Source organism: Crinia signifera, chromosome 5, assembly GCF_055691185.1.
Source record: "Crinia signifera chromosome 5, ASM5569118v1, whole genome shotgun sequence".
NCBI lineage: Eukaryota > Metazoa > Chordata > Amphibia > Anura > Myobatrachidae > Crinia > Crinia signifera.
Genome location: NC_139221.1, coordinates 232,303,931 through 232,433,821, shown reverse-complemented (window position 1 = coordinate 232,433,821; position 129,891 = coordinate 232,303,931). Strand labels below are relative to the sequence as shown.

General features: G+C 42.4%; 1 protein-coding gene across 2 annotated transcripts; it reads right to left on the bottom strand.

Moving 5' to 3' along the window:
* Positions 1-35,012: 35,012 nt before the first annotated feature.
* On the bottom strand, positions 35,013-126,454 carry TGFBR2 (transforming growth factor beta receptor 2). Of its 2 annotated transcripts, XM_083188644.1 has the most exons (12): positions 126,114-126,454; positions 88,727-88,853; positions 86,569-86,753; positions 84,812-84,871; positions 82,626-82,685; positions 80,747-80,803; positions 79,215-79,386; positions 77,305-77,495; positions 51,080-51,879; positions 47,755-47,896; positions 43,700-43,827; positions 35,013-39,288 (listed from the first exon to the last, which is right to left on the bottom strand). In XM_083188644.1, exons 1-12 carry the CDS (start codon positions 126,193-126,195, stop codon positions 39,109-39,111), a joined length of 2,184 nt encoding a protein of 727 aa, XP_083044770.1. In that variant the 5' UTR covers positions 126,196-126,454; the 3' UTR covers positions 35,013-39,108. The 2 variants fall into 2 exon arrangements, with proteins under 2 accessions (XP_083044770.1, XP_083044771.1); XM_083188645.1 differs by lacking the exon at positions 80,747-80,803.
* Positions 126,455-129,891: the final 3,437 nt, after the last annotated feature.

Here is a 129,891-nt window from a genome sequence, read left to right as displayed (position 1 = left end):
ATTTAAATTTATGATTGAACATGAAATTTAGAAGAGAAAGAATGGATACTGGAAGTGAAAGGGATTTGATAGTATTACAGTAGAGGCAGTAGCAGACAATGCATGTCACCATATACTGAAGCACTTTTACTACTATTTTAGTGTAATAATAGGGTTGATTTTGGGATCCTAGCAAAAATAGTTATGTGACATTGCACCTATGTGAACCATATATACAAGGGGAGCAAATGCATATATATATATATTTTTCAATGCAGGCCAAATACTCTCTGCTTATGCATGTAGCCCACAAATGATAGACAGCTTTATATTTACACTGCAATTTACATTTGCACATTTATACTGCACTCTGCACTTGTTACATCTGCCCCACCATGTATTTTTTACAGTGCAACATGGTTTTGCCCTGGTGTAAAACTACTTGCTCTTTTATGCTGAGCTCCCAGCCCAGAAACAGCATCAATGTGCCATCATATTTTTCTTAGCATCAGCTACATAAAATAAAAGAGTTAGTGATAAAGAAAAAAAAAAACATTGTTTTATTGCTTTCTATACTAATGTAGTAGAACATACTTGCCTACTCTCCTGGTAGTTTGGGAAACTCCTGATTTTTTTAGTAGTGCTCTGCACCCCTGGAAGAGTTTGTTCCTCTCTCGCATCCTGCCCGCTTCCTAGGAAAGTTTGCAGAATGTGAGACAATAGCTGCAATTGCAGGTTTGAGTGGAGAGGTGGGGCTAGGTGAGGCAAAATCGCAATATGTAGTCCACCCTTTCACAATATGTAGTCCACCCTTTCGTCATGGAACTGTGGATTTTGCAGCAGCAGAGATAAGGATTGATGACATCATAGCCCAGCATTGTCCATCAAAGTTGCTTCCAACATCTCCTCTCTGGGCTTCTTCTGGAGAGAAGTCATTTTGTAGTAGGCAGTATGATGTAGACATACATTCTCCAAAGGGTGGTAATAGATTGTGATAGTGAATTACTTTGTCTTATTATGGGGACATGATCATCACTGTAATATTGTGATATATGGAGATTTTTCGAATAGTGTGATTTCTGACATAATAAATTCAGAAATCTGGTATAATAGAAAATGTTAGCAAACTTTTAGTTGTCCTTTATTGCAATGTGTTTCTTCACAATGATAGGAGTACTGTGTCTGACTCTTCACTAATGGCGCATGTAACAGTGTATTGTACCCAACCACTGAACATCCATTATAAATAACGATGTGTACAGTACATGTGGTGTAATTACCAAACATCCCCAACCACATAACCATCATACCTCAGTGTAACCCACCTTAAACTGCTGAAAGTGCCTGTGTGTACGCAGCCTTAATCGCAAGCTCCACTCACCTCTTAGAGTAGAACATCTCCTACTTCAGATAAATGTGGAATGATATAATTTATACAGTTTGTACACTTTATGTGTACTACTCTAGATTGAGCCCTATTATTATAGTTAATTATACCCACTGTCTGCATCTGCCAAAAACAAATACATTTTATAATACTCAATCCAACCAAGCTTTTGTCCAGTCCCTTGGTTATGACCTGCGATATCTCACTCTATGCACAGACTACAAGCGATGGTTTTGCACATCGTATTTCATTAGCCCACCAGATTCATCTAAAAATTTCATAGCTTATTCTGTTAGTCATTCCAAGGCTGATGAAGAAATAACATTACAGCCATCAGGATGCTGTGAAAGGCTGTGTGAGTCTATTCGAAATGAGTAGAACTTCTAAATGATTTCTTTTAAAAAACATGTAAACTAAAGGAGGTATAAAATCACTCACACTTAGATTTAATAAAACTTCTAAAAAATAAAAATCAGTTATGTTGCCCTTAGCAACATAACCAATATAATCTATAATTTTCTAGGATGAATAGAAAAATGATGGACAGAATCTTTTCATTTTTAAAAGCTTTAGTAAATGTACCCTTTAATGTTTACAACTATTATAATGAAGACAAAATGGAGCTGATTTAATCAATAATGCTTGATAGGACAAAATGGAGAGCATTCACCCCCCTAACAAATGCTGTACAATTTTTAATAATCTCTATGGGTGGTATCGAATTGATTTTTCTGCCAACAGCCACTAGATGGCACCTAAAGGAACTGTTTAATTGTTGCTCCATTTGGGGTCCGGATGACCTCCCTACATCCGGTAACTATACCTACATTGGAATACCGACTGTTAAATGCCCCGCAAGCGGCTACTTTGTGCTCACCTCCCTGTTGGAGAACAGGCAGTCGGGATTCCGATGTTGGTATACTGACCTTCGGAACTTTGACTGTTGACCCAGCATACCACATCCCTCTATTCGGGTGTTAACATCTGACGATGCCACCACTTTAGCTCACATCCCCTTAAAGGGTGGCGAGCTGAAAATTCACCGGTTGAGTGATCAGATGGGACTATTTGCTGCTCCCTATTAGTTTGGTCAGGCTTAGCCGCTCTGTGCAGCAAAGCCCTACCATAACGAGCATGATATATGCGATAAAAAGATCAAGTGAATTTCGCACTATGATCCCCCAATACTTTAAACAGAAGATTGGGCACGATATAACACTTGAACACCACCCTACATTAAAGATTTCCCATGCCTACTCATATAAGCCCAGGAAATATCATCATAAGTAGATGTGAATGTCTTAATAATGAGTGACCACTAGCTATATCCATAAGGACATGTTCACTGGAGGTTTTTTTTGTCAATTTCTTTATAAAAAGCTAGTCAATACTTTAGCAAAAACATAGGGGAAGATTTAGCACAGCTTATAGAGTAAAAAAGTACAGAGAGTTAACGTACCAACCAATCAGCTCCAGTAATTTTAATAGCGGTGTTTGAAAAATTAAAGAAGCTGGTTGGTAGGTACTTTGGAGTGTGCTAGCCCATCAGCTCATAACTGACATTTCTCAAACATGGCAGATAGTAGCTGATTGGCTGGTACTTTATCTTTCTCAGAGGCTAAGTTCATATACCCATACATCTCTCTCCACTTCATCTCTTTCGAAGCTGCTAAATCTCCACAGTGTTTCTCACACAATTCCTAGTGTTAAAGTGATCATCATAGACTTTTCCTTTGTGTTTACATATGATGAAATGTGCATATACAGTATAGCAATTTACTGAAAAACACAGCGTGATGCAACACAAGTAAAAATATCAATAGAAATTTTGACATTAAAAACATGGATTTGACAAGTCTTAAAAATGCTAGTAAAATGCATTTAATTATAGCCATTGGCTGAGAACCTTGAATCAAATATATCAATATAAAATGCATTTTAATAATAGACAGAAACTTTTCGTGACATGCACAAAAAGCATTACATTTAGATATATTTTCAAACAGATTGCATGTTAGTGATATTGTTTCGGAGCTCTATTTATTAGCCACTGTTTGATTGTTATATTTGTATTGTATTTGTATTGTGTACACATCTATTGAGAATGTCCATTTAAATGCGAAAACAATCAGTGCTTATATTAAATTATTCAGTCATTTATTGTTAAGAATTATGGTTTTGTGGTTGAATTTTCTTTTCTATTTTGTCGATTTTTTTTTCTTCTGGAATTTTGCATTAATATGTTTAGCAGACTTTCTCCACAGTGGGTACAACTCATGAGTTCCTGCCAGTGTTTAATTTGCACATTTTATCAGCACTAAGTGACATATTATTATGAAATATTGAACCGTTTTGCAGATTATGTCCCCGTTGCCTGCACACAGTGGAGGTAATCATTTTCTGGGACGAACCAATATTCATGAAAATGAAGCCTAACAATTCACTGCTAAATTCAAGGAACGAGTGGCATCCCTAAGGCTACATTCTTGTTATATTGCTTCAGCGCTCACAATGGCTGATTCCACCGTGTGTTGGTGATTGGTACAAATTGAAACCTTTCGTTAAAACTTTAACTTTCTGATGTTAACTAATGGACAGCTTTTTGATGAACAAAATAATAAAAATAAGTATGTTTTTATGTGACAGAAAATTAAAAAGTTGTAAAACAAACAAGAGAAATAAAAGCAAAGATTTATATTATCAGTCATTTAAAATAGAAGTGTTATTGTTTTTAATATCGAGTTATGTATTTTTAAGACATCTGTTACTAGATTGCTGCTATAATGCAACTGTTACCATGGGGGGATAAGGTTTAAGCACTATGTGTTGAGTTAGGTTTGGGTGAGGGGAAGGGGAAAGTTAGGAATAGGTTACAATGAGGAAGGGTTAGGGTAAGGCACTAAGTAGGAGGGTTCGACTACAGTTGGGAAGGTTAGGGTGCAGTGTAGAAAGGTTAGGATAGAGGTAGGGTTAGGCTGCAAGGGGGCTTTAGGTTTAGGCTGTGGGAAGCAAGGGTTAGGGGGGACAGGTAGTCCATCCAGATCAGGTGGAGCAGCCTGTGGAGTCCTGTTATTATTATTATTATTATACAGGGGGAGCAGCCAAATGTCTTGGCATTATTATACAGGGAAAGCAGCCAGTAGTGTCATGTTATTACTATTTTACAGGGGGCGCGGCTTGTGGTGTACTGTTATGATTATAGAGGGGGAGCAGCCTGTGGTGTCCTGTTATTATTATTATTATTATAGTCCAGTAGCACACTCAGGGTGGTTTCCCAGCCCTCAGCCTCCCCACACCTCACCTATGATGGAACAAATGTTTTGTTTTTTTGTCTGATAGCGGGTAGCGATCATAGTTCCGCCCTCTTACTAAAATAGGCCCCGCCCACTCACTGCAATGTTTTATTTGGTACTTGTTTCCTAGCACGGTGCCCATCGGGTCCGATCGCATACCTTAACTTAAGGTATGCGATGGGACCCGACCGACCCGATTTCTGGCTTTTTTTTTTAGGTTTCCCAACAAATGTAAAATCGGGTCCATCGCATGCCATTATAAAGGCATGCGATGTGACCGACGTGACCGACCCGATTTTACATTGTAAGCATTATATGTAATGTTAAATTCCTATGTAAAACCGGGTCCATTGTATGCCATTATAATTGCGTACAATGCGACCAATGCGGTGGACCCGATTTTACATAGGAACCAATGTTAAATGGCCCCCCATACCCAATTTTTGATTGTATACCCACCCTGATGGGTAATTTCTATGTAAAATGCCCCCCCCCATTGTCAACGCCACCCCACGATGAACCCCAACCCGAAGCGTGGTGAGTGCAGCGAGCCAGCAAGGGGCGGCGGTACGCGTCCTCTGACCTTTTCATACCCCCACTATCCACGTCGGTGTGGAGTTGATTTTATATAGTGTGGCGAGCGCAGCGAGCCACCGAGACCGAAGCGTGGCGATCGCAGCGTGCCCCGCGAGGGGATGCGTAATACCTGTGAAGTAATGTGCGTCCCCTCGCGGGGCTCACTGCGCTTGCCACGCTTCGGGCGTGGGTATACAATAAAAAAGTGGAGTCTGGGGGGCATTTTACATTGGGTCCAATGTAAAATCGGGTCTCAGGGACCATTTTACATTGATTCCAATGTAAAAATCGGGTCGGTTGCGTTGCATCGCATCGCATGTGATTTGGTTGCATGCGATGCGATCGACCAGATTTTTCCAACCCGATGGCTTACAATTAAAATCGGTGGTGCCGTGCTGGAAACAAGTACCTTTTATTTTTTTGAGGGGGGATTGGGGGGGTGGATCTCCAGGAATCGTTGATGCATGCAGTGGCAACCCTAGCTGCAGCGTAGATCAAACATAGCAAAGAGAGGGGTAGTTAAAACACATAAACATACCTTTATCATTAGGATTAGGGTTATGTAATATGTGTGATGGCTGAGCTCTGCTGTGGATCACAGCCATGGCTTCTCTCGGGACACAGTTTTCAGCTTCAGTTCTCCTTCCTGTAAAAAAAACACACACTGCTCCTGAGGAAGGTGCCATTTGGGCACCGAAACACATTGAGCCTAAAAGACAGGACAGGACCATGCCATCTCCACCTTTGCCAGTGAAGTGCTACTCACTCATTTTGAACAATTCAAGATGGACTGCTTATCTGCCATATCAGGGTAACCAATATATTCAGCTTGGTAATATTCTGGAACTATACCCATTTAAAGGCTAAGACCCTAAGATGCCCAATTTATACCAACAGAGATTGGAGAATCCAGAGGCCTCAATAGAGACCAGACCCTAAGTGGAGAATTTTTCCTCTTCCTCACAAAGAATGCAGGACTGATTCATCTCAGCATTGATCATTGCTTTTATAATTATTGTTTTATTTTTAATATATATATATTTTTTTTCATTTGATTTCATTATCTATATATTTAATACATTGTTCCATTTTATTCGGATATCAGTGGTTCTTTCAGTGAAGCCCAGCACTGCTTAAACCCCACTTTTCCACTATTTTGATATTCACAGAGGGCTTTCACAATCCTTCTTAAACAGCAGCTAAGACAGCGCCTATAGATACATATTGTATCTTTTTTTCGAAATCCTTTCTGTAAAAGCCTGCCCCTGACTTCCATTGGCCAGTTACAAATGATTTTTGGGATGAGCTTATACAGGAAGGAGAACTGAAGTTGAGTCCAATGTCCCAAGTGCAGCCTCAGCTATAATACAGCACTGAAGATTCCATGGGTCAGGCAGCCATCGTACATATTACATATAACATTAAAGGTATATTTATACTTTGCGCCCTCTTACTATGCGTGGTCTGTGCTGCTCAATGGCAACATCTGACCTTGGTCATGGCACTGTGCTGCAGGTCAGTGGTGCTGACAGATATTGACTTTGAGTCCAACTGTTGAACTGGTATTCCAGAAGATCCTTGAAAGAACCCAGTTTTCAGTGTAAGGTACACACCAAAACGATTTGGATTGGATGCAAATCGTATGCAAATCGAATCGTACGATTTGCATACGATCCGATCCCCTCTGTATTCAAATGAATGGATCTTTTACAGATCCTACCTGCAGCAGGTAGGATCGGATTAGGATCCAATTCAGATCCAACCAAACGATTTTGACCAAATCTGCATCCAATCTGCATCCAATCAATCTGAATTGGATCCAGATTGATGGGATTGTGCCAAAATGGTTTTGGTGTGTACCCAGCAAGAACACTATCACAAGCTTCTTACTTCGCAATGCCTTCACAATTGTTTACTTATTTTATATTCGTAAGACATTGATAGACAGAACACAGCACAACTAAGTATTTCTCCAGATGTACAGTTTATTGTTTGTCTACCTGCAAGCTACAGACACTCAGTGGGCTATATTCAATGCGGGGGGGGAGCGTCTGACGGCAAGCTATACAGCGTGCAGTGGCGTTAGCCCACCATCAGTATTGAACACTGCCCCCTCACTCGCCCTTTCCACCTAGTGTGCTCCCTGAAGCGCACTGGAAATGCGAGTGCGGCCGTCAAAATGGCAAGGCTCGCTGCTATATGCAGTGGGCTCCCTGCATTTGCGGTGAACCTCGCAGTTCACCACCCTCTGTCGGCGAGGGTTTCCCCAGAACATAGAATATGGTGAGGGGCCGGCGAAGAGGTTGGATGGTGAGGATGGCTTTATCTTGCTAAAAAAAAGCCATCCTCTTCGTACAAACCCCCCCTCGCTTCCGCTCGCTGAGGGCATTGAATACCGCCCAGTGTGTCTCCTAGGTCTAGCTCACCACTTTTGACCCATTATTAGGGAATGCCACTACTGTTTTAAAGGGTACATCAAATGGGTTGGGTATTTGATCCCAACAGTCAGTATGCTGATCGCTTGGATTATCTCAGGTATTGGAATATGATACCGTATTTCTGGGTGCACCTTCCCTGAACAGATCTAAAATTTAAACCATTGGATTATTAAGTGGAAGGGAATGGACAATTTTTACCAGTAGTAGATTCTGTGTGTGTGTGTGTGTGTGTGTGTGTGTGGATGTGTTCTCTGTGATCTCAGGTATGTTAGTCTCTGTATAGTGTGAATAGGAGGTATTCTTTGCACTCATTTCACCTAAAAAGGTTAGATTAAAGGCTCAAATTTCAACTTGTGTTCCCAAATTCCACCATTTTTTTAACCTTTTGATCTCTCTGGTAAAGGAACATTTTTTTGAGAAAAGCAGTCTTCTCTTTAAAATCAGAAATACAGTACCCTTCTAGCAGTAATATACATCCTATTACATCTACTAAATATTGCGGTACTTGTGAGTTAACTGGGCGCCCGATTTCTAAATCGGGTCGGATCGGGCACATCGCATCGCATCGCATGCGACCATCGGATGCGATGCGATGCGATGCGATGTTCCGATTTTTCCATAGGAATCAATGTTAAAATGGACTGAGTCCATTTTAACATGGAATTCAATGGGAAAAGGGGTCCTTTTCATACCCCTACTATCCAAGTGGGCATGGAGTTGGATATAAACCTGTGGCGAGCGTAGCGAGCCACCGAGCCCGAAGCGTGGCGAGCGTAGCGAGCCCCGCGAGGGGACACAGAATACCGTCCCCTCGCGGGGCTCGCTTCGCTCGCCACGCTTCGGGCTCGGTGGCTCGCTACGCTCGCCACAGGTTTATATCCAACTCCATGCCCACTTGGATAGTAGGGGTATGAAAAGGACCCCTTTTCCCATTGAATTCCATGTTAAAATGGACTCAGTCCATTTTAACATTGATTCCTATGGAAAAATCGGGTCATCGCATCCGATGGTCGCATGCGATGCGATGCGATGCGATATCGCATCGCATCGCATCTGATTGTATGCCTTAACTTAAGGCATACAATCAAAAAATCGGGCGCCCAGATAACTCATAAGTACCAATATTGCTTATTAATACAACATACTGTAGGTATTGGTTATACAAGGTTGTGGTCCGGCACTCCCATTCTGCCACTTACAATTTGCAGGGTGCCTTCCCTGTTAATGAAATACAGACTTCGGAGGCGGGGAGGCACTCCAAAGAAAAGACTCTTCAAGCAATTTGTGCAAATAGACAACGTTTCAGTTATATTTTAACTGTTTTCAAGTACAGAACATAACAACAATTAACATACCTTTATACCAGAACCATGTAGTGAAATGCCCGGGGCCACAGCGGGACCTCCCACCCGGCATGCAGCGTCGGATGTCTATGACATCCTTTATCTGTTGCATGCAACAGTCGCCGCAGTGTAACCAAGGGTTACTGGAATACAGCAATAAAAATACATACAATAATAATGATATTACACAAATAGCAGCAAGAGTAACTATATAACACAGCATTATTTTTAGTAACATATTGTAACGTTATAGCAGTACACACCACTACTACTAACGGAACGATATCAAAACGACAAATACTGCATCCCACTCAAATAGCTACTGTACACTGCAATATATTATACAAACTATCATGAAGACATATTGTATATTAATATAAATATTAGATAACCATATTAACAATTTAAGAGGATTAAAGAGAAAAATTTCAAGAAAAACATGTAAATGAGATACTTTCATTTCGACCCTGTGGTGTAAGGGTACCCAAACGGAAGATCCACTAAGCCTCACCTCATAATAATAATCATCTCAATAATTTTTTTGATCTATCTCCGCCACTAATTGAAGGAGGTATAGGATCTATCAGAATGATAGATCCTATACCTCCTTCAATTAGAGGCGGAGATAGATTTTTTAAATAATTTTTTTAAATAATTTTTTGCTCTATCTCTGCCTCTAATTGAAGGAGGTATAGGATCTATCAGAATGATAGATCCTATACCTCCTTCAATTAGAGGCGGAGATAGATCAATAAAATTATTGACATGTGAGGCTCAGTGGATCTTCCACCGAAGTCTGTATACACACTCTTATATATTTTTATATATATATATATATATATATATATATATATATATGCGTCCAGTAGTTCGGCACTGCTGCTGAAGGGGGGACATTCCGTGGTGCCTTCCTCGTAATGGATACACTCCTCTGTCCCTTATGTGCTGACCGAACGGCTGTCAATAAGGGTAGGCGGCACTCCAATGGATAAAGTGGTCATAAAGATGTTTATGTGAATCTGCCATAAGCCTAGCCCATGGGCTTGGCTTATGGCAGATTGAAATAAACATCTTTATCATCACTTTATCCGTTGGAGTGCCGCCTACCCTTATTGACAGCCGTTCGGTCGGCACAAAAGGGACAGAGGAGTGTATATATATATATATATATATATATATATATATATACATACATATATATATATATATATATATATATAGTCCAAGATTTCTCCTACTGTACAATAAGATCACTTAAAGTCTTGTAATCCAATTATGATTTATTAAACATCCATTTAATTGGTGTTGCAAAATGTGCCCATATTAGCCCTGACGTTTCGGTCCATTGAACGCGGACCTTTATCAAGGAGCCTGCAATGTGTAAAAGAAACATGCAAACAGCTAAGTGAATGCATGCCATTCTTACAATTACAAAGTGCACAGAACAAATATTTATATAAAATAACTTACATGGGTCAGAAGAATACAAAGAATCAAAAACGTGGCAACATGGATACCGCTGAAAACCCTTCTAGTGCAGGAAGACACCATGGATGGACCTGCCCGGGCCCAGCCTTTATACCCTGTGGAGAGCTAATTTGCTTATCACGAGGTGCAGGGATTTTCCCACCACAAACGCAGGCGTCGGACTTCCTGTCAAAAACTGGAAGTCGTCATGCCGGAAAGACGGGTCTCTCTGCACCGCATCTTGACACGCATGAGAACCCAGAAGTGGGTCTCAGCGTGCGTCGGTGCTTGGAGCGCTGTGTGCTCTAAGTTATTTATGATAGTCTGGCAAGACTTTGTCAATGTATTTCAATGAAACTGGGAAACACATAAATATTTATTTTAACTCAGGGAGGCCAGGGTTCCGGGAGAGATCGCCAGCGCTATGTATACATATATACATGTCTTGAGGATGGGGACTAGATTCCTGAAGCATCCCATTGAAAGCACCAGCATCATACACCTATTTTACATGACTGACCTTACCTCCCTTTACACTCTCCCAGCTGACCTCTTCACTCCACACATAAATTCTGTCTCTTCTGCCAATTTAATACTTCCTTCTATTCCTGCCATGATTTTGACTGTGGTGCTCCCTACCTCTGGAATTCTCTACCTCTCCCTGCCAGACTCTCCAACTCTATACAAAACTTTAAATAAGGCTCTCAAAGGGATGCAGTCACCATTATGGTAATTGAGATGCGGTCTCCAGAATTCTGACAGGTGACCACAACACCAACAAGTGCCGACATCACTGGAGATGCCAACGCCATCATACTGAATCGTAAATATGCCAGTGACTGTTAGGGTTAGGCTGAAGGGTGTCGGGAAGGTTAACTTTAAGCACTGTGGGGTTTAGTGTTAGAGGGGGAGGTTTAGGGTTAGGCTGAGGAGGGGGGGGGGGGGTTGTGTTAAACTGCAGTCAAGGAGGGTTGGGGGAGGATTCTGATAACTGGGATGCCACTCTCCATTTTCTGTCTACCGGAATCCCGAACACTGGTCTATGTGTATGTATTCCCTCTACTTCATCAATACCTTACAGCTGTCATCTTAATCCTCTGTTTTATGCTCACTTCTACCCCATCTGCATCACCCTGTCTGTGTGCCCCTCCCCTTTAGAATTTAAGCTGTCATAAATAGGGCCCTTTCCTTTCATGTGCTTTTCTTACTCTCTACAATGGTACCTAACCCACAGTTTCTGCCAATGAGGATTAATATTTGGTGGCCCCTGATGCAGTAATGTTTATATACTATGTGTGTGTTCTACATTTTCATGCACTGTAAAGTCAAGTAACTTTTGTTTAAGCACTGCAAGTAATTTTTTCTCAGAGTTAAGTCATTAATCTTAGCGTGAGTTTTGAAGTTCTTTTCATTAACCTATACGCCTGTACATAAGTGTAACATTAATGTTTTAATAATCTTAAAATGCATGCTAAAAATGAATGAAATGCTATAAAATACATTGGAATCTTTATTACCAGATCATATTACTCTTACAGTATATCAGGCAAATGACTCCCTAATGTTTCATCCACTTGCACAAGACTTACTTAGATGGAAGTCTTTATATATCTTCTGGTTATAAAGAATTAATGCCTTCAAAGTGAACATTCTCCCATGGTAACTATATATATTTAAAACATTATCCATCCCTGTCCTGAACTCAGCTCTGTGTATCACATTATCTATCTGTAGTACATTCATCCATGCAAATAGTAAACCTTGGATTCATAAATCCATATTAGCAAAGCCGATATTTGAGGGAGGTTTGGACCTTCCCATACGCAATGAAACTTTCAGTTGGCACAACTCAATCACATCATATGGTAATTCAATCTGGGCCATAAAGTTGAGTGGACTTGAAGGGTTCAAACCCCAAAAATTTGTTAAAATGCTAATATCGCAGTTTTTACTTGTAAATATACTTATTTGGGGATATGTCCCAAATTATTATTTCCAACTGCAGAGTATTTAATAGGCTTATAGTTGTATATTACGAGTCTCTTTGATAAAGCTCCCGTGTAGGAACGAAACACGTCAGAGGTACAGGTAGAAGCTACGCCTGCTAAATACACTGACCCGTGGACAACTTTATGGGTGATGTGAAGGTGTTAGGGGAAATGTACTAAGCCTGGAAAAGTGATAAAATGGAGAGTGATAAACCAACAACCAATCAGATACCAGCTGTCATTTTTTAAACACAGCCTGTGACATGGTACTTAGGAGCTGATTGGCTGGTGGTTTATAACTCTCCATTTTATCACCTTAAAAGCTTAGTGCATCTGGCCTTGAGAGCAGTTAATACTGCAACTGGAGTTTTGCTACAGTGCAGCCCTGTAATATTGAGACGGTTCTCTGCGGTAGCCTCAGCACGTTAATAACACCTCCGCTAAACAGGAGAGGTCATTCTAATACCCGGCTTACCTGCTTGTGTGTCTTCTGTGGTGAAAGAAGAATGCTGTATTACAACGCCCCTTTGGAACATACTCTGACTATATCTTATGCACCAATAAAAAAGACAGTACTTTGTATTTAAGAGGATTTGTTGAACTTACAAAGTATAAATTGATGTTCATAAACAAGACTTATGAGAAAAATTGACATCATTTTAAAATGCAGTGATCCACCTCTTTATTAAACATAGTTGCCAATATATGATTATATAGCCACTGGGTGAATTCATGCATATATAGATATTGAATGAATGTATGTGATATTTTTATGATGTTACAAATTAAACCAGTTTGAGAATTTATTGAATATTAAATAATATACAATTTTAGGACGTGGAGAATGGTATGCTCCAGAGAAGAAGGGATGATGGAATTCTATTGTAACCTAAATTGCTGAGCCCAGCCTTGGCCTAGTCAATCATTTGAATCCAGTTTCCTATAGTTATTTGGATGGATTTTGAACATGCTTGAACTAAGGGGGCATTTCAGATGTGATTGCTAGCCTACGTATATTCGCAGCCTAGCGAGCAAATTAACACCTCCCTGCCGAACACATGCCTCCTCTGCCACCGGAATCCCCTAGCTACGCTGCATGTGCCCGCACAGAGGAAAGATCATTTGATGGTTACTCGTTATAGAATTACTTTTCCTCTGTTCACAGACAAAAGGAAGCCCAGGAGCTACTTTTCACATGTTCCACGAATTGGGGGTGGGCACTGATGTCAGCTGCCCTCCCTGAGCAGGATAGGGTATGCCTGCATTCTCTGGGTCATGCCCAACGATTCTATGGACTCTCCCACCGTTTATGTGGGCACTACCATGAAACGCACCCAGAATGCCCCCTGCCTGTCACTCAGCGAATGAAAATTTCACTGAAGGCGCTCTCTGCAGGAGACTGCCATCGGGGATGGGGCAGAATTTGTACCTTTTCAAACAAGTCTGAATCAGCCCATTAGCTCAGCATTCCTCCTCCCCCCGCTATGTCCCTGACATGGAAATAGCCATTGCTTTTGCTTTTGTCTTCGGTTTAGAAGTGCTGGAGGCATGATTGGTATCTTATCTCTTTGGTATCTCGTGACATGATCGGTATCTCATGGAGTAATTAAAAGGTGACTTCAGAAATGGATGAGCAGATGAGTACTATGGAAGGAAGCGCTGAGCTTAAAGCAAGTTTTAATAGTAGTTATTTGCTGGTATCTATATAAAAACATTTACACTCAGGCAGTGAATGAATGCTTAGTATTAGGTACTATTTATCGCAGGGATGGTGTAGAAAGGTTATTTCTGAGAATTGTACAGTATATGCAAATAGATGACAGAGATATTGATTTTCTTGGGCGCAAATGTATCCTCTACTAGTTTCTATTTTAATTAATGATATATTAGAGTCCTTGAAAAAGTACTTTGGTAAAATCTTTATTAGATAAAATGATGTAAAGGGGCATACACACGGGGTGATTTTCACCCTATTGATCTGACTAGTCCAATTAGAAATGGAGCACTGGGCTCATTGAGAGGGAAGCTTTCTGACTAAAGTGAAGCTTGATTACTTAAGTGAGTTGGAAACTGAAGCAGGTGAGTTAGAACACTGAAAAAGGTGAGTTTGAACACAGTCTAAATTTTCATCTTCTATTTTATTGTATTATATTCATCTTCTTTCTATCGTATTGCAACCTGTTGCTCAATTTTGACATTTAATTCATTTTTATCTATATTTTCTCCAACATTGTATTTCATTTTACTCATTCACTATTATCTTCTCTTATCTTTGCCACACATTTATTGCACTCTGGTTCCCTCTTCACGCCTGCTCACATTTGCCTCACTTCTGACCTTCTCTGTTCCCTTCATCCTCTCACTTGTTGCTGTTTCATACTTAATTGGATTACTCAATCAACCTGATTTTACCCACTTGTCTCCTCTCTGACAGTAGTTCCTTGCCTGTTACCTTCTCTCTCACTCTGTTTTCTACCAAATCTACTATAGACGCTGTCTGTCCTCCCAAATCCCTCTGTCTGATTTCACTAACCTACCCTCTCACCTTCGGTTCCTCATGGCTGTTAATCTCTCAACTTCACTTTCTCCAACTGCTCCTCCCCCCTCCCATCCCATACCTATCCTGAACACTCGCCCCCGCACCCCCACCCTCCCAACGACCCCCCCTCGCTTCTGCAATCCCAAAAACCTTATCCACATAAATACACAACCCACCCCCCCCCTTTCCTGTGCACTATGGAACGCCAGATCCATCTGCAACAAACTCCCTGCCATCCATGACCTATTCATCTCTAGAGCATTCCACCTCCTTGCTATCACCGAGACCTGGCTCTCCACCTCTGATTCTGTCTCTCCGGCTGCTCTCTCCCACGGTGGCCTCTCTTTCTCTCACACTCCCAGGCCGGATGGTCGCCAAGGTGGCGGTGTGGGTTTTCTCCTCTCAGCCTCATGCACCCACAGTGTCATTCACCCTGAACCCTCTCTCCTTTTCTCCTCCTTTGAGTCTCACTCTATCCGTCTATACTACCCCTACCACCTCCGTGTTGCTGCAATCTACCGCCCCCCTGGCCCTATCTCCCAATTTCTTGACAACTTCGCCGCCTGGCTCCCACACTTCCTCTCCCCTGACCTGCCATCTGTCATTCTTGGTGACTTTAACATCCCCTTGGATAACCCCGCTGATCCTGGCACCTCCAAACTCCTCTCTCTCTGCTCCTCTCTTGGCCTATCTCAGTGGACTACCTCTCCCACCCACATCCAAGGACACTCCCTCGATCTCGTCTTCTCTCGCTCTTGTTCCCTTACTGACTACACTATCTCGGCTTTTCCTCTTTCTGACCATCACCTCATCTCCTTCTCCCTCACTGCTTCCCCCTCTCCCACTCCCCCTCCCAAGCGCATTGTCTCACGGCATAACGTCAACACACTTGATCTTGCTGCCTTCTCTAACACGCTGTGTCCTCTTCTCGCCCCAATCACCACCATGTCCTGCCCGAACCTCGCCGCCTCCTTCTATAATGACACCCTATCTTCGACATTGGACTCTGCCTGCCCTCCATCCTCTATCCCCCTTCGATGCTCCAACCCCCAACCGTGGCACTCGCCTATCACCCGATTCCTTAAAAAGTGCTCTCGCACTGCTGAGCGCTTCTGGAAGAAATCACGCTCCCTCGCGGATTATCTCCATTTCAAATTCATTCTCTCCTCCTTCAGCTCTGCCCTTGCTCTGGCCAAGGAATCCTACTTTAAGTCCCTCATCCTTTCCCAATCATCCAATCCCCGCAGGCTCTTCGCTACCTTCAACTCCTTGCTCTCCCCCCCTCCTCCAGCTCTTCCGTCCTCCATCGTAGCCGCTGATTTTGCTACCTACTTTTCAACCAAAATCTCCTCTCTCAGGACTGCCATCACTGCTGCCATGACCCCACCCTCTCCCTCCTCCCCTCCTACATCCCCACTCCCCTCCTTCCAACCCCTGTCCTCATTTTACCCCACCACTGCTGCTGAAGTCCACTCTATCCTTCAATCCGCTTCTCCCTCCACCTGCCCGCTTGATCCTATCCCCTCCAATATTATCCGTCGTCTCAGTCCGTCAGTCTGCTCTCACCTGGCTCACCTGTTTAATCTTTCCCTATCCTCTGGGATCTTCCCTTCCTCCTTCAAACACGCTCTTGTCTCCCCAATTCTCAAAAAAACAAATCTGGACCCCAACTCCCCATCCAACTACAGGCCCATCTCCCTCCTCCCTTTTGCCTCCAAACTCCTAGAACGTCTGACCTATAATCGTCTCCTAAACCACCTTACTGCTAACTCCATTCTCGACCCCCTCCAATCCGGGTTCCGCCCTTTACATTCCACTGAAACTGCCCTGACCAAAGTCACTAACGATCTAATATCGGCTAAATCCAAAGGCCTCTTCTCTATCCTCATCCAGCTTGATCTGTCAGCTGCCTTTGACACTGTTGACCACCCTCTCCTGCTCAACACACTCCGCTCCTTTGGCATCACTGGCACGGTATTCTCCTGGTTCACCTCATACCTCTCCGATCGCTCCTTCTCCGTCTCCACTCCGAGCTCCTCCTCTCCTACTACCCCGCAGCCAGTCGGTGTTCCCCAAGGGTCTGTCCTTGGCCCTCTCCTCTTCTCTCTCTACACCACCTCTCTGGGCACTCTCATCAGCTCCTATGGTTTTCATTACCACCTTTATGCTGATGATACCCTAATCTATCTCTCTTCCCCCGATCTATCCCCATCACTCCTGTCCAAGGTCTCTGAATGCCTCACAGCCATCTCAGCCTGGATGACCCAACGCTTCCTGAAGCTAAACATGGCTAAAACTGAACTTCTAATCTTCCATCCCCCGAACATCCCCTCTTCTCCCACTATCTCCATCAGTATTGGTGAAACCGAGATCACCTCCACCGACCAAACGCGCTGCCTTGGTGTCATCATTGACTCCTCCCTCTCTTTCACCCCCCACATTCGTGCTCTCTCACAGTCTTGCCGCTTTCACCTACGCAACATCTCACGCATCAGACCATTCCTCTCCACTGACGCGACCAAAATTCTCATTCACTCTCTTGTCATCTCCCGCCTTGACTACTGCAACATCCTTCTCTCCGGGCTACCTCTCACCCGCCTCGCACCTCTCCAATCCATTCTTAACGCTGCTGCTAGGCTCATCTTCCTCTCCCGCCGCTCTACCTCCGCCTCCCCCCTCTGTCTATCTCTTCACTGGCTCCCCATTCCTTTCCGAGTTCTCTTTAAACTCCTCACCACCACCTACAAAGCTCTCTCCTCCTCCACCGCTCCTTACCTCTCTTCACTGATCTCTATCCACACTCCCTCCCGTCCTCTTCGCTCCATCACTGACCGCCGACTGACCTCTCACCTAATCACCTCCGCCCACTCCCGTGTCCAAGACTTCTCTCGCGCTGCCCCCCTGCACTGGAACAACCTCCCGCCACCCATCAGGCTTTCTGATTCCCTTACCTCCTTCAAGCGCTCCCTCAAAACCCACTTTTTTCGACTAGCCTATCCCTCCTCCTAACCTCTTTTGATCCTCTTATCCTGCCTCCGTTCCCCTCCGTTCCTACTTATCCTATTGTTTTTCGTTCGTCCACCCACCTATTTTTAGTATGTTAACTCTTATGAGTAGGGCCCTCCTTCCTCACGTACTCACCCTACCTCTTTACCTCACCTGTGCTCCTGTCCTGTTCTTCCCTTCCTCTACTTCATCTTTAGTCTCCTTGACAATTTTGACACCTACTTCTGAACTGATGCTGATTTTAGTTCTACCAGCTATACCCCCATTTATACTGTATTTTTCAACACGCCCTGTACGTTACCTCGTCATTTTTTTTTGTTTGCTATGTACGGCGCTGCGGACACTTTGCGGCGCCATATAAATAAACGTACTACTACTACTACTGATCACTTTGTGTGCATAGCCCCGAGCAATGGCGATACGCGATCCCGCGCATTGCCATCGCCCGCAGGGAAAGAGAGTGCTTGCACTCTTTTTTTCTGCTAGATCGTGGGGCTTTACCTGTAAACAATAGGCAAAGCCCTGCGCTGCACAGATTGCTCAGCACATATCGCGGTGCGCATTGCAGGTGTACAGCTATGTGTGCTGAGTGATCATGCTTAAGCAATTCACTCAGCCACCCTACACCACTCGCACCGTGTGTACAGGTCTTACCTCTCTCATCAATCAAAATAATAAGTTGCACATATTTTGTGAATCAGCTTTTAACTTCACCAGAAAACAAAGTGTGTCAATTATATATAAAATTATTTTACAATATAGAGTTAAATGCTGTAAATAAGTAGTATATTTTGTACTGCAATGGCACAGATTGGAAAATCTACAGACACTATTATATTGAGATCTCCATGTTTTCTGAACATTGCTACCAACTGGTAGAAAAGACAGTAACTCCAAGCGGCGCCACAGGTGGAATAAAGATTGGGTACTTATGTATTATCTGGGCTCCCATGTTATATGCACCCCATTTTTTCATCCCCCTACTATCCAACTACGCATGGAGTTGATTTTATATAGTGTGGCGAGTGCAGCGAGCCACCGTGCCCGAAGCGTGGCGAGCGCAGCGAGCCCTGCGAGGGGACGCGGTCTCATAAGAAAAACGGGAGCCCAGATATTACATAAGTACCAAAGATTGTATTTAGCAACCTTATTATAAAGTGGTTATAGGAGAGAAACAATAATGAATTATACTTCCATAGACAATGGGTGTACGTCCTCCTTAAATTCACAACACATCACAGTATTCTTTCAATGGATGTATCTCTCCAGCATATGCAAGAGAAGGAAGGCTCAGAATAGTGAAGCCAGTTTAATACATCAAACACATATAACATACAAGCAGGTAATAAAAATAGGGTTAAAAACTCCAGACGCTGAATAGATCATAGGAACAATTACCATATAAAGTATCAGAACTGGGTTTTAAGCAGTTAGTGTGCTTAGTATCACAGTATAATCACCAATCCGGCGCCCGGGTGACTGGTCTGGCGACAGCTGCGACTGGTTCAAAAGCTCCTATGTCCTACGTCTCTGGTCAGTGTGCCACAGAATCCGCGGATTGTGTGTGTTGGTTAGCGGGTAGTACAGTAAGTTTTAACTAGAGTGCCAAAAAGCCTTACACCGGCACTACATACATCTCCTAATACATTACCATATGCAAGCACTGCATCAGATGAAGCAGCAAAAAACAAACAAGTTATCCAAACAGGAGTATGCTGTTACTTCAGGAGAAAACTTAGCAGAAATACTACTTTTGCACCAAAGATAATTAATTTATTTTAATATTAAAGTTTGTATTAACTTTATAAGAGAATTATTGCATAGTACAAAAAAAAGGAGTTTAGCAAGTGCCAAATAGTTGGGTTGATGAAGGGCAGAGGAAGACGATGCTTCACTAAAAGGTTCTGAGCTATTGTAATCGTAACAAAACAGGAAACAAATCACTAGTTTATTCTATAAATAAATTGTAATTTTAGTAACATATGAAATTTATAAATGTTTTCCTTTCGTGAACAATTAAAATCAGCAAGTCCACCGCATCCGGAATAAAGATCTGTTATACTATGCTGTAAAGCTCCGCATATTAATAGTATCCTACAAGAAATTTCCGTCTTTGCTTCCAAAACATATCTTTAGAGGAATAGTGAAACCAGACTATAGACATGCCTCAAATGTAATGTGATACTGCCTCACTCCTATCCACACCCATTAAAGCATGTTATATTTTGACAAGTTCACCAAAACAATTATTAAGTAATCTACAAACCTCTTAAAAAGCTTACATTTACAACATATTGTTAGAATGACAACACATTCAGCTTTCACTTGGCATGATTCATACAGAAACCTTACATGTCCAGACTAGTCAAGGTAGAAGTATTTTTTGACCACCGCTGAGTATTCTATAATACAGTACAAATTAAATAAACTTCTCAATAGGGCTAATGTACTGGTATTAATTACTGACTGACTAAAGAACATAATCTCTGTGCACTGCAATGTACTTTTAACTTCACCGTAGGTGAGGTGAACAAATATACTTATTTACATTTTATTTATTAGGCGTCACAAGTTGAACACAATGCACACACGAAATATATATACAAACCAATCAAATAAACAGTATAAATGCTATGTACAACAGTGAACCATGATGTGATTACAACCCATAAATACAAACAATAAAGTTTAGAGCCCCACAAACACACTACCTGATTTTTTTAAGATATTGCTCAGAAGGGCCCATTAGAAGCCTGTATCATTAACAACCCGCCCATCGGCTGAACAAGCAGGTAAATTTTGGCTATGTAGTCAACAACTCACATGATCAGAGGGGTCCTGGTGACCTCACTGAATGATGTCATTAATGATATCGTTCAGTGTGTAGTTACAATTTCCTCCACACGTGGGTTGTACAGTGTGTATGGGACTTAGCTCTTCGGAGCTTGTCTGCATTAGCTAACACCATCTACAAATAATGTTTACTCATTAACCTCAATAGTGCAGCCCTGACAAAGAGATAACCACTCTGCATTGGGCTGTAAATGAGCCCAGTACTTTACATACTGCAATTGCATGACCAGTTGCCCAAACCTGCTCCATTATGGCCTTTTCCAAACCTGAAATTATTCACAGCACGATTTTTTTTATTGAATAAAAATACATTTTGCAAAATGTTGAGCACTTTATCTGCATTTGCCTCTCTGCAATGGGCCAACTCAAGGCATATGAAAGGGGAGCATTCGTACAAGAGCACAGTGTGGTCACTCCTAGAATGCACAGCTCCCATGTAGCTGAGGGGAGGAAATGCAATTAATTGAATCAGCATATTCTGTTTATTTTTCCTGTTTATTTTTTATCAGGGCAAATGTGTGAAAAAAAAATTGTATTTTACTTTTTTCAATAGGGCCAATGAGTTTGATTCGTTTTTCATGTGGGGAGAATGTGGTTTTTTTTGTGGGTGCCAATGTGCTTTTTTCCTATGAGGACAATATCTCCTCTGTTGGGACCAATGTGTATGTATTTTTGCATTTTCCAAACAGTGTTTTTGTGCCTCTGAGGACCAATGTGTATGTTTTTTTCCCTTTATATATTAATAGTATTAACTATAAGGGTTTAGACATGAGGGGTGATTCTATTTGCAAGGTGGACCGATGGTAAAGTCCTGCGCATGGGAATAGTCGCTTATGCGCATGTTCAAGCCTTCTGTGCGGGCATAGTCTCCGTGGCACTTGCACAGGGGGGAGTAGAGGAGGCGTGCTGGAGGCATACCCACGAAAATGCTGGGTGCGCCCAGGAAACGCAGGTGGGCATCTCCATGCGAACGCGGATGGGCATCTGGCTTCCGTAGGGGGTGGCTGACGTAACCTGCCCAGTTCTCAGAGCTGGGTGCTGCAGATCTAAGTCAGCAGAGACTGACTTAGATTTGCGAGCATGTTAGAAATCATTCGATGGTCGGCCTCATCTAGCGGGGTCTGGCAGTCAGATCACCAACCACCAGCCCTGCCAGCTGCCGGAAGGGGATAGGTGTGCACGAGACGCTCAAACATCCCCTTCCAACAGAGCCCACGCCGCCCAAAAACTGGGATGCATGTGCGTGTGAGATGCTTGCACGTCCAGTTAGATGGAGCGCCTCTCCATCGGCGATCGTCAGCAGCGGCATTCTGGTGATCCCCGGGGCTGAATGAGAGGCGCTCCATCTGTATATTCAAAATTGTATGCCAAATCGCACGTGTGTACATGGCTTATGCATATAGGTGAATGAGAAAGGGGTGTTCGAAAAATCAGCTAGTAGACCTGTAGGTGACCCTGTCTTTGCATACAACTCATACTGTGAACTACTTTACCATGCACTGCATTTTGTGAAGTAAATGGCTCTATTATCTTCTTAGTGTTAATGATTACAGCTACAGACGTAGCTAACCTCGTCTAGCAGGGGTCTGGCGGTGGGATCACCAACCGCCAGCCCCCGGAAGGGGACATGCGAGCTCACCGCCGCCTCCACGCTGTTCCCCCGAGCCCCCCGCACCTCCCCCACCCCCTAACCCTGCTCATCTCCGCAAAGCGGAGATGGGCAGGGTTTCCATCCCCCGCCGGTGAAAAACTGTGACGTGCATGCATGTGAGACGCTTGCGCATCCCAGTCAGATGGAGCACCTCTCCGCTGGCGATCACCAGCGGGGGCATTCTGGCGATCCCCAACACTGAATGAGAGGTGCTCCATCTGTATCACTTCCGGTTTTTAGCAGTGATTACTATTGTTTACCATTCATATTCATTTATTAGATACTTTAGGAACTATCTGGGTGGTGTTTATCATCGGATACATATTATTATATTGTACAGAATTTGCTCTATTATTTGCATAAAATTAAACTATGATATCTCTGTACAGAGGTGCCACTTATCATTCCTCGTAACTGCATCTCATACATTCTTTTCTTATATCCACGTTCATAAATCACCGTATCACATACACATTCCACACTCCAAGTCTTATATTTATCTACTCTCACACAATCCCAGGTTTTTAGCAGTGAGTTATCTACACAGAGATAATATATTGGCATGCCTAGATTCTGATTTATGCTCTATTTATTTAATTTCTATGAAGAAATCATATCAAACAAATATTTTCATCATTTCATAATTCTAATTTATTTGCTAAGAACTAACTATTGACTTGCTCAAAGTGATGCATTACTTTCAAGCTAGACTACTATTACTACTTCAGCAATCATTGAGATCTTGCAGAAGTGACTCAGTTCACAAGTCAGAGATTGAAGGAGGTTTAGGACTGAGAGGAATTCTTAAACACAACAGTACGGCAAGTCCGTGTTTAACCAATAGGCTGACTAGGCTGCAGCCTAGGGTGTCAGCACTGGAGGGGGGTGGGCGCCTTGCAGGTGACAACCGAGGCCTAATTTATTCCATGCTTGTTAGCTATCACCCATCCCGATGTACTGCGGGTGGAGGGTTCTTAAGGTATCTGCGTGTAAGTCAATGATGAAACCCATACTTTATGTACATTAGATTTAGGCTGCCCAGCTGGCTCTGTAGCACAAAGTCTCCTTCACACGCCAAAATTATAAGATCATGCATGCCAGCTGTATAACCTTTGTTACATGCACATGAGCATTATGACTGGCGAGTCCACGAACGCCCATACACCTGTGTGATTAACAGCATTACAAGGGGAGCTACAGGTGCATTAGCCTAGGGCACCTGGAACCTTTCATCAGGCCTTCATCGTGGGACTCCGGAGGATAAGTATTACAGAATGGGTGCAGTGTTTGTGGTGTGGGCTCCCTGGCACTCAGAGGCCCATATGCACCAAAAACATCACACCGATTATAAATACGCCACTGAATATATCCAAATGGAGCGCCTCTTAGCCGGGGCTCGCCAGAATGCCCTAGCTGGCGAGATGTTGCTCCATCTGACTGGGACACGCAAGCATCTCTCACGCAGGAGCTTCCCAGTTTCCGGGCGGCGGGGGGATGTGAACCCTGCCCGTGTCTGCTTCAGGGAGATGGGCAGGGTAAGGAGGGATGCAGGGAGGTGGGGGCGATTAGCGGGGACCGGTGGCGAGGAGCTACATTGGAAGGGGGCGCGCGAGCATCTCGTGCGCATGCTTACCCTTCCGGCTGCTGATGGTTGGCGATCCGACCGTCAGACCCCCCGCTGGAAGAGAGCGGCTCCATCTGTACCACATAAGCATATACTGATTATAACATATGCACCTAAATATTTCCTATGCAAACCTGCAATAAACTTATACAGATGCAGCAGTTCTCACTGTTTCTGCCAGCTCGCCATATCGATAAACCTGGCGGGAGCTGGTGGATGATGGGGATGCGTGAGCATCTCACACACTTTCACATCCCATTTTCGAGAATGGAGCGTGCGAGCAACTCGTGCACGTGTTCCTCATTCATATGTCATGGTGCGGGTATGTGGACGGCGTACAGCAGGGTGGGAGCAGCTCTTATGAGAGCAGCTCCATCTGTGTATATATATATATATATATATATATATATATATATATATATATATATATATAAATAAAACACCAAGGGTGGATGTAATGCTGCCCAAGTTCAGCAGCAGTGCAGGATGCCAGGCGAACTCGGACAGGTTTTTAAAGGGGCAATTGCTTAAAAAGCATGGTCTTGCTGAGTTTGGCTGGCATCCCGCACTGTGCCAGAACTTGGGCGGCATTACATCCTGCCCCAACTACCAATCCATGACCCACACCAGACTCCACCATTCTATCACTAAGTCTATTCTCTGGCACTGTTTAGTGCTCAAATACCTTAATCCAGCAGTAGCATTGCACTCCCCAGTATTCTGCTTTTGTGTCCTGTTAATGCCTTCCTTGTGTTCCGAATCTGGTCCTTGCTTTCCCTGTGTTCCATTCCTAGTTTCTACCATCCTACTCTGCCTTCTGACCTATGTGTAACCCTTGGTTACCAAGTATATAGAAATATATATAGCGTTATGTATAGCATCACCTGTGTACTAGCTGACTTTATCGGTTTTATGTAATTTTATATATCTTAACGTTTTTTGTAATATAATACAATGCTTATTGCCTGTATTCTCTGTTAATGCTATGGTATATGTTTATGGATTCATTCATATATGGAAGGGCTCATGGAAAGGAGAAGGCTGAGAATAAGAGGATGTAACAGCCCAGAATGTTGTATAGTGTTCATACAGTTAGGACTAATAAAGCTTTGTATCCCCTTGGAAACAGAGCAGCCAGTTTCCCTGAGGGGAGAGTCTGAGGTAACTGTCAGCAAGGCTGGAGCCCACACCATCGGCTCCAGAGTTCCCCCAAATAGTAGGTGCTGGTAAATGGATTGAGTCCCATCAGTATTACCTGGACAGGAGAGGAAGTGACACTGATCACAGCAGGAAGCCTGCCCCCATTCCCACAGCAGACACAGAGAAGCAGTTCAGGTGACAGCTAGCAGCTGGGGGAGAGGGCCTATGTGGGACTGCAAATCACCCATTCTGTGACAGAGTACAAGTCCAGCTAGTGACACAATCTATGTAAATAAGACAGCAGGGAGTGACTGGAGGGGATTACAATAAAGGAAAACATAAAGATTCCAAAGCTAGCCCTTGTGAGTTTGATGAGTTCAATGACAGACTTCTTATACAAAGGAGGAAGTATATTTATATACAGGTAGCATCCCAGTGTTATACAAAGAAGCAGTTACTGACTGGAGCACTTAATGATTGTGTCTGTACATAAGAGTTATTAAAGGAACAATGCAAAGTATGACAGGCATAAAATGCAGAGCAACGCAGCAGATATAGGAGGGAGAGCGTTGCTGTGAGAGGAAGGATCGCTTACCCAATGGTCCGGGTGTGAGCGGTGACTCTGCTGGGACTTGAAGCTGACAGGCGGCGTCTTATCTGGAAGTGAACAGAGCATCTGACCCAGCTGAGGGGAATCCCCACATAATGGCGTCATAGCTGAGCTGCGCAGAAGATACAGCCAGCGTCATTAGTGAAGGCGGCGCCATTACTTGTCCACCCCATAAAGGAAGTGGCAACTTAGAGAGACTGTGACAGAGGGGCAGCTACAGAGGTGGTCCCTGGCCGTGACAGAGTGTGATGTGGAGGCGGACTTTAGATGGATTGAGTCCGTAGTGATAGAAATACACACACAAGGAGTGACGGTGGTGCTGCCTACAGAACCCCCTATAGAATAAGGAGCGGGTGCAGCCATTGAAAGTTTGCCAGCAAAGTGCAGAGGAAAACCCTAGCTGACAAGGAGATGATTTATTGGTCAAGGCAGCAGTTCAATGTTACACTGCAGTCAGAAGGATACATCTATATATAAACTTATTGCAAACTTTATAGCTATGTATACGGCAGAAGGTAGTCTTCTTCAATGAAAGTACTGCTGCTATAGGGATTGAGCTAAAGTCATAATAAAATAGAGGATAAAGTCTCAGAGGATACTACAGGTTTAACACTGGATAGTCAGAAAGATTAAGTGAACGCTGAACCCCTTATTATATGTGAACTTCAGGAACATTTATAAAAGCAAGATCTGCAACTGTAAACCCAGAGTGTAGATATCTCTCAGCTGACTGTATTATCAAGGATATTCTAGTGGTTATTCCATATGGTCTTTTAGTATCCTGGCACTAGGAGAAGCTTGCAGTGTTTTATAAAAGAACCACATTCAACATAGGGTGTGATAGACTGTTACCAATTGTTTCCCCATTTAACAGACACTGATATGACCATATAATAGACCAGTGTATGCCCCCGGATACAACGGTGAATTGTTCCCTCACTCATCATCTATTTAGGAAAGTACAGCCTCTGTAGGGAAAAGAGAATAGCTGGTCAGGTTGGAGCTGCTAATAGGACACCCAGGATATCCCGGTCATCATATGTCGTGTGGATTACAAATAACTTCATAAAGCAACAATTTATACCTTTTTGCTTTGGTCATCAGCCCCTTTACCTTAAAGTACTCAGGTAGGAATGGTGGCAGTACAGGAACTGCAAACACTTTGTCCCATTGGGAGCTGAAAACACACACACCCTATCGAAGCGCTTATTATTATTATTTTTTTTCTCCTGTCAACTCAACAACTAGTGTACACTAAGTAATATATACATTATTGCGCAATAATACTTGTTTGTTTAAATTATTTGGGAAAGGAAGGTATGACCTTATTGTTGACCCTTGTATAATTATTTTGTATATGGTATATGTATGGTAATATGTTGTATTGCATATAGTCCCCTTAGTTAAGGTTGCATAACTTTTTATTCTTAAAGGAGCAGTCATTGAGATCACCAGTTGTCCAGTGGCAGTTCAATAAAACTCTGGTGCATTTAACTATATTTCTATGTACTATTATTATTATACTGTGAATAGAGTATTAAACATATTGAGTTAAGCGTTAAGCCATAGGGTGATTCCCCAAGCTCACCCGTACCCTATCTTTGTCACCCAAACTCCCAACAACTCAGTTGGGGTAACCTAAGCTTGGGGTGGAGGCACATAAACTTGTTTACTCATACTCCGTGTTGAAAACAGGGTTACACATGTTTGTTGTCAGCTAACTTCATGTTAAATACCTCATGGAAAAATACAATATGAGCTCCAGTGTATACCAGCCCCATACTTGGGAATCAAGATAGAGGGACATGACCTTTGCATTGTGTTCAGCAAAGCCAGAACCTCCTTGTGTGGGTCTCTGGTGAACACGACCAGCATGTTAGACTCTGCACCCCTGTGTTTTTGCCAATCTTAAAATACTGTGGGTGACATTCTATGGGATGAGATAAATAGACTTTTGCGATTTTTTTCGCAAAAACGGCCGAAATCGCATTTTTTTCCATTTTCGCATATTTAATGAGCTGCGATAATGTGAAAAAAGTGCGATTTTTGCCAACAAGTTGGACACACTGGAAATGCGATGGCTGCTTTACGCAGCACATCGCATCCAGATGTTTTCACATGAAAAAGTATACAAATCGCATATTTAATGGTATGCGATTTGTATAAAGTGTGTCTATAATTCGCCCAAAAATCAGACCAGGTTCTGATGGGCGAATTAGCCAGAACCCTGCACAGATCGCAATGTTCTGTGCATGGTTCTGGTGTAAAAAAAAAAATGAAACCGTTAAAATAAAAAAAAAACAGCGCGGGGTCCCCCGCCAGAGCATAACCAGCCCCGGGCTCATTGAGCCGATGCTGGTGACATAAAATCAGGGTCCCCGACAAATAGGGGTCCCCTTGATTTAATGAAACCAGCACCAGGCTCAAGGTCCGGCGCTGGTTCCCAAAATACGGGGGACAAAATGACTAGGGGTCCCCCGTATTTTAAGAACCAGCACCAGACCCAACCAGCCAGCAGGGTAATGCCACAGCCGGGGGACACTTATTATATAAGGTCCCGTGGCCAAAGCATTAACCCCCTGGCTGGTCAGCATGGGCAGGGGTCCCGCATGCTGGGACTTGGAGAACCACAAGTCCCAGCATGCGGGGCATTAAAGGGCCGAGAAAGTCGGCTCCTGATTGGCCGCTAGGCGGCCAATAGAATCATCCGGAGGAAAGGCGCAGAAGATGAAAATCTCTGCGCCTCTTCAGTCCGAGAGCGGGTACCAGCCGGGAGCGTCTGCCGGAGAGGATGCCGATGTCGTCGCCGGGGACCAGGTGAGTAGGATTTCCTTCCTCAGGTACCCCTGTGGACTACTTCGGATCCTGGACCCCGGATTCTTCAGCCCAGGAGCCCCGGACCAGCCCCGGAACCAGGACCAAGGCCCCGGAACCGGACTCTTCTGCCCTGGAGCCCCGACCCAGGGACCGACCTACGGGCTCAAGGTAGGTAAGTATCAGTGTGTGTGTTATGTGTGTATTAAACTTTTATTTTTCCGGGTGTCAGTGTGTTTTCTGTAACTATTTTTTGTACTGTAGAACTACAAGTGCCAGCGGGCCCTTTAATGCCCTGCATGCTGGGACTTGTGGTTCTCCAAGTCCCAGCATGCGGGGTAGGCTTGCTGGGACTCATAGTTCTACAGTAGAAAACAATAGTTTATATTCTTTTTTTTACACTTTACATCAGCCCGATGCCCACCGCCCAGGGGCATCGGGGACAGCCCCGGACTTTCAGCATGGGCTGGTAAGTCCTGGAGGGGGGGGGACCCCTTCTTTGGGGGGGTCCCCACTTCCCCAGGACCCCTGCCCATGCTGACCAGCCAGGGGGTTAATGCTTTGGCCGCGGGACCTTATATAATAAGTGTCCCCCGGCTGTGGCATTACCCTGCTGGCTGGTTGGGTCTGGTGCTGGTTCTTAAAATACGGGGGACCCCTAGTCATTTTGTCCCCCGTATTTTGGGAACCAGCGCCAGACCTTGAGCCTGGTGCTGGTTTCATTAAATCAAGGGGACCCCTATTTGTCGGGGACCGTGATTTTATGTCACCAGCACCGGCTCAATGAGCCCGGGGCTGGTTATGCTCTGGCGGGGGACCCCGCGCTGGTTTTTTTTTATTTTAATTTGCGCTTTCCTGCAAACGTGCGATTTTCAGACATGAAAATCGCACATTTTTAGGACTAAAGACATCGCACCACCTCGCACCTATTCGCACTATTTGGCCCGTTTTTCGCATCTCATTAAATATGCGAAAAACGGGCCAATCTTGCGATTTTAAAAAGGGCGAAGTGGTGCGATAAAAAAAATGTGCATTTATCTTATCCCATGGAATGTCACCCTGTATGTGTTTGCATTCTCTAATCCAGTGGTTCTCAACCTTGGTCTTCAAGTACCCCAGGTCTCCACACAGAATCACAGGTGAAATAATTTTTTCCACTGTGGATCTTTTATAATGTGCCGCTGCCGGGTGACCTGGAAAATGTGAACTGTTGGGAGTACTTGAGTACCAAGGTTGAGAACCACTGCACTAATCCATCCGATGGTTTTTGACATGCATTTTTTTGTTTGGTTTGGGGACATAAATAAATATGAAATAAGCTTTTTGTAGCTGCACATAGCTTAGGGCCTAATTCAGACCTGATCGCTGTGCTACTAATTTGCAGAGCCCTGTAATTAGATGTACGCCACCACACCAGAGTGAAATCCCACCTCATGTAAGCCTGTGAATTGCTTTGTAGTGTTTGTGAAAATGAGCTGGATGGGTAATAAGCTGAAAATCTATTCGCAAGCCGCTCACCATTTAATGATTTTTCCACCGTGTGCAGTCTGCACGTAGCCCTTACTTTGGGGCTGCAATAGAAACAGGCTGTTTGGGCTGGAGTGGACGTCACACGCCTTCCACTAAATTGCCTGGGCATGTCTGCGTTTCCCTGACACTCCCAGAAAATGGCCAGTTACCACACCCAAATGCCAGCTTTCTATCAATCACCTTGCGTATGGCCAGCGCGAATTTGCAACCATGTGATCAGGCCAGAATTAGGCCCTTAATGTGATCTAGCAAGTCTAGCTACATTAATATCTATGGGGTCTATGCCCTAAGCCTAAAAGAGAGAGATAAAGTGGATGGAGTTCAACAACCATCCATACAGCTCACAACTGCCATGTTACAGGCTGTGTTAGGCTCTGAAAAAAGACAGAGTGGTACAGCGCTGTGCTTAATATATGTTAGGCTCTGTCCAATTTAGCTCTTTCTCCAAGATAAAATTTAGCGCTTTCTTTAAGAATAAAATTTGAAACCATTTAATTTGTTTCTGTAACGAGCCAGTGGTGTAAGAGAAATATTGGTGCGCTCAACCTGCAAGCTCCCAGCCCGTTGAACCAGGTCCTTCAAGAAGCCCATGTGATTAGTATCTGTTCCCGTCCCCTCTTGGCACCACTGCTCCTAACTAAACACTACTCTTCCCTGTTCCCAATTACCCTCTCTACTTTCTTTCCCTTTTCTTTACATTATTCTCCTTTCATCTTCTCTTTCATTTCCTTGATCTTTCCAACTCTCTACATGGAAAATGGCAGCAGATTTCAGACAGCAATTAGGTTGAAGGAACAGGAATCCCAACTGCTGGGAAGCCGAAAGAAAGTATGCCAGGGAGCACTAGCATCTGGCCAGGAAGGAAGAGTTAAGCTTAGGCACTGTTAAGTTTCTAAATTTGATTAATATGGTTAATTGGAAACCTAACTATTGGCTCCTAACTTGTGATGTAGAGTCATTGTATACTAATATCCCTCACGAAAAGGGGGTTTCTGCACTCAGACATTATTTAAATATGGACACTGAAGTCAATGAGAATATGAGATCTTTCATATTAGAGGCAGTCATTTTTATTCTTTCACATAATTATTTCACATTTAATGGTGATTTTTATTTAGATTCTCGGTACCACCATGGGCACCAGGTTCATACCATGTTTCGCAAATCGGTATATGGGCCTCTTCGAGGAAGAGTTTATATGGATGGGTCCATATGCATCAAACCTGGTGCTCTATAGGCAGTACATAGATGATTTATTTTTTGGGGGGATGGGGACCCCAACACTATCACTAATTTTTTGGCACATTTAAATAATAATAATTTTGGTTTAAAGTTCAGGAGCACATTTAATGAGTGACATTAGCTACCTTGATATTGCCCTAGAGATCATTAATAATAAGATAGAAACAATAACATTCAAGAAGGATGTTGATTGCAATAAATATTTGCATTATAATAGTTGCCACTATCGACCTTGGCTGGATAATATCCCCAAGAGTCAATATATGAGGTTAAAATGCAATTGTTCGACTCTAGAACAATTCTACCAGCAGGCTGACGATCTGACCTTATCATTTAAGGAACAGGGTTATCCTGAACAGATTTTAAATATGGCTTTAATGGAAGTGTCTGCAATGACGAGGGTGTCTCCCCTGGTCCCTAATAAGAAATTAGAAGTATCATCACACTCAAAGGAGAAAAACTCCATATATTTTCTAAATACTGTATAACTCAATGTCTGGGGAAATTAAGAAAATTGTTAAAAAGAATTACCATATACTCAAAACTGATAGTGTATTAGCAGAAATATTGGAAGAAGAACCTAAGATAGTGTTTAAAAATTATCTAGCTCCTTGTCATTTTGCTCATGCTAGACAGGGACATCTTTCAACACAGAAAGAGATAGGGGACCAAGGATGTGGGAGAACAAAGTGTCTTGCATGTCCACATTTTTTGAAATCTAATGTAATTACTTCCTCTTCTCTTGGTACTACATTTAGTATTAAAAATAGCATGTCCTGCCAAAAATCATATGTGATATACCTACTTTCTTGTGCCTGTGGGGCTCAATACGTGGGCAGAACGATAAGGACTTTGTGTTCTAAAAACCTGACATTCAGACGGAATATATTTAAAGAAAACCTAGCACACAGTGTCTCAAGACATGTCAAATAATGCCCTACAGGTACATTAGAGGAGTTAAGGGTACAAGTGGTTGAACCAATTCACGACACAGATAGAGGGGGTGACAGATATCCAATATGCTTCTCGCTTACATTGATGATTATATTTCCTATAAGGACCCTTTTTTTGAAAGGTCTAAATGAAAATGTGGAATTGAACAATGTCTAACAGAATCTAGGATTGTAAACATACATATAGGAACTGTATAGGGTAATTTAGAGCTAAACAAAAATTCATTTTTAAATTATGTTTAGGTGTTATCTCTTATTATATTTGGACAATTAGTTGAATAATAGTAATACATACTTGGTTGTGAGTGTGTTCTCACTGATCTATTCACCCAGGGCCCAGATGAGTCTAAAGGGAGCTAGAGAGTTAAGTCGGTTGGTCCAGAATTAATTTGAAATAAAGTATTGACTGGTCTTTGATTAAGGAGATTTATCTCATGTGTGGATCTTGTTTGTATAAACAAGGAGTGAGAATTAATCAAACTTTGCTCCATTACACTTTTATAGAGATACATTTAGTTTATTTAAGTATATTATTTATATTTTATTTTGTAATTTTTTAGAATTTTTTTTTTAAAATAGAGTAGGTCTCAATTCAGTGACTGTGGCTGCAAGAGTTGTTTGCAAGTCCATGCGCCTAACCACTGAGCTACGGGGCTCCTATTAATGAATGACTATAAATAAGAAATATTTGAACTTAAAAGCTATCCTATATAAAGCTTTCAGGTGGAATGAATACACATAATGATTACTCCTTGTGGCTATAGAGGATGCCTTGATTATTTATGTAATTGATTTGTTTTATAATCTATTGTATAATATACTTTTGGGATAACCCACTGGGAGAGACGTTTTTGCCGGGACCACATGCACTTATTCCATGATAGTGACCGGTTCTGCCATCTTTAAAGCACTTGTTGAGAACTATCTCCATCTAGTTCTCCATCACCTCCAGTAATTTCTCTTTCCCATTGGGGGACTAGACTCTTTAAACTATTTGTTTATCATTCTGTTTTGTATGTAAACTTTTTTAACCATTACAACGGTATTATACTAGATGTGGTACATTTACTTTTATATACAAATACGGATGCACGGGCAACACTTGGGCCACAGAGACATACCCTTGCCCACCAGTTAATTATTTACATGTATAACGAAGAAGAAGAGACGTCTATCCCTAGTTAACGGTTGTACGGTATCATTTTTCAAGTAATCACATGGTGGAGGGCTCAAGAGGCGGAGAAGAGGAGATGACCATCCCCTACCAGGGATGTTTTAGTATATTTTTAGTATATTTCTATAGCGCCGGTGAAAGTGACACTTTTTCTGTGTTTTTAAAATAAACCTTTTTGTCTGTCTATTTGGTGTGGGACACCATCTCAGTGCCCACTTTCACCAGCTGCTTTATAGTGCATTTGTGACACCATTTTTGTTCTTTTTTCTTGTATTTTATCTTTGCTGCAACACAAGGTTCCCCACGAATGTTATATGCCAAATCTTGCACAAGTTTCTTTAGGATTCTGTTCCGGAGATCTCAAAATCTCAACTATGGGTGAGTTGGCAACGCTTTCAATTTCTTCCTCACACTAATTGGCACACTCCACTAGTTGGTGTTGGACCACAATAGAAAGGGTATCATCCAATCTGGATCTAAAATTAATGACTGTTGCAAAACACACTTGAATCTATGACTAAGTATTTGTCTTCTGGGAGCCCATAATGACTCCACGAACTGAGGTGAGGCATATCATACTAACATATACATCAGAGCTATAAAGTATATGAAAAATACAAAGAATATATTAGACTTTTTACTCTACAGTTTTGACTATAAAAATTAGAATATATTTCTATGGCAGGTGAGACAGTGCCTCCGCTGACTAGCATAAGGTTCCATCTCTTATGCAGATACAGCCGCAGTCACACACTGAATATAAGCATGCTGCATATCATTATAATCAGCAGAAGCTGCTTGTGTATGCTATTCATTCCATTTCGATGCATTTAAATGGAAAATGCCACATGCAGAGAGGCTTGATGCTACCAAGTCACACAGAGCTTAATCGTTACATGTACTCTGATTTGCAGTATACGGAGAATAGATGTATGTGGACACATCTGTAGTTCAAAAAGTCAAATTTCCATGCATTTTATTGGCATGGAACACAGAAAATTGCATTCTATAAACATACCTTGTTTCTAGAGTAATATGTTATTCCAAGTAGATCTTGTGTATCAGCTTTTTGGCTTGTACTACTGACACTATAGAACTCAGATAATATAGTCTTTGACTATTCTTTCGCTTGTAATAGTTGTACTCCAATTTCTTCATATTGTTACTTACCTGGCTGATCCGGATGTTTCTTTTTGTCTAATATGTCCTACTGTTGTGCATCCAAACTGTCAAGCAATGCATCAACCAAGGCCCAGACTCCTTTGCAAGTAACCTGATTGAGAACAGCGTTGCAGAGTCAAATATGCCGTCAATCTCTGTGTTATTTGTTTACCAGTAAAAATAGTGGCACACGTGATCAGTTATTAAGTTCTCAATGTAATGGAAAAATGGGCAGTCAGAATAATGAGTTATAATAGTGTTATTTATTGTATGTACATGTATACATATGGGCACTTTTAATAATTAGGAGTAATTCATATATTCTGATATATTAATATATATATATTATAATTCACATTCCTATGTCTTACATTATACATTTTGAAATGCACCTCAAGAAAATGTCCTGATGTTTGACCGCAACTGTATCACTTACATTTGTTCCTTTGGTAAAAAAGTAATTTTCTGCTTAAATTGCATAGTTTAAACATTTGTGCTCTGTCGGTGATACACTTCTTCACAATGACACTCTAGTTTGAGGGGTGGAAATCTCATTTAAGGGGCAACGGTATTTACGCATGAGTTTGGCGGTCGTGCGTGCCGGATGTTGGCTGAACTTGGATGTTTTTTTAAAGGGACAACCACTGTTAATGATTTCCCCTTTAAAAAAATGTCCGAGTTAAGCTGGCATTCTGCGTGGCCATCAAACTCGGGCGTCAATACATCCGGCACAATGTGTGTAGAGAGAGATTCAAGATGAGCCAGTCATCTGTAAATACTTTTTCAAAAACATACCAAAAAATACATTTTTAACAAATAAAATTTCTGCAAAAAACACATCAATATCAAAATGAGCACTAGGGTCACAAGGAGACCATAGTTCCTAATGGAATGGCTCATGTTGCACATGCACACCAGAATCTAAAACTGCACTAAGGGGGTGATTCTGGATGACCTGAAATATAGCGAGTTCGGCCCCGCCCCAATGTTTTGGGGATTGCGCATGCCCTATTATGCACATGTGCAGCCCCCTTTGTGAATGGCTTTGGCAACTTGCATAGTCGCTGAGCTATTCGCAAGCATGGGGGTAGGCCGGACCAGGTGGCAGGCGCATGTGGACTCCCAGCATTTCCTGGACGTGCCCACAAAAACTGTGGGTGCACTCAGAAAAATGCTGGGCTTCCCCATACAACACAGGTAGGTCAGTGTCTGCGGGGGCTGGTGTCTGATATCACAGGACATCAGTCTCCCTCCTCGTCCATTGAATGGTTTCTCTTGCAGCGGAGGCATGCAAAAGGTTTGTTCTCGATACACATCCCGTTGCATGTTATCCAGGGGGAATAGGCAGAGCCGGCGTTTCAGGCGCTCGGTAAGCTGCGATGTTCCTAAATGCTCTGGTCAAGGACTTCCCTCTTAATGTATCATTGCTGTCACCTGTGTTGAAACCACCTAAGAGGGAAGACCGGGAACAGAGCATTGTGTCCCTACTGGAATGGGTCATGTTGTAGGGTATGGTCTCCAGGAAAATGTTTGCTTTGAACAGTATTACCGTTTTAAATTTCCTGCTTAACATTTCCCAGATTCACTTGTAGACCCCAATATTAAGCCTGTAACATTAAGTGTCCATTTATGTGCCAATTTTGCACTGAGAAGCACGGGGTGCACTAAATATGGCTTCTTTGTTTAAAGTGAATCAATTACCTGGATTACTGGTTGTTTAGAAGAGATTAACAAAGTCATTGCTCATCAGAGGGGAAAACAAAATACAGATCTCTAAACACTGAGGCTAAAAAGCTACTTATCTTTGTCAAAGCAAAATATATTTTATAAGACTATAGTGTGGATTATAATTGAATACTGATATTTTGTTAGTTAATTTGTGTGAGCTTAATATTTTTTGTTATAACACAAAATTATTTGAGTCATTATATTAATTTTGTCACTGTACATAAAAAAACAAAAACAAGTCTGTTTTAAATTAAAGGCCATCATTATATAGTAAGTAGTGTATATATTTGGTTATATGCACATTATGTATGTTAATAAGGGACCGTGTAAAAACATTATATTAAAGCAAACATACAGCGGAAAAAAATGTGTGAATTATGTGATCATTTGTATTTGTTCCAGTTCCACATGGCTCTTATTCCATAGAGTGGCCCAGAATCTGCATCCACAATCATTTGTCCAAAGCTTGACCTCCCAAGAAAACAGCTTGACCTTCCTTCGTCATGGTCCTCGTACAACAGCATGCCTACCAAACTTAGGAACTCAGGCTTATGTAACAATCAAACTGATTTAAAACCAGCTTGTAATGGTAGTCAATAAGCATGTAGAAACTATATTGTGGCAAACATTCAGCTGCTTTCTGTTGTTAGCACAGAAATACTATAAATGTCAGCAGCAGTGGCTGAGGCCAATTTATGATTCTCCACATTGTTACATGTAAATAGCACTGCCATTGTCCTCAGGCAGTGGGCACCCCAGTCTCACAGGTCACACTGTAATGTAACATGCTGGAAGACTGTAATTTCAGTAAAAAATGGCAAATACACCTGTAATCTATTCAGTAGGAGCTGTAGAGTGAGATAATGCATCCTTTGAGAAAGTAGTTGCATCCCTCCAAATAAAGAGCTCTTTAGTTATAGGTTAAGGGGGATATTCAATCGCCGTCGAGCATCTCCCGTGGGGGAGATGCTCGACGGGCCCTATTCAATGCTGTCTTCCCCGACAGCATTGAACAGGGTTTCCTGTCAGAACGAGCCCGACATCTCTAGCTGTCGGGCTCGTTCTGCCGAGAACAGCCGGGAAGTGATGAGCTGCCGGCTGCAGCTCATCACTTCCCGGCCGCAACTCGCGGCCATGCCCCCTTCTCGTCCCGCTGCAGGCGGGACATTGAATCCCGCCTGCATGTTCTCGGTCGAGCTGACCGAGAACGGGACTGGGTCACGGCAGGCGAGCAAGCTCGTCTGCCGTGACCAGAAGATTGAATACCCCCCTAAGTCATTAATGAATACAGTACTTTATCAGAGATTAATTTGACCTCACTCGTATATTGAAGAAGCAGATACAAGCCACACATACTGTATATGTGTTCCACAATATCTGATTAATGGATTCATATGGAGGATGGACTGGATGAAGGAAACATCCACAGCACCAGTAGAAGCTGCCCACACATGGCTCTATGGCATGAGCCCAAATGATTTTGGATGATAGCTTGTATTCTACTTGCCCATGAACAAACTATTTGGTATGGGCTAATTTGTTGTAGTAGAGCAATAGTTAGTGTTAGTTTTATATAAAATAAACTTTATTGCACCTTTATACAACAAGGAGATAATGGGGTTCTTTCAATTAGGGGAGAGTTGAGGGTGATGCACGCAATGTGCCAGCAAACCCATAAAGGTGCTTACTAAAAAGGAAAAACTGAGACTGTGGAAACAATATGTATATTTCCTAAACAAAGGGTCCATGTGGATGATCCGTAAATCAAAGGCATTATTTTGACACAGATTTGGCTTTAGGCAAATAAAAAATGTATTAGATTTTCGGGAAAAAATAATAACGAAAAGTAGAACAAAGACAATTAGCGCATTTAAAAATATCTGACTTTGTATTGTCGTAATATTCCGTCTTTCATATGCCTCCTAATGGGAGACTAAGATGCTCCAAGTACACTGCTCTTACACGCCTTACATAATAACGTGCACTAGGCTGCACTGAGTGTAATTTTGGATGGGATTAAATTGTATTTTCCTCTAGTGCTGTTTATCTCAGCCAGCAGAAACCACATACATTGAATGTAGATTGTAACACCTTACCCTTACCTCACAAAACAAAATGACAAATATAAAGTTATATGGCTTGGACTCAAACATGGCAAATATTCCCGTAAACATAAACAAAATCCTATTTGTGGCATTTAAAACCACAGCTTATGCTTTGACGTAAAAAAAAAAAAAAAAAATCTATCAATATACATTACTTTGCCATTATAGATTCATTTTCCTATGCCCTGTACAATTTCCTGGTAACATATGTTTGGCTTACCTTAGACAATACTTACATACATTAAAGCAGTTTTGTAGTTTTATACAAATATATAAAGTGCAAATTAAGTATGGCCATTTTGAAAAAGAAAAATAGAAATATCCTGAGGAATCTTTGTATGATCACCCTATGGCAATGTCAGTATCCAAGATGGGAAGCATAATACGTTAGCTATTGCTCCAGTTGTACATGGAAGTCATCCTGATGTCTCTCTGGAGTAAATGGTTGCAATCAGTGCAGGGCTGAAGTTCTACTACATACAGTATCATGTCTCTGCAGTGTGTCTTTCATTTGTTAGGGTTTTCTGTGCAGTCTTCTGGTATCTTTTCCTCAGAGCAGCTTCTCTCAGAGATTCCGTCGAGACTCTCCATGTCATGGAATCTCTCAGCCACACATTGGGCAGTGAGTCTGGCCTCTGGGTCGTGGTCCCAACATTCTGTTATGGTTTCACATACTAGCTGGATACCCTGGGAAAAGATACATAAATATAGAATTCATATGCGCTGTGTAAATCAATACCATCCCACAAGGTTGTTAGTACTGTACAATGGGGTTGCTTTTAAATAAACTGCAGTAACAAATTCTTATTAATATTTAACACCATATTTGCAGATGATTTCATTATCAAAAGCCTTTCCCCTTTTCAGAATTCTGTCTTCCTGTTCAGCTTTCATAGAATGACATAGGGAAAGATGCAATAAGCTTCAAAAGTTCTAAAATGGAGAGTGATAAACAGCCGGCCAATCAGCTCCTACCTGCCATGTCAGAGACTGTGGGGCAGATGTATTAAGCCTTAACAAGAGATAAATTCAAGTGTGATTAGGAGAGATAAACGTCCAACCAATCAGCTCCTTACTGACTTTTTTCAAAGACAGCCTGTAACATGCCAGTTAGCAGGTGATTGGCTGGCTGTTTATCTCTCCTTATCACACTTGCATTTATCTTTTGTTAAGGCTTAATACATCTGCCCCATTGTTTGAAAAATGTCAGGCAGGAGCTGATTGGTTGGTTGCTTATCATTCTAAATCTAATCACTTTTGAAGCTTTGTGCATCTGGCCCTCAGCGTAACATTAGCCATAGCATCCCATATGGAACTAGGGGCCTAGTTATCTGTATGGTTAATGGTATATGTGCGGGTTCTGAGCCCATCTGTGGGGAGCTCTGTGCTTTTAGTCTCTGCTTTTCTGCATAGCAAGCAGCATAGGTGCTAAATTCCTGACATACCAGCAATGGTTTCTCTCAGAAGACTGCTGAAAGCAACCACAGAGGAAACCAATGTTCATTTATATCTTGCATAAAGCATGCAGCGCCTGATAGGTGCAAGACAACAGGGTATAAGTGCATAGATACCCAGCACAATAAATGTGTCTATGAAAAGCAAAGTATTTACTCTACGGACAGAGTGGTGGGGTGTGGGAAACTGAAGAGGGAATGCAGGCACTTCAAAATGTGTCTTCTTTTTTCACTGTAACATCATATCTATCACATGGGGCCTACACATTGGGTGATTCTAAGCAATCTCACTAGAATGTTGACCGCGCACGTCGCTATTCCCAGCAAATTAATATTCAGCATGCTGGATAAATGTAGTGAATTGTCAGGCAGGGCCAGTGTTCTTACCGGAGCACACTGGCCCTGACACATCGCTCAGCACACAGCACTGACACATTGTTATGTGCTGAGTGATCCTGCTGAGCATTCTGAGCAATCTAGCATTGTTCATACCGCTCAGCACATCTCCCTGTGTGTAGGCCCCATAAGATCCAAACATAGTTTAGGGACCCAAATAAATTATACCAAGTTCTCAGTTTATCTGATGGCTGATCGACAATGTCTGGGTCTCCAGTCAATGTGGAGAGCATATTGTTGATCTACATATGGTCGACGTTGTCAAAAGGTCAGCAGAAGCAAAAGGTCAGAATGGCTATGGCCGACACATGAAAAGTTCAACATTTTTTGGGGGATTGTTTTTCATTTTTCAAAATGTTTCATAAGTTACCATCCGTAACGTTGAATAGAGCGAGCGGCCGGCAATCCTCGCTGTTTAACCCCCTCGCTGGCCGCTCGCCGCGGCATTGAATACACCCCTAATTGGGAACGGTAAAGTGGCATCTGACCTGAAGCATGATGGGTGAAGAAAGTCATACGAGGGGACAGAATACACTAATTCGGGGTTCACGTGCTTAGATGCCAACATTGACACAAAAAAGTAAAAAAAAAACTCATGCAGACCTCCCCATGTGTTGACTTTCTGCTTGTGTTGACCTTTTTCCAGCGTTGACCTAGACTTTGCCAACCTAATATGCCACACCCGTTCTCAGATACAGCATTGTTTAAAAAACATAGGTAATATTTCCACTGCAAATATTTACCAAAATGCTACTCTCTAAATGGCTCCTCTATATTCTGTTGTTATTGTTCCACTGTATCTCTCTTTTGATGCCTTAAACCAGTGGTAGCCGGTCTGAGTGGCCCGCCCAGCGGCTTTGCCGGGAGTCAAGTTCAGGGGAATTCTCGCGAGAGGTCGGTAGTTCTCGCGTGATTCCTCTTAGTCTCCGGCTGCTGTGGATTGTCAGTCCTATTCAGCGGCAGCCGCCGGAGCGTGGGGCGGCTGCAGCAGGACAATTTGTAAGAGAAATTTTTACATATGGCCCCCGAAGGATTTTTTCCCCATACAAACGGCCCTTGGCACATAAAAAGGTGCCTTAAACCATGATATTAAAACAAATGTTCTTTCTTTCACTGTCTCTTCCTACTGCTTTTAATATCTTGATGGCAACAAACTGTGAGATGTCACACAGAGACCAGACTCGTATATACAATAATTGTGCCTACCTCATCATATATAAATTGCTACTAACCAACAATAATAAATAAGCAACAAAAAAATGTACATGCACTAAAACACCAAGAGGCCACTTTGTCAGTCTGAGGATATTGGTAGTTGCTATACTGGGTATACAATCTCTATTTTCAAAATAAACATATATTTTACTTTATTTGTTAGACTTTTTTTGCTCTTTAGCACCTTGGGAGACATTTGCAATGTGGAAAAATAAGGGCCTGCTGTGCTTAAGTTGCTGCTCACTACTCATATTTAAATACAAAGCAAGTTTCCATACAGTATGACCGGATAGGATTTATAATAAATTTAAATGGATAAAGGGGTCACATATGGGCATATATGATTTATACACAGATATTCACTTCACCATTACGGTAATGATAATACCTTCTGCTCAATCTAGATGTACTGTATAAAGGATGGACATTACACTGCTCAGAAATCAATGTTTAATATTCTATATTAAGCCTAATTTATGTAAAATATTGACACTTAAAAACAATAGCAATGTTCCCATTTACTTCAGAGGGGATGACCGCTTTACACTGAAAAGCTGGCCATACATCAGAACGATTTCAACGGGTCAGGCAATACATTGTGTGTGTTTTGAGTGAACATTGTGAGGTGTTTTGCTACAATGCGCTGGCACGCAAGTCATAAGATCAATCCTCAGATCTTACGTGCTGCACTAGATTTGAAGATGCTGCTTACGACCAGTATTGTGGGAGTTGCAGATTTTATGTGAAATTACACACTGGGGGTGGGATGTACCAAGCAACGGCAGTACATCTCCTGCCGCCCATCTCGCCGATGCTCATTGAATACTGTATGTGATAATATAGGCGATGAGCAATGCAAAGGGCAGCTCTCCTGATAAGAGCTTCCCTTTGCTATCCCCGTGGCTGCCTGTACGTCCACATTTCCAAAAGGGAGGTCGAACTGTGCATGCGCAGAGAAAATGGCAGCTGTGGGGCATGCTGGGAGGGACCCGTGTTGGATCACTTTTACAGCATCGCTGCGAAGAGAAGCCCATAGGTTTCTATGGGGTTACGCCAACTAGAGCTGGCGTAACCCCCGCATCAAAGCCCCACTGGAGGGGCTTTAATGAATTTGAAAATGCAATAAAAACCCTGAAAATTAGGTTTTTAATGCATTTTTTAGTACATTCCGCCCATAAGATCTATGGTCAGAGGACTCGGCTTTGATGCTGGTCGTCCTGGTTTATAGTAAGCTTTAGAAGAAATGCTGTTTGCCTATATATATATATATATATATCTATCTTTGAACTGAAAGTGCTGGATGACCCCATCGCACATACATTGCTCACACACTTCCTGCAGAAAAACACAAATGCAATGAATCTACCAGTGGATGCCCCGCTTTGCTAAACAAGGTGGAGGGCAGGTTATAAAATGGGGAGCCAAATATATATAAATATATGGAAGGATCAAGTATCAGAACAGGAATTAGTTATGTTTTTGCCCTTGCAGATACATGCGCTACTACTAAATATAGTAGCTTTGCACTTACCCCATTTTAAAACTTGTAATAATTCTGACCCTGCCTTATCTTTAGGGGCTGCAGGTGGGAATGCACGTGTGCATCCTACTTGCTTAGTGCTCTCTCTTCATAAGCTGGGAATCAGTCAGATTACTACATTACTGCGGGAATCCACCAGTGGAAGCCTATACCACCCACTGTTTTTACTTCCTCTACTGCAGCTGTCTTCATTGGTATCAGGACTTTCACCAGTGTTAATCTTGGTTCAAAAGATACATCTGAAACAGACGCCATATCTCCATCTGCAAAACCATGACTGAGCACTGGTGTCAGCCAACACTCCCATGCCTTCATTCTGTGGGATTTCATGGCTGTTACCCAATAACCAGCCAGAAAGTCACAAGTCACGAAGGATGGACCAATCCTTATGCACAAGCAAACTCCATCCCTGCACTGTAACCTGAAATCTCCATTGTTATCATCTCTCTCTGTAAATACCAATAATCACAGAACCATGTACAGTATATTTTACCTGGTGATTGAGCCAGCTATTGGAAATTTCTGGTCTACCTCTGTCTCTCAGGACATTGTCCTTCATACTTTCAACACATGGATGTTCCCGCACTTTACTACCGAATGGAGGTTCGTAGTCTTTTACTTCTGAAAAAATAAATAAAATACAAGATTCATTATTTAAAATTAGATGTAGATTGTTGACCAAGCCCATGAATGAGCCACATTACGTTGTAGCTGGGCCTCAGGCAGAAGGTTGCTCACAGGTTCCTCTAGGGTTTGCACATGGGAGCTGCAGACTAGAACCGAAAAGGACCTAGGCCCACACTCTTTCTTACAGGTTTTCCTTATCCATGCAGTTTATATTTCAACAGCTACTTTCAATATTATAAGAGCCAGGCAAAATGTAGCAGGTAACTGCACAGAAATCTTGGGCCAATCTGGGCCTGTTTTATAATTAAAAATTTAAAATATTTTCATGAAAATAAAAAATTCTCCTTAAAGTGCTGTGTAGCATAAATAACATTTTATTAACCCTTTGAGTGCAAACATTGCTGCGAAAGATCCTTAAAATATCCACTAAAAATGCCAGCGTCACTCACCGCCAGCGTCACTCATCTTTTTTTGGGTGCAACATCTAACGAAACTTCAATTAATTGACTTGGCTGTATTTGTATTTATTTATACTAAAGGAACAGCCGCTGTGAGCGACGCTGGCATTTTTCAGCAGATATTTAATTATCTCTCACAGCAACATTGGCAATCAACGAAGTAAACCACTGACAGTGGTACATACCGTGTTTCCCCGATAAAAAGACCTATCCGGAAATTAAGACCTACCCTTGATTTTGGACACTGGTCCAAAATAAGCCCTACCACGAAAATAAGCCCTAGTAAAATTTCCAAATATGGAGTTCAGACACTAAATTCTTCCCCAACTAACCCCCCCCCCCCCTCATCCTTCCTCCTTTCCACGGTGTTTGTACAGCACAGGCTTCTACTAAACCCGCTTCTGCTCCCGGTCCCAGGGATGCACTGTGGGGGGCACGTGACATCACTGTGCACATCACGCGGCTGCAGCACAGCACTGAGCTGTGGCGCAGCAAAGAAAAAGAAGTGGAAAGTTGGTGAGCAGGGCTCTTAATATGTTATTGAAAGGAGGGCTGGGGCCATAGAAAGGAGGAATGGGGGCTGTTTAAAAGGACTGGGGGCATGTTAAAGGAGGACTGGGGTCATTGAAAGGAGGAACGGGGGCTGTTTAAAAGGACTGGGGGCATGTTATTAAAGGAGGACTGGGGGCATGTTATTAAAATAAGCCCTACCCCGAAAATAAGCCCTATTGTCTTTAAAAAAATAATAATAATAATAAGACAGTGTCTTATTATCGGGGAAACACGGTATACAGAATGACAGTATTACACGTCACATTAGAGATATTACTGAGCATAACAGGAGCAGGAGATATGAATGCACCAAAATCAGTATAATGTTATACATAAAGTAACATCTTTGCATTACTTAACATTAATGTAATTACTTGTTGTCACTCTCAAGCGACCAGCACTATCCTACTCTACACACTCTACAAAAATGTAATTCTCTGTTGTTCTTAGACACCCGTTGTAAGCTTTCCTGCATACCAAACATAGCTACACATACATTCCGAACAAGAAAAATGTACTTATGTTGCAGATGTTTGTTAAGTTACTTAGCCTTTCACATGACACCCTGTGTAAAAGTGAAGAATCAAATAATATAAAAAACATAAATTATGTTGCTAGTGATGCAAATCACAAACAAAACACAGCATACTCTTGCTCTTATTAAATATACGTTTAATTATTAAGGGAAGCATTCTGTCCCGGGTCACGACTGTGGGGACATCCGAAAGTCGTAACCTGGCACATTCTCGGCCCTCTCGACTGATATGCAGCAGGCAGGATTCAATGTCCTGCCTGCCGAATGGCAAAAGGGGGTGTGGCCACATGAATGCCGGTGGATTGTCACGATACAGCCGTGATCTTGACATCCACGGCCGTTCTCTGCAAAATGTGCCCAACTGCTTTCAAAATCGGGTCTGTTCTTCAATGCTGGTTGTACAGACTGCATTGAATAGGCGCCCGCCGCTATTTCCCCCATCAGAAATAGACAAAACATTCAGTCTTTCTTCTTTGCCCTGTGATTTAAAGCAGCAATATTAAATGCAAAACTTGCGTGTTTTGTATTTATTATTGTTGCTTTTACACTCACAGCTAAAACTATTGAAGATCTGGCAGTAATGAACAACTACGATTAGAAGTTTTCCTCTATAATGCTTTATATACAGTATCTGCCATTAAAGGTATAATTTGGTAATTCTCATGCATTTTGATCATTTTTGGGGCCATATACAATTGTGTACAGTGCCCATGTAATCCCACCCAAAAAAAATTACTCTTGGATTTCAAATGTCCTTTGAGAATTTGAGCATTGAAAAACTCAAAAATTGAAAACCATAAAGATATTGTTGCAAAAAACATGTACACACAATGCAAGCCTAAAAAATGACAACAAAAGATGCATAATGACCCTATCATCATCATCATCATCATCAATATATTTATTTTATACAACTAAAACAAGTACCAGGCACCCTATGAAGGAATATTAGAATATAAATTATTATTGACTATTGACTTGTATATTAAATAAATGTTCTGTCTATATTTTTAACGTGTATAATTTTGATAGGAAAAAAAAAAAAATTAAAACAACCTTTCCGTTAACAAAGTTGTAAAGTAGCACAGCATTTGGAAGTTGTGCAGTCTTTTCTACATTCTCTGGTTTGTTATTGTAACCTGTAACTAATGTTTAGTGACAGAACAATTTACGCACCAGAGCCTTACTGGGATGTGCTTCCTGTAAATATTCATACAGTATTTTCTACTGCTGAGGACTAATGAAAATACCAAGGAGGGAGATAGATTCAGCTCATGTTGTCAAGACACTGCAGGGATTTTTTAAGGGCTGCTGTAAGATATAAGCATATGAATTTGTATGCTATGGTTACTAATAAGTTCACCTTAGTTTACCTTACCTGAAATCATAGTATGAAAAATATACAGCACAAAGGCTACGGGAAATGTTTCATGCTAGTAATATAACAATACATTTTAAAAATACTTTTTTTTTTTTTTTTGACTGAGCGGCTCCTCTCCCCAAAAAGTAAACATAGGTCTCAGCATGTCATGTATGTGCCTCACTAACTGTACTTCATTTCAGGCTGAGGCTGGCAACATGCGACCAGTTTCCGCATTTGTGTTTCAGCTGTATGTTGCCAGAGGGCTGAAATGCTTTATAAACGCAGTTACATAGTATTAGCTCTTGTACAAATGGATTTTGGTGCTTTGTCAGCCTGCGATGTGCACTGACAGCATGTGTGTGTGTGTCACTGCGGTGCTTTTCAAAGACTTCATGGTTTCAGCAGCTTCATTTAAAGGGGCAGTGATAAAAATAAACCTTGTTTTATATTTAGTTATACAAAATTATTATTTCCCCTTTAACTCAAGCAGCCAAGGCCACTGAAGACATTTGCATTGCATATATACCTCTTTTAGTAATCCACCTGCTGACTATAATCTATATATATGTCTAGTGTCCGTTTGTGTGTCTCCGAAACACTGCCATCTGTTAGCAGCGAGTGAAACTACATCTATTTCTCTCTCACACATGCATAAACACAGAGGCAATCATAAGGTAGCAGACTAGCTTTCGAAACATTTGCTTCGAGCGGGCTTACTAGTTATAAATAAGGTTCTTATGCTTATAGGCAAATGTCCTGAGACAGTCCTTGTACAGTGAACTAGTGGTTGATACAACTTACATATTTTAAGTCGTACTGTATTATTTACCGTTTCACTAATAAATAATGATAGAATTGTATAGTAAAATGAAATGAACACACCATTAAATTTAGATGACAACAAAATAAATATTCTGTCAAGGCTAATAAAACACTACACATAACGCAAAAAGTGATAATGCATTGGCAGTATTGTAATAACTTATATTGCAAATAATTTTCTCTTTAGTTACCTCCGACTGCATTACAGCGGGATGTGATTTCCCACAGGACAAGTGCCATAGAGTACACATCTGTTTGCTTAAACGACTCCATGTTCTCCAAATTCATTCTGGATTCTAGGACCTCAGGGGCCATATATCTGGCAGTTCCAACCTGAAGATAAAAGCATGGATCAAGTCAACAGCATAACCTATGAACAGGGAGTAGTGAGAAGACTAAGGGTATGACATATTTATATCAACAATAATTGCCCTAAAGATGTCAAACCTATGGCAACTTTGGGGTAATTCAGGTGCAGATACATAAGCGATATCATGAGCAAAGTACTGAAGTATGGTACATTGTGAGGTGCAGCTCCTGTTCTGTGGGGTCGATTCGGCCCCGTTCCAATGTTTGGGGGCTCTGCGCAGGTGCATGGGATATTATGTGCAGCTCCCCTTTGTGAATGACTTTGTGAACGTCTCGGCAACTATGCAAGTCGCCAAAGGATTGTGGCAGGCAGGGGGCGGACGGCAGCAAGTACGCAGGTAGTCCATGGGAAAGCCAAGCGTTTTATGGGAGTCCGCATGAAAAATGCTGGGTGTTCCCATGGGTACGTGGGCAAGACGATGCGTGCTGGGGTGGGTGGCTGATGTCCCTGTGCTCACAAATAAAATTCAGTTCCCACTGACTTATTTAAGAAGCTAGGATAAATTATTCGGGGCAGACTAGATGGGCCAAGTGGTTCTTTTCTGCCGTCAAATTCAAATTCTATGGTCAGTAACCCTCAAATGATTTCTCCTGTAGCAGAGACAGACACAGCCCCTCGCAGGTGAACAAGGGGATTCGGCGGCGGGGTGGGATCTTCGCAGCTTACCGAGCCAACCAGAATCAGGGCATGTGTGGGGTGGGAAAGATATCCTAGGATGCAGCTCAGATCACTACTGCAGCAGGAGGAGTCTTCTTGTAACAGACGCCTCCTGCTGCATTATCGTACATAGCTATCCCTGCCGCTGCCAAGTTCACAAGCTTTGTGAGGGATTGAAACCATCCTACTGAACATGCAGCACTGTGCATGGTGTTATGGTGAATAGGAGTGAAGGACAGATTAAGGACCTCCATGTGACAGACCAAGCAGACCTGAACACACTGGGAAGATTTGCAAAGAGTGACAAATAATTGTTTTTGATTAGTGTACAGAAATAAAAATTACATAACATTTGGATGGATTCCTTCAATGTTCTCTGGATTCATTGTATTCTGAAAATGCCTTTTGCATCTGTGACTCGAGAGAGATGCACCACAGATGTAATATTGCTCCTAATAAACATGTAGGAAGAAATCCCTGTTACTCTACTGAAGGGACCTCAATAGTCGTCTATTCTTCACACAATGAGCTCAGGGAGCAAAGCACAATGCAGACTGTGGGGCAAAGCCTTTACCCTATCATCTTCCCACTCATTGGAAATACATTACTGACAGTCTGCACTGCTTCTGTTTTCTGTGGTTATGGATATTAAAAGACAAACACTAATCACTCATGGGCAGAGGTGGGTGATCTTAACATAAAGATACAGTACCTTCTATGATGGAAATGTACCATAAGAATGTTACACTGATGTTATCTGCCTGTCCGTAATAAAAACACTGATATGTTGTGGTATAGGACCAGTCACTTAATACCACCCTAACCAGTTTCTGTTTTACCTTATCACAAAAAGTGAGTACTGCAAATATTGTCTCTACCACTTTGTTTAATGTGAGGGATGCAGCTCCAGTATACTAAGGTGCTGTTTCCTTAGTGAATGAATAGCTAGTACAGAAAACACAATTGGGACCGCTTCCCACAAAAAGAACAAATGAGACCATCAATTAAGTCAAACTGTTTTAAAAAAAATTCAAATATTGTTTTAATGATGTGAAATTCATAGCTATAAAGTTATTCGGTACTTGTTTCCTAGCACGGCCACAATCTTGGGCATCGTGTACCTTTAAGTTAAGGTACACGATGCCCGCGATGGACCCGATTTCCTTTGAAATCAGGTCCATTTTGCCGGCAAAGTAAAAATCGCGGGCATCGCGTCGGTCGGGACCATTAACATGCGTCAGTCTTGTGCCATCATAATGGCACAAGATGAGATGGACTTGATTAAGTCCATCTCACATAGTAAAAAATGTGAAATTGGCCAATATGACCCATTTCACATTATATATGGCCCTGTCGTCACCCCACAATTGACGTGAACCTGAAGCGTGGCGAGCGCAGCGACCCCGCGAGGGGCGGCGGTACGCGTCCTCCGACCTTTTCATTCCCCTACTATCCACGTCGGCGTGGAGTTGAGAATATAAAGTGTGGCGAGCGCAGCGAGCCACCGAGCCCGAAGCGCGGCGAGCGCAGCGAGCCCCGCGAGGGGACGCGCATACCTGTGAAGTTATACGCGTCCCCTCGCCACGCTTCGGGCTCGGTGGCTCGCGCCCGAAGCGTGGCGAGCACAGCGAGCCCCGCGAGGGGACGCGTATACCTGTGAAGTTATACGCGTCCGCTCGCGGGGCTCGCCACGCTTCGGGCTCAGTGGCTCGCTGCGCTCGCCACACTTTATATTCTCAACTCCACGCCGACGTGGATAGTAGGGGAATGAAAAGGTCGGAGGACGCGCACCGCCGCCGCTCGCCACGCTTCGGGTTGGCGTCAATCGTGGGGTGGGGTTTACGGTGTTAAATTTGGGGGTCTAGGGAATATTTTACATTGAATCCAATGTAAAATCGGGTCCCAGGGACCCTATTCACATTTGATTCAATAAAAAAATCATGTCGGTCGCGATGCGACCAACGCGATTTTTCCGACACGACCACCCCGATGGAAATCGGTGTGGCCGTGCTAGGAAACAAGTACCAGTTATTTAATTTCACCAATACCTGTCAGTTTGGATAATTACTGTTCCATCAAGTTAAGGATTATAGGGATTTAAATATATGGACTGGATACTAGCAGTTTGAACAGAATAAACTCTTTTGATCTGATATGGGTATTATTAGGATTGTGCTCCTGCAGTCGGTATCATGATATTATTCGATTTTTAGATAATATTTTATTACTTATTACATTTATATTTTGCCATTTATGTGTATCTTTAGGTCATATTGTTGAAATTGAATAACTTTATTGCTAAGAATTTCACATCACTAAAAAAAAATCTTTTAACTTTTTAAAAACAATACGATGACTTCATTGATAGATTGGTCCCATTTGTTCTTTTTGTGGGAAGCGCTCCTAATTGTGTATTTTTACCTTATCGCCCAGTTTTGTAATAATATATTCATACAACCTATGAATCCTTATGGAATTGTTCAACCTACCTGCCCACTGTTAGCAAGATCGTCCACTGAGAGTGTTGGGTCTAGCCAGAGAGACAACCCAAAGTCACACAAACAACAGGCAAGATCATTTTTAACAAGTATATTTGAGCTTTTCAAGTCTCGATGAACAATCGGAGTCTTTGGTCTTCCGCATGGTGTGTGGTCACTATGCAAGTGGGCGACACCACGAGACAAAGAGCCACCAAGCAGTAGGAGATCTTCCCAACTAATGATGTGCCTTGTAAGGTAATCCTGCAAATTGCCTTTAGTGTGGAAAGCGGTGATTAGCCAGTATTGTTTACCAACATCTGTCTTCCTCTCTTCGGCAGTCAAGAACTGCAAAACATTCTCATGTTTTAGATTAATGTCGGAAAATATTTCTTTTTCCATTTTCCAGGAGGCATATTCTTCATAAGGGAAAATCTTTACAGCTACAGTCTCAAACTGGTCTGAAGTGTTCTGTTTGAGCTTGGCCTTGTACACTTCAGCAAATCGACCCTTCCCAACCAGGGTGTCTAATTCAATGGGTAGAAGCTCTGTGTTGTGATTTAAGTTGTTAGCACAAGTTGAGCTTATATCGGAGCGGTCATCATCTATCATAATGGCACAGGCATCACTGCATTCCATATTTGGGTGTCTCATGCACTTTGGATTTTTTTCCCACTTCTTTCTAGCCTTTTTTTTCCCGTGGATACGGTAACAATAAAAGATGAAAATGACTGCAATTGCAATTGTAACTGGAGGAAGAAGACTTGTCAGTGCAACAAAGGTTGTGTCTGGCCATCCAGAACTTTGCTGTTCTAGGGGGAGGGAACACAACAGATTTCTGTATTAAGATACAATAGAGACAACAAGCATTACATATTTACAATCTAAAAATACATGCGTTTGTGCTGAGAGGCAACCATAGTAATAGCAAAGGCTACAGTATATAATTTATGATCCATTTAGAATTGACATCCAAGTAATTCCCCACAACTAACATCTTTTTTTTATGTCCCATTTTCCTATACCTTCTGGACTTTTCCAACTGCAATGGTTTAAATTGAAACTGCACTTTTGCATTTATGATGAATGGAATCATGTTTGGAGAACTAATTCTCCAGAAAGCCAGATGGCATGTGACATTAGGGTTTGTTAGCTAAGGATTATAATATTGGTGGGAATAGTCCAGAAAACATTCATACACAGTATCATTCATATGTGAATACTTTTCTACAAAAGGTAGCAGATGCTCTTTAAAGGGGCATACACACTATGAGCTTTCTAAGCGATATTGTGGACAATTCTCCTAGGGTGTATGCCCCCTGTTGTTAACAATGTGCACTCCCACTCGTCATGAATGACCACCTCCCTCGTCCAAGCATGTCCGGTTGAGGGAGGTAATCCTTAACGATGGCCATGCTGCAGCGAGTCGTTGCTGCCCCTGCCACCCACTGCCGTTGCTCACCTTGGAGCAGGCATCAGCAAGTGTGTGAGGTGACGTTGCCCACAGCAACCAATCAGATTTTGTCTATCATTTTCTAGGATGCAATAGAGAAATGATCTGATTGGCTACTACGGCAACATCACTTATTTTTGTTTTTTGTACCTTTAGTAAATGTAACCCTATGTTTCTTAACTGTGCCAGGTCTTTCATACAGAGTTAAAGAGAAATCAAGCTTTTTCAGCAGTTCTTGCATTCAAATGAATTTTGTTACAGTATTTCATATTTTGCACAGTACAATCAGTTTTTACAGTTTTGCCATTAATATAATTTAAAAGTTGCAGAAAGAAAACAGCTGCCAGACAAAGCAGAGAGCTACTGTATCTCCTCAATGCCTCTTTATGAAGTTTAATTAGTATCTTCTGGAAAATGAAATCTAATTTTTGCTGAGTGTAAAGAGCTAGAAGGGGAAGTGCTAGAACACAGGTGTGCATGTTCCTCTTTCAGAATCCTACAGAGATGTATATGGACATAACCCTTTGAGTGCCAATGTAAGAGATGTGCAAAATATCCGCAAAAATAACACTCACATTTGCTATATAAATTCAAATAAAAAAGTTATGTAAAAAAAAAGCTTACATTTACTATATAAAGGTAAGCAACCTCAATGCTCAATGCTTCCAATGGGGGCCGAGGATGGTTGCATCCATGTGAGTTCTGTTCTAGGTCAGAGCTCCGATCCTCGGCCCCTGGAGATGAGCGCATGGTGGGGGGAGGATGGAGGGGGACAAAGAGTGCCGAGTACTGCGACCTCTGGCTAGGGACAGGCGGCACCGCAGCCGTGGCCCCCAGAACGACCACCCAGATGTGGTGACTTCATCCATCGGCCTAAGGATCCCCGGCAGCTAGACCAGGCCAGTGGAGGAACCCCCCCCCCCCTGCCCAGCCCTATCACAGGACAGCCTCAGGATGCTTCCATGCTGGCTGACTCCTGTGGGTGCTGAAGGGGAGATGACCTGTTGAGCCCCTCCACTGCTGCCCTGTGAATAGCAATGATGAAGATGGTGCCGCTGATGGCTGCCTAGGATCTGTGTAGCTCAGCCAACATTTTTATGTGCCCGATGTCCCCCCTGTCATGTCCTTATATGTTCTGGTTACTTGTTTTCACCTATCTGGCTGTTGCAGTGATGAAGTGGTGCCGCTGATGGCTGCCCAGGTGCTGCGCAGCTCAGCACACATATGTTCCCTCAGCTCAGCACACATATGTGTCGTATCCTTTATCTGTACTGTTTACACCTACTGTATCTGGCTGTTGCAGTGACCAACTGGCGCCGTGAATGGTTGCCTAGGTGCTGCCCAGCTTAGCAAATATATGTTCCCCGTGTTCTAACCCTCCCCAGGGCACAAATCTGTATGTGTTTAAATATATATATATATATATATATATATATATATATATATATCTGTACTGTTACTGGCTACCTTCCTGGCTGTTGCACAGTATTTGCAAGTATACCTGGCCAAATAAAGCTGATTTTGATTACAGGTCATTATGAATAAAAATGTTTGTTATTGTTTTTCACCATACCTTATAACACCTTAGAAGAGTTGTTTATTTGTTATGAATTTGATGCAACAGAAAAAAAATATTATATGCAATTTAGCGTTTTGGTTCAAAAGGTTGACCTCAAATGGACAGAGTGGGGTTTTTGGTTGGTTCAATCGCACAAGATTTTCACATTAGAGTTATATAGATCTTTATTATAGGCCCTCTGCAGATATTGGTGTTAGTTTATGTGGCATTGGGGGTTGCAGAGGTGTGCTACCACAGACAATTTATAGACAGAGTAATTCAAAAGACAGGGTAGGGATTGTCAGAGGTGTGGTGCACCAAGAGAGAAAAAAATTAATTTTTACACATAAAAAATACCTTTTATTGGTTTCTTTTAAAACTGCGAAATATACAGACTAACATATAACATGAAACGGTGAGTACAGTGATTTTAAAAACTGCACGTGCGGTGTCAACATGCAATGCCCTCTACTGTGAAGATACACTCTTCTATTGTTTTTTTATTATTACACTTATATCCCTTATGGTATCTATTGACTATTTTAGTCTAATTGCAGATATCCACGGGCAAGTGTGTTTATACATAGAGATGTTGAGTGATCTATATGGATGTCACTGGTGTCTCTTATTTAAATGGATTAGTATTCCTGAATCCGTGTGTGTACATAGATGTTATTGGATTGAGCCAATCCCCAAATCTCTTGGTGTGTATATTAACCCCAGTATGGGAGGCATTTATTGTACATTCAAATTAAAGGTATGATGTTGGTCTTATATAGGTATTTTAGACCAGTGTTTATTGAGGGAGAACAAATCCCTATTGAATCACCTTTATTATTTACCACAGAATTAGGGGTTTTTGCACTATCTCGATTGGCCGATATTAGTGCTATACACCATTCATGTAGATATTTTAATTATAAGGTGTATGTTTAGAGCCAGAATTCAAAAATCTCCTGGTGTGTACAATAATCCCAATTTCTACGGTGTTGGGTGCATACTAGGATATCCAATACTGGTCATTATTGGACACGGTGGATTACTTGATTGAGGGGGAAAATATCCCAATTGGGTCCCCTCTATCTTTTTATCACACTTCAAGATATTATTGTGCTCATTCACCGACGGGGGTTATATACATATATTTCACGGATATACTTTTAATATGAATAATATGTCTGCTGGTGACCTGATTGAATTAATCCCTCTAATTATAGGACTTAGGCTGTGTCAATTAATGCTTTCTACGGGTTTTAACAACAATTAAGGACAGGAACAGTGTTTAATCAGTGTTAGATATTAGTCCTGTTGTAAATAGCCCTCGTAGATAGCGTTATATCATATAGTTCACAATAATATGCGAGTGTCTCTTGCGGGGTTTTGACAACAGAAGTAAGGACAGAGACACTGTATGTCTTATGATTAACTGTCCTGTTGTCGATTACCCGTTTATAAGACGTTGTGTTGGGTGATCACAGCGTGTAGTATAAGCCGCTATACCGAATTAGATCAAAGATATGATCATGAGGTGGATAGTTTATAGTATCAGCGGAAAAACAAGCTAATGGGAACGGAGCGATCAGGTCTCCTATGTACTACTGGAGACTAGATCCTGTTACCCGCACGGGTGCTCAACGGAGTCCCAGGCGCTGAGAGGTTCACCCTATGCAGACATACATTCAATTATGACAGTTTATACATTAGAGTCCTAAAAAGGACTGGTATAGGAGACAGAGTGATGGTATATAAGTGAAAGTCCTTACAAGGACTATATCAGGACACGAGTAGAGGCATGCAAGTGAGGCGACCGCACGGCTAAGGTGGCCGGCGTACGCTTCGCAGATCTTCCTCAGGGCAACCTGCGCTGTTGTCCTGAGTGGGTTTAAGTAGTGATGTATCATTTGAATTCTCCAATCAGTAGCTTCCATTGCTACGTCCTGCCCTTAGCTTCATCCAACTGACGTGAATTCTGACAGCACTTCTGCATATCCGTATCCAGCAGTATTATCTCTGCTACTGTGTTTATCGTAAGTGGATACATTGTTGTATGTCTGGTTATTATGGTGGGGGTTAATTCTATACCCGCATGTCTACCTATTGTGTCTGTCGTTTCTGGTTGCTGACATCGCTAAATCTCATCGGGCCATTAGGCTCCGCATTTTAGTTTGATGGGTGTATTCGTTCTATGGTGTGGTCTGTTCACCATTCGGATTCTATGGCAACACTTATTACTGCAAGTTATGATGCGCTGTGCATCGCAATTGTGCAGCCACTCATGTGCCGCAGGCAGGAGGCTCCGATCATCAGTGAGCCAACTATCAGAATGGGTATCTTGTATCACTCATCGCGTTCATTCCAATGTAATAGACATTGATTATTAGATCTCTCTTGGGCACTGTCGACCAGCTTCAGTTCAATGTCGACCTTTGTGTCGGTTTTTATTCACTAATATTTTGTTTCTATTCTTCTTGTTAATTTCCACAGGGTCATCTCCGAGACATCCCGGGTTCCGACGCACACAGGTAAGTTATTGTCTTTGGAAGTGTTTATTCTTCATTGTGTCTGTCATTTATGGTTGCTGACATCGCTAAATCTCTTCGGGCCATTAGGCTCCGCATTTTAGTTTGATGGGTGTATTCGTTCTATGGTGTGGTCTGTTCACCATTCGGATTCTATGGCAACACTTATTACTGCAAGTTATGATGCGCTGTGCATCGCAATTGTGCAGCCACTCATGTGCCGCGAGCAGGAGGCTCCGATCATCAGTGAGCCAACTATCAGAATGGTTATCTTGTATCACTCATCGCGTTCATTCCAATGTAATAGACATTGATTATTAGATCTCTCTTGGGCACTGTCGACCAGCTTCAGTTCAATGTCGACCTTTGTGTCGGTTTTTATTCACTAATATTTTGTTTCTATTCTTCTTGTTAGTTTCCACAGGGTCATCTCCGAGACATACCGGGTTCCGACGCACACAGGTAAGTTATTGTCTTTGGAAGTGTTTATTCTTCACATTGTTAGAATGTGGTATTATGACACTGATTTGGAGTGTTGTCTCTTTCTTCAGTTCAGAATCATGTTTGGTTCGATAACACTGACATTGTGCTCTAGGTAATCTAAGTATTGAGGGTAATCTTCAAATATTACACTATAGAGTGACTCAAATTGCTGTTAGTGTGCTCATAGTGATAATAATATCCCAGTGTCAAGGGTTTGGTGTGAGGTGTTGTATAGGGGAATAAATTGGCGAGAGGGGGACAGTGAAGCACCAATATTAGGTGTCGTCGACATTACAATATGTCGATTAATTAAATTCTCAAGGTTATTCCGTGAGTAGCTAATATTTAGCATAGTGTTTGGTATAAGGAGTGAAGATAGGATGCCAGGTCCCGTTGAGTCCTGACAGTATCAAGTGAAAAATCGTGATAACTGCAAAAGACATTAGTGCAACTGCTGTGTGATTCAACAACAAACTGTTATGAACTGCCAGAGTGTGGTGATTTATTAAGTGGTCATACGTGACGGCGTGCATTGGTTGTGCATTGGTTAAAAGAATGTAGATATTTAATGGGAATGGTGATATTAGTAAGTGAGTCCCATGGATCTCAAGATTTGTGTATAACTGTGTGTGGTAAGGGTAAGATGCAAGAGTGAGACAAAATGGAGTGCGAGCTTTTATATGGATGATGTCACGAGCAAGGTTGTCAGACATTCTATCCAAGGAAGGCTGCATAGCTATTCTCCTCATTCAGACCCCTCGGGGTCATGGTGTCCAGGAGAAAGATAAGTCTTGTTTCCTGCCTAAGCAGTTCCTTATCTGTGTCTCCTTTTCTGATGCCCAGATTGACTTGTAGCATGCCAAAAGCCTGTAGACCTGCTGGATTGCTCTGGTGACTTTTATAGAAGTGTTTGGCTACTGGGGTCAAATTCTTCATGTGCATCCTATCTCTGCTGGCATTGCGTATACTGGACATGTGTTCAAGTAGTCTTTGTTTCAAGGGTCTAATTGTCTTTCCAATGTATGTGCGGTTGCAGGGACATCGGAGATTGTAGATCACTCCCGGAGTGCTACAGTTGATTTGATCTTTGATTTTCCAAATTTTGTCAAATTTGTCTGTGTACGACGTGGTAGTGACCATAATTTGGCACGCCTTACAATTGCCACATTTTCGGGATCCTTCCTTTGATCTGTTACTAGTGTTGGGTATATTACTCTCCAGATGACTGTGGACTAGGATGTCCTTTAGATTTTTACTTCTCCTCCAACACATTTGGATGTGGTCACCCAAGATACCATCTAAATCCTTATCCGTTCTTAGGACACCTACATGTTTGTTTAGAATCCCTTGGATGGTTTTCCATTCCTGGCAGTAGGTGCCTATGAACCGCACCTCATTGTCAAGTTTTGGTGGGTCCCTAGTTTTAGGGATTAGAAGCTGGTCTCTTGGGTATTTGCTGACTTCTTTGGCTGCTTTTCTGACCGCTCTCCTGCTGTATCCCCTGTTCTCTAGTCGGTATCCCACTTCTGTGGCTCTTGTCATATAGACCTCTTCATTGGAGCAATTCCTCCTTGTTCTTATGAATTCTCCTTTGGGGAGGCCTTTGAGCACTGGTGGGAAGTGGGAACTGGTGTGGTGCAGCAGGGAATTGGTCGCAGTTTGTTTCCTATAGAGGTCGGTGGAGATATGGCCATTGTCCTCGATTGTCAATCTAAGGTCAAGGAAGGTGACTGATTCCTGACTGAGGTCATAGGTTAGTCTCAGGTTATATGGGTTTTGATTAAGGATGCTGATGAATTGCATGAATATCTCCTTATCTCCCTCCCAGATGATCAAGAGATCATCTATGTATCTCAGCCATAGCTGGATACATTGGGTGTAAAGTTCGTTAGCTTCACAAAAGACCACCTCCCTCTCCCACCACCCCAGGTACAGGTTTGCGTATGTGGGTGCACAGGCACTGCCCATAGCAGTCCCCTGTACCTGGAGGTAGAAGTTGTCATTGCAAGTGAAGAAGTTGCGTTTTAATACAAATTCCAACAGTTCAATCAATAGGTCATTGAAAGTGCTCTCCCGTTCCATACTTAAGAAGTATTTGGTGGCATTTAGGCCATGTTCATGTATAATACTCGTATAGAGACTTTCTACATCTAGAGTGATTAGCCAACAGTTCTTATTAAGGATTACATCCTGGATTTTATTAAGCACATCCATAGTGTCTCGAATGTATGATGGCAAGGTGAGGACGTATTTTCTCAACCAATGATCTACGAATTTGCTCGCGTTTTCCGTGAGCCCCCCCATTCCCGAGACAATTGGTCTCCCGGGTGGGTTTTTGTCATCTTTATGGACTTTGGGTAACAGATATAATGTTGCCACCCGAGGGTGTTCTATGTCCAAAAAGTCCAATTGTGATTTTGTAATGACACCTTCGTTCTGGGCTCCCTTCAGCAATCTCCTATATTCAGTTTGGTATTTTTCCAGGGGATTAAATGTCAATTTTTGGTAACATTTTTTGTCCTTAAGTTGACGGTCCAATTCTCGGATGTATTTGTCGCGACCCCACAGGACAATGTTACCACCCTTATCCGAGGGTTTTACAATAGTGTCATCCCATTTGCTAATTTGGTTGACAGCTTGTCTCTCCTCCCTCGTGAGATTGCCTGGTAGATGGTTGGATTTGTGCTTCTCTAATAGGTCCAGGTCCCTACTAACCAAGTCCATGTATGTTTTGACTTGTGGGCATAATTTGGAGTCTGGGTAATATTTCGACTTCTTTTTCAGGGGAGTGTTAGTTGTTCCCGGCTCTCTTGGTTCATTACCATTGAACTCTTCGGGATTTTCATTCACTAATTCTTCCAATATGGCCAGAGCATCTGTATCCTCTTTTGAGAAGAAGTCTGTGATTAAAGATTGATCCTGTGGTTGGTTGGTGATCTGTGATGAGTACTGTTCCTGTTTGCAGTACAATTTTTTCAGGATAAGTTTTCTCCCAAATAGGTTCACATCCCGTTCAAAGTCAAAACGGTTGAACGATTGTGATGGACTAAAGGAGAGGCCTTTGCTAAGAACTGTGATTTGAGTGGGGGTTAGGACATGATCGGTGAGGTTAATGATACGGAGACTGTCTGATGTTACTAGTTCCTGTATCGCCTGTTGTCCCTGTATTCCTCCCTCCACTCTCTGTTTGTTCTTTTTCTTCTTTCCCCTCCTGATCTTACGGGGTGACTGCCTATATTTTCTCTGGTTTCCCTGGGGGTAACCCCTAAAAAATCCTGTGTTGTTCTGCGTATGTTGGATTGTTCATGTGTCGATTCACTGCCAGAGGAATCAGCATCAGATGTGGTATAGTTAGTGCCCCTGGTATTAGGTGTTCTCTTGTTGGTGTGGCTCCATTTGTATACTGTATTGGTGGTGAAGTCTTGTATATCTCTTTGTAATTTTGATTTTTTACGGCTGATGGTATCTCTTTCCAAATTATCAATCTCACTTTTGAAGCGGTGGTACATTTTTTGAAATTTGTCGAGTCCCTCAAATTCTTTTAGCTTAGAGCTGAGTCTAGATATTTCTGTTGCATACTGTTCCAATTTAATCTCCTCATGTTTTGTCAGTATGTTAATCAATTTAAGGGAACAGTTTGTCAATGTTTGTTCCCATTCTGATTTCAGATTGTCGGATGCCAACTCGAATGAGGGAAAAACTCTAGGGCGTAGGCCTCTTGGCGTGACCCTTTGCTTGGTGTAACTGTCAAAGGTTGCCTTGTTCCAAAAGGCTTTGGATTGTTTTATTAGTGTGAATTTCAGGGCATGTAGGTCATTGACCCAATCATCATTGGTTTGTATTTGTGAAATATCCTTTGTAAGTAGGGTATCCATACAATTTCTGAACTTGGTTTGTCTCTCAGTTAAGTCTTGACATAGACTAAAACTGGTGGACGCCATGGTGGATTCCGTACTGGACATTGTGTTATGGTTTTTGCTACTTCTCCCACTCAGGAACAGCAGTGCGGTTGAATGCTATAATTAATACAGTAGTAGTTATTAGTCACTTTGGTGTAATCTGTGCTGATTGACCAGGAAGGTGACTCAAGGTCACACGTAGAGCAGAACAGAGTGGGGTTTTTGGTTGGTTCAATCGCACAAGATTTTCACATTAGAGTTATATAGATCTTTATTATAGGCCCTCTGCAGATATTGGTGTTAGTTTATGTGGCATTGGGGGTTGCAGAGGTGTGCTACCACAGACAATTTATAGACAGAGTAATTCAAAAGACAGGGTAGGGATTGTCAGAGGTGTGGTGCACCAAGAGAGAAAAAAATTAATTTTTACACATAAAAAATACCTTTTATTGGTTTCTTTTAAAACTGCGAAATATACAGACTAACATATAACATGAAACGGTGAGTACAGTGATTTTAAAAACTGCACGTGCGGTGTCAACATGCAATGCCCTCTACTGTGAAGATACACTCTTCTATTGTTTTTTTATTATTACACTTATATCCCTTATGGTATCTATTGACTATTTTAGTCTAATTGCAGATATCCACGGGCAAGTGTGTTTATACATAGAGATGTTGAGTGATCTATATGGATGTCACTGGTGTCTCTTATTTAAATGGATTAGTATTCCTGAATCCGTGTGTGTACATAGATGTTATTGGATTGAGCCAATCCCCAAATCTCTTGGTGTGTATATTAACCCCAGTATGGGAGGCATTTATTGTACATTCAAATTAAAGGTATGATGTTGGTCTTATATAGGTATTTTAGACCAGTGTTTATTGAGGGAGAACAAATCCCTATTGAATCACCTTTATTATTTACCACAGAATTAGGGGTTTTTGCACTATCTCGATTGGCCGATATTAGTGCTATACACCATTCATGTAGATATTTTAATTATAAGGTGTATGTTTAGAGCCAGAATTCAAAAATCTCCTGGTGTGTACAATAATCCCAATTTCTACGGTGTTGGGTGCATACTAGGATATCCAATACTGGTCATTATTGGACACGGTGGATTACTTGATTGAGGGGGAAAATATCCCAATTGGGTCCCCTCTATCTTTTTATCACACTTCAAGATATTATTGTGCTCATTCACCGACGGGGGTTATATACATATATTTCACGGATATACTTTTAATATGAATAATATGTCTGCTGGTGACCTGATTGAATTAATCCCTCTAATTATAGGACTTAGGCTGTGTCAATTAATGCTTTCTACGGGTTTTAACAACAATTAAGGACAGGAACAGTGTTTAATCAGTGTTAGATATTAGTCCTGTTGTAAATAGCCCTCGTAGATAGCGTTATATCATATAGTTCACAATAATATGCGAGTGTCTCTTGCGGGGTTTTGACAACAGAAGTAAGGACAGAGACACTGTATGTCTTATGATTAACTGTCCTGTTGTCGATTACCCGTTTATAAGACGTTGTGTTGGGTGATCACAGCGTGTAGTATAAGCCGCTATACCGAATTAGATCAAAGATATGATCATGAGGTGGATAGTTTATAGTATCAGCGGAAAAACAAGCTAATGGGAACGGAGCGATCAGGTCTCCTATGTACTACTGGAGACTAGATCCTGTTACCCGCACGGGTGCTCAACGGAGTCCCAGGCGCTGAGAGGTTCACCCTATGCAGACATACATTCAATTATGACAGTTTATACATTAGAGTCCTAAAAAGGACTGGTATAGGAGACAGAGTGATGGTATATAAGTGAAAGTCCTTACAAGGACTATATCAGGACACGAGTAGAGGCATGCAAGTGAGGCGACCGCACGGCTAAGGTGGCCGGCGTACGCTTCGCAGATCTTCCTCAGGGCAACCTGCGCTGTTGTCCTGAGTGGGTTTAAGTAGTGATGTATCATTTGAATTCTCCAATCAGTAGCTTCCATTGCTACGTCCTGCCCTTAGCTTCATCCAACTGACGTGAATTCTGACAGCACTTCTGCATATCCGTATCCAGCAGTATTATCTCTGCTACTGTGTTTATCGTAAGTGGATACATTGTTGTATGTCTGGTTATTATGGTGGGGGTTAATTCTATACCCGCATGTCTACCTATTGTGTCTGTCGTTTCTGGTTGCTGACATCGCTAAATCTCATCGGGCCATTAGGCTCCGCATTTTAGTTTGATGGGTGTATTCGTTCTATGGTGTGGTCTGTTCACCATTCGGATTCTATGGCAACACTTATTACTGCAAGTTATGATGCGCTGTGCATCGCAATTGTGCAGCCACTCATGTGCCGCAGGCAGGAGGCTCCGATCATCAGTGAGCCAACTATCAGAATGGGTATCTTGTATCACTCATCGCGTTCATTCCAATGTAATAGACATTGATTATTAGATCTCTCTTGGGCACTGTCGACCAGCTTCAGTTCAATGTCGACCTTTGTGTCGGTTTTTATTCACTAATATTTTGTTTCTATTCTTCTTGTTAATTTCCACAGGGTCATCTCCGAGACATCCCGGGTTCCGACGCACACAGGTAAGTTATTGTCTTTGGAAGTGTTTATTCTTCATTGTGTCTGTCATTTATGGTTGCTGACATCGCTAAATCTCTTCGGGCCATTAGGCTCCGCATTTTAGTTTGATGGGTGTATTCGTTCTATGGTGTGGTCTGTTCACCATTCGGATTCTATGGCAACACTTATTACTGCAAGTTATGATGCGCTGTGCATCGCAATTGTGCAGCCACTCATGTGCCGCGAGCAGGAGGCTCCGATCATCAGTGAGCCAACTATCAGAATGGTTATCTTGTATCACTCATCGCGTTCATTCCAATGTAATAGACATTGATTATTAGATCTCTCTTGGGCACTGTCGACCAGCTTCAGTTCAATGTCGACCTTTGTGTCGGTTTTTATTCACTAATATTTTGTTTCTATTCTTCTTGTTAGTTTCCACAGGGTCATCTCCGAGACATACCGGGTTCCGACGCACACAGGTAAGTTATTGTCTTTGGAAGTGTTTATTCTTCACATTGTTAGAATGTGGTATTATGACACTGATTTGGAGTGTTGTCTCTTTCTTCAGTTCAGAATCATGTTTGGTTCGATAACACTGACATTGTGCTCTAGGTAATCTAAGTATTGAGGGTAATCTTCAAATATTACACTATAGAGTGACTCAAATTGCTGTTAGTGTGCTCATAGTGATAATAATATCCCAGTGTCAAGGGTTTGGTGTGAGGTGTTGTATAGGGGAATAAATTGGCGAGAGGGGGACAGTGAAGCACCAATATTAGGTGTCGTCGACATTACAATATGTCGATTAATTAAATTCTCAAGGTTATTCCGTGAGTAGCTAATATTTAGCATAGTGTTTGGTATAAGGAGTGAAGATAGGATGCCAGGTCCCGTTGAGTCCTGACAGTATCAAGTGAAAAATCGTGATAACTGCAAAAGACATTAGTGCAACTGCTGTGTGATTCAACAACAAACTGTTATGAACTGCCAGAGTGTGGTGATTTATTAAGTGGTCATACGTGACGGCGTGCATTGGTTGTGCATTGGTTAAAAGAATGTAGATATTTAATGGGAATGGTGATATTAGTAAGTGAGTCCCATGGATCTCAAGATTTGTGTATAACTGTGTGTGGTAAGGGTAAGATGCAAGAGTGAGACAAAATGGAGTGCGAGCTTTTATATGGATGATGTCACGAGCAAGGTTGTCAGACATTCTATCCAAGGAAGGCTGCATAGCTATTCTCCTCATTCAGACCCCTCGGGGTCATGGTGTCCAGGAGAAAGATAAGTCTTGTTTCCTGCCTAAGCAGTTCCTTATCTGTGTCTCCTTTTCTGATGCCCAGATTGACTTGTAGCATGCCAAAAGCCTGTAGACCTGCTGGATTGCTCTGGTGACTTTTATAGAAGTGTTTGGCTACTGGGGTCAAATTCTTCATGTGCATCCTATCTCTGCTGGCATTGCGTATACTGGACATGTGTTCAAGTAGTCTTTGTTTCAAGGGTCTAATTGTCTTTCCAATGTATGTGCGGTTGCAGGGACATCGGAGATTGTAGATCACTCCCGGAGTGCTACAGTTGATTTGATCTTTGATTTTCCAAATTTTGTCAAATTTGTCTGTGTACGACGTGGTAGTGACCATAATTTGGCACGCCTTACAATTGCCACATTTTCGGGATCCTTCCTTTGATCTGTTACTAGTGTTGGGTATATTACTCTCCAGATGACTGTGGACTAGGATGTCCTTTAGATTTTTACTTCTCCTCCAACACATTTGGATGTGGTCACCCAAGATACCATCTAAATCCTTATCCGTTCTTAGGACACCTACATGTTTGTTTAGAATCCCTTGGATGGTTTTCCATTCCTGGCAGTAGGTGCCTATGAACCGCACCTCATTGTCAAGTTTTGGTGGGTCCCTAGTTTTAGGGATTAGAAGCTGGTCTCTTGGGTATTTGCTGACTTCTTTGGCTGCTTTTCTGACCGCTCTCCTGCTGTATCCCCTGTTCTCTAGTCGGTATCCCACTTCTGTGGCTCTTGTCATATAGACCTCTTCATTGGAGCAATTCCTCCTTGTTCTTATGAATTCTCCTTTGGGGAGGCCTTTGAGCACTGGTGGGAAGTGGGAACTGGTGTGGTGCAGCAGGGAATTGGTCGCAGTTTGTTTCCTATAGAGGTCGGTGGAGATATGGCCATTGTCCTCGATTGTCAATCTAAGGTCAAGGAAGGTGACTGATTCCTGACTGAGGTCATAGGTTAGTCTCAGGTTATATGGGTTTTGATTAAGGATGCTGATGAATTGCATGAATATCTCCTTATCTCCCTCCCAGATGATCAAGAGATCATCTATGTATCTCAGCCATAGCTGGATACATTGGGTGTAAAGTTCGTTAGCTTCACAAAAGACCACCTCCCTCTCCCACCACCCCAGGTACAGGTTTGCGTATGTGGGTGCACAGGCACTGCCCATAGCAGTCCCCTGTACCTGGAGGTAGAAGTTGTCATTGCAAGTGAAGAAGTTGCGTTTTAATACAAATTCCAACAGTTCAATCAATAGGTCATTGAAAGTGCTCTCCCGTTCCATACTTAAGAAGTATTTGGTGGCATTTAGGCCATGTTCATGTATAATACTCGTATAGAGACTTTCTACATCTAGAGTGATTAGCCAACAGTTCTTATTAAGGATTACATCCTGGATTTTATTAAGCACATCCATAGTGTCTCGAATGTATGATGGCAAGGTGAGGACGTATTTTCTCAACCAATGATCTACGAATTTGCTCGCGTTTTCCGTGAGCCCCCCCATTCCCGAGACAATTGGTCTCCCGGGTGGGTTTTTGTCATCTTTATGGACTTTGGGTAACAGATATAATGTTGCCACCCGAGGGTGTTCTATGTCCAAAAAGTCCAATTGTGATTTTGTAATGACACCTTCGTTCTGGGCTCCCTTCAGCAATCTCCTATATTCAGTTTGGTATTTTTCCAGGGGATTAAATGTCAATTTTTGGTAACATTTTTTGTCCTTAAGTTGACGGTCCAATTCTCGGATGTATTTGTCGCGACCCCACAGGACAATGTTACCACCCTTATCCGAGGGTTTTACAATAGTGTCATCCCATTTGCTAATTTGGTTGACAGCTTGTCTCTCCTCCCTCGTGAGATTGCCTGGTAGATGGTTGGATTTGTGCTTCTCTAATAGGTCCAGGTCCCTACTAACCAAGTCCATGTATGTTTTGACTTGTGGGCATAATTTGGAGTCTGGGTAATATTTCGACTTCTTTTTCAGGGGAGTGTTAGTTGTTCCCGGCTCTCTTGGTTCATTACCATTGAACTCTTCGGGATTTTCATTCACTAATTCTTCCAATATGGCCAGAGCATCTGTATCCTCTTTTGAGAAGAAGTCTGTGATTAAAGATTGATCCTGTGGTTGGTTGGTGATCTGTGATGAGTACTGTTCCTGTTTGCAGTACAATTTTTTCAGGATAAGTTTTCTCCCAAATAGGTTCACATCCCGTTCAAAGTCAAAACGGTTGAACGATTGTGATGGACTAAAGGAGAGGCCTTTGCTAAGAACTGTGATTTGAGTGGGGGTTAGGACATGATCGGTGAGGTTAATGATACGGAGACTGTCTGATGTTACTAGTTCCTGTATCGCCTGTTGTCCCTGTATTCCTCCCTCCACTCTCTGTTTGTTCTTTTTCTTCTTTCCCCTCCTGATCTTACGGGGTGACTGCCTATATTTTCTCTGGTTTCCCTGGGGGTAACCCCTAAAAAATCCTGTGTTGTTCTGCGTATGTTGGATTGTTCATGTGTCGATTCACTGCCAGAGGAATCAGCATCAGATGTGGTATAGTTAGTGCCCCTGGTATTAGGTGTTCTCTTGTTGGTGTGGCTCCATTTGTATACTGTATTGGTGGTGAAGTCTTGTATATCTCTTTGTAATTTTGATTTTTTACGGCTGATGGTATCTCTTTCCAAATTATCAATCTCACTTTTGAAGCGGTGGTACATTTTTTGAAATTTGTCGAGTCCCTCAAATTCTTTTAGCTTAGAGCTGAGTCTAGATATTTCTGTTGCATACTGTTCCAATTTAATCTCCTCATGTTTTGTCAGTATGTTAATCAATTTAAGGGAACAGTTTGTCAATGTTTGTTCCCATTCTGATTTCAGATTGTCGGATGCCAACTCGAATGAGGGAAAAACTCTAGGGCGTAGGCCTCTTGGCGTGACCCTTTGCTTGGTGTAACTGTCAAAGGTTGCCTTGTTCCAAAAGGCTTTGGATTGTTTTATTAGTGTGAATTTCAGGGCATGTAGGTCATTGACCCAATCATCATTGGTTTGTATTTGTGAAATATCCTTTGTAAGTAGGGTATCCATACAATTTCTGAACTTGGTTTGTCTCTCAGTTAAGTCTTGACATAGACTAAAACTGGTGGACGCCATGGTGGATTCCGTACTGGACATTGTGTTATGGTTTTTGCTACTTCTCCCACTCAGGAACAGCAGTGCGGTTGAATGCTATAATTAATACAGTAGTAGTTATTAGTCACTTTGGTGTAATCTGTGCTGATTGACCAGGAAGGTGACTCAAGGTCACACGTAGAGCAGAACAGAGTGGGGTTTTTGGTTGGTTCAATCGCACAAGATTTTCACATTAGAGTTATATAGATCTTTATTATAGGCCCTCTGCAGATATTGGTGTTAGTTTATGTGGCATTGGGGGTTGCAGAGGTGTGCTACCACAGACAATTTATAGACAGAGTAATTCAAAAGACAGGGTAGGGATTGTCAGAGGTGTGGTGCACCAAGAGAGAAAAAAATTAATTTTTACACATAAAAAATACCTTTTATTGGTTTCTTTTAAAACTGCGAAATATACAGACTAACATATAACATGAAACGGTGAGTACAGTGATTTTAAAAACTGCACGTGCGGTGTCAACATGCAATGCCCTCTACTGTGAAGATACACTCTTCTATTGTTTTTTTATTATTACACTTATATCCCTTATGGTATCTATTGACTATTTTAGTCTAATTGCAGATATCCACGGGCAAGTGTGTTTATACATAGAGATGTTGAGTGATCTATATGGATGTCACTGGTGTCTCTTATTTAAATGGATTAGTATTCCTGAATCCGTGTGTGTACATAGATGTTATTGGATTGAGCCAATCCCCAAATCTCTTGGTGTGTATATTAACCCCAGTATGGGAGGCATTTATTGTACATTCAAATTAAAGGTATGATGTTGGTCTTATATAGGTATTTTAGACCAGTGTTTATTGAGGGAGAACAAATCCCTATTGAATCACCTTTATTATTTACCACAGAATTAGGGGTTTTTGCACTATCTCGATTGGCCGATATTAGTGCTATACACCATTCATGTAGATATTTTAATTATAAGGTGTATGTTTAGAGCCAGAATTCAAAAATCTCCTGGTGTGTACAATAATCCCAATTTCTACGGTGTTGGGTGCATACTAGGATATCCAATACTGGTCATTATTGGACACGGTGGATTACTTGATTGAGGGGGAAAATATCCCAATTGGGTCCCCTCTATCTTTTTATCACACTTCAAGATATTATTGTGCTCATTCACCGACGGGGGTTATATACATATATTTCACGGATATACTTTTAATATGAATAATATGTCTGCTGGTGACCTGATTGAATTAATCCCTCTAATTATAGGACTTAGGCTGTGTCAATTAATGCTTTCTACGGGTTTTAACAACAATTAAGGACAGGAACAGTGTTTAATCAGTGTTAGATATTAGTCCTGTTGTAAATAGCCCTCGTAGATAGCGTTATATCATATAGTTCACAATAATATGCGAGTGTCTCTTGCGGGGTTTTGACAACAGAAGTAAGGACAGAGACACTGTATGTCTTATGATTAACTGTCCTGTTGTCGATTACCCGTTTATAAGACGTTGTGTTGGGTGATCACAGCGTGTAGTATAAGCCGCTATACCGAATTAGATCAAAGATATGATCATGAGGTGGATAGTTTATAGTATCAGCGGAAAAACAAGCTAATGGGAACGGAGCGATCAGGTCTCCTATGTACTACTGGAGACTAGATCCTGTTACCCGCACGGGTGCTCAACGGAGTCCCAGGCGCTGAGAGGTTCACCCTATGCAGACATACATTCAATTATGACAGTTTATACATTAGAGTCCTAAAAAGGACTGGTATAGGAGACAGAGTGATGGTATATAAGTGAAAGTCCTTACAAGGACTATATCAGGACACGAGTAGAGGCATGCAAGTGAGGCGACCGCACGGCTAAGGTGGCCGGCGTACGCTTCGCAGATCTTCCTCAGGGCAACCTGCGCTGTTGTCCTGAGTGGGTTTAAGTAGTGATGTATCATTTGAATTCTCCAATCAGTAGCTTCCATTGCTACGTCCTGCCCTTAGCTTCATCCAACTGACGTGAATTCTGACAGCACTTCTGCATATCCGTATCCAGCAGTATTATCTCTGCTACTGTGTTTATCGTAAGTGGATACATTGTTGTATGTCTGGTTATTATGGTGGGGGTTAATTCTATACCCGCATGTCTACCTATTGTGTCTGTCGTTTCTGGTTGCTGACATCGCTAAATCTCATCGGGCCATTAGGCTCCGCATTTTAGTTTGATGGGTGTATTCGTTCTATGGTGTGGTCTGTTCACCATTCGGATTCTATGGCAACACTTATTACTGCAAGTTATGATGCGCTGTGCATCGCAATTGTGCAGCCACTCATGTGCCGCAGGCAGGAGGCTCCGATCATCAGTGAGCCAACTATCAGAATGGGTATCTTGTATCACTCATCGCGTTCATTCCAATGTAATAGACATTGATTATTAGATCTCTCTTGGGCACTGTCGACCAGCTTCAGTTCAATGTCGACCTTTGTGTCGGTTTTTATTCACTAATATTTTGTTTCTATTCTTCTTGTTAATTTCCACAGGGTCATCTCCGAGACATCCCGGGTTCCGACGCACACAGGTAAGTTATTGTCTTTGGAAGTGTTTATTCTTCATTGTGTCTGTCATTTATGGTTGCTGACATCGCTAAATCTCTTCGGGCCATTAGGCTCCGCATTTTAGTTTGATGGGTGTATTCGTTCTATGGTGTGGTCTGTTCACCATTCGGATTCTATGGCAACACTTATTACTGCAAGTTATGATGCGCTGTGCATCGCAATTGTGCAGCCACTCATGTGCCGCGAGCAGGAGGCTCCGATCATCAGTGAGCCAACTATCAGAATGGTTATCTTGTATCACTCATCGCGTTCATTCCAATGTAATAGACATTGATTATTAGATCTCTCTTGGGCACTGTCGACCAGCTTCAGTTCAATGTCGACCTTTGTGTCGGTTTTTATTCACTAATATTTTGTTTCTATTCTTCTTGTTAGTTTCCACAGGGTCATCTCCGAGACATACCGGGTTCCGACGCACACAGGTAAGTTATTGTCTTTGGAAGTGTTTATTCTTCACATTGTTAGAATGTGGTATTATGACACTGATTTGGAGTGTTGTCTCTTTCTTCAGTTCAGAATCATGTTTGGTTCGATAACACTGACATTGTGCTCTAGGTAATCTAAGTATTGAGGGTAATCTTCAAATATTACACTATAGAGTGACTCAAATTGCTGTTAGTGTGCTCATAGTGATAATAATATCCCAGTGTCAAGGGTTTGGTGTGAGGTGTTGTATAGGGGAATAAATTGGCGAGAGGGGGACAGTGAAGCACCAATATTAGGTGTCGTCGACATTACAATATGTCGATTAATTAAATTCTCAAGGTTATTCCGTGAGTAGCTAATATTTAGCATAGTGTTTGGTATAAGGAGTGAAGATAGGATGCCAGGTCCCGTTGAGTCCTGACAGTATCAAGTGAAAAATCGTGATAACTGCAAAAGACATTAGTGCAACTGCTGTGTGATTCAACAACAAACTGTTATGAACTGCCAGAGTGTGGTGATTTATTAAGTGGTCATACGTGACGGCGTGCATTGGTTGTGCATTGGTTAAAAGAATGTAGATATTTAATGGGAATGGTGATATTAGTAAGTGAGTCCCATGGATCTCAAGATTTGTGTATAACTGTGTGTGGTAAGGGTAAGATGCAAGAGTGAGACAAAATGGAGTGCGAGCTTTTATATGGATGATGTCACGAGCAAGGTTGTCAGACATTCTATCCAAGGAAGGCTGCATAGCTATTCTCCTCATTCAGACCCCTCGGGGTCATGGTGTCCAGGAGAAAGATAAGTCTTGTTTCCTGCCTAAGCAGTTCCTTATCTGTGTCTCCTTTTCTGATGCCCAGATTGACTTGTAGCATGCCAAAAGCCTGTAGACCTGCTGGATTGCTCTGGTGACTTTTATAGAAGTGTTTGGCTACTGGGGTCAAATTCTTCATGTGCATCCTATCTCTGCTGGCATTGCGTATACTGGACATGTGTTCAAGTAGTCTTTGTTTCAAGGGTCTAATTGTCTTTCCAATGTATGTGCGGTTGCAGGGACATCGGAGATTGTAGATCACTCCCGGAGTGCTACAGTTGATTTGATCTTTGATTTTCCAAATTTTGTCAAATTTGTCTGTGTACGACGTGGTAGTGACCATAATTTGGCACGCCTTACAATTGCCACATTTTCGGGATCCTTCCTTTGATCTGTTACTAGTGTTGGGTATATTACTCTCCAGATGACTGTGGACTAGGATGTCCTTTAGATTTTTACTTCTCCTCCAACACATTTGGATGTGGTCACCCAAGATACCATCTAAATCCTTATCCGTTCTTAGGACACCTACATGTTTGTTTAGAATCCCTTGGATGGTTTTCCATTCCTGGCAGTAGGTGCCTATGAACCGCACCTCATTGTCAAGTTTTGGTGGGTCCCTAGTTTTAGGGATTAGAAGCTGGTCTCTTGGGTATTTGCTGACTTCTTTGGCTGCTTTTCTGACCGCTCTCCTGCTGTATCCCCTGTTCTCTAGTCGGTATCCCACTTCTGTGGCTCTTGTCATATAGACCTCTTCATTGGAGCAATTCCTCCTTGTTCTTATGAATTCTCCTTTGGGGAGGCCTTTGAGCACTGGTGGGAAGTGGGAACTGGTGTGGTGCAGCAGGGAATTGGTCGCAGTTTGTTTCCTATAGAGGTCGGCCAGCAGAGATAGGATGCACATGAAGAATTTGACCCCAGTAGCCAAACACTTCTATAAAAGTCACCAGAGCAATCCAGCAGGTCTACAGGCTTTTGGCATGCTACAAGTCAATCTGGGCATCAGAAAAGGAGACACAGATAAGGAACTGCTTAGGCAGGAAACAAGACTTATCTTTCTCCTGGACACCATGACCCCGAGGGGTCTGAATGAGGAGAATAGCTATGCAGCCTTCCTTGGATAGAATGTCTGACAACCTTGCTCGTGACATCATCCATATAAAAGCTCGCACTCCATTTTGTCTCACTCTTGCATCTTACCCTTACCACACACAGTTATACACAAATCTTGAGATCCATGGGACTCACTTACTAATATCACCATTCCCATTAAATATCTACATTCTTTTAACCAATGCACAACCAATGCACGCCGTCACGTATGACCACTTAATAAATCACCACACTCTGGCAGTTCATAACAGTTTGTTGTTGAATCACACAGCAGTTGCACTAATGTCTTTTGCAGTTATCACGATTTTTCACTTGATACTGTCAGGACTCAACGGGACCTGGCATCCTATCTTCACTCCTTATACCAAACACTATGCTAAATATTAGCTACTCACGGAATAACCTTGAGAATTTAATTAATCGACATATTGTAATGTCGACGACACCTAATATTGGTGCTTCACTGTCCCCCTCTCGCCAATTTATTCCCCTATACAACACCTCACACCAAACCCTTGACACTGGGATATTATTATCACTATGAGCACACTAACAGCAATTTGAGTCACTCTATAGTGTAATATTTGAAGATTACCCTCAATACTTAGATTACCTAGAGCACAATGTCAGTGTTATCGAACCAAACATGATTCTGAACTGAAGAAAGAGACAACACTCCAAATCAGTGTCATAATACCACATTCTAACAATGTGAAGAATAAACACTTCCAAAGACAATAACTTACCTGTGTGCGTCGGAACCCGGTATGTCTCGGAGATGACCCTGTGGAAACTAACAAGAAGAATAGAAACAAAATATTAGTGAATAAAAACCGACACAAAGGTCGACATTGAACTGAAGCTGGTCGACAGTGCCCAAGAGAGATCTAATAATCAATGTCTATTACATTGGAATGAACGCGATGAGTGATACAAGATAACCATTCTGATAGTTGGCTCACTGATGATCGGAGCCTCCTGCTCGCGGCACATGAGTGGCTGCACAATTGCGATGCACAGCGCATCATAACTTGCAGTAATAAGTGTTGCCATAGAATCCGAATGGTGAACAGACCACACCATAGAACGAATACACCCATCAAACTAAAATGCGGAGCCTAATGGCCCGAAGAGATTTAGCGATGTCAGCAACCATAAATGACAGACACAATGAAGAATAAACACTTCCAAAGACAATAACTTACCTGTGTGCGTCGGAACCCGGGATGTCTCGGAGATGACCCTGTGGAAATTAACAAGAAGAATAGAAACAAAATATTAGTGAATAAAAACCGACACAAAGGTCGACATTGAACTGAAGCTGGTCGACAGTGCCCAAGAGAGATCTAATAATCAATGTCTATTACATTGGAATGAACGCGATGAGTGATACAAGATACCCATTCTGATAGTTGGCTCACTGATGATCGGAGCCTCCTGCCTGCGGCACATGAGTGGCTGCACAATTGCGATGCACAGCGCATCATAACTTGCAGTAATAAGTGTTGCCATAGAATCCGAATGGTGAACAGACCACACCATAGAACGAATACACCCATCAAACTAAAATGCGGAGCCTAATGGCCCGATGAGATTTAGCGATGTCAGCAACCAGAAACGACAGACACAATAGGTAGACATGCGGGTATAGAATTAACCCCCACCATAATAACCAGACATACAACAATGTATCCACTTACGATAAACACAGTAGCAGAGATAATACTGCTGGATACGGATATGCAGAAGTGCTGTCAGAATTCACGTCAGTTGGATGAAGCTAAGGGCAGGACGTAGCAATGGAAGCTACTGATTGGAGAATTCAAATGATACATCACTACTTAAACCCACTCAGGACAACAGCGCAGGTTGCCCTGAGGAAGATCTGCGAAGCGTACGCCGGCCACCTTAGCCGTGCGGTCGCCTCACTTGCATGCCTCTACTCGTGTCCTGATATAGTCCTTGTAAGGACTTTCACTTATATACCATCACTCTGTCTCCTATACCAGTCCTTTTTAGGACTCTAATGTATAAACTGTCATAATTGAATGTATGTCTGCATAGGGTGAACCTCTCAGCGCCTGGGACTCCGTTGAGCACCCGTGCGGGTAACAGGATCTAGTCTCCAGTAGTACATAGGAGACCTGATCGCTCCGTTCCCATTAGCTTGTTTTTCCGCTGATACTATAAACTATCCACCTCATGATCATATCTTTGATCTAATTCGGTATAGCGGCTTATACTACACGCTGTGATCACCCAACACAACGTCTTATAAACGGGTAATCGACAACAGGACAGTTAATCATAAGACATACAGTGTCTCTGTCCTTACTTCTGTTGTCAAAACCCCGCAAGAGACACTCGCATATTATTGTGAACTATATGATATAACGCTATCTACGAGGGCTATTTACAACAGGACTAATATCTAACACTGATTAAACACTGTTCCTGTCCTTAATTGTTGTTAAAACCCGTAGAAAGCATTAATTGACACAGCCTAAGTCCTATAATTAGAGGGATTAATTCAATCAGGTCACCAGCAGACATATTATTCATATTAAAAGTATATCCGTGAAATATATGTATATAACCCCCGTCGGTGAATGAGCACAATAATATCTTGAAGTGTGATAAAAAGATAGAGGGGACCCAATTGGGATATTTTCCCCCTCAATCAAGTAATCCACCGTGTCCAATAATGACCAGTATTGGATATCCTAGTATGCACCCAACACCGTAGAAATTGGGATTATTGTACACACCAGGAGATTTTTGAATTCTGGCTCTAAACATACACCTTATAATTAAAATATCTACATGAATGGTGTATAGCACTAATATCGGCCAATCGAGATAGTGCAAAAACCCCTAATTCTGTGGTAAATAATAAAGGTGATTCAATAGGGATTTGTTCTCCCTCAATAAACACTGGTCTAAAATACCTATATAAGACCAACATCATACCTTTAATTTGAATGTACAATAAATGCCTCCCATACTGGGGTTAATATACACACCAAGAGATTTGGGGATTGGCTCAATCCAATAACATCTATGTACACACACGGATTCAGGAATACTAATCCATTTAAATAAGAGACACCAGTGACATCCATATAGATCACTCAACATCTCTATGTATAAACACACTTGCCCGTGGATATCTGCAATTAGACTAAAATAGTCAATAGATACCATAAGGGATATAAGTGTAATAATAAAAAAACAATAGAAGAGTGTATCTTCACAGTAGAGGGCATTGCATGTTGACACCGCACGTGCAGTTTTTAAAATCACTGTACTCACCGTTTCATGTTATATGTTAGTCTGTATATTTCGCAGTTTTAAAAGAAACCAATAAAAGGTATTTTTTATGTGTAAAAATTAATTTTTTTCTCTCTTGGTGCACCACACCTCTGACAATCCCTACCCTGTCTTTTGAATTGACCTCAAATGGACAAGGTCAACATGCGAGAAAGGTCAAAACCATGAAAAGGTCACTACTTGTCAACAGGAGAAAAAAGTTTACACACTTTTTTATGATTTTTGGGTGTCAAAGATTTGAGAATAATACCCCAAATAGTATACACACACTCACAATGCGATCATAGTCCTCGTGAATGGTAAAGTTTTGAGAATTTGAAAAAATGCTAAGAATTCAAAAAACTTGTGTTGACTATATGTTATGTCGATCATCATCGTCATGTTGATCATTCAGCTAGCATAATTTAGTAGAGGCATTACATTTCTGTTTTCAAATGAGCTACATTGCTGATTGAAAATCGGTAAATGTAAATTTTTGGAGATCTACATAGATCCACGGGGCTTGTTGAATTATACTTTTTAAAGTGTAACCACAGTTTAGGTAGCAACAGAGACGATAGGTAGCAACGGGGAGTTTGCAGGGCAAGACTAAGCATTTTGTGGAAGTGCTGGGGTGCAGCGGCTGCTTGATGTCACAACGACCCTCAGCATGGAAGATCTGTGCCTGGCTGTGCAGCCTAGGGTTAGCCGGTGATGAGTGAGCACTTTGCGGCATAGCAAAGTGCTTGCACAATAGCAATGCGTTCTCAAAATTTTGCGGGCGCATCGAGGGCCAGGACCCAGCATGAAAGGTGGCCTTGCCCTGTGCTAGACTGCTCGTCACTGCTGACAAGAGTTGTGGTTTAGTGAGGATTTCCAAAACTACAACCCAAGCTGAATTAGGCCATAAAGTCAATATCATGTTAAAATATTTTTAGCAATATCTTTCATAATGTGACGATAATTACCGGATAATGTAAGATAGGTGCATTACAAAGGGGGAATAAAAAAAATTAAATCTATGACTGTACCTTCTCCTATTTTATAGACAGCATTACACTCTTCTCCCTCACAGGAGCACATATACATAATTCCTCCAGCCATTTTCTTTTCTTTCATTGTACAACTGGAAGTAGTATAGTCTTCCAGCATATGACCATATAGGGGAACGTCGGGATCATGACACAGAGTCTCATCACCCATGTAGGTGTCATTAAATCTCCTTGGAAAGAAAAAGTATTAAAAAGTATTAAAAGTAGAAGCCAAAGTACATGTAATAGTAAGAACAATCAAATGTATAGAGGATTATAATATAAGAAACAGAAAATAAAGCAGTAAAATGTCTCTAAAGCTGGGTACACACTAAAAGGTGTTGGGTGCAGGGACCCTGCACCGGCAAGTGCGTACTTGCCGATACAGGGAGCAACAGAGTGGTACAGAATGCCAAGCATCACTAGAGATTCCTTATTTATTTATTAACAGTTTCTTTTATAGCACACACATTCCACAGCTCTTTTCAGAGAGTATTCTGTTGGTGGTAAAGAGGACATTGCTAATGGAGGTGGGGGCAGTGATGCAGCTGTCTGATTGGATGCTCTCCCTCTTATACGGCAGACAGCTATCTGTGCCTGTCTGCGAATTGCTGGTTCTTGTCCCAAGTTCCTATAGATACTCTGTCAATCTGCAGAATTCCCTGCCAAGTATTGTAGATACACTGCCTAGTTACTCATTGCCAGTGGGTTGTACGTGTACCCTTACACTCACCCATTTCTACACCTGCACCTGGGCCCAACTCACAATGGTCTCCATCCTCTCTGTGCTGCACACTGAAGTGCAGCTTCACCAACTTTACTGTGCCTGCCTATTACACCTGTGGTGTCACTCTCACTAAGCTGCAAGCTAGTCCAGAATCTGCCAGTTACCCCATGCGTCTCCAGTACTCTACCATGTCACTTATTACTGTAACCAATATCCTGTGGTCTCTAGTGAAATGGGTAATTGCTGAGTCCTGGTGGCAACCTAAGTACCGATATGTACATCAGACACTAAGGGAATGATGGGCGGCTGTTATAGGTGGAAGACTTGTTGGTATTAAAGAGTTGGCTGGAGTTCAATAACAGTAATGTGTAATTATAGAGGCTGAGATTTATAATCCAAATAGTGTGCAATGGTAGAAAACGTACATAAATATCAATTCAAAATTATGAACAGTCTACCGGATATACACATTTAAGATGACTTGTCTGCTAATATGTCCTAAATAACTGTGCATAAACCTTCAAATATTTTTCTAAACAGCTTCCCCATATTGCCACAACAGTTTCTTTCAGGCTATATTCAATCTGAGAACCTTACAGATGTTCTTCAAGCTCCTGAGGTGCCATTTGATAATGTACTGTACTGTTTATAGAACAGGACATGTGTTCCCCATAATGATTCTACAATTACTGTATCTTTATCTCCAAGAAACTTATTCTAATGTCTATGGCAGTGGTGGGCAATAAGTGGCCCTCCAGCTGTTGGTGAACTACACATCCCAGCATGCCTTGCATCAGTTGCAGCATGGCCAAATAGCAAAAGTAAGGCAAGGCATGCTGGGATGTGTAGCTCATCAACATCTGGAGGGCCGCTAATTGCCCACCTCTAGTCTAGGGTCATATAACAATTTGAGAAACTGTTCAAATCCATTGAGCAAACCAAAGCACACTAGAAAAACTGTAACTCTGCGCATACTTGATTCAGTAAGATGGATTTAGCCTATGAAATGCCCAAGAGTTGATTTTTTCTTTCCTAAAGATTAAAATGGTAAGTGGTAAATTTATTAAAGCTTCTCTCGCGTGGTTGCTATGGGCAACATCACTTCTTTTCATTTTTAAAATGGGTAAATTTATGGAAAAGCGGCCAGCATTACAAAGGTATATTTTCATATATATGCCCTTACCATATTGTCACGCACACTTCATCGGGGAATTCACAAATTGCAGTTCTCTGACAGTCGCTCTCGCACTGGCTTGTGAGTAAATTGCATGTCGATGTTTCGTTATCACAAAACTTGCAAAGGTTTTTCACTCTGAAGCGCCCATCTGGACTTTGTTTAAGAATACTTCCTTTGCCTACAAAATAGCAGAATGTATTGTTTTTCTTGCTAAGCCTTGTTGTCCTGCCATAGTATCATTCTCTAAGTGCAGAGACGGTGAATCATTGTTCCTCCATTGTTTTTCTATTATACTCCATTGTTATACTCCATTGTTTCGAGTGAGACATGGAACACCCATTAAAATGTAAGTTCTAAAACACTTTCTTATTTAAATAATAATCTTGTTTCTCTACTATTCCAGGACACCAGTATGCCTTCTACATACAAGGCCTAATTCAGAGATATACACTATTCCTATATTTATACAGTTGACCAATATTTGTATTAATTTGCATGCCTACGAGTCGCATGGCATACGAAGCCTTTGAAATATCGCTTGCAGGGAAGACTAGGATAAAAACTGACTGACAAGGACTGTTTGTGGGTGGTAACAGGGTGGGGTGATGGTAGTTCGTAAAATGCAGGCGTATCAAGATCATACTTGCCTACTTTTGAAAACTAGTTTCAGCGAGATTATAGTTGGTAGTAGAATTTTGCACAGCACCCCATTGAGGGGGCGTGTCGTGCTCCACCCAGAAGGCGTGTCTAGTTCCATATATGGAGAGATTGTGAAAAGAGATTGTGAACAATGCACTGCTACATCTGAGCGGAATCTTTTAAAATTATATCATTGTGAGAGGCTTGAGCATTGGCACAGATACTTGTGTGTATTCCAAATTTGGTTCTATCAGTGGTGGTGCTCCCATGGAGTAAATGGAGTTTGAGAAGAATAAACAAGGAAAGTAAAAGCACTCTTGGTTTAGGCAATAATATACATGTATACAATCAGTATTCTCCCCGAGAACACACCCAAAAAACAAACATATATGTAAAACAAGTAAAAAAATAATTGTATTATATGTACATCAAGCCAAAATAAACTGGGAACCTCATAAACTGTATATACGATTAACTGGCTCCAAATAAAATCAACTCTAGCATGAATGTTTGTACACATGTGGTAGGGGATATAGATTGTAAGCTCAACTGTGGCAGGGACTGATGTCAATGTTAAAACTATTCCCGTTTATGTGTTGCCGAATATGTGTGCGCTATATACAATTAATAGATTCAGTGTCTTGTTCATTTCATAGTAAATCTCATGGCTGGGAAACTGAGGTGTCTTGGGAAATTAATTTAATTCTCATTTTAATACCATACTACCACACTTTTTTTTTCTTTTCAACCGATATTTTAGCAGTCATGTTTAAAGGATGTGCGATGCTAACATTATAATAAGAATACTGTTTTTAGTGTACTATGTTCACCTCAATTGCATCATAAATGACAATCACAATTGCGTGAAGATTAAATAGAATAACCATTTGCAACATTACCTCCTGCTGAGTGGCCTTCATCTGTTGTTAATTTAATTCCTGTTTGAAGGACTCCTCCTGCATAACAGAAAATATTTTATTAAACTGAGTGTATGCAAGCACTCTATCTTCTCTACAGAGCATGTTCTGTGAATAGAAGTGTATCTAATATAATGGATGGTGCTGAGGTGAGTTGTATCCAAGGGCAAAGAAAAACAATGTAATCTATCAGATTCCAACTCTTTGATGCCAACTGAACTATTTTATACTGTAAAACAGCTTAATATACTTCCAATAAAACAGCCATTTTATGAAAAATTAGAATCAATGAAGTATAAACAACTATTCTGCATTTAATACTTTTGCTCATGTAAATGTGGAGGTTCAGATTAGGGTATATTATCCACTGAACAAAGTGAAGCATTTTATATGTGATTACATTTTTTTGGGGAAAAAAATAAGAGATAGATACATTTATATTTAATCATCAGCACCCTTTCCCAGCAATGGTGATATAACCCAATGATCCCTCTGCTACATGCATGTCTTGTGGCCATTTATATGGAACCACGTATAAAACACAATAGATACACAATCCCTGACACGTATCAGCTCTTACTAACTGCTTTGGGGCTCATCTACATTTGGATATAAGTAATTTTTAAAAGATTCCTCTCAGATGTAGCAGATGTAGCAGTACACACCAATGCTTCTAGGTGCCATGTTCACAATCTCTTATCACAATCTCTCCATATATGGAATAAGACACCCCTTTTGGGTGGAGCATGACACGCCCCATCAATGGGGTGCTGTGCAAAATTCTACTACCAACTATAATCTCCCTGAAATTCGTTTTCAAAAGTAGGCAAGTATGATCTTGACACTGATAACTCTGTGGAACATTCCTGAATGTGCCCAGATACGTATAAAAAACATGCTTCTTATTACATACCACAATAGCATCCCTCTGTTTTTAATCGGAAAGCTTCCACAGCTCCTAAACTGGTCCCTGAGTTAGAATAACGGAAACCTGCACTAATTGATTACTACTGTATAAGACATAAAGACGTGTGCCCTTTTTTCGCTTCAATAAGTGCCAGGCAACTAATACTCTCCAAGGAGGCGTGGTGAGGATAATTCAGTTGTGGGCTAATTTCCCAACAGATCTTCTTCCTAGTGACCTACAGTACTATGTTATGAGTTCCCATCCAAACCTTAGGACTAGAACACACTAATACTGGGCACGAGGTTTAAAAATGAAGTCTCAGTTGGCTGGTTTAGCAGAACCCAATACTTACAGGGATAGGTTTGGTGGTCCTTATCTGCTGATAGTAATAGGTATCAGTATGAAGAGTCCTACATAGTATACACTGTAGAGTAACGATTCAGTGTACGGTCCATTTGGTTGTAAAATGGATGGGAAAGTCATGTGATGGACATAAAATAATATTCCACAGTTTTTAGAAATTACATTTCCTGATAATGCAGTACATAATAACACTGCGCTTGTACTTTTGAGCAGGGGGTTAAAGTGAGGGGGAAGGGGTGGAACAGAGTTACACCACCTCTAATGGTGAGGTGGAACATTTTAACCTCCACATCGGCCCTGCACTGTAGTTCTCACAGAAAAGCATTCTAGTTTGGAGGGTGATGCCAAAAACCCTACCACTGGCCCTGTCTCTGCCTAATGGGGGGATGGGAGGGGGTGTAATTAGGTGGCATAGAGAAAGGAGTTCCCCCACCTCTGCATGACCACTTTATGCCCTGTTGTGAGTCAGTCTAAAGCGCTGCATACTGTATGTCCTTATACCCTTTGCTTCTGTTATTTTTAGTATACTATGTTCACCACATAACAGACATATAGAACTGTGTCAAGCTGAAAGAGAATAACCAACATTACCTCGTAGTGAGCGGTCTTTATCTTTGGCTACTTTATGGGTTATTCCTGTATGAAGGACATCTACACAAAAGGAGAATGCTTAGTTATTTCTATTGAGCTGCATGTATGCCAATAATATCTTATCTACAGCAGTAATGCAAATGGGTTCTCTGCTTCAATTAAAATTATTTATCTATCTACTGTAACTAGTAGAACAACAGAGATCATGGATTGCCCCATATAAACCACGTTTGGTTTATTCTCCATGTATTATGGCATGGATAATAAGTTTATTCAAAGTCCTATTGAGTGCCACCTTTCAATGCTAATTATAGATATATATATATAATACACACACACACACACACACACACACACACACATACATACACAAAACTAATTAGCGCTATTTCATGTTGAGTGTTAATTCCATGAATGTACCTAGATTAGTGGATGTGTAACCTAGAGCATCATTGCTGCAAGTATACTCTTGCTAACTAATTTTCCTGATCTCCCTACCAAAGTGATCATTTGCAACATTTATATGGGATGATTTGCCTCAAATATTTGGTGCAACACTTGCTGTCCAAACCCATCTATTTGCTGAATATTTAGACATGCTTGAGCAAATCCAAAATGCACGACAGACCCAGAGAGTGTTACATTTGGGTGAGTTATTTTATTTCTGTGCAGAGTAATACTGGCTTACACTGCAATTTAGATTTCACACCCCCCGCCCAACAAATCTAACTCTCTCTGCACATCAGTCCCATCTGCAGTGCACATGGTTTTGTTCATTAAAGGAGTTTGCTTTTGCAAACCAACCTGAATCACCCCCATAGTTAGGCTTGGTGGTCCTCATGTTCTTAAGAGTAATAACAGTGCAATGTACATTAAAGGCAAAATGGATAGAAAGGTGATGTGTCATGTGATGCACATATTTAACAATTCCACCATTTTTAAAAGCCCGTGATTTTTAAACTAGACTGCATCGCATCTAGTTCAAGCGATGCAATCTAGTTCAAAAAGCACAAGCAGCACATATTTTATGTGCTGTGCGATGGGATGTGCGAAGGAGAGTGCATCACATCGCACCACCCTGTCGCACCGTGTATGTGCAGCTCAGGATGGCATTTATATTGAAGATGGGATGTTGCCTATTATACCTCTTTCACACTGACAAATATTTCTTGGGTTATTGTACATGAACGCACATCAACCCAGGAATTTGCTCAGTGTGAAAGGGTCCTGAAAGAATATCCCGGGTCGAGCATCCTGGCATTTCAACCCTGGTTGTGAACAGTTAAACCGGAGATCGACCTGGGATGCAGTGCAGTGTGAACATGCCCTATCACGGATTCTGTACATGGGACTTTAAAAATGCCTCTGACTGGAGCTTTTTTGGGCTCAGAAAAGATGATGTTATCATCCAGAGCCTGGGAAAGCAGGTGAGACAAGCAGCATGTCAACCTGGACAGATCAAAAGATCAGAGAGCTGCTCAGCATAAGGGGGAGGAGGAAATAAACAGGTACAGGTAACAGGTACAGTGAAATATGGTATTATTTATAAGCAAAATACACAAAATGTAATTAAGCAAACATGTCGTGACAACTTTTTGTAATTCTTAACTTTTCTAACAATGATGAAAAGGTTGTAACGAATATTGAAACAGTGCCTTTTGTGACCTCATCATTGTGAGCAAGAAAAATGTCCATTTCTAATGACATACATATGTATTTGCACAAATTTCCAGAGATCAGTGTAATAAGGGCTGTCCCGGGTCAATCCCAGTTCTAAATGCAGTGTGAATGGGGACATTCACACGTTGTGTCCTGGGATGCGTTCTGGAACACATTCCAGGGTGTGACCCGGCTCAGACGGTGTGAAAGGGCTGTAACAACCAAACAAATTATATATGTTATCTTAGAAAATGTGCTAAATAAATAAGTAGTAGAATTTGATTGGTTGCTATAGGCAACACCCCATCTTCAACAGATCTGTCATCACCTGCTAATACAGTACCATATCAAAACTGCACTTGTTCTTTCTTTTCATCTACTATATTGTGAGTCAGTGTAAAAGGGTACATATGCCCCTATCCCGCTCTACCACACTAATTTTGTTATCTTTAGTAAACTATATTCACCTCATAACAGACAGACACAACTGTTCCCAACTGAAAGACAATAGCCATGTGCAATATTACCTGGTGAGTTGTTTTCATCAATTGTAAATTTAGGAGTTCTTATATCGGTGTGAAGGACTTCTAGAAGAAAGAAAAGATATTTATTGGATGCAATTCAGTCAGGTACTGTAGATCACTTTTCCAAATTTGAAATACTTTGAGCTCAAAATCTACTAGTGTCACCATTGCATCATTTTAGCCCCGCCCCAAACTCGTGCTGAGAGTCTCCTCTCCTGGCTTCTCCTGGAGAGGAGATTATAAAAGTCGGCAACCTTGGGTAAACCCTGTATCTAATTAAATACCCCTAAATATGTAGATTCGTAACTAGAGAGGAGAAAGCTGTGATTTTGCCACAGGTAATAGAAAACTTAAGCTGGTTTGAGTGGGGGCTTCTATGACATCTATTTCCCTATATGAGACTTGATTTCAGTGTCAGGACATGAACTAACAGGAAGCTGACAGGAACAAAAGTATCAGGTTTGACTGGTCAAAGGATGCTTCTAGCAGGACAAAGATGAGAAAAAAAAAACAGCTTTCACAATCTAATGAAAGGAAATGTGTCTAAAAAAAGGACAGAGGAAAAAGGAAACTAAAACAAAAGAAGAAATATGACCAGCAGTGTGTAGCAAACAAGTTTACCAAATGTATAGTATTTGTAACATTTAGGGGCTTGCTCCTTTACATATAACAGTACTTCCTCATCTTTGCGGCCACAGCTTTCGCAAGTTACGTTAGCCGCTTTGAGAATAGCATCATCGTCCGCTCGCCACAACTTTACTAAAGGTAAAATATGGTTGCATGGACACAGGAGGGTGGCGTGGATACAGGGTGGTGCGGGTTATGGTACGTAAGTTCTGTAGCGTAAGCTGTGGCCACAAAGATGAGGAAGTAGCCATATAACTTTAATTCATAGGACAGGAGATCGTGACAGCAGACATACACTACAGCAGTGGTTCCCAAAGGGGTGCCTAGGCACCCCGGGGTGCCTCAGGATGTTTATAAGAGTGCACCGGATTGGGGGTCCAAAACAAATTATTTATGCTCAAAGTGATAGGCAAAACCATGCTGGTGGCTGCCAATCATAAAATGTATGGACAATTAGAAACAAAGCTATGTTCCCCACCACATAACTGACAGTTAAGCACAGTTTACTGTGTTTTTTTTATTTATCCATAAGAAACTTTAGGGGTGCCTTGAACAAATACTGATATTCTAGGGCAGACCAAAGAGCTTATTTTGCCTGCAGCCATGTACTGTTCAGTAAGCTTAGTCTATCTAATTGCCACATTGTCATAGGATAACTGCTGCCCTTGAAAAATGCTCATATTTCATGGGAGGACTATGATCTAGTTTTGCACATACATTAATATAAAAAACCTTTATTGCTCAAACAGAATACATGTAAATCATACTTGCCTACTTATAAACTCTCCTCTCCGGGAGAAGCTCGGAGAGGAGACTGACAGCATCACTTACGGGGGCGGGGGCCTGATGTAGACATCAACAAGCCCCGCCCCAGCACTAAAAATCCCCCAATTTGCGGTACCTCGGGGAGGGGGTGGGGCTACATGGCACGATTTGCATATTTAGCCCCGTCCCCTCCTCGCGAAAAGCCGCAAATAACGGTAATTCAAGGAGGTGGCCGGGCAGATGCGGAGGGTAAGGGAGAATCTGGGAAGATTGCCCACCTTTCCAGGGGGGCCGGCAGAGGGACCTGATTTTCGGGATCCTCCCAGCCAATCCGGGAGGGTAGGCAACTCTGATGTAAATATACATACCTTCTTTAAATATAAACTCGTTGTTACACTCCTCTTGAGTGCACGCGCACATATACACAGTTTCTCCTAGTATCTTCTTTTCTTTCATGTGACATGTTGAATAGATTTCCAGCATATGTCCATACAATGGAAATCTGGGGTTATGACATAGTGTTTCCTCAGTTATCGTGGAACCATTGTTTCTCCTTAGAAAAGAAAACAGAAGTATATGTACAGTAGTCTGCACTGCAACACACATTCAGCTCAGTAATAGTACACTTGTTCTGATATATAACTGTCAAATAGTGGGTTTACTTACATTTTTTGGGGGTCTTCGTTATGTTTTCACATACTGATACAGGAGATATTGGGCCTAATTCAGCATGAATTGCTTACCAGAGAAGCAAAAGGGAATTAGAGAATGAAAATGCCCATGGAACGTAAACTAAATGGATCCGCAGTTTAGCTGACAGGAATACGGCGTTTAGGGGTGGAAACAGGCTTTGTATATGGATCTGCCAGTAGATTGCGGTTTTTGATCCATTCGCAATTCATTTGCAAACTTGCACGCAGTGTTTTCTCTGTCTGTCTGGGCGGTGGCTGTCTACTGACAGTCAATTGCAAAATCTCATATTAGTGATACATGCTGAGGGGGGAGATTTATTAAGCCCACTGCATATGCAAAATGTGAATTTTGCCTCATTAATTTTGCCTCATTCCATGTGGAATTATGTGAATTTTGGCTCATTCTGTGTGGCATAATGTGATTTTTGGCTCATACCATGTGCCATAATGTGACTTTTGTCTCATTACGTGCATTATAATGTGAATTCTGGCTCATTCCCTGTGGCATAATGTGAATTTTGACTCATACTGTGTGTCATAATGTGAATTTTGTCTGAATGTGTAATGGGTGTATTGCACTGGGAGGGGAATATTTTGCAAAGAGGGAGATGCCGGTAGATCACAGGTAAGTAAGTGTACAAAAAGTAAATACAGAGTTACAAAAGTTCAGCCACCCCTATTCTAGGTGCTTTACAACAGGTGTGTTGGCAACTGCCTCGCCTTTAAAATCAAAGCTAATGTGAACTTTAAACCAGATAGCATACCTGGAGTCTTACAGAAAAGTGATAGCTATCTTTATGGGAATTATATTTAGCAATAGAGTAGGAACCTGCAGATTAGCGGGTACTCTTGCCGGGGGCTATAAGCTTAAAATGCATTGATCAATACATGAACTAAGGACCTTATTCTGGTTGCGGCACAAGGCTGTGAATTTCGCAGCCTTGTGAAACCCCAGATGCCGCACGGCTGCGAATGGATGATTTGCATAATTATCGATTTGCAGCCTTAGGTGCCTTGGGTCAGCGACCATCGATTGATTTCTCCAGCGCTCGCAGATCTCCGGGCACCCTGTGCGGGAAGCTGACATCCGCTGACGTCAGCTGCTCACCCCGTGCACCTGCATCACTGGGCCATGGGAACGCTCATGAAACCCTGGCCCTTCCCATCGGCTCTACCCCACACCCTCTGCCAGCACTGCTAGGTGCGAGTGGGATGGTGAATATGCACCATTTTTGTCTCCCACCAAAAATCGGTCCCCTTTGCGAATGCGCCGGGGAACAATTAAATTAGAATAACCCCCTAAATCTTCACTATTTTTATTTAATATAGTGAGTGCAGAGCCGATGTGTGAAGCCGACAGTGAATTCTGTTCAAACAAAGTTGTCACAAATAGGGATACAAATCCCTGAGCATTTTTTTCAATCCCAGGGGGGCGGGGCAGGGCATAACAGATAAGAACCTACACTGGGGGGGGGGGGGGGGGGGGTGGAGGAATGGGCATGGCTGCACAGTGAAGGGGCATAGCCGCACAGCTCAGAGATGGGAGTGTCGGCAGCGGCACAGTATGGGGCCATCTGTGCTGTGTAAATGGCAGTGGGGTGCTGAGAGAGGGCCTTACTGTCAGACAATCCACCCTTGGCACCCCTGCATAAGTGTGCTGCGGCGCACACTTTGGGAACAGCAGATCTATACAATACACAGACAATACTCTCCATCTCCCAAAAGAAAAAAAAAACACCAGTGGCAATGTTAGTGGCCGGGGGGAGTTCCGAGAAACATAAATGAAACATAAAAGTAAACTTTTACAGCACAATATATAATGTGTTTTACATACCATACTGCCACGCAAACTTCTTCTTTATCACCACAAAAGGAATATAATGAACATCTACTGTTGCAGCGACCTTTGTTTCCTGTGCACGTTGTTTGCAAAACATCGCAAAATAAGCATGTCAGAACACCTGTTCAAAACAAAAGCATACAATTATATACTGCAATAATCTTACAAAAAACAAGCACAATAATACAAGCATGGTCTAGACCAGGGCTGGGCAATTGCGGCCCTCCAGATGTAGAGGAACTACACATCCCAGGATGCTTTGCATTAGTTTTGCTATGTGGCCATGCTGAAACTGATGCAAGGCATGCTGGGATGTGTAGTTCCTCATCATCTGCTATGTGGCCATGCTGAAACTGACGCAAGGCATACTGGGATGTGTAGTTCCTCAACATCTGGAGGGCCGCAATTGCCCAGCCCTGGTCTAGACAGAGGTACTCAACCAGATCCATTATTCACATAGACAGTCAGTTTTGGGGGTAATTTTTAAAAACAGTTTGAATTTCAGTAAATAGACATATGAGTTTAATATGCTGTATGTATGTTTTTTTTTTTCAGCTTAAGCATTTCCATTCTTTGCATGCACACAAATAGACATAGTATAGGTTACATCTTCAGTTACGGTTTATGCTTGCACTTCCTGCAATTAGTGAGGAAGGAGGAGTCAAGCGTGGGCTCAGTACAGTAATTGTAAAGGCCCCCACTCACTAGAATGCAATATTGCATGTGAGCCTCTCATTCAATACCTCTTTAAATGGCCCGGCTGCTCCCTGGCGGCTGGATCGCATGCAATACACCATGGCCCTTATTCAGATCTAATGGCAGTACAAATTTGTTCTCAAAATGGGCAAAGCCAAGTATACTGCAGGTGGGGCAGATGTAACATGTGTTGCATAGTGTGTACCTAGCATAACTTTATTCAATGGAAATATATTATTTAACAATTTATTAGCGGCTGGAGTTGGGAAACTTCTAGTATCCCTATATAGTTTTACACACACATTTCTATTGGAGCAGTAGATACAGTGTGGCCAATTCAGCCAGCTGGCAACTAGCCAGCGTACAGCCTGCAATCACAGGCCGTTGCTGTCAGTGGACGCACTGAAGGCTCGCACATGCGCACTGTGAACCGTGCGCATGTGTGGTCCTCCGATAATCTATAGGCCTGCAGGTTCATAGCCCTGTGATCAGGGCTGAATCGGACTCAGTATGCGAAGCAGTTTGTGCTTTGTCAATGTCACACCTGTATTTAGAAGGGTATAGAAAGTACACACACAAGTAAATGGTGTACATGCATGGTGATTTAGAATGCCTTAGAGGCAATACAAACATAGGGCCAGATGCACTAAGCTTCAAAAGTCATAACATGGAGAGTGCTAAACAGCCAGCCAATCAGCTCCTACCTGCCATGTCACAGACGGTTTGAAAAATGTTCTTCTGGGTAGCGCTGCAGTGTGAAAGCTCCAGGGTGCTTTAACCGTTTAAGAAATACTGGTATTGGTTAAATGGTTGAAAAGCAGGGTCCTACCAATTTCAGAGCCGTTTTTTATGCAGTGTTAATTGCTCTATTTCTATGGCTTGAAACGTGTTCTTTGGGGGTTAAACGGGTTGAATGTGAAAGGTACATAAATGCTATTTAAAACAGTTTTTACCTGCAATGTGAAAGGGGTTTAGTGGCTCAGACCCATTTTAAATACCATTTCGAAATACCAGTCTTAAACGTTTACGCAATGTGAAAGCAGCATTATACTCAACTACAGTTTCAGAATATAGATGCAAATCGGTGATGAACCACATAAACAACCAGAGGAAACGCTTACTACAAATGCAAAACAAAGAAAACAAATAAACCAGCAGGATACAAAATACTGTGGAAAAATGCTCTAATCTAAAAAAAAACCCAGTATGGCCAGGATGTAATGGGAAACGATTTTATCAGCCAAGTAAGGGCCTAATTCAGACAAAACCAAGTTGCACTGCAGGGGGGGGGGCAGATGTAACATGTGCACAGAGATTCAGATTTGAAGGAAGTATGTTCAAACTGAAATCTAAATTGAAGATTAAAAATAAATCACCAGTATTAGCCCTGCACGGAAACAAAATAACTCATCCAAATCGAACTCTCTCTGCTCATGTTACAGCTAGAGATGAGCGGATGTTCGGATGAAAATCCGAACATCCCAGACCCGACTGACCTCGAGCTGCGTTCGTTAATTTCTGGCTTTGTTCGGAAACCCCTCATTCTCGCTGCAAGACACCAAGTCTATAAATGCTTGTCATACCGAGAATTCGGTGCCATTTCCCACTCACGCTTCTAGCTGTGCACAGCTCTGCTAGTTGTGCTGCATGCTGGAGCATGGTGGTGAACTTGAATCATCAATCACTTGTCAGTTGTCACATCAATCATTAGTGTGCAGAGGGGTGCAGTGCAAAGTGCAGACAGAGGGGTGTTGTGCAGTGCAGACTGCAGAGGGGTTTGTGCTGGGCAGACTCAGAGGGGTTTGTGCAGTGTGTAGAGGGGTGTTGTGCAGTGCAAATGGGTTTGTGCTAGTGCAGTGCAGACTCAGCAGAGGGGTTTGTGCAGTGCAGACTGCAGAGGGGGTTGTGTGCTGGGTTATATATAAAATACTTATATTGTAGTAATTGTACTGGTCGTGTGTTAGGCAGGCTGTCAGTCACTGTAGTGGGGTACACAGGCAGGCTGTCAGTCAGCTTTTCATTGTTATTTTTTTTTCATTGTGGTGTGTGGTCACTGTGGTGTGCTGCACTGCACTGCACTGCAATCCATACATACAGTATATACTACTGTCAGAAGCAGAACTTTCGTGTGTGATTGTTCTGCCTCCACGGTCCACGCAGCGTTATCCAAGGCCTGTCCATAAAAAAAAAAAATACAGTATAAAATTATTATTTTTTTGCTGTATACTGCACCACAATAGTATACACCACAAGTTCCGTGTGATTGTTCTGCGTCCACGTAGCATTATACAAGCTGCGCATATTAAAAATAATTTAGGTAAAAATATCCAAATCAATTTTCTCTTCTATATTCATTCTTTGTGTACTGCACCCATAGTATACTGTCAGAAGGTGGGTGTGTGATTGTTCGACCGCCACACAGCGTTATACAAGCTAAGCATTAAAAACAAATTAAATTAATGAAAGTAAAAAATCCAAATCAATTTCTCCCTTCTTTATTCTATGTTTGTGTGTACTGCACCCCAATACATCATACTGATACTGTCAGAAGTTCTGTGTATTAATAACCAGCCAGCTTGCTGCAGACCTTGACCTAAATTGAATGAAAACAACATTGTGAGGTGTAAAGTGGTCAAATTGTCTGGAAAGGGCTGAAAATGTATGTTATTGAGGTGGATATTACTCTAGGGACAAAAAAACTGAAAAGTTACGCGATTTGGGCATTTTTGACCATTTTTTGAAAAAAAATCCAAATTTTGTCACCGCTGTTTAACAAAGCCAAATCCTGGCGATGAATCCAAATCCAAATCTTTGGCCCCGGTGCTCATCTCTAGTTACAGCTGCCCTAACTGCAGTGCACATGCTTTTGATCATTTAGAAAAAATGTGCTTTGCGATTCTGAATTAGGCCCTACTTCGGAATTCGGCCAACATAATGGTGTGGGCCTTTAATGCTCCAAATTGCAAACTGGATCTGACTTTTCACAGTATTTTAAAAGCAGGAAGAATCTGACTTTGGTACTTGTTTCCTAGCACGGCCACAACGATTTAGATCGTTGTGGTCGTAAGATAAAAAATCGGATCGATCGCATCGCATGCGATTTGGTCGCATGCGATGCGACCGATCCGACCGACCGATTTTTCACCCGATTTTTTTTTTTTTTTCACTTGATTATTTTCAATTGCCCCCCCAAATGTTACTAAGTGGGCTAGACCCCACGATAGACGTCAACCCGAAGCGTGGCGAGCGCAGCGAGCCCGCGAGGGGCGGCGGTGCGCGTCCTCCGACCTTTTCATTCCCCTACTATCCACTAGGGCGTGGAGTGAGAATAGAATAGTGTGGCGAGCGCAGCGAGCCACCGAGCCCGAAGCGTGGCGAGCGCAGCGAGCCCCGCGAGGGGACGCGTATAACTTCACAGGTATACGCGTCCCCTCGCGGGGCTCGCTGCGCTCGCCACGCTTCGGGCTCGGTGGCTCGCTGCGCTCGCCACACTATTCTATTCTCACTCCACGCCCTAGTGGATAGTAGGGGAATGAAAAGGTCGGAGGACGCGCACCGCCGCCCCTCGCGGGCTCGCTGCGCTCGCCACGCTTCGGGTTGACGTCTATCGTGGGGTCATGGCGGGCACATAAAAAATGTGAAATGGGTCATATTGGCCCATTTCACCTTTTTTATCATTTTTCCCTATGTGAGATGGACTTCATCAAGTCCATCTCATCTTGTGCCATTATAATGGCACAAGACCGACAAGATCCTCCCGATTTCAATGTTAAAAGATTTTTTAACATTGAAGTCTATGGAAAAATCGGGTCAATCGGTCGGTCGCATCGCGGCCGATTTTAATTGGTCGCGACCGACCGATTGACCCGATTTCTGTCAATCAAAGGGAAAAAATTGTTAAAAATCGGCCACATCGTGAGGATCGTGTCCCTTAATTAAGAGCCACGATCACTCACGATTGTGGCCGTTCTAGGAAACAAGTACCCTGACTTTCTTAGGCAAACGAGTATACATCATATGGTATCACAGGTGCAGGCCAGGAAGTAATGGGAGCTGAGTTAGGAAGTTGGACACAAAACATATCTATAAAGTCGGACATAAATAAAGCTGTTATTTTTGGATAAGTTGTATTCGGCAAAGTTCAAAATCACTTTCACGGATGCAATGTAATGTTTCCCTTCACCATGGGTGACACAAAGTCTGGTGATGCCACCAAATTGAGTTCTGCTGAAACCCCATCTGACCACAAGGGCTTGTTACAGTACAACGGCCTGTCAAATCTCTGGCAGCACAAATGGCGTGCATTAAGTACATGCATGTAATGATGGGTGCACATGGTGCCGCAACGGCGGCTGGCAATACTGATTCGGGATCGGGTGCTGCAAAGCACAGTGTGATTTGCACTATGTGCTAAACGATTTTGACTATATAGTCAAAATTGATAGTACGAATTGCACACTGTGCACACAGCATTATTCCCAGTCATAGCGCATCTATTTGTAGAGTGTATGTTCACCATGTATTTTGGAGAAAGCACGTTCTATAAATAAAATTTTTATGATTTATTATTATGTATTTGCATAGGTTTATCATATCGACAAAACACGAACAGACAAACGAAATAATATTCCGGCATTGGCATTTTTATCCATTTTGGCGCCGTAATACTGACAACCATAATTTTTCAGGCTTTGTTCGCATTACCCGTATGTACTAATCAGAAGGAAATAGCAGCATATGCTGACTTTATTCTATAGAAGCCTATGGGCATCACCCTCTCTCATCTTCCTTATTGCTGGTTTCCCGGATGTCACATAGGGACAATACATACCTCAGTTTCTTTCTTTGTCACTATACTACAGTGTAGCAATGCTAGAATGAAGAGACAAACAAAAATGACAACATTTTGTAGAATACACAGTAGATTACAATACTAAAATGAGACTGTATTCCAGTACTTGAATGGAAAAAAATTAGGCTTGAACATTCTCTTATTGTTTTCCAGCCAACATATTTATGGCTTGTGAAGAAGTGCAGAACGTCCTCATGCCAAGATGTTGTAATACCCCCTCCTCTGCTAGCAGTTACTCACACACATCTATAAATCCTGCCTCTCTGTACTGTGCACTGTGACTCACTGTTATTAGATACTTTGTAATATTCTTGCTCCTCTACCCACACAAACAGGAAGCTCGGAACCAATTTTTTATAGGAATAGCAGCTCAGGAGCTAAACTATCAGTAAGCAAGTAAGGCATAGTAACATTAAGTCAGTGGTATAGGTCTACATAAACTAACCATACTATCTGTTTAAACCGGAACACTCATTAATTGCACTGGTTCTGTGGCTGCCTTTAATGAAAGTCTGTAGTTTAACTGCTTTTTAACCAGCCATAGAACCTGTGATATTCATGAGTGTCCTGATTTTTAGTATGGCATACCTCCGCCCGCACACGCGAAAAGGGGCGTGACCTCGGTTGAAGGAATGATGCAGCTTCAAGCACATTATGGGGGCATGGCCAGCGCTGTGTGAGCTGCTGCCCATGCCCCACGCAACTCTTGCTACACTGAATAGATTCTATATATATAATATTGAAACGCACACGCAGATAGCGTGATGCGCTCCACTGATGTCATCAGTAGGTAGCTTATACAGCTACTTCCGTATATTAGAAACGCAAGCTGCAGTGAGCCAGCAGGTAATTTATGTGGACACCTGATTATAAACCTATACAGGTGAGTGTTTATTGCTTTTGAGTGATGATTGGCTAGATAGGACTATGGAGGTGGAGAGTCATGGGATATTAGCAGGTAGGGGGATCAGTGTTTGTCATACTGCCTCAGGGATCCAGGCTTATGCAGTCTTGAAAAAGGGTCATGCGGTGACCCGAAACGTCGACCTTGCTTTGGATATTTTAAATGGATCAATAAAAGTTTGAAGTTTTATCTCAAGTCTGGTGAGTGCGCTCCTTATCTGTTTGGATATATATATATATATATATATATATATATATACACACACACACTTGACAGATTACTCAGAACTCAGGCTTTAATGCATCAGCTTGGATGGTGCCTTGGTGTTCCAGATGGAAGAAATATATCATATATATATATATATTATAAATATATATAATTTTCCAAGTATTCTGCACTCTATTCCAAACTAATAGTAGTGGGGGTGCTCCTACTGATGAACCAACATCAAGGTATAGGGAAAATTGAAAGGGCACTAACCAAGTTTGTAAAACATCAAATATGATTTATTGGCATCTGACAACAAGACGTATCGATATGTGACGTTATGTTTCGGTCTAAGATAGACCATCTTCAGGAAAAGGTGCAGCATTACAAACAGCAATTAGCAGACGAGCAACCTGGCATCCACCCTCCAGAGAGTTATCCTCTCTGGAGGGTGGATGCCAAGTTGCTCGTCTGCTAATTGCTGTTTGTAATCCAGCAATCATGCTGCGGCTTTGAGGGCACTGTGAGCAATCTTACACAAGGTGATCTGCATGCTCAATACAACACTGAATCAGGCCCTATATTACCTAATCAAAACTTATTTATAAGGTCATGTAATGTCAAAGGTCCCTATTCAAAAGAATTCACCAATTTTAAAACCAGCTAAGATAGTTAGAGGGAGAGTCTATAAACCATCAGCTCTGAGACACCTGTGCCCTACCACGCCCTCACTCTCTGGACATGGGGTCTTCCCACCAGGGGTAGTGGGGATCCTGTGGAAAAGATCCCACCTATTTTGGTAGATGGTTGAATATTGCTTAAGACATCTATTTTTGGTATTTTACATGTTAGGACTCACAGAAATAGGAATAAACAGCTAGTAATTTTGATAAAACTGAAGTCGGTGCCCGGCTGGGAGCCATTTGTCAAATCTGTGGGATTTACATTAACACCGGACATGACCAATGAGCTAAGCTTCCACACTAATGTACAGCTGGGTACACGATTGATTGATTGATATTGGCCAGATATGTCATTCCCAGACGAATCTTATCAACATATCGGTCATATTGTTCAGTGTGTATGTCCAATATTCGGGTACCTGCTGCTGCTTTTGAAGTCACCTGGTCAGCCCTGCTGCACAGGCAAACCGGTGATAGTTCTATGTAAATGAAGGATGAACCGATATGTCGCTCCGTCATTCATACATGATTCTGGTGTGTACCCAGTACACATATGTCAGGTAGCTGGGCTGGCATATCGGCTGGATACCCAGGCTGAGGTGCATAATGGGGCACATGGTAAATTCTGGCATTTGGATAAAGTTTAGAGGATGTGGCTCCCGACATTTACATTTATAGTGGATCCCATTAACGTTGATGCCAGCTATGCACAAAGGGACTTGCAGCTAGGTAAGTGTATCACTTAATAGGCAGTGACTTTTAATCCTATATGGGGGCTCAATCTGATAATCAGTGGCGTCTTCAGAGTTGGGGCTGCAGCACAGTTTCAAATTGAAATAGGGGAGAAACACCAACTGCCAGTGAGTCAGTTTGGAATGGCAGTTGGTGGTAGATGGTGTTGCTCCCCTATTTTAATTTTTAACTGTGCTGCATCATATGCCCCCTCCTCTGGAGCTGTTATTGCTGCTAATGTTATGGGGTATATTCAATGACTTGTGAGCTGTGACAGTGAGCAGTGCTGACTGCTCGCTGTCACAGCTCATACGGTCAGTATTCAACGTTGTTTCCACATCACTGGGTTTTTGCAGTGACGTGGAAACAGCATGTACGGCCGGTAAAACAGCGAGGCTCGCGGATAAATGCAGCGGGCTCCCTGCATTAGCCATAAGCCTCGCTAATTGGCAGAATCCTCGCAGTTATCTGACAGCAAGGGTTCCCCGGAACATTGAATAGGGTAAGCGGCCAGCGTGGAGGTTAAACGACGAAGGTCGCTTGTTTTTGGCGATCCCCGTCGTTTAACCAGCCGCATTGAATATGGCCCTATGTGTGGAGATTCTGACCATTGATGCTCTTTTCAAGGCGCTGGCTGGTAATCTATGTACAATATCATACACCTGCGCAGGTATATGTAACCAATATCTCTGAATTCTATTATCATATAGTGTTCAAGATTGGTTACTAATACCATTCAGTGAGCTGGGGGAACCAATGGGGCAGATTTATTAAGCTTGGAGAAGCGATAAACTGGAGATAAAGCGGAGAAAAGGTAAAAGGAGATAAAGCACAAGCCAATCAGCTGTGTTTGAAAAAGACAGTTGGGAGTTCATTGGCTGGTGCATTATCTCCTTTTACCTTTTCTCCGCTTTATCTCCAGTTTATCTCTTCTCCAAGCTTAATAAATCTGCCCCATTGTCTTGTTTTACTAACTCAGTATTAACCCCTCCCTTGCATGCACCTGAGTGGTATTACTGAACTAATGGAGCATCTACCAGTATCCATATGTATGTTGTGAGAGGCAGAAGGGAGCCCAAATTAGGAGGAAATGCAGGTCCTGATATGCCACATGGAGTAGTCTGAGGTTGCTCCAAGGTAGGTAGCTTTAGTTTGTATATATCAAGCAAGGAGCCATTATGATGTGGCTTCTTGCTGGTTAATTGTAGACCCAATTTAGGGTAATGGTGGTGTGGGGTGCGGTGCCCCTGGACTGGTTGGGCTGGGTGGCCCTAGTGTGGCATGCCCTTACATCATACTTGCCTACCTTACCCTCTCCTTGAAGGAGAACATGCTCTGCTCCTGGACTTCCCTGGTAATGTACGATTGCCATCACCTGCGGTGAAACACCTTTACCCAGCTCCCCACAGGTGATGGCAATCATACATTACCAGGGAAGCACAGGAGCAGAGCATGTTCTCCCGCATGAAGAGGGTCAGGTAGGCATGTATGCCTTACATTCTATTAACACTTTTTTTATTTTCCTCACTAACACTATTTCTTTAATATTTTAATTACATCTCTTTTTTTCCCCCTCTCTCTCTCTCTCTCTCTCTATACATCTCTTCGGGTTCTTATCACTAATATTTATTAACACTATAGTTTTTCACTGGTGTGCCGCACTGGGCTTTCTAGCTTATGCTAGTTTTTTGGGGTGCCGCACCTAGATATAGCGCTAGGGACCCCCAATATACAGAGAAGCCTTGACGTGGCTTGGGGGCATAGCATACACCTGCGCAGGTATATGTAACCGATATTCCTGAATTATATTATAATGTAGTGTTCAAGATTGGTTACTAATACCATTCTGTGAGCTGGGGGAACCAATGTCTATTTTTACTTAATCTATGTACAATGGCAGAATTTCCAGAGTGCAGGTGTGAAATGTAGGAAAGTATATTCCTACCAGTTTCATACTAAACTCTAGAAAATACTGCACTAAACCAGACGCTCCTGCAGTAATTATTAGCATGTGCGCCTCATGCATAAAAGGGGGTATGCGGGCGCAAGTGCGTCCTATCCACAATAAAGGAGGCATTTTCAAACCTGCGGGACACATGTGAAGTAATCCGTGGCCGCTCCCTACGCTTCGGGCTCGGTGTCTCACCACACTTTTTAAAATCAACTCCACGCCGACGTGGATAGTGGGGATATGAACAGGTCGGGAGGATGCGTCCGCTCGCCACGCTTCAGGCTGGCGTGGATAGTGGGGGTGTTTCAGGAACACATTCACACGTGCCATATCATACATACATACATACAGTAAAGACAGCATATGTTAACTGTTAACTGGATTTTAGTTAATAATAAAGGAGAAAAGATCACAGCGGGAACACTACGCTGATTCTGACAGATGCTGGCTACGCGGCCACGGGAACACTACGCTGATTCTGACAGGGACGCTTGCGGGAACACTACGCTAGTTCTGACTGACTTCGCTGGCTCTGGCTGACTACTCTAACTACGCTGGCCGCGGGAACACTCCACTGATTCTGACAGCGCCGCTATGCTAACTACGTACCGGGCGCCCGGCTAATACACAAGAACCAAAAGAAAATAGTGACTGCAGTGTAGAAGCAAATCAAATGTATAATAAATGGAATACTGTACATAAACAGGAAATAGACAGAAAAAGTGGGCGAGAAAGTATTTACCTGCATGTAGAAGTAGGTAATTCAGATTGATACACTAATTTTCTTTACTATTTGCACAACATACTGGCACCCTGCCTGCCACAACAACAATTATTAGGACCGAAAAGCAGCCAGCCCAAAATGTTTAGTCTAACTCTCTACTGAACAAGAAGAGTCAGCGCCTGTTTCCTATTGAGACATGTTATCCCTGCATGTTAATTAAAGTATACCAGGGAAATACTGCAAGCAAATTTTAAAATCCGTGACGGTCACCTTGAAAATTTGTTTTAGTGAGTAATTCTTTACCATTTGAAATTGCTAAATACTGGCTGCTTTATTTTCACACTGCAAGTTCGATTTAAGTTTAAACACACCCCACCCAAATCTATCTCTGTCTGCACGCGTTACATTTGAGTTCGCTTTGAGATCCTTGCTTAATAACCTCCTTTGTCCACAACCTGTCAGTTATGACCCTAGTCCCTCACTGCTATGAATTGAAAGTGCGTGCATGTGCATTAAGCCTATACACGCTGTTCCTCCTGGCCAGTCCCGACTCCCTGCCACTGCTACGGTTCGGGCGCCTGTACAATGATGACAGGCACCATTACCGGCGCATGTGCAGTACTAACCTCTGTACTGCGCATGCGCAGCCAGCATCTATGGGCTGCTTTGGCAGAAGCCCATAGAAGTGAAATCACGGTCCCGGCACATGTACAATACAGATGGGACCGGTGCATGCGCAGTACCGACGTAGTACTGTGTATGCGCATGCCCCTGGTTCTATGGGCTGCTTTGGATGCAAACCATAGAAGCCAAAGAGGCACCCCAGAGGGAGGGATCACCTCCAATGGGAACTGCCTTGGGTGACTAGCATGTAGGACTTCCAATAGGAAGTCACTGCCAGTCACTGATTGTAGTCCTGCAGCCCATAGATAAAAACTGCCACTGACTCTAACCCTCCCGTCCTGCAGTCTAACCTTAACCCCCTCATTAGTGCCTAACACTATCCTCACTGCCTAAACCTAACCTCTCACTCTGCAGCCTAACCCTACCCCCTACCCCCTCCCCCCCTTCCTCTTCTAAGTGCCTAACCCTAACATCCCCCTTCCTTAGTATCCTTCTGGGATGCAATTGCATTTTTAAACTTCACACGATGGATTGCGATTTCCGCACTTTTGCGTTCGATCCTGAATCTGACCCATAGTTTAAAAATCTTAAAATGCAAAAGGAGAACCTGCATTATTCTTATTATAGGTTTGTTTTAAAATTTTTATATTCATGTATTATTTAACTGTATATAGTTGTCAATCACATATTAATAAAACAAAATGCACAAATATTAATGACCTATCATTTCATGGTAAAGTATTGTTGTCTCACTCTAGACACATACACCTACTAAAACCTATATACTGTACATCACACGAGACACAGTCCTGCATTCAGACTCTCTTACTTCTTACTTGTCTTGTTCCTATCCAAATGTCTTTCCCATCTACCTTCTTCGCTTACCCATAATTCTCTATCCCACCTCCCACACTAAGGGGGTATTCATACCTGACCAAAAAGACTGCAGTTTTCACCTGTTTTGAGGGGCTAATTTGATTTGCCTATTCAATCCCAGTGCTGATTTTTCACCTGGAAAATTCCAGAATTGTCAAAATCTGCATCTATCAGCAAAATTGCCACAAAATAGAATTATTGGCTGTATTTTTCCATTTTTAATCCATTTTCGACCATGCCATTTTGCCCACCCCCACCCCAAAAAAAGTGACAAGGCATCGGCAAAAATGTACTCAAACACGGACAAAAATGCATGTGATTGAATATTTGAACGTCCCGGTATTTGGGGGTGTTCCCGCGTCCCGACCGAGGCCGCCATTGTCCTGTGGTGGGGGCGACAGTTGGGAGTCCCCCCACCCCCAGACTGAACAGAAAAGACGCTGTACGCATTCGCACATCATCTATTCAGCGGCGCAGAGCTCTGAAAAACGGGGGAGCATCATCCTGCATGGCCACACCCCCTTTTCACATGACACGCCCCCTTTTCGGACGTGCGCGCAGGGTTTTGGCAAAGCACATTCAATTTGGTTATGGCCAAAACCATGTGCACTGCAGGTGGGGCGGATGTAACATGTGCAGAGAGAGTTAGATATGGGTGAGTTATTATGTCTCTGTGCAGGGTAAATACTGGCTGCTTTATTTTTACACTGCAATATAGATATAATTTTGAAGTACACACTGCACCCAAATCTAACCCACCTGCAGTGCACATGGTTTTGTACATTAGCAAGCCAAATGTGCTTTGTGATTAAACCTGAATCTGGCCCTAAGTGTGAAAGTACTGCTGTATTTTATTTCCAAGCTACTTAAAGTTTAACAAGTGAAGCTGAAAAGTAATAAGGCACCAGTAATCCAGACATGCAGGAGGGCTAGTTGTAGTTATGACTCCCATCAGAGTGTAAAGATTTTGTGTATGATAAAAATAAAACAAAAAAAAGAGGAAACCAAATTTTATAGTGTCACTGAATTCTGTAATGTGTAAACATAAATGTGTTACTAATGCACATTTAACGATTCATTTTCCCTCTTCCAATCACGCCAGTAGTAACTTTTATTAGTGCCATGCTTCAGTAAGAATGTGTAACTGGCACCACATAACTACAGGAGAATGAATGTCTAAACTGCACTAAACACGCTGTTTTCTTACAAATAAACACTGCTTTATATGACACATTAATGCATTAATGCCATTTTACATGGCACTTAAACACACTGCACCATAAAAAGGGTCATTTTAAACCATATAAACACTGAGTTTTCAAATACAAGGTATATTATTGTATACATCACTAAAACAAGTCACAACATTCAATCAACTATTTATTTATCTATCATAATCTTGTTTACCACCACAGCAATTGATATTTTCCGGTCTTTATTCTGTAGCAGTAGACTGTGACTGTATTATGTCATGTAAACACACCAAACTTGCTGTGAGAGAGGTGCAAAATAGAATAGAAGAGTCAAGGAATATGAATCACTGCACAAATATTGCCAGCAGATGATCTGAAGCCAATTAATTGGGGGCGCCAAATATTTAACCAAACTTCAAAAACATTCGATGCTGGCATTGTTAGCGGATATTTTGCACATCTCTCACAGCAACGTTGGCAATCAAAGGGATAATGATGATGATGATGATGATGCAGACACCTCTTAATGGAGAAGGCTGGAGTTTGCCAGATGTATGATAGTTCTTATTTTTACAGTTCTTTCAGTAATAGCACAGATGGAGCCGTTTTCTTCTGAGAGGCTCCTGGCACGCCATTCGGCGCATCACAGAGCGAATGAGGCACGCACGCGTCCGAGATGCTCATGAAATCCATTTGCGGCAATGGACGTGTGAACATGTGAGGCACTTGCGTGTCCCTGTCCCGGTGAGCGATATGTTTTCCTATGAGGGATATGTTTTACTATGGGGGGGGGGGGGGGGGGGGTATTCAAAATTGGCGAAAACACCTGTGATTGAATACTTATTGCCAAATGATTGCCTTTTTTTGCCTGGCAATTATTGAATTCCCCCTATATACTCTAGTGCAGCAATATTCAACCAGTGCGCCAACTAGTTATCAGGTGTGCCGTGGCCGTTTAGCCAAAGCTAGGTGCCCCAGTGTGTGTGGCTTCCGCAGATAGCTGGGTATTTGCCATGTGTCACCCCCGGTTGCTTCCGGAAGGGGGCGGCTCATAGGTCACGCACGCCACGTCGCCTTCCCGCCTTCAGTGGTTGCCTGTCTGTTTGTACACCGCCGATGCTCCTCTGGTTCCTCCTCTTCTCCTCCACCTGCCGCTGCTCCTCTACCCACACCCCTGCTCCTAAGCCGCTGCTTCACGTCCACACTCTAAAAACAGTCGAGTACACCAGGTGTGTGTGGCAACATGAAGATGCAGGTTAAGCGGGTCTCTGTTTGTAAAAAAAGTTTTGTTAATTAATTTTAATGGAGCATCCCAGATGCCTGCAAGATTAGAATTATTGAACAAAGGTGCAATGTATGTAACGGTTATATACATTGCACATTTGTTCATTAATTATAGCCTCCTCATCTATTCTCTTTCTGCTGGTTATGCAACATAAATAATGTATTTGTACTACAGTGGGGGGGGCCACTGTGTTTGTTTCATTATTATGGGGCCACTGTTGGTGTTTTTTTCCCCCGTAGGTTCCTGATTGTGTGCCTTGACAATTTTAAGGTCTCGTCAGTGTGCTGTGAGTTGGAAAAGGTTGAAAATCACTGCTCTAGTGTGTATGGGGCTTTAGATTCTATTTAAAAAAAATACTGCACACATTTCATAGTTCTGCTAACAAATTACTGATACAAAATAAAAGTTTGATTTCACATGGAATCTACAATAATGGTACTGAATAATATAAAAGTCATTAAAAGAAATTCCTTAATTCAAACGAGCAATTTTACATTATACAATAAGCTACTGTATATTTAGAACGCTATTTCAAAATGAAAGAGATCAGCTGTCAAGACACAGAGGGGGATGCACAATTCCACACACAGATCTATGAAGGGTTTCATTCACTTCTAGATGTGATATAGTGCTTCCTGTGTATGTGGTTATGAATGCGAGTAAAAATGGAAGCCTTCTGTAGCATAGATTAGCATACTGTATGTGACATTAAGCTTTTTTCTAACTTTTTATTATAAATTAGTTACTAGTTTGTTTTCCTGGGGCTCCTTAATTCAAGTGCCTATTGGTAGCAAGTATGTTGGTGCTTTGAAAATGTATCTCAATAATAAAGAAAAGTTAACATAAATATTGCTGAGTAAGGCTTTGCAATGTAAAGGCCCATACACACTGGGCGACTTTGAGTTGAAAGTCGCTCAAAACAGCTCAAAGCCGCCCAAAGCCGCCCAGTGTGTTTGCCCTGGTGATGAGCGGTGAGCGCTGCTGTGCGCTCCGGCATTATCGCTGGGAGAGCCGCTCATCAGCTGGTAATACCAGCAGATGAGCAGCTTTGAGGACGGCTTTGCATAGCGCTGCGCTATGCAAAGCCGTCCTCCCCCCTCCGTCAGCGCCGGACAGAGGGAAAGCCGCTAGGAGAAAGTCAGTGTAGGATACAGTAGGTGTGAGTTTCTGGGAAAGAAAAAATTGATACAATTTTTGTGGCCTAAGGCAACATTCTAGGATCTTTGGACAAAATACACGCGTTCTTATTTCATGTTGCTTACTCATCGCTCTGTTAAAGTAACTAAGGGAAGGTTTCTGCCATCTGTAAATCAGTAATTACGGTACATGTTAGGGCAGCACAGGAGTTTGCACAGCTGTCAGGAGCAGCAGTCATATATATTATGCAAACAACAAAACTGTTGGATTCTATTCAAAAATGCATTTTTTGCGATTCCCCAAAACTACACCCTTATCTTTACATTGAATACTCTCCTTTCTTTCACCTCTTTAGCAATAGTTCTGATTCCTGAGACCTCTCTAATGCAGGGTTGCCTAACCCCCCGAAAATAGGGCCCTCTCCCGGCCCCTCGGAAAGATGGGCAACCCTCCTGGATACCGGCGGAACCCTTTGAATCTCCCTGGCCGAAGAGGTTCTCCCTGGCCACTGTTCACTGCTTTTTGGGGGGAGGGGTGGTGATAAATATGCAAATTGTGCAATTTAAGCTGGCCATACATCAGAAAGATCGATCTTAAGATCGATTGCGCTCATGATTGTGTACAATTTCCCTTGAAATCCCCGGCAGTCCTTGGTGGTTTTTGGACACACAATCTGCACACAATCCATCATCCAATCAGTCATACAATCCATCTGCTGTATGATTGTGTATACAAGATGTGCACACAATCTGCATACAATCCATCATACAATCAGTCATACAATCCATCTGATGATAGATTGTATGATTTGTGTACACAAGATGTGCGCACAATCTGCATACAATCCATCTTACAATCAATTGAGATTGTATGATTGGGTACAATATCTTTCTGATGTATGGCCACCTTTAGCCCCACCCCCACCTTGAAGACGTGCAAATTGCGGGATTTATATTACTGGGGGGGGGGGGGGGGTGTCAGGGCTTCTCCCAGAGAGAAGACTTGAAAAGTAAGCAACTCTGATTTAATGCGAGAGAATGTCAGATGGTTTAAAGCAGTGGTCGCCAACCCGTCGCTCGCGAGCTACCGGTAGCTCGCCTGAGCGAAACGGGTGGCTCGACCACTGCTGCCTGCCCGGTCCGCCCGCCCGCTGTTGCCGCTGGGTTGCGGCACTATAGCCGCCGCCTTGCCCCGCTACAGCCGCCATCACCCCCGCTGTAGTCCTCCCTGTTACGGGGACCAGAGGAGACAGCAGGCGCTAGAAGTCATATTTGACCTCTAGCGTCTGACAGGGAGCACCGCGCTAAGCGCTCCCGGCACTTCCGGGTAACGCTGCAGCGCTGTGTTCCCAGTCATATGCTAGAAGTCAAATATGACTTCTAGCATGGTGTGGGGGCAGGGCCGGTGCCAGAGCGCCCCGCCGCCCGCCTGCCCGCCGCTCACCTGCTAAGGGGGGGACCGCACAATCCACCGCGCACTGCTGCACACCGGGGGAGACTTTGCAAGGCGCCCCGCATTCCCGTCCTTCAGCTTCAGCCGGAGGGCGCAGTCCACCGTCAGAGCCTTCTCCTCCAACAACCAGCACACCAAGTGCAGTCTGAGCCAGCACGTGCTGCGGGAGACCTGGGAGCTGCTCTGCCTGTTCCGTGCCCTGGGCCAGGGGGGGGTGTGTACTTTGCCCCGGACAGGCAACTGGTGGTGGTGGTGGCAGGGCCGGTGCTAGGTACGGCACTGCTCCATAACAGGGGGGACTGGAGCCTCCCACTGCTCACCTGCTCCGGGAGGGGGGGTTGATGCGACCGCTGAGTCGCCGTTCCACGACAGGGGGAGAAGAGTTATTATGCCCATGTGAAGACGGGCAAAGTGGAGGGGGCAAGCAGTGACCCCCTTGTTAATGAGCATTAACCCCTGGCAACAAAAATGAACCCCTGACAGCAAGCAGGTAATTTACATTTTTTTATTAGAAGCCTTACTGTGGGACATTGTGTGCAATATGTGTAATGGGCATCATTTGTGTGGCACATGTTTAATGAGCATCAAGGTGTGGGGCATATGTATAATGGAGTATCACGGTGTGTGGCATATGTATAATGGTGCATCACGGTGTAGGGCATATGTATAATGGAGTATAACGGTGTGGCATATGTATAATGGTGCATCAAGGTGTGGGGCATATGTATAATGGAGTATCATGGTGTGGCATATGTATAATGGTGCATCACGGTGTGTGGCATATGTGTAATGGAGTATCACGGTGTGTGGCATATGCATAATGGAGTATCACGGTGTGGCATATGTATAAGAGTGCATCACGCTGTGGGGCATTTGTATAATGGAGCTTCACATTGTGGCATATGCATAATGGAGCATCACGGTGTGGCATTTGTATAATGGAGCATCACGGTGCAGGGCATTTGTATAATGGAGCATCACGGTGCGGGGCATATTTATAATGGGTATCACGGACTGCACTATTGTGGTCATGTGTATCTGGCACTGCACTATTGAGGGCATATGTGTATCACACCCCCATTTTCCATGGCCGCACCCCATGTGGCTACAGCTCTTAGAGAGCTGACTATGCCCCCAACCTAGCGGAAAAAATGGGGGATGTAGCCTCGCAGGAGTTCCACGGTAGTAGCTGAACCTTCTAATTTTTGGTGCGTGCCTTCGGCACGCGCAGATGACTCTTCTCCTCTGCCTCCAGTGTTGGGAGGTATGTTTTGGGGCATTGCAGTGTGTGGCATAATGTGTCAGGGGCATAACAGTTTGTGGCATTATGTGTAAAGGGCATTTTTTGGGATATTATGCAGATTTTTTATTTTTTTTTACTTTAGTAGCTCTTCGGGCGGTTTATTTTGTCGCGAGTAGCTCCCGACCCAAAAAAGGTTGGAGACCACTGGTTTAAAGGAAAACAATAGCTAAGAATATGTTGTAGGAAATAAATGAAAAATATGTTTGATGAGTACAATGGGGTAATTGGTTCCAAGATTGTTTGACCAATGTGATTTTGGCAGGTTGGCCACATTAAACTGACAGTCAGTTACAAGGCATAAGAGAAATCAGTAACCAGACTTAAGGTCCAATGATGGGGAAATTTACTGGGCTGAAAAATCGCTTAGTGCATACAGACTGAGCATTTTTCACCCATCTAAGCAATTTTCCCAGGGCTGGATGACATTCCATAGCAGGACGCTATGGAAAGTCATCCACCCCAGCAGATGAGCAGCGGCACCCGGCGACGATACGGGAGCGTGCATCACCGCTAGCCAGTACACACTAGACAGCTTTTGAGCTGGAAGCAGCACAAACTACATAACTGAGCTGCTCTCAGCTTAAAATCGCCCAGTGTGTATGGGCCTTTAAACACTAAATGATAATAGAATTTGAAGATCTTGGTTACATATATTTGTACATATAGATATTCCCAGCTTAAATCTTCAGCACTGCCAAAAATGGCTAAATTAATCTTCCAATATTTTAGTGCTTTTGTTAGAAATCACATCACAAATTTGATTTGCATCAAAACACTCCTCTTACAATTAACACAAATGTAGTAAAAAGATCACATCTACAACAATATGATGAACAAAAGGATGAACAATGTTATAAAAGTGGGTCTATTTAAGGACAATGTATTTGGACCAACTTTAATAAACTAGGTAACATGGGTATATCCCCAAAACACAATTTGGCTGTCAAATACATACAAAGATTAGAACAGTTGATAAATATGAAGCATATGGTCTAATATGTAATCTGTGCATTTCACCAGGCTCAGCAAAACAAACAAACCACTCAGTAAATCCCTCAGGATTTTCCTTGTTTTATGTTCCAGAAATTGGAAGGTAAAACGATCTGGCAACAATGTTCTCCTCACCACTTTTTGCTTCACTACATGTGACATCATTCCTGCATTCTTATAGCTCAATCTAAGCACAGCCAGGTGATGTCACCAGCACCAGAGGCTGTCAGATCATGTTACTTCACAATAACTGCAGGAGTTGTGAATGCAGAAAGAAAAGGCATGAATTGAACAGATCTAGTTAATTGTTCTGCAACAAATATATATACTCCAATCTCTACCTCTTAACTAGATTTCTTTTGTTCGTCAATAGGCTTGCCTACTAGCATCAGCAGAGGGAGAAGTATGCAAGACTTCAAACTGCTACTGTTAAAGGAAAAGTGAAAACATTTTCACTCACCTTCTTCACAACCAGGGTGGCGAGATGGCACCTCTCTGATTGTTCCTGCTTCACCTATTTATTTTTTATTTCATTAGTTTCTTTTATAGTGCAGCAGATTCAGTTGCGCATTACAATTGTAGACAGTGATAGAACAAACTGGGTAACAGACAGACTTGGAGGTAAGAGGGCCCAGCTGCAAGCTTACAATCTATAGGGACATATGAGGGAAACACAAGAATAGGCACCAGTAATAGCATAGCAGTCCCACCAAGTTGCAAGTCCAGAAGGCAAGCTACATAAGTGCCTCAGAGGAGTGTGTGTGTGTGTGTGTGTGTGTGTGTGTGGTACTTAAATATGATAGGCTTGCCTGAAGAGGTGAGTTTTCAGGGAACGCTTGAAAGTTCGGAGGCTAGTAGAGAGTCCTATTGTGCGTGGAAGTGCATTCCATAGGGTGGGGGCAGCCCAATGAAAGTCCTGTAATAGTGAGTGGGAGCTAGTGATCTGTGCAGAAGAGAGAAGCAAATCTTGTGCAGAGCGGATTGGTCAAGCTGGGAGATGTTTTGAGATGAGGAAAGAGATATACAATGGAGAAGTATGGTTTATAGCTTTATATGTGAGTAGAAGTATTTTATATTAAATACGGTAAAATACAGGCAACCAATGGAGGGACTGGCAGAGCGGATCAGCAGATGAGGAACATCTTGCTAGGAATATCAGCCTAGCAGCATTCAAAATGGATTGCTAGTCTGTTCTTGGGAAGATGAGAAGAGTGTGATCAAAAGTATGAAAAGCATAAAAAAAGATCCTGAAGAATAAGTAGTGTGTAATGGCCTTTAGACTTAGTAGTGACCATATCATTCACCACTTTAGTCAGTGCTGTCTCTGTGGAGTGTTGGGAATGAAAGCCTGTAAATCACGTACAGACATGCCCGTCACGTGCACTATAATGTCAGTGCATGTTCACAGAATGGGTAATAGTGACAGTTCTTAGCAGTGGCAGACTTTACCTATGTACTGCAGGACTGCAGTCCCCCAGTAAACTATTTCACCTTGTTCAGCCTAATTGAAGCTAGATACAGTCCGTGAAACTGCACTGGCTTCCTATGGGAAGTCCTGCCAGTCACCGGAATTAAAGGGAGGTGTTTCCTGCCAGACCAGGCTGCAATAAGCAGAAAGCTGGCTTCCTGTAAGAAGTTACTCCTTGCCTTACCGTGCAGTCCTAGTCGGCTTATAAGGGCTGAAGCCATAACCAATACTACACATGCACTGGGCCCGACTTCTGTCAACTGCATTGTATAATGTAGGTGCCGGGACCTTGGATAGTGATGTGGATGCCAACGACAACTCCCCTCATAAATGACGTTGAGCCCTCAGTGTGTATGGTAACTTTACTGGGAACTGCCCCTATCTAACCCTACAAGTTCCATCTAGATTCTATGTGCTTCTCCCCTTGATCCATGGCCATAGTAAATAGCCTAAACAGAGTGTCTGTTATAGACGTGGCCTGTAGGAAGGTCACAGTAATTTGCCAGATCCCAACGCACAACCATAACTGCTGCGGGGTGTCTTGAGCTATTCTTGTGGGTGGTGAAAGTCGGCAAGCAGAGCGCATGTCAGTCATCAAAGAAATCCATCTAGCTGTGAACTAGTATCCTGTTGAATCTGTAGTATCCACAGGATATTCCGGCAAGGAGTTATTCTATCGAGAATCATAAACTTCAAGTACAGTAAGCATTTATATAACTGAGGTCCACCAAAACAACAGGGGGCTTTAAAAATTTCTCTACAATTACTTAATTTACTAATAGTACGGTCTTGGTCATGGTCTTTGGGTTAATAAAATGTCACTTACACATTCACCAAGCTTATGATAGCTGAAGATACACAAGAGATCTCCTGCACTATTTATTTATTAACAGTTATTTTATTTGCTTCGACAATTTTTTGGAGTCCACTAAGATAAAAGAAGCTTCTATCTCTGTTACCCGCTCTGACAGACAACGGGTTAAGCGGCACTGTGGGCAGGATCCTATGCTGCCGTCCACCTGTTTCCGTGTCTCCTGGGCCGGTCGCATGGCAAACAGGGATACGGAGTTAGTACTTCCACTGTCAGTATCCCGGAGGGCAGCATTAGGTCCGGGGGGGCTGGCCTGGATTCTCCTCAGGTTATTGGACACCTGAGCCCTTCTAAGGTAGTCAGTCCAGCACAGCCCCGCCGGTGATAGCTTCTGTCTAAGCTAATCACCTGCCTTTCTTCGGGTTCCAATTTGTCCCGGCCTGTCTGGTTCATCTGCTCCTGGAATCGCTGATAGACAGCCCTGGTCTAGTTCTGGAATATGTGTCCGCTATACAAGAAACTATTATTATTATTATTAGCAAAGGCTAATTATTTCCTCTCAGTCAAGGATTCTATATAAATCACACCTAATTTCCACTGACACCTTCTATATTTAAGTGTTGTTTTATTTTTTTAATACCAGATTCCCGTATTTCTCCATAGCATTCCCATCGGGAAATGGGCAAACTTTCAAGCATTTGTCTCAATTACTCATCATCACAAGATCACCATGAAAGATCTGGCCAAAATCATTAGAAAATTGAGAGCATGGATTTTTTCATACACCCCTCATTTGCAGACATTAAGAACTTGTTGGGATCTCTGAACAAAAGAGGCATATCCTATTCAGACAAGACCCTATTGACTCCTATAGTTCACCAAGCGATAGAGAATTGGATAATCCTTAGACTACATATCCTCCCAGGCCTCTTCTAGAGCCCCCATCAAACATCATAATGACCTCAGAAGATTCCATCGCTCATTCATAAACAAAATAAAAGGCACAAATTCCTTATTTCTTTGCCAAGAGGCAGTAGACATTTGATCCATTTTGTTGTCCTTCTTGTATGTAAGAACATTTTAAAGCTTTCCTCTTCATGAAATGATTCACTTTAGAAGGTGTTTCTAAAGTCAGAGATATTTAAAACATTGTGGAAACCTTTAGGCAAACACAGAACAAACCTGTTCACAACTCCATCTAATGCCAAAGTTCTAACCTTTGCCTTCAGAATCTGGTCCCAAACTGCCATCCACATGGATGCAATGTCCTTCCATAAATGGAACTCTTCCTCCCATACACCTTTATCACATGGTTCAGAGTAGACAGGGTACCCTGGACCTTATACTTGCACTTTTTCTTTCATTCCCAATGCCTTGTTGAATTGGGTTTATGAATACTATTTGTAAACGCTGTTCACTCTGCATCCATTAGTTTCTAATCCTTTCGTTTGTATGCAAGTACAATTCTCCAATAGCATTATTTGGATGGCAGATGGATTGCCATCTGTAAGCTTCTGTAAAATCTGCAGACAGCAGGCTTGGTCACCTATTTGTGCATGCAGGACCATGTTCATGTCCATGCACGTGATTTGTGTGCACATGAATGATTTACATAGAAACATAGAATTTAACGACAGATAAGAACCATTTGGCCCATCTAGTCTGCCCCTTTTTAAACATGTTACCTCTAACCATATTTGATCCTTATTTTTGTGTAAGGATATAAATATGCCCATACCAAGTATGTTTAAATTGTTCTGTATTTGCCTCTACCACCTCTGATGGGAGGCTATTCCACTTATCTACTACCCTTTCTTTGAAGTAATTCTTCCTCATATTTCCCCTGAATCTTCCTCCCTCTAGTTTTAGTGCATGTCCTCGTGTTCTGTTGCTCCTCTTCCTGTGAAGAAGGGCTCCCACCTGTACCTTGTTAAAACCCTTGATATATTTGAAAGTTTCTATCATGTCCCCCCTTTCCCTTCTCTGCTCTAAAGTATACATATTAAGATCTTTTAGTCTTCGCTGGTACGTTATGTGATGTAGGCCATGCACCATTTTAGTTGCCCTTCTTTGTACAGTCTCTAATGTATTTATATCCTTCTGGAGATATGGCCTCGGCTTGGCAGGAAGCTTGAACACCTACCCTCCCACAATTGCTAAGAGGCCATCCTATTCTCTGAAACAAAAGAAAGTTTGCAGGTCATAGATTCGTTCAGACTACTGTACTGTTTTTACTGTATGCTATGATAAACATGTTTGTCTGTGCAATCAGAGGCTGTCTGGTCTGTCTACAGGAAGCAGAGATAAGCAATAGTCAGAAAGGGTAAGCACAACGCTTCCTCTTTATAACACCAGGGGTGAGATTTAATAGGATGAGAGATGCAGAAAGTGAGAGATTTGGTGAGAAATCTCCAGTTTTTTTAAAGCGGCAATCATGTATACTTCAAAATCAAACTGGATTAGCAGTGTAAATGATTGCCGCTTTAAAAAAACTGGAGATTTCTTACCAAATCTCTCACTTTCTGAATCTCTCATCCTATTAAATCTCACCCCAGGTATTTAACACACAAATCTAAACTCGATTCAAATAGATATAAACATTATAAAGGCAGAGGCATATTATAGAATAACTACATTTTAAAGCATAGTTGATCCTAAAAATGGTACTTGTGTACTAGCACGGCGCCCATCGCATTGCAGACCATATCGCATGCGATGCGATATCGGCCGATGTTCTACAATGTCATACAATTTTAAAATTGTATGGCATTGTATATGGCATACAATGCCATACAATGCGTTTATAAATTGTATAAGCACCCTAATGGGTGCTTACAATGCTTAAATGCACCCCCACGGCACCCCCCAAGTATAAACGTGAACCCGAAGCGTGGCGAGCGCAGCGAGCCCGCGAGGGGCGGCGGTACGTGTCCTACAACCTTTTCATACCCCCACTATCCACGTCGGCGTGGAGTTGATTGCGATGCGATAAAAAAATCGGGCGACTAATTATCGTGGGCGCCGTTTTAGTACACAAGTACCCTAAAAATTAGCTACTGCTCTATTAGCCTGAAATATTTCAAATTTAATTGAATTTACAAGGAACAGAGAGTAAAGAAAAACAAACAAGAAAATAAAAGAACATTAGCCTTAGATCAGTGACATACTGTATGATATTGTCACATACATGACACTGAAAAAAGAAATCTGTACTTGTGTGTTTCAGTTTTCAACAAACGTTGATAAGTTAAATTATAGCTCTTTCTTATAAGTCTTCATGAAAAATAACACAGAGGGGGTATTCAATGAAGTCTGTTTTAAAGCAAAGTTTAAATATTTAATTTCGGACATTTCCAGATGGTTTTTAGTCATGTTTCGCCGATGCAATTTCAAAACTGTATTGGCGAAACATGACTAAAAAAAAAAAAAAGCTGCGAAAACACTTACAATTTTGCCAAAAACACGTAGATCGGCAACTAAATCGAAAAATCCCCACTTTATTTGAATAGGTCAATGTAAATTCAACCTAAAGATGGTGAAAAAGTGAGAAAAATTTAATTAAATACCCCCAAACGCTTCATGCAAAAAGTTGAGCCGAATTATGAAGTAGGTTTCCTTTACAAAACAGTGGTGTACTTACTGTATGTAACAACTTCATTTTATATTATTGTGTTGGATATAACAACAACAAAAATCTAAATCAATTAAAAAAAAAAAGATAAATAAAAAAATTTCTTGTGTTGAGTTTTAACAAAAACGGTTATGTTGAAACTTGTACAAAGTTTCAAATGTGACAGTGGAAAGGCCCTGATCAGACTCTTTCAGTGAATCCTTCAGTAGAGCTGCTTCAGACATATCTGGGTGTCGGCCTTTGGCAGCTCTCCTTGTCACCACAGAAGTTGCTTATGCCTATACTAGACTTTGAGAGCTGGCCTTTGGGCATCTAAGCCATGTGATCTCTATCTGGTAGACATTGCCAATAACACACTACACAGAAAATATGGGTGTGTCAGTTCATTTGCAATGCATCCCATCTTAAGAAATTAAATAATGCACTCTTTGGGTCTGTTTTTTTTTCCCTTCAAAACATCACTTTATATACAATCAAGTCTGGAACAACATCTGAGGAATAATAATTTTTGAGGATCATGCCTGTAATATAACAGCAACATGTCTGTAAAAGGATTTCCCCTTTAAGTACGTCTACACAATATGCCTTTCAGTTGCCTCGAAATGTACAGTTTCTAGTATCATTTCAGAGGGATTTTAATGTTATATAAAACATCTACTCTTTTAATAAAACTGAGATTCTTTGAGAATCTTGGGCCGCAGGCAATTGTCCTATTTGACCCTGAATGAAACGGCACTGTAATATTTTATTCAGGATTGTTCCTTAATGCACTGGCAGGAAGTATTGCCCAATTAATCACACAAAGACTTATTTATCAAGAGGCATAATGTCATACCAATAAAAAATAAATATCATATAATAATATATTTTACATTCGTCTAAAGAGATGATGACATTTGATGTATACAGAAGACTTATTATGTACATTGAATTGTACCGAAATCTCCCTTTACTGTTGCTGATGGATATATCCTGTGCGTAGGCTAAAAAGAGACAACTAATTATGATTACAAGTCTAGGAAATTCATTGCACTGGCATAAATCTAAAAGTCAGTCTTGCTACCAACCTCTGCATATTTCTTTGGCAAAAAGGACAGATCACTTTTCTACCCTTAAAAATATACACACACACACACACACACACACATACACACACACACACAGGCGTAGCCACAACTTTTTATGCCCCATAACAACATTTTGAAACGTCCCACACGCTAATGCTTCTAGAGATACTCTCTATGCCGCAGTGGATCATTTTATGCACCATAGTAATGTTGTAGTTCATTTTATATCCCGTAGTATTGTTCTAGATTACAATATGCCACACTTCATTAGTGAATGTCGATTACAGTGGCGTCCATTTCATATTATACCATATTACTGTGCCCAGATCAGATAATGCACCTTACAAGCCCCTACACAAAAAATCACTAATGGAATGTAATCTCCTTTAGGTTTGTCAACGAGTCAGAGTGAATTGCTTAGAAGGCAATTCTAGGAACTTAGTAGATACCCATATGACCTTTGTCTGGGGGCCCCTAAGCCTACTGGTCTCATAGCCATGGCACTTATATCTGTGCCCACACATACACACCAGGTTTTTATTTTTATTTTTTTAGGAAATGACAGCAAGACGTACTGAACATTATTTTTCAAGCTTAGAAAATAACTACAGTATTTTACTTTGTCCATTGTTCTGCTGATATAGCTGAAAAGCTTTAAAATGGTTACTTTTTTTTTTGCAAGCAACAAATCAAGTGTTGCAAACAAACTGCTTGTTTTTCCATCTGACCCATGACTAAAGATTAAAAGACTGAATGATTATTTAACACAGTTGCTAATAGACTCTTTCAGGAGATGTGACCTTAGACTAAGCCTTATTGTTCCAAGCTATAAATCAAGTCTCTTGGTCTCTGTAAGGAAAGTGACCTGGAATAAGGGATTTTGAAACACGAAAAAAATCCATTTACTAAAAGGCCAATACACACTGGGCAACTTTGAGCTGAAAGCCGCTCAGTTTTGTCTTTTGAGCTCCAAAGCCGCCCAGTGTGTACGGGGCAGCGATTAGCGGGGAGCGCTGATGCGCGCTCACGTATCATCGCTGGTTTTACCAGCAGATGAGCAACGCGGTGGATGGCTTTCCACAGCGTCCTGCTATGGGAAGTTGTCCTCCCCCGGGAAAAATCACAAAAAGGGCGAAAATCGGTAAGTGTGTGTGCACTAAGTGATTTTCCCCATCATTGGTTTGCATACACACTAGGGGCGTGATGCGGTGACGGAGGCCCCCCGCGATACCTGGAATGTGGTGTGCGGGGGGTCTCCGTCACCTCCCAGCCGGCTCCTGCATCCCTCATGCCGGGGACAGCTAAGCAAGCTGTCCCCGGCGCCTCCTCCTCCCCCCTGCAGCCGGAAGGACGTCCGGCTGCGTCACTAGGGGGAGGAGGGGTTTACCTTCCAGGGTCCAGGAGGACCCTTCAGGAAGGTAAGCGAGAGGGGGGGTCGGCGAGGCGGCGAGTTTGCGTCGGTGGGCGGCAAAAAGAAGCCCATAGGCTTCTATAGGGTATCGCCACCCAAAGGTGGCGATACCCTACACTGCGGTATAATTTTTGATACATTGGAAAATGCGGTAAAACCGGGTTTTACCGCATTTTCCATTTGATACATCTCGCCCTATGAAAAAACGCCCAGTGTGTATGGACCTTGTATGACAGTGGATTTATATCCATTTTTTTTTATATTCATAGCATACACCAGGTGGTGAAATGAATATGTACAACATAAAATAAGTCTAATGGTGTGTACACACGGGGCGATATACCATGCTATGCGAGTCCCGATGCGATCAGATCGCATCGCACGGCATGCATGGAGGGGCACAATTTACACTATATAGTGCAGATCTGCACTATATAGTCTTGCCTGCCCTCTCTATTTGGCTGCCGATTTGCGCTCACACGGGAGCGCGCATCAGCAGTGCATCGGGCTCGCAAGCCCTAAAAAAGCATGCGATATGGCTTCCGATGTTCACAATATCGGCAACATCGGAAACCATATTTTACCGTGTGTACACACCATAAGAAACGGCATTTGCAATTAGAAACCTACAGTAGGAGTCCGTACAAATGGATTTTAGGTGGATCGGGGACAGGATGACACATGTATTTGTACTTATGAATCCTCATACATCTAGACCCAACCCTTCATGCACCACAAGACACCAGGCATGACTAAAACGGCATTTCCCGTGTAACTCTGCTAATCTTGGGACTCTTTTTTTTTTGCCAAAAATGCTTCCTCACATCATTATGTGTGATTATGAAAAAAAGACTGCTGATTAAAATGATATGCCTAGTCTATGTTCTGTGTTCGACTTTGGCTGTACCTGCATACAAAATGCTAAAATGCAATGTTTGCTAGCTTGGGGCAGATTTAAATGATTCATTGCGCCCGATCTCCTGTCTAAAGTGATGGGAGATTGCGAGGCGATATTCAAATGGACAATTTTATCGCTCATATCGCGCTCAGTGTGGTCATGTTTATCTGAGCATAGTGGCTAAACCTGACAAAACAAATGGGCTTGATGCGAAAAGTCCCATTTGCATGCTCAAACGGATGACTTTTCACAAATTTCAGATCACCACCGCTGGGGGCATGCTGAAAGGGTGGCACCGGAAGCCATACTCACCCGAATGGAGCTACATTTGAATAGCTTGGTGTCATTCACATACTTTTTTTTTTTAGGAAGAAATGCACAAAAAGAGAAAATGTGCTCATGACTAGGCACAACTAGAAGGTAAGATGGAGAAGTGAGCCAGAGAAGTGGCCCATGGAAACCAATCAGCTGCTCTGTATAATATTATATTATGCAAATGATAGATGTTACTTCAGTGCGGATTGGTTGCCATGGGCCACATCTCCTCTGGCATTTAAAATGGGGCTGAAATCGCTCTGTGTTTATGCCCCTTTTCTTATGCCGACTTTTTCTTGTTTGTTAGTTTATGTACCTGCTGTGGGCTCTGCAGCACCTTAGAATATAACTTATTTTTATTTTACAGTTAGGTGGTTGATATTTTAGTAGTGGTTGATATTTTTCAACAATATCAGCAAAAAGCTGAATAATGTTTACAAATATTTGTATCAGGTTATTATTTAATTGATAAAATTACATTTAAAATTGAAAACACCAGTGCTCATACCCTTTAACATATCCAATAATGGCTAGTAAACTGTGTATTAGCCTATTCCCAGGAACAGTTTAAGAAGTTTAGTGACCTTGGAGGAACCCAGTGATCAAGTGACCTTGTCAACACCAGGTTACTTCCTGGTCACACTGTGTGAGCCGTGTGCTGTGCTGCGAGAGGCACTTCCAGGGATTGTTGCTGCTGGGAAGAGAACCTGGACCTAGCACAAACGGATATCTTACACTGCCTTACCTAGATTTACCTCATGTGTTCGTTTTTAGAAACATCAGGCTTATCACGAGACCTCCCCATTCACATTTATTAATTATTATTATTAAAATATATATATTTTTTAAACTACATCAAGTACCAGCATTGCATTCAGCACCATGCAATGCGGGAATCTTCATACAACATGACACACACGGTAACAACACCCCTGCCCAAATGAGATTACAATCCCAAGGTGCATACATTACCAATGGGGTAGGACTTCTAAATGTACCTTTCCTGACATACATTGCAATGATTAGGAATCAATGGTGACATACAGTAGGGCCAGATGTACTAAACCTTGGAAAATGATAAAATGGACAGTGATAAACCACCAGCCAATCAGCTCCTAACTGACATGTTTAAACAGCTTGTGACGTGGCAGTTAGGAGATGCTTAGCTAGTGGTTTATCATTTGATCAATTTTCAGGCTTAGTGCATCTCTCCCATAGGCAGGAATGATTCCCAAAACAACCTGTACTTTTACAGCTGTACTTTTGAGCATGCAATAGCCACAATACACAGTATTCTTATAGGAGGTGTCTGCACAAGACCTAATCACCCAACATTCCTTAGAACTAGTTCGCACAAGCTATAAAGTCCAGATTTATACTCTCAGTGAGTCATCTCTATACTTAACTGAAATGCAGAATATTGCACATTGAGAACAAGTCATTTCCCAATATGCAAATTTTCATAGACATAAAAGTATAATAAAATATTTAACAGGTCATTTAACTGGTAGTAAAATTTATTTTGTATTCTTAACAGGAAACATTATTAGCGATTTCTTCAGTCTGCTGAATGCCGTCCAAACAGTAATCAGAATGTATTTGTTTGTATAGCAAAGAAAAATGTGGTCTCTTAGTAGATGTGGTTGTGTTAGATGGAGGTTCTATGGGGGTCGTGGACCCCCACGAGTGAAAATAGCAGGTGGTCGACGGGAACCCGGCTGTCGGTATATTGACAGTCGGGATCCCGACGTCGGGTGAATGCCTGTCGGGACCCCAAAAACACTGCCAATCTCCTTCTGCATCTGATGGAAGACATGGGTGGTAAAATGAAATGAAAAGTTGACTTGCTAAGCAATGAAAAATCGATGGTCAGCGAGCCATCTAACGGCACCCACTGGGCAAGCGAATGCACGCCCCCGACCACGGTCTGCACATCCCAGCCGCTTTGTGAATGAATGTTTTGCATAAACATCCATTCCCAGGGTAGCGTACAGTGGTAAATCTTGACTGACCTATATTTGCGCCATCAGGGTCAGAGAATGGGTCGGGCGGCTGACATCCTGTGTAGTCAGCCACCCACCCCTGGCAAGCAGCTTCCCTCCCTACGTTTGCATGGGGATGCCCATCGCTTTCCTGGACACACCCAGTGTTTTTGTGGGTGTCCCTATGCAAACGCCTTGTGCCTGCCTCCATCCTGCCCCACCCCTGTTCAAACACCACAGCAACTTTGCAAGTCGCCAAAGACGTCCGCACAGCAGCCCCGCAAATGTGCAAAGAGCATCCCCTGTGTGAATAAGCCAGGGACCGGTCAGATTAGAAGGTTATGGTATGCATCATAGACTGTCTCATGATAGACAGTCATATGGTCGTCCACTAATGGTCGACAGTCACACGGTCGACAGGGTCCAAAGGTCGACATGGTAATATATTCAACATGAAAACGGTCGACATGGTCAAAAGGTCGAAAGGGTAAAAGGTCGACAGGTAAAAGGTTGACATGGTCAAAAGGTGGACATGTGTTTTTTAATGTTTTTAGGGTGTCTATGTCGACATAGGTCGACATGGACACTGTATAAGTACCTCGCATGGCTCGCTGCGCTCGCCATGCTTCGAACTCGGTGGCTCGCTGCGCTCGGCACACTATTTTATTCTCCCTCCACGCCCTAGTGGATGGTAGAGCATGAAATACCACCTGTCGGCACATGTCAGCTGAAAATTTAGTAAGAAAATGCATGTCAACCTTTTGACCATGTCGACATATTGCCCTTTAAACCCTGTAGACCTTTGGACTGTCGACCTTTAGACTCTGTCAACCTATTGTGTGTCGACCTTTAAACCCTGTTTTCCTTTTGACTGTCGACTTTTTGACTGTCGACCATTAGTGGTTGACCATATGACATGAGTCTATGATTAGTCCGGATACCAGTTTAGAATGAGGGCCTCAGTTTGAGCATTCAATACATTAGAAATCTGGCCACTTGACGGCCAAACCCAGCAGCCATCATCCACTGCTTGGCCAGCATTGGGGGTATTTCCTTCACAATGACCACTTTTTTTAAATATAAACAACAGTGGCATTTATTATGCTTAAGCCATGAACAACTGGAGTAATAAGTGGAGTTAGTCAAGCGCTGCAGATGCTTTATACTCATTGCTTAGATATTTTGACTAATGGCCAACCTACGTCAGGAATTAACACCACAATATTATATATATATGCCAATTTTGCAATTTCAGGCTACCACTGTTCTTTTGGACTAAGTAAAATCCCTCCCATGACAGAGAAGTACGCACAGATCATTTCTCTCTGCTGTGACATGTGATGATGTGGGACATGATGTGATGCTATGTGGTTGATATGGCATTTAGTATGTATGCAACATAAATTTGCATGCCTACATATTTGTATCTGTCCTCATGACATTTAGACATTTACACTGTAAAACATTTGGGTGGGTAAGTCAATTGTTTAACCTGATGCCTGACAAGAGCATTTCCATTTTTTCTCTGTTCAGACAGGAAGTGGCATAACTATAGAGAGTGCAGGGGGTGCAATTGCTATGGGGCCCGGCGGCCCCAAGGGAATCCCCTGCACCCTCTAAAGAAAATTTCTGCAATTAACGCTGCTCCGGCTGTTTATTTTCTGTAAATCGAGGAGATTAGGGTGTGTGTGGGGGCAGGGGGTGTAGGGTATGGGGTTACAGTGGATTATTATCAGTTATGTGTGGTAATCAAGGGGGGTGTGGCTGTGTACTGCAGGATGGGGCTCCCAGGGGTGTGAGATGTTATGGTGTTTGTTTCTGCCCCCATGGTAAGAGTCCAGTGGAGTCCAGCTTATGACTCATACTATATCTCTCAGTGAGTGGAGGTCCTCATTCACTGTGCCTGGATGCTAAATGCATTTCGCATGGACAAGGCCCAATAAGGATAGGTAGTCACAATACTGACGCCAGCATCCTGACTAGCGCCAAGAGACGAGTGCTGGAATGGTAACATCAATGAGGATGTCAGTGGCAGAATTCCGACTACATAAGTATGTGGGCACCAGCAGCATTAGGCTGGAAAAAGGTGGGGTGGTTTAGGTTTAGGCACCAGTACAGGACTTAAGTTTAAGCTCTGAGGAGGAAGCTACTTGGAAAAGCGTGGTGGTTAGGCTGCTAGATTAGGTGGGGCCTGTACCCTGGTTCGTGGCATCCTGCAGCTCACCCAAGGTGCATGAGAGCACCGAGCAGCGACAGTCCTAGGAGATCCCTACATCTATACCCCTGTGTGTTTGACACCCTGTACCCCCCACTCTACCCGTGTGTAACCACGTGCCCCCAACTTTACCCTTATATATGTGCGTCACCCTTTCTCTGTAGAATGGGGGCCCTTTCAAAAGTTTGCTATGGGGCCCACAAAGTTCTAGTTACACCCCTGCAGACGGGCATACCACGGGCACCTATTATTTCTGCTTGTCCTCTACTAAGGGTGCAAGCAGAAATGTGCGTACAGATGGGTTCCCTGTCACCCACAGTACTTTTTCTTGATCAGTCATTTTGCACAGCTAAACCTGGTACTTTTGGGTGCAATCATCATGAAAAATAATGTGGGACTGCCACAGAATCATGCATATTGCCCCATCTAAAGGAATGGTTGACATGCAATTGTGAACATCTATAAAACAGTTGGATTCCCCCCACTAAATACAAAATAGTATTTTCACCAGTCTGTAGCAAATGGGGAAGTTCACCAGAAAAAAGTATGGCGTCAAATAAAAAATATTTTGGATTCCTGCATGTTATGTACTTCTACCTTCTTATATATGCTCATTGAACAACAATATTTGCATTTTATAGTTTATATTAGTTAGAGAGTAAATGTTTTCGTTAACAGAATGGCTCGGCCCACGTACTGGTGTGAATGTCTGAAATGACAAGAGATCTGCTACCACAAAGCGAAACATGGTTGAAGGCTAATAAACTAAATTCCAGTGACTTTTAATATACCCGCAGGTGATATACATGCCGTTGTCCTTATGTAACTACTGTATATATATATATATATATATATATATATATATATATATATATATGTGTGTGTGTGTGTGTTTGTACCACATTTCTGACATTTTACAGTCTGTACAATAAATCAAACTGGGATACAATACACTATATCAACAATGGGCAACACCGGCCCTCCAGATGTTAGTGAACTACACATCCCAGGATGCTTTGCATTAGTTTTGCTATGTGGCCATGCTGAAACTGATGCAAGGCATGCTGGGATGTGTAGTTCATTAACATCTGGCGGGCCGGTGTTGTCCAGCCCTGGTCTAGACCTATCACTTGACTAAAGCTGGTCAAGCACTAGTGATTGTGGCCATCACCAGATTCCAAAAGATTTTGTCTAGAAATCAGATCGGTAGATTGAACTGTCTGTACATAAGATATATCGGATATGCAGCTATCAGGTGCAAATCGCGGGTGCTTTTAAGCTCATCCGATTTCTCTTGAACTCCCCCGGCAGCTCCTCAGGAGTCCTTTGAACATGCAATAAATTGCATGTAAAAATGGCACATCAAGTACCAACCCAGATGGAAACCCTCCCAGGGGACTGCCGGGCAAGTTCAAGGGAAATCGGGTCCGACATGCCCTTCAAGTACGCAGACCTGTCAAATTAAGGGAAATACAGTAATTTTACCACCTGTGTTTGAAAAATGTCATTAGCAGATTGCTGGTTTCATTTATCTCACTCCAAGCTTTGATAAATCTTCCCCCAAATTAAGTGAAGGAGGGGTTTCACTCCCTACTAAAACTGTATTTCCAACTCATGGTTGTGTAATATTGAGGAATTCAGGAGGAAAATAGCTCAACCTACAACAGGGCTAATGTCGACAGGGTCGGAAGGTTGACACAATCTATAGGTCGATATTCAAAAAGTTTAAATTCGTTTTTCACGTTTTTTTGTCCAGACTGTCAACATGGCCGACATGGATACCATCTAAGTGTACCGCTGCGCTCGCCATGCTTCGGGCACACGATTATATTCTCGCACCACGTCGTAGTGGATCATAGGATATCAAAAACCTGGCGGCATAAGTCGGCTTGAAAAAAAGTGAAAAACTCATGTTGACCTTTTGACTGTCGACCTTCCCATTGTTGACCTTTCAACCCTGTCGACCTTAGCCATATCGGCTTTCTTCACGCCATAAATTGAAGCCAATTTTCCAATGCACTAGCTATTCAAATTGTTGTAAATACACATAACCTACATCTAGGATGTACTATGCATCACAAATCGGGTACTTAACGGCATTAATAACCCCGGTATGTACCTAGAAATGTCCGGTACTTGTGGATTATCACGGCTCCCTTCGCATGCCATCGCATGCCATATATAGTGGCATGCGATGCGATTTTTGCAGATTTTTTTTTTTAAATCGCATGCAATCACATCGCATGCGATTTGATCGCATGCGATCGCATACGATTTTTCACTGAAAAGCATCCAAATGCATTGGAATTAGTATGAAACATGTTCAATGGCCCCCAAATGGCAAATTTTTGAGGCTGTACCACCCCCACTATCAACGCGAACCCAAAGCGTGGCGAGCGCAGCGAGCCCGCGAGGGGCGGCGGTACGCGTCCTACGACCTTTTCATACCCCCACTATCCACGTCGGCGTGGAGTTGAGAATAGAAAGTGTGCCGAGCCCGAAGCGTGGCGAGCGCAGCGAGCCCCGCGCGGGGACGCGGACACCTGTGATGCACGTGAGGGGACGCGTATACCTTTGAAGGTATCCGCGTCCGCTCGCCACGCTTCGGCCACACTTTCTATTCTCAACTCCACGCCGACGTGGATAGTGGGGGTATGAAAAGGTCGTAGGACGCGTACCGCCGCCGCTCGCCACGCTTCGGGTTCGCGTTGATAGTGGGGGTGGTAAAGCCTCAAAAATGCCATTTGGGGGCCATTGAACATGATTCATACTAATTCCAATGCATTTGGATGCTTTTCAGTGAAAAATCGTATGCGATGCGATTTTTTTCGTGTACGATGGCCATCGTGGGAGCCGTGATAATCCACAAATACAAAATGTCCTCCTGATGACAGCTATACTTTGCGATATAGAAGGACTTCAGGTTTAGTGCCTTCCGCACATGTGCAGTGTGGCGCATTGGCTGCCGGGCCGATGCTGCGAGGTATCCATTTTCAAATTTGCTGCATTTTCCCTTTAGTACATACCGCCTCTTCCACACACAAGAATTTTTAGGGTCTGTCATAACATAGCCAGAGTCTGTAGTCATTTGTTTTTCTTCCACAAATATACTGTACATACAGTATCATTTTCTATAATCAACTACATAAAATGAAGTATACATTTGTATAGCGGAAATACTACAATGTAATATTACGGTACAATATCGCATTATCATATACTGTATGTGCTAATATACGGTATGGTCAAGTGTACTGTAAATGATAAGGATATTACAAGTCACACAGGAGTTCTAATACCATACACAGAAACATGGCAACAGTGCTTTTATACATGTCCTACATCTCCAAATGATAATTTACAGTACAGTGTGTGTCCTTCCTTACTACACACACACCTTTTCTTAATGAGACAGACAGTATAGTATACTACTGGTGACCTCTGAACCCTGTGTTTATAAAGCTATAATTACTGAGCTTGATACATAGAGTATATATATTAGCATCTCTATGGGTTCCAGTACCAGTATCACCACAAACCTATACCGTGCTAGCAGTACATGTGAGAAAACAGAACTTTTGGAGTGAGTCACCACATAGGAGATAAGAAATGCGAGTATCCGCCGCCATAACAGCGTACTTATAGTAAATCTGAGACAGAGGCACTACCCCACCTCCCTGCCTCATCTCTGTCCTCAAGTGTCACATTAGCAGACTCCTCTCGCTGCCCATCTTGAAGCACTGCACTGCAGGGGGGCACGAGAGACAACTTTGTAAAACTTATGGGAGTGCTCACATTACACCCACCCCGCAGACAGGACTGCGGGCAGCACAAGTATTGCGGACCTTACATGATCAGCACTGGCACCACAGCACCCACAGAGCTGGCTCCTATGCCGCAGGGCATGAGATCCGGTACTGCACACACACTCACACACACACACATACAGAAATAATAAACTTCTAGTAACTTACCCTCATACGGTATTGCGTAAATACACGGGGCTGTCATACACCAGAGTGCAGCCAGGAGACACACAAAGCGCAAAGAATCCATTTTGCTGAGTTCTTATATGAAACTGTAACTTTAAAAAGTAATCCAGAAAGTTTCTTCCCGACTGCTGCTCAGTTCCCCTTCCTCCTGTCCCCCCTGTGCTCGGACTGGAAGGCTCGCAGCCCTCCCTGCATTCCTATGGGCACCGTGGCTGCTGTGTCCTGGGTGAGTCACTCAGTCGCCGAGCTGCAACTCCTGGGGAAACAGGAAACCTCCAGCCTCACAAACAGCTGTGCTGCTGCGGCTGCTGCTGCTGGGCCTCTCTCTCTCTCTCTCTCTTTTTTTTCCCCTTTAAAACCCCACCCAGTTGCTGTCAGTCATATGACATAAGCCGCCTTTTTGGCTCACACTGGTCTGCAACCTCTCGCACTGCAATTTTGATATTGTCCTATTGCTTGTAAAGTAGTTTAATCCTCTTGTACTGTACTTTCCTTTCTGTACGCAGTGCTCTTTTCTAGTAATAGTGGGATAAGGTCATTAAGTCGACCCTACTGAGGTTGCCATGCATTGGATAGTCCACTGAAGGTCGTCAGGTCTTAGGTCGACAGGTCTTAGGTCGACAGGGTTAGAAGATTGACACAAGCATTAGGTTGACAATGGAAAGGTTGACGTCAAAAGGTCGACATGAGTTTTTCACTTTTTTTTTGGAGCCAACATGTGCCGACAGGTGGTATTTCATGCCCTACCATCCACTAGGGCGTGGAGGGAGAATGTAATAGTGTAGCGAGCACAGTGAGGCACTGAGCCAGAAGCACGGCGAGCCATGCGAGGGGACGCGGTACACTTTGACATGTCCATGTCGACTATGTCGATATTTGGGACAAAAAAAGGCGATAAACTCATGTTGACGTTTGACTGTCGACCTTGGCATTGTCGACATAATGCTTGGGTTGCCCCCCTCCACCGTGTCTACCTTAGCCATTTCAACTAAAAAATGAGTGTCTGCAGTTCTTAGTTAAATAATGGGTTGACATGGAAAAATGTAGACTACCCAATATCATAAATAACAAATTTTATATATCAAAAAATAAGGAAAAAATACAATACATATAATAAAATATTACATACCACAGAAAAGGGCATGCAGATCAAACAAGTCACATCATTTATAGTATCATATCTATAAATGAATAAACAGAAAGTGGATCTATCAAATAAAGAAATAGCTTTCTCCAATAGCGTGATATGATAATCGCGAGGAATAGTTTATACTGTAATGCAGTGATTTTCAACCTTTTTACCTTGTGGCACACTAAATACGATTTTAAAATTGCCAAGGCACACCATGAGATCCCCACAGGGCAAAACACATTGGCCCCCACAGGAAAAAACAAACCTATTGGCCCCCATATAAAAAACAAACACACTGGTAACAAAATAAAATACATTGGCCCTTTACATGAAAAGAAGAGACCAGTAAATAACAGTTGAACTGGTGATTGCTGTAAACTGGTTTGGGCATCTCTAGATCTGGGGGCACACTTGAGAACAACTGAAGGCACACTAGTGTGCCACGGCACAGTGGTTGAAAAACACTGCTGTAATGGTTCAAATGCTGGTTGTAACAACTGTGTTACCTTTAACGGGTGTGAATGGTATCAGATCGATGAATTGGCTGTAGTTCATCTCTGTGCTGCCGCTATGAATGAGCGGTTACCGTGTATGGGGTTCTGCGTGCTTGCAAAGCGTCCAGGTCTATCTTAGGGACGTTTTCGAGGTTTTCACAGCATTTTCATATTTATTTATTTATTAACAGTTTCGCATACATATTCCGCAGTGCTTTACAGAGTACCGTATATTTGAACATTCACATCAGTCACTGCCCCAGTGGGGCTTACAATCTATTTTCCCTACCACATGTACACGCACACACAGACATTCTAGGGTTAATTTTTGTTGGAAGCCAATTAACCTACCTGTATATTTTTGGATTGTGGGAGGAAACCAGAGTACCCGGAGGAAACCCACGCAAGCATGGGGAGAATATACAAACTCCGCACAGTTAGAGCCATGGTGGAGTTCGAACCCATGACCTCAGTGCTGTGAGGCAGTAATGCTAACCATTACACCACCCGTGCTGCCCCAATCATATGCAGCAAAGCCCCACTGCCGGGGCTTTGCTGCAGGGGGGTCACGCCAGTTCTAGATTGCATAACCCCTTAAAAGCCTATGGGCTTCCCTTCGTGTCCCCCACCACCCCACGCGCCTCACGCCTATCGGACATCACATGCAGACACTCTAGGTATGTACCTGCAAACTTTTGTGGGTAGATCGTAGGGAGGGACCCAGCGAGTGGGGCGGACTTGCCCTGTTTTGGGCGGCTCTCCTGCAGAATACACCGGAGATTGAAGCCCATGGTCTGTAACCAGCTACTTTTATTAGCTATCTACTTATTTGTGCTTTTATCCCAAAGGTTAAATCAGTATGCTTAATAGGTCTCTATTACCTTTTATTAATAGGAGGTACACTGTGCTGGTGATTGGTCATTGTGCTGTGTAGTACATTGCTGCACACGTGTTTAGAAATGCTCTGAGAAAGGAATTTAAACAATGCAGTCCTGGCATGGTGAAGTGTGTGGGTGGGTGGTCACACTGATAATTACCCAGCACAGTCATACTGTATGTGGGAGGGTATTGTTGCCCTTGTAGCATTTATTACATGAAATAAAATATATCTCTCTTCCATGGATAAAGCATTCATCTGAACAGGTTGATACATTTGCATGCTATGATACAGACACTGCAGACCCAAATTAATATCTGCCATTGGATTTGATTGATATTGCCGGTACTTCAGGCTTACTGGGAACAAGAGGTTATTGTACAGTAGATGTATAGACAAAGGGTCCATGTACTGTACTAAGCATTGGAAAGAGATAGTGGATGGAGAGGGCCTGATTCAGACCTGTTTGCTAGGCTGCTTATACACGCAGCCTAGCAAACAGGTAAACGCTGCCTGCCATAGGCAGACCGCCCTGGTGACTGCATACATTCCCTAGCATGCGAGCGGGTTACCATACCCATCCGCTCACATGCGGCAGAACGGGAGAGAAATCATTCATTTCTGTGGGCACGCCCAAAATCCCGTTCCCGATGCGAAGGTTTGGCGGGTGTGAAACTCACCAAAGCCGTTCGCTGTGCATGCGCAACCCCGAACATTGGGGATGAGGCTCATTTCAGACCCAAATGAATGGGAACACCCAGCTATAAATGGGTGTCCTCATGGGAATGCGGGCGTGCCGATGTGTGCCTGGGGAGGGCAGCTGACGTCATATGACCCTGTCTTTGGCCAGAAGCCTGCAAATATAAGTCACTCTCCACTGAAATATTTGCGAGCCCTGGGGAAATCATTCGATGGTCGATGGTCAAATGATTTTTCCAGCTGCGGACACATGTGGGATATGTCTTTGTGACACATGGCGCCGGGGCAGCATTACAAGGACTCGGTAAGCTGCAAGCTTCGCAGCTTACTGAGTCAATCAGAATGCAGACATTTGTACACGTGTGTGCATGTGCAGGCCCATGTGTATGATGCTTACTTTCCTACACCACTGGCAGCAGCACCAGGCACAGCAGCAGCAGTAGACCTGCCCCCCCCCCCCTCCCCCCATATTACACCTGTTTTATGCCGCTGTATAATGGGGCAAGTTATAATGATTCAATCATGTGGCCATGCCCCCTGTAAAGCATATATTCCTGC

Excerpts from the sequence above, each read along its gene's own strand:
- TGFBR2 (XM_083188644.1), bottom strand. The coding sequence starts at position 126,195 with ATGGATTCTTTGCGCTTTGTGTGTCTCCTGGCTGCACTCTGGTGTATG. Across the intron at positions 82,686-84,811 it reads TGATGAAAACAACTCACCAG|ATGTCCTTCATACAGGAATA; the intron begins GTAATATTGCAC and ends CCTTTTGTGTAG. Across the intron at positions 43,828-47,754 it reads CCGCTGTAATGCAGTCGGAG|AAGTAAAAGACTACGAACCT; the intron begins GTAACTAAAGAG and ends TTATTTTTTCAG.